At 36.3% G+C, this 144179-nt stretch overlaps 5 protein-coding genes, 7 long non-coding RNA genes and 1 other non-coding gene across 18 annotated transcripts in view; 6 read left to right on the plus strand and 7 right to left on the minus strand.

Moving 5' to 3' along the window:
- The first annotated feature begins 19629 nt into the window (after positions 1–19629).
- Positions 19630–21273, plus strand: LOC147491565 (uncharacterized). Its single transcript, XM_086567275.1, has one exon. It carries the CDS (start codon positions 19630–19632, stop codon positions 21271–21273), a length of 1644 nt encoding a protein of 547 aa, XP_086423401.1.
- Positions 21274–21391: 118 nt separating this feature from the next.
- Positions 21392–22276, plus strand: LOC147491566 (uncharacterized). Its single transcript, XM_086567276.1, has 2 exons — positions 21392–22132; positions 22247–22276. Exons 1-2 carry the CDS (start codon positions 21392–21394, stop codon positions 22274–22276), a joined length of 771 nt encoding a protein of 256 aa, XP_086423402.1.
- Positions 22277–30498: 8222 nt separating this feature from the next.
- LOC147491567 (ubiquitin receptor RAD23c-like) lies at positions 30499–32845 on the minus strand. The gene has a single exon (XM_086566836.1). The coding sequence runs from the start codon at positions 32794–32796 to the stop codon at positions 32470–32472; it is 327 nt and encodes a 108-aa protein (XP_086422962.1). The 5' UTR covers positions 32797–32845; the 3' UTR covers positions 30499–32469.
- An 885-nt stretch (positions 32846–33730) lies between these two features.
- Positions 33731–35261, minus strand: LOC147491568 (uncharacterized). Its single transcript, XR_015199262.1, has 3 exons — positions 35136–35261; positions 34755–34792; positions 33731–34469 (listed from the first exon to the last, which is right to left on the minus strand). It is a non-coding gene; the product is annotated as an uncharacterized LOC147491568 (long non-coding RNA).
- A 20776-nt stretch (positions 35262–56037) lies between these two features.
- LOC147491569 (uncharacterized) lies at positions 56038–66079 on the minus strand. The gene is made up of 4 exons (XR_015198443.1): positions 65955–66079; positions 65342–65443; positions 62470–62558; positions 56038–56089 (listed from the first exon to the last, which is right to left on the minus strand). It is a non-coding gene; the product is annotated as an uncharacterized LOC147491569 (long non-coding RNA).
- Positions 66080–67607: 1528 nt separating this feature from the next.
- On the plus strand, positions 67608–67701 carry LOC147491570 (small nucleolar RNA SNORD96 family). Its single transcript, XR_015200589.1, has one exon. It is a non-coding gene; the product is annotated as a small nucleolar RNA SNORD96 family (small nucleolar RNA).
- A 10091-nt stretch (positions 67702–77792) lies between these two features.
- LOC147491571 (uncharacterized) lies at positions 77793–86633 on the minus strand. Its single transcript, XR_015198915.1, has 4 exons — positions 86501–86633; positions 86338–86396; positions 81851–81887; positions 77793–80442 (listed from the first exon to the last, which is right to left on the minus strand). It is a non-coding gene; the product is annotated as an uncharacterized LOC147491571 (long non-coding RNA).
- Positions 86634–101623: 14990 nt separating this feature from the next.
- Positions 101624–103288, plus strand: LOC147491572 (uncharacterized). Its single transcript, XR_015198018.1, has 4 exons — positions 101624–101903; positions 102032–102072; positions 102993–103079; positions 103253–103288. It is a non-coding gene; the product is annotated as an uncharacterized LOC147491572 (long non-coding RNA).
- A 9502-nt stretch (positions 103289–112790) lies between these two features.
- On the minus strand, positions 112791–121424 carry LOC147491573 (uncharacterized). 6 transcript variants are annotated; one of them, XR_015199221.1, is made up of 6 exons: positions 120956–121424; positions 120186–120296; positions 114604–120076; positions 114296–114519; positions 113502–113570; positions 112791–113063 (listed from the first exon to the last, which is right to left on the minus strand). It is a non-coding gene; the product is annotated as an uncharacterized LOC147491573 (long non-coding RNA). The 6 variants fall into 6 exon arrangements; XR_015199219.1 differs by having other exon boundaries at positions 114604–115919; positions 116031–120296; XR_015199218.1 differs by having other exon boundaries at positions 114604–114999; positions 115501–120296.
- A 717-nt stretch (positions 121425–122141) lies between these two features.
- Positions 122142–124568, minus strand: LOC147491574 (exopolygalacturonase-like). Its single transcript, XM_086566043.1, has 6 exons — positions 124269–124568; positions 123861–124000; positions 123582–123755; positions 123159–123448; positions 122802–123030; positions 122142–122669 (listed from the first exon to the last, which is right to left on the minus strand). The coding sequence occupies exons 2-6, from the start codon at positions 123894–123896 to the stop codon at positions 122448–122450; spliced, it is 951 nt and encodes a 316-aa protein (XP_086422169.1). The 5' UTR covers positions 123897–124000; positions 124269–124568; the 3' UTR covers positions 122142–122447.
- A 1336-nt stretch (positions 124569–125904) lies between these two features.
- LOC147491575 (uncharacterized) lies at positions 125905–128622 on the plus strand. The gene is made up of 3 exons (XR_015197349.1): positions 125905–125995; positions 127853–127880; positions 128404–128622. It is a non-coding gene; the product is annotated as an uncharacterized LOC147491575 (long non-coding RNA).
- Positions 128623–134921: 6299 nt separating this feature from the next.
- LOC147491576 (uncharacterized) lies at positions 134922–136379 on the minus strand. The gene has a single exon (XM_086567277.1). The coding sequence runs from the start codon at positions 136377–136379 to the stop codon at positions 134922–134924; it is 1458 nt and encodes a 485-aa protein (XP_086423403.1).
- Positions 136380–140178: 3799 nt separating this feature from the next.
- The window catches only part of LOC147491577 (uncharacterized), a 4194-nt gene continuing 193 nt past the window's right edge, over positions 140179–144179 (plus strand). Inside the window, exons 1-3 of the long non-coding RNA XR_015198879.1 lie at positions 140179–140461; positions 141237–141280; positions 143446–144179. The exon at positions 143446–144179 is cut by the window's right edge and continues 193 nt beyond it. This is a non-coding gene — a long non-coding RNA (uncharacterized LOC147491577). The remainder of the gene's footprint in view (positions 140462–141236; positions 141281–143445) is intronic.

Below are 144179 nucleotides of genomic sequence, written 5' to 3' on the forward strand. Positions count from 1 at the left end.
AAGAATTCAATTGCTTGAATTCAAGGGGCAATCCCCCATTCTCTACCCACCCACCCTTTTAATTTTTCATTCTTATTTCTTGAATTTTCGGAACTATTCACTATTTTAGGCATATGGGCTGCGGATGCACAGAGGAAAACACTGCGGTAAAGGTATTTTTAAATTTTCGAAAATTCTGAAAATTTTCAGGTATAATATTTAAGGTGTTATTGATTTACTGGAATATTTTCAGAATTTTTCTAATTGTTTTACCTTGTGAACAAATACGATCTTTACAGTACTATATTTCAGTTTTCAAACCGTAAGTTCTTGAAAAACAAACGAGTAAGGTTACTTAGGCAGTTCCAAAAAATTTAAGATTTTTACAGGAGTATCTATCCTAAGTCAGGAGTTTTCAGTAAAAAAATTGGCGAGTTTGCAGAAACTAGTGGAGTGTTTCCAGTGTGTTTCTGCAGTGTTGCAAACACTTAATGTCTGGAACAACATCCGATAAGGAGGGTTTGTAGAACTCCAATTTCTCTAAAAATTTTACAGGAATACCCATGATCTGTCAGGAGTCTCCAGTAAAATTTTGGCGATTTTTGTCTCTGTTTTGATTGGTTAACCATTCGGTTGTTTGTATTGTGCCTGAAAACTGTTTCACAAACTTTGGAGGGCAGTAGACGGACTTTCATAGCTCCGATTGATCTAAAATTTTACAGGCTACTTGATAGACGTCTTAGCAATCTACTGTACAAATTTCATATTTTTTTGGAGGCGCCACCTGCGCCCTACCAAGGCCAACTTGGAGCACACCTGCGCTCACACGCCTGGAATTCCAACTTTTGCCTGAGCGCCACCTGTGCCCTACCAAGGCCAACTTGGAGCGCCACCTGCGCTCACACGTCTGGAATTCCAACTTTTGCATGAGCGCCACCTGCGCCCTACCAAGGCCAACTTGGAGCGCACCTGCGCTCACACGACTGAAATTCTAACTTTTGCCTGAGAGCGACCTGTGCCCTGTCTAGGCATATTCTGAGCACGACCCACGCCCTACCAAGGCTAACTGCGAGCGCGACCCGCGCCCAAACGCCTGGAACTCCAGCTTGACCTGAGCGCGACCTACACCCTACCTAGGCCTATTCTGAGCATGACCCGCGCCCTCTTCTGAAGCAGCCCAATTTTCACAGGCCAATCCAAATTTTCATTTCTTCAAGTTATTTAGTGTTTCTAACATCATACAAACACTGAGATCGTGTATACAAGACGCTATTCAAACGCGTAGCAAGGAGGCATTCAGGTACTCCTTCCACTCCTCACCTCTTCTGTCAGAGGAGTTTTAATTCTAGTATAATCAGGCTTGTTTTTCGTAGAAATAAATACAACACGCCTATCTAGAATTTCACACACTACACCTCCATCAATGGCTAAAGAACAAGAGACTCCTCTCTCTAATTTTTATAAAGCCCTAAACGATGGCCCTAAGTCATGCATCGTTCTTGCAGACCTAGTGGGGGATTTTTGAATCCCCCATAATATATTTAACTTGTTACCGATTTTTCATGGTTTAGACCACGAGAAGCCTTACCAGCACATGCGTAGGATAAACCAAGTTCTCACTACATTCCATCATCCTAGCATAAGTCCGAATCAAGTTTAACTTAGGGTATTTCCTTTCACCCTAGCCGACAAGGTGGCGTCTTGGTTAACTGCCCAAATGCCAAACTCTGTGGACTCATGGGCTAATCTTGTTCAATTGTTCATGGAACAGTTTTACCCACCGCTGAAGATAGATGAAATGCTTCAAAAGATTCATTTCTTTTGCTAGAATCCTCATGAATCCTTTTCAGAGGCCTGGAATCGTTTCACTGATCTTCTCATTGAATACCCGCATCATAATCTTGTGAAGGACACGCTTGTTCATGCCTTCTTCAAGGGGTTTTCACATCATCATAAGGAGGTTCTAGATATCATGACTGAGGGTAGTTTTCTTAGTAAAGGAGCCTTGGAGGCTTATACATTCTTAGAAGATCAATCTAAGAGGAACAACAATTGGGGAGGTAACGACTCTTCCCGCTCCACTCCTTCTTCTTTTGAGGTTAAACCTGATTCCGAGCTTAAAACTCTTATCGATGCCCTCACTAAAATGGTAGATGCCATCTCTGTTAAACAACAACCCACTCCTGCTATGAACATTAACTCTACTCGTTGTAATGTCTGTTTTAGTCTTGAGCATTCCGACTTCTATTGTCCTCTTGTCTATGCACAACCACCACCACAACCATCACACTTCAACCCGGTTAACTCAATATCAAGGACAAAGGGAACTTAGGTGACCGGAATAGAGGTTTAGTACCCATGACCCAGAACTATCAACATCAAGACATGAACGCTCAACAAGCTTTAATTCCAGTCCAACCATCTACAGACAAAGTAGTAGTGACCTTGTTGGAAAAACAAAATCAAATTATGCAACAAAACTCCAACTTGATGAAAGATCAGCATGATCAAAACTCTAATATGATGAAACAAACGATGCAAATGATGCAGTCTTTGTGCCAAAAGGTTATTGACATATCTCCTAACCAAAATAATAACCAAACAGGCATGTTTCCAGGTCAAGCAGTCCCTAATCCTAAGTCAACAAACACCACCTTTGAAATAAATAGTATTCACTGTAATGGTAATATAAACCAAGGGGACCTACAGGTAGTCACTACCCTTCGTTCAGGGAAAGTAGTTGATAATAAAGTAACTATGCTTGAAGACCACCCGCAAACAGAAGCTAAAAATGAAACCATACCAAATACTGTAATAAAAACTAAAGACCCTACAACTGTAGAAGTACCAGTTAAACCACAACCAAAAGAAAAAACCTTACAAGACCCAATAATAGAAATTGAAGACCCTACACCTGTAGAAGTTCCAATATGGACATCTAGATGGAAAATGGATAGAGATAAAGCAAAGACTAATAATATGGCTAAAAATAGCGATAAAGCACCATATCCCCAGAGACTAGTTGTGTTTAAAAATGACGAGAATTTTGATGACATTTGGGAAGTGTTTAAAAATTTGACTATAAACCTACCTTTTCTAGATGCTATAAAAAGTCTACCTGGACACGCTAAGTTTCTAAAAGAGTTGTGCACCAAGAAGAGGAAAACCAACATACCCCACGAAGCATTCTTAACTGAACAATATCCCTCTTTATCTGAACATAACGGAATTGTTAAGTACAAGGACCATGGTCGTCTTATTGTACAATGTACCTTAGGTGATACCTTCATAACAACTACTTTATTAGACCTGGGAGTGAGTGTTAACTTACTCCCTTTTTATTTATATAAACAACTAGGTCTAACAAAACTTCAACCAACCAAAATGACTTTGCAGTTAGCCGATCGTTCTATTAAGTATCCTAAGGGTGTAGTTGAAAACATTCTCGTTAAAGTTCAGGATTTTTACTATCCAGCCGACTTTGTTATTCTCGACATAGAAGTTTCTCATGATTCCATTCCTATCATTTTATGGTGTCCTTTCTTGGCAACCGCCAATGCCCAAATTAATTGTCGGGATGGCTCAATGACTCTTTCTTTTGGGAATCTTTCTGTGGAAGTTAACATGTTTAGACAAAAGCAGAGTCAACTAGGTTTTTCTGTAGAAGGTGAAGTTAAGTCTATTGAGAGTTTTGTATATCACATTAGTGCTTCCAACGATCTCGTCCCTACACTAGTAGATACCCCTCTTATGGAAGAAGACAAAGATCACAATTTTGACTCCTTGAACATAACTGAACTAGAGAAAGAATTTTCCACCCTGCCTTCCAACCTTACAAGAGATGGAGTAAACCTCACGATAGATGAGATAAATGAATTCCTCAAAGATGGAGATGAATACCATAATTATATTGATGCGAACAGCTTAGATGAGGAATTTGACGAGTTTCTAAGAGCCTGTGATGATCTACCCTCTCAAGAACTACCTAAAGAGCCACCTGATACCTTCATTTTCAGATGTGTGATAATACCAACCCATGCCACCAATAAGTTTTATGCTAAAACCACGCACTCATTTTTTCCATTCCTTCAATCTGAAACTTATCCATACCCTACATATCTTCCACAACTATCCATTTTCTCACGATCATTCACTTTGACACCTTTTTGTTCAAAGAAAAAGAAGAAACTGTATGCTCGATTAGGTTCTAGATCTATCAGGCTTCGCTCTCATTCCATTAAGCCACGTCATAGGAAATCTTGGTGCTTAATTCTATTTGATGGTGCATTCCGTGTTAACTATTTATGGAAAGATCCACAATTATTTAGATTATTGATATATGGGAAACTGCATGTTAATACATATATATCACATTAAGTCTAGGGAATCTGACTTTAAAAGACCCAAGTTTTCGTACGATACCAAATTTCTGGAGTATAGGCCAAAACAAAAATTTTCAAACTAAAAAAAGAGTTTTCCAATTTTGTTTTGGGGGCGATTTTGGTATTTCATTTCAAATCTTGTTGCCACCCTTTTTGGCTGCAAAAGACCCTTTTTTGTTGTAATGCACCTTTCATGTTTACTCCAGTAGAGTTTGTGTTAGTCAGTACATAATAATTTAATTGTGCTTCATGTTATCATATCATCTTTACAATATTTATCATACAGTGTGTACTACCAATTTTGCCACGTTTCTATGGTAAATTCTTTCCTTATCTCTTTACACTTTGAGGACAAAGCGTTCGATTGTTTGGGGGTGGGATAGAAACATTTGCAAAAATTAGACACTTTTAGGATGTAAATTACGCACTTTTATTTATAAAATGTTAAAAATCATAAAAATTAGTTAGTTACATAATTTAATTGTGTTATTGAATTGTTTCATGAACCCCCTTCTCCCAAATTGTTTGGGGGTGGTATAGAAACACGATGTAAATGTTTAAGCACATATTAGGTTGTATATTACATATTATTTGTCTTATAAAAATTAGAAAATTCAAAAATATAAATAAAAAGTTTATGTTATACACTTAGGAATATTGGTATTGTTTCTTTCTCTCTGCTCTTAATAATCTAAAAGTTTCATGTTAGATTTGCATTAGAATGATTTTTGAAACTTAGATTAATATATAGGTAATAGTCATTGCATCTTTTCACGAACATCTTGCATGAGCATCTTTGATTGTACTTGGCAGAATTTTTCTGAGACCTAGGTTAGAGTACTTAATACATATCCTGTGAGCATCTAACCAAAAAGCCTCATAAGAGTGAAATATTTTAGTGATAACACAAGGGAGAAGTAAATTCCGAGTAGAAAAATCACACATCCACTTGCTTGATTATCATACCATATCCTAAGCAAGAATTTAAGCCCTCTTTGGATCAATATAGCCAGAAATTCACACCTATATGAAATTTATTATCCGCTAGTCGCCCCACTGAGCTTTTCATTAGCCTTTTCACAAACCAAAAATTCTTTACCCAATAAAACAAAATAAATATTATATATATATATATATATATATATATATATATATATATATATATATATATATATATATATATATATATATAATTAGCCTACCTATCTGGATAAGTCAGAGAAATAGGACGAGTGAAGAAAAGAGAAGAGAAAAACCTGTGTACACAAAAATTAGTTAGTTGCTTCAGAAAAGAAAAAGAAATCCATCCAAAGAAAAGAAAAGAAAAATAAAATAAAATAAAAACTCCAAAAAATAGAATAAAAAGAGTCAAAAAGCCAAAATATAAAGGCTAAAGATGGAAACAAAGTGTAGAAGCAAAAGAACAAGGTTTTCTCTAGTTACATAATATGAAGACCCTATTTTCTCAGACTTGTCTTTTTGAATATCTATTTCCTTCCTTCTTTAACCAACACCTACGCCTCGTATCACCTAATAAAGACATATATATAGCTCAATTAGGAATAGGTTGGTGTGATAGTAAGTGGTAGATGTGTTTGATCGACCTCGACTTCCTTGGATTGTCATTGAGATTGTGAGGAAACGTGTGCCCACTGCAGACTGGAGTTAGCAAACTTGAGTAGAAAAATCAGAGTGTTATGTGTTTTGACACATTCCTTGTGAGAACCTACTTAGGCACGTTACCCAAAAGTTTCAGAAATGGACCTACCATTGCATTTCATATCATAGTTCATTGTATAGTTGTTTATCTTAAGATGATTTGATTATTATGCATATAATAGTTTAAGTTTTAGAATGATCATTCTTGTTTAAATACTAGTAAGATGTATAGATCATTAAGACATAAATAAGGAAACAATAGTTTTATTTCTTAGTCGTTGTAGTATAGATGAAGTTTGTGAGTACCTTCTCTAGAAAACTCTCACGAGGCTATAACTCGTCCACTAGGGAAATCCTAGTGGTTTAAGGCCTTGTTGCATATGGTCAATGCAATCGCACTCAGTGAAACGAGAGTAGTTAGAACTCCATTTTTGGTCACTTATTCTAATTTCTCATATTTGCTTGAGGACAAGCAAAATGCTGTTTCGGAGTGGTTTGATAAGAGCCCAAAACTGTACTTTTAACCCCTTAACAATCATACGTTTAGACCAATTATGAGAGTAATAAATAAGAGTTAATGCTGATTACGTGTTTTTATGTATTTCAGGCATTGAAGTCAATTATGTGCAGAAATGTGCCACTTTGGTGAGATAAAAGAGCAAGGGTTAGTTGCTAAGAAGTTCTATGATTAAAGACCAAGATTCAAGGAGACAAATCCTTTGTAAAGCCCGGTCAAAAGCTGAAAAGTCAACGCGGGCAGAAACAGTGCACAAGTCAGCAGAACTTCCGGAGACCATATCTTTGGACTCATGCCTCGGAATTGGGCCTACCTTATGTCAAAAGGACCGGCTCGGAAAGAGCTTTCCAATGGTTCAAGCCTTGACCCAATCAGAGGAGAAGAAGTGGACTAAAAGTCTGCTGAAGTCAAAGCCAGCTGAAACGGGCTCTGTGGACTGAAGAAATTGGGTTTTGGGCTCGATTTTTCGGCCCAAAACATGACTCCTCAGCGCATGCACAAAAATGTGGATCTGGTCTCCTCCTTTACAAAAGACAAGACTTAACTCTTAAGTCATAGTTAGTTAGGTTAGAAGGTAGCCATTAGAGATAGTTTTTTTAGATCTAGATCTAGTTTTTACATTCAATTAGTTAGTTTAGAATCATATTTAGTTTTTAGAATAAAGTATTAGTTCTTCATTTCAATTTAGATTATTGATTCAATTCTTAGTTATATTTAGTTGTTTTAAATTCAATTTAAATTCATTTTGAATCATTGTTCTTATTGTTCATTAGATTAATAAGTAGTTGTTATTCATTCCATAATGACATGTTCTTATTGTTCTTGTGTTGGGAATAGTAGTATAGAAAATTCACATCATTATATTGTTAGTTAATTTAGTATAAATTTGTAGTATCTTCATAATAAGTTAATTTCTTATTCAAATCATTACTCTCACCATTGTTCTTTGTGTTTGTTCAATTGAATTTGTTTAAGTCTTTAGAGTTAAGAGTGGAACAAATCCGTACTCTTATCTATATTGCATGAATCTATTTGAGAGAGTAAGGAAATATAATTGATAACATAAAAATGGTAATATTACGTATTAGTGTTGTTAACATTAATATTAATGTTTAACTATTTTTATGGTTATCACTTCTCAATCCCCTTATTCCTTTAAATATTTAACGTAATTTTTGTGTTTGACATATTTGTAGTACTCCAAAATTGAGCTAGTTAGATGTGATTATGAGAATTTGATATTTTTTGTTGTATCTCGGATCACTGTTTAGAAATATTTGGTATGATTATGCTATTATATATTTTGAAAAGGTCAAATATATACATCCGATATAACCGATTAAATCACCGATTAACCAATTAATCGCATATCGCTCCTTGACCGATTAGTTTCGAAAACCGATTTTAACTACTTAGATTCTGAGTTGACATTAGCCCACATGAAAAGATAACTTAAGAGGGCATACAATGAAGCTTTGAAAGCAAAAGGAAAAGAAGTTGTACAAGAAGAAGTTGGTAGGAAAGGAAAAAGGAAGCAGTCCAAACCAGCAAAGAGACAACCAACTAAGTATGTCAAGTCTGGAGAGACAAGTAAGAAGAGAAAGGGCGTGGGAGAAATGTCAAAGGAAATGTGTCATTGTTGATGAAGATGACCCTTTTTGGTATAATGTGGGGACCTTTGATGTCAACACATACAATCGCCTGTGTGAAGACGAGCTAGATGATGATGAAGGTATTGAAGTTCCTGTAGTGAGAAAAAAGAAAAGTAGCATCAAAGCCTCCACCTCCAAATGTTGATGAATTGGAACCTAAAGAGGAGTATCACATTGCACACTCATCTGAAGATGAATTGGAGTATATGATTCCAAGGTCTACAGAGTACTATAACTATGAAGGTGAGACTTATGATGTGTATAGAACTGAGGCCAATGATGTTAGGCCACACATTGTTGAAGATGAGTGGGAGAGAGGTATGGAGTGGCCTAATATAAAAATATTGATGCAGGAGATTACAAATTACTGCATTAAGAATAGATTTGCCTAGGATGGTTGTCAACGAGTCCTACAGAATTTTAGCTATATGTTGCTTTCCTTTAAGAAGAATCTTAATTAGCATTAAATGCTTCTGATAAATCTTGTATGGCCAACTCAATATTCAATTTCAAATTGGAATTGGACTTAGAAGACGCTGACTCCTTCGCCTCTTCTTCAAAAACCAACTTCTTTAGTTTAGACTTCTCCTTCTTACAACCTGCAATTGCAACTTCCCACCATTGAAACTGATCACACCTTGGGCATTTCAGAAACTTCTTGCCCTTGCTTCTTCGTTGAGTTGAAGTCCTCGCGTTCCTAATAGTAGTACACATCTTGCACGGAGACCGCTTCCAAGGACAAGTATATGACAAATGGTCCTCTGCTTTACATACAAAGCATCCAGTGCTTTTCTTGAATGAAACTGAACTACCAAGATCGTTGGGTTTGTCACTTGAATTTCCCATTAAATCATCTAGCCATTGCGCCAATTCACATTTCTAACATTTGATAAACCTTTTTTTGTTATTGTCTTCAAGCAAGTCGCATTCGTTGTTGCAATTCTTACAAATTACGTCCATCCAAGGGCATTGAGCTATTTTATGTGTCTTTTGGCCACACAATAAGCATGAACAATCCTGAAATATTATAAACATAATTTAGACATACCAGCCCACTGTTATAACATTAATTAGCCATAGCCCCCAAAGTTCAAATTCACGATAAACCAAAAAGGACTAATGTCTTACCTTTCAAAAGAAACAGTAAGACAATATATATTGTTTACCTTTTAAATCAAAATGCAGTTGGAGTTTGACTTGTGACCGCCACCCATCTTCAATTTGTTGGGTTTTGGGAAAAGATAAAGCTTTTTTTTTTAGACCTCCAACGGCTAGTTTTAATTTAGCTTCGAACCATTGGATAGAATGCATTGGATGACGCAACAAGTCTATCTATTTTCACTAAGTAGTAACTTCTTTAGTAACTTATCATGACCGTTGGATTAGTTTCACAAGATGGCGACACGTGTTTTGAATTTCAAACCATGGTAAATAGTACGTTGGCAAATGAGTAATTAAAAGATCAGGGGTAGTGAGTGTCTTTTACTTTGGACCACTTATGACTGTAGATATTATCTTCATAGATCTTGACACATGTTTTATTTGACTTGGTGTGATGACTCAAAGTCAAGGGGTTATTTGCGTCATTACTCGTGGCTGAGGGTAGTGGGGTATTTTTCACTCCAGTTGACTTGGACAGGGAGTGAAAATGGTGTGGGGAAGACCTTTGTACAATTTTTGGTGCCCATGATCTATGCACAATCATGCTCCTTAAGAGATAGATTTGGGACTCAGAGTCCTAGTGAATCTCATGTGTACCATTAATTTGTCCATTGATAATTAATTAATCATAGACCCGAGGACAATAATAGTGAACACTAGCTATTCTTATACTGGACATTAACAACATAGTTCAAAAAACCCAGTGAAGTAGAGGCTTCTCCTGCGGGCGATAGCAGAGGAATCCATTTTCTTTCTCTTCGTTGTTTCTTCGTCTCTTAAAAAAAACCTCTATCACCTCATCTATACTCCTACATCCACACACCTTTATAGCACCTAAGTTTTTGTCATCTCTTGCCCCTTTTGGTTACAGTGTAGGAGAATATTCAGTATGGGGACAAGAACTAGAGAGATCGAGTTAGGCGTGAACAACACTCGTGAATCAAATGAGATCAAGGATGTTCATCAAGGTCCGAGCAATAACCATAATCAGATTGAGGTTTTACAACAAAACATGAAAAACCTATTTTTTGGGAAAAAAGACAAAGTGACAGAGCTCAGTTGTATCAACATAGAAGAGTAGGTCAATGAAAAACTAACTCTGATAGGGAAAATGTACGGGGGTTACCCATTAAGAGTAGGTCAATGAAAAACTAAACCCTAAACCCTAAACCCTATCTAGAACACATAAACAGAGAACATGTACAAATCAGATTTGAGGAACCTCTTGAATGCACACATGGTTAACAATGGCCCCTGGATGATGGAAGGGCAAATATTCTCTGTAAAGAAATGGGTCAGGGGCAGGAGGTTGGAAGAATACTAGTTTGATTTCGTTCAGTTCTGGATTCAAATATGGGACCTCCCCAAAGAAAGGATCAACAAAGCTAATGTTTGGAAGATTGGAGCAGATTTGGGGATGGTGTTGGAAGCTGATGTATCTTGCCTACTTGAGTTCAACCAACCGGTGGCTCGAGTTCGAGTGGAAATAGATATTAAGGAAAGGCTGCAAAAGGACCAACAGGTTAGGTTAGAGACAGGGGAAGAGATAGTGGTTAGACTCAAGTATGAAAAATTGGAGGTGGTCTGTTACTTTTGCAGGGTCATTGGACATGAGCAGCATGCTTGCTGGATTCGAAATCAATATCGTTACAATCTGTTAAAGTGTGGAGGCTCTTTGAAGGATATCAAACCTCACTTTACGAGTCAAATGAAAGCCAACAAGTTCTACAACGGAATAACCTTTTCGGGTAAACAATCCATCACGATTGCTGGGATACCAACAAAACTCCGGTTCGAAGAAACTCCGGCACCAGAAAGGGAGAGCTGGGAGGTTGGTGGCAGGAACAACTACACACGTGCGAAGAAGGATAGATGGTTTAGAACCACGTCAGCAGACATAGGTGGGGGAAGAGACAAAAACAAAGATACAGGGATGGATCCCAGTGTAGGACCTATGGCAGTAGAAACAATGGATATCCCAACGGCTAGGTTTCAAATGGTCATATTTGCTGACAAGGCTAGCAGAACAAAAAGTCAAGATGATGGGTCTCATTCCACTAGATCTGGGGGTCTGGATCATGGGCCAGGACTAGAAATTGGAAATGGATTGAATATATAGGCACGACCAAGTTATAACCCTATGGGCCTAGATATAGATATGAGTGAGAGAGAAAAGACTTTGGGCTTAGCAGTGGTTGAACAGACTTGGGACATCTCGATGGCTGAGACAGTGGCTAGCCCAATAGAAGCTTCTTAAAACCTAGCGTATGGAAATAACAAATAAAGGATGAGAGACATGTGTATCTACTCTAGGACAGAGGGAACGAGTGGTTGTGACTGGCCTAAAGATCAGATTGATTACCCAACTACCACACAAGTGAGCTCAGGTCTCAAGGATGGTGTCTCGAGCCTCAAAAGATCTGAATCAGATAACAAGGTAGCATAGAAGGAAAATCAATCTACTATTCCTGCTCATCGAGGCCACACCCAATCTACACGTGGAAGGGGCTACAAAATCATGGCTTCCCGAGGCAGAAAAGGGAGGATTTCTAGATCTGGCTTTAAAGAAAGTGTGAGCAATGGAAATAAGCAAGAAACAGAGGCTTATCAGAAAGGGGAAAAATGAAAATTCAATCCCAACAAAGAAGAGGAAAGGGAGATGGCTGGGTAAGGAGGAGTGTAAGGGTTTTAGAGAACCGATCAAAGAAAGAAAAAATAATTCCAGATGATTTGAGGAGTAAAGGACAAGGGCACCTGCTAATCCCAATGAATGCTGATAATGGTAAAAATAAATAGTTTTACTCATGAATAAGATACGAAAACTCAACGCAAGTAAAACTATGACTGAATTCGTGTGTTTATCAAAGTTTTCTACTCTCGATTCTATCGAAATAGAGTTGGAGTAAAAGATTCGTTCCACTTCTAGTTCTTTAGTATTCAATGTTTTCTAAGATTATCGGTCCTATCCAAGGTTAATGAGAGTAATGAGGGGAATTATGCAAATTATACTATTGAGATACGATAATTCAACTATGAAATGCTAAGTTGAATCTATGATAAGGAATTAGGGGGGATTGATTCTACCTTAACTCGACTTAATTTACTAACGAAGAATCGTCGTAATCCGAATTAAACAGCTTTCGCATAACAATTGGTTCTTCCTAATCCCTAGTTGTTCATGGTAATCTCTTCCAACTAACATCTAGCATGTGAAACAATCAAACCCATTCTCATGGTGAACTAATCGTTTTCTAGAATGGAATGGAAAACCACGACTATTCTACGCTAACACAAATCAAGCTTCATCAAGGCTTCTTCAACCCCCTTTAATGGAGGTTTAGCCTAGAATCATTATGCTATCATTTCCCAATGAAATTAAACAAGACATGGTATAAAGATTCTAACTTTGCTTATTTGAATTCAAATGGAAACTACTCATGCAAGATTTGATTGAAACTAATAATGACAAATGACAAATGACTAAATCTATGAATTGAAACTAAATAATTAATGGAAAATGAAAACTAAATTATGAAGAACTAATTAACTTTATTGATCTAATGAATAGCAATAACAATAATTCAATAACTAAGTTAAAACAAGATAATCAAAACTAATTAATTAATGGATTCTAAAACTAGATCTAAATTATTCTCTAATGGCTACTTGCTACCTAAACTCCTTATTTCTTAAGAGTTAAGTCTTCTCTATTCAAATGGAGGAGACTAGATCCAAATTTTCGTGCATGGGCTAAGGAGCCATGTTTTGGGCCGGAAAATTGAGCCCAAAACCCAATTTCTTCAGTCCATAAGGCCTTTTCAATTGGATTTTGCTTCAATAGACTTTTCGTCCACTTCTGCTCCTCTGATTGGGTCAAAGTTTGAACCATTGGAAAGATCTTTCCGAGCCGGTCATTTTGACATAAGGTATGCCCAATTCCGAGGTCTGAGTTCAAAGATACGGTTTTCAGAAGTTCTGCTGACTTTTGTGCGCTGTTTCTGCCCGCGTTGACTTTGACTTTTCAGCTTTGACCGGACTTTTTAAAAGCTTTTTTTCCTTGAATCTTGGCCTTTAATCACAAAACTCCTTAACAACCAACCCTTGCCCCTTTATCTCACCAAAGTGACACATTTCTGCACATAATTGACTCCAATGCCTGAAATACATAAAAATACGTAATCAGCATTAACTCTTATTTATTACTCGCATAATTGGTCTAAAGGTATTATTGTTAAAACTACAGTTTTGGGCTCTTATCAAATGCATATATAGTTCCAATCTCTAGTGATTCAACAGAATCCTAAGCTTCGAATGAGCAATTGGAAGTGGCTTCAACCACATATCCAATGCCAACAGAATCTGATGGTGTGGGTGACTCCTCAACAGACTCAACAGAATCTGGGATATCAGAAGAACTGGAAGGAGGAACTCAGGCACCCATAGAGATGTACTTTTCAGATGAAGAAAATGAACCTGAGAAGGAGATGGCTTCTCAGATTCAACATGAAATGGTGGGCCATGAGGCAGATGGGGGAGAATTAACCACAGCCTCTAGCAATGGATGATTCAACTGTGGTTCATATTGCATAATACAATGGTAATAGAGAGGGGAAAGATGAAAATACTATGGTATAGACAAATGAGGGACCAAGTAACTCAGGCACAACACAGAGGCAAGAGGGAGAATACAATATAAGTGGCTCAAATAGTTGAGGCATGTCTACTACTCCAGGGTTCGCAGTAGCTGGTCCTTCATAGCTGCCTTGGTATCCATGACGATCCACGCCTGGAATTGCCGGGGGATAGGCACCACCATGGCAGTTCAACAACTAAAGGACCTGATGGGTAGGTTTAATGTAGATATAGTCTGTTTGTCTGAAATGAAAACTTGTAAGGAGAGCATTGGGAGACTGAGCAAACAACTTAAGCTCAGTGGGTATTTTGCGGTTCCAGCTATTGGCCTCAATGGTGGCTTGGCAGTGCTTTGGAAAGAAAGGGTGGATTTGGAGATTCTTGGGGCATCACGGAACCAAGTTACAGGTAAAATTAATAATTATTTCAGTTCTAAGTCTTGGTTTTTTTCTTTTGTTTATGGAGAACCTGCTGCTCATAATAGGAATAAAGTATGGAATGAACTGAGGGGATTAGCCCCTCTGATTCCTAGACCCTGGTGTCTGTTTGGGGATTTTAATATTATCACTCAGTTGAATGAAAAGGTTGGGGGGAGAAGTAAGATTACCAAAAGTATGAATGACTTTAACAGCATGATAAATGACTTGGGCCTGGTGAATTTGGGGTTTAAAGGTCCCAAATTCACTTGGAGTAATAATAAGAGACCTGGAGACCATGTTTTAGAGAGATTAGACAGAGCTCTAGCCTCCTCTGATTGGCTTACTATATTCCCTAATGCTCATGTTCAAACTTTTGTCAATGCTTCCTCTGATCATATTTCGTTATTCATAAATCTGGATAAAAAAGAGGAGCAGAACCCTAGGCCATTCAAGTTTTTTGAGATGTGGTTAACTAATGATGCTTGTAGACCTGTTATTAATAATGCTTGGAATGCTATTAATGGTGACATGCCAGATAGGAATCTCATCCATAAGATGAATAGAACTAGGAAAGATCTTACCAATTGGAATAAGTTTGTTTTTGGTAATATTTTTTTCTAAAATCAAGGCTACCCAAAAGAAGCTGGACAGGGTTCTATCCAAACCCTTTACCATTGATAATTATAGTGAAGCCAAGGCTTTGAAGGAGATTCTGTTGGACTGGTATGAAAAGGAGGAGAATTTTTGGAAACAAAAATCCTCTACTGACTGGATCAAAGATGGTGGTAGAAACACAAAATTTTATCATCTATCTACCATCTATAGGAGAAGAAAAAATAAAATTGATAAGATAAAGGATGAGGAAGGGGTTTGGAAAGAAGGTAAAACTGAAGTGGGAAACTCTCTCAATCACTACTTTACTGAGATCTTCACTTCTGATCAACCTGAAAGGGATGATAAGATTTTGGAGCTGTTCCAAAGTATTGTAAGTGATAGAGAAAATGAGATTCTCACCAGCATCCCTGATAAGGAGGCTATTTGGAAGGTTGTTAATAAGATGGGCAGCCTTAAATCCCTAGGACCTGATGGGTTCGAAGGGGTGTTTTATAAGAAGTGTTGGGACACTGTTGGGCCTACTGTGGTTTCCTTTGTGCAAGATTTCTTTACTTATGGATATCTTAATCCTAAGTTTAATGAGACATACATTGCTCTGATCCCTAAGGTTGAGAATCTTGATCATGCTTCTAAGTTCAGACCTATAAGTTTATGAAACTTTGGGTATAAAATTGTTTCAAAGATTCTTGCAAACAGACTAAAAGGTTTTATGAACATGATTGTGTCTCCTTTTCAAGGGGCTTTCATTAAAGGTAGGAGTATTGGGGACAATGTGGGTCTTGCTTGTGAAGTCTTCCATAATATGAAAAACATGAAAAATTAAAATGAGGGCTGGCGTGCTCTTAAGATGGACATGGCAAAGGCCTATGACAGGATTGAATGGGCTTTTGTAGATAATATTTTTGAAAAACTTGGGTTCAATAATAAGTGGAGAAGCATGATTCAACAATGCCTATCCACTGTGTCTTTCCAAGTTATGCTTAATGGCTCTCCTCTGGAGAAATTCATCCCTGAGAGAGGGCTGAGACAATGGGATCCTCTATCCCCTTATTTATTCCTTTTGGTCTCGGAAGCTCTCTCCAAGATGATTGCGAGAGCTTAGCAAAAAGATGAGGTGCATGGGATTAAGATAAGGAGAAACTCTCCTGCTCTTACCCATCTACTCTATGCTGATGACCTAATTTTGTTCATAAAAGCAAACCTTGCTGAAAGTGGACACCTAAAGAAGATACTAGATGAGTATTGCAATGCCTCTGGGCAGAAAATAAACTTTGACAAATCTAGTGTCTTCTTTAGTAGAAATGTCAATGATAGATAGAAAATAAAACTCAAAAGATTATGGAAAATGAAGAACTTTGATCCAAAAGAAAAGTACCTAGGAGTTCCTATTATGTTGTCTATGAAAAAGGCTGTGGACTTTGACTTTTTGGTGGATAGAATCCATAGAAAGGTCAAAGGCTGGAGAGCTAAGGTGTTGTCTCAAGCTGGGAGAAATACACTCATCCAAGCTGTTATCCAAGCTACCCCCCTATATGTCATGTCTACTTATCTGCTACCAGTGGCCACATGCAATAAGATAGAAAAGGCATGTAGGGACTTCTGGTGGAATGGGACAGAAAACTCAAAAAGTGTTCACACCATTGGGTGAGAACATATTTGTAAGACCAAGGTTGAAGGAGGTTTGGGCTTGAGAAAAGCTAGAGAAATGAATGTGTCTATGTTGGCTAAGCTTCTTTGGAAGGCAGCAACTGATATTCACTCTCTCTGTGGACTAGAACTATGTTTAGCATATATGGAAAAAAGTGGATTGGAGATGTGGAAAAACCACATGACCAAGCCTCCTATTTCTGAAAGGGTGTCCACAAAATCTTCAATGCCATAGGTGGGGGTATGATGTGGAGAATAGGGAAGGACACCACAATCTCCATTCTGATAGATCCATGGATCAGGTGTTTGAATGAACTTGTGACTTTGATAGAATTGGGGGTGGTGGATGACACTCTCAACAATCTTCATGTCTCAGATCTATTCCTGACAGATGGAAGTGGCTGGGACCCCATCAAGCTTAATCAACACTTCCATCCCTTCATTTGTCAGAGAATCCAGGAGGTAATAGTTAGACCTGCATCAGACTCTGATGACAAGATGATATAGGCTATGGAAAAGCTTGGAAGGCTAACTGTTAAGTCTGCATATAAGTTTCTGTACTCTAAGAAACCTAATATGGGACAAAGCTCAAGTGTTAACCACAAAGCAATAAAGCAGCTGTGGGCAACTCCTTTGCCTTCTTACATGCAGATGTTCATTTGGAAACTATATATGTATGTGCTGCCTATGGGTGATAGGCTGGCAGAAAAGAAAATGACAGGGCATTTCTCATGTCCTTTCTGTAATAAAGAACTGGAGACGGCTGAACACTTGTTCTTCAATTGTGACTGGTCTAGAGCTGTCTGGTTTAGCTCTCAAGTGGGGCTAAGAATTCAAAGTAAACAGCAGCAACCAAGCTTGAGGGAGAGGATGGACTTGTATCTATCTTGGTGTAACAGCAAGAATAGTGAGAAGTGTTTGGCTGGGGTTCATATCATGTAGCTACTACATCACCTGTGGAGATCTAGGAACGAGGTCAAATTTGACAAAAGAAAGGCAAATAGGGATCGCATCATCAGACAAAGTAAAGGGTTGCCAGACAAATGATATGTTGCATATAGAGAAGTTTCCTCTACCTCTCATAGTTCTATTAACAGTTTTGATGATAGCATAGATAGAATGTTTCCTGAAATCCCAAATGAAAGTATTGTGATTAGATTTGATGCCTCGTTTGTCAGGAATACAGGGTGGGCGGGAGCTGGAGCTATAGCAAGCAATAGTGATGGAGACATTATGGGAGCAGTTGTTAGGAGGTTCAAGGCTCAGGAAGTTGAGGAGGCAGAATGGGGAGCAGCTGAAGTTGTTGCACTTTTGGCAAAGCATCTCAATTATCAGCATTATGTGTTAGAAGGAGACAACTTAGAGGTGATGAAAGCACTCCAAGGATCAGCTTGTAAATGGTCCTTGGAAGTGTTGAAGTCCTCTATAAACTCTACTGTTTTGGGTTTCAGTTCATGTATGTTTAATTGGATTAGTAGGTGTTCAAATGGGGATGCAAACTTACTAGCTGGCTGGGCTAACCATCTAACCATTAGCTAGGAAGTGCAGATCTTCTGAAGTGTATGTCTGGCATTTCATGTTTACTAGTTTATCTCTAGGTCAATATATATAATATGGGAAAATTTGCAAAAAAAAAAAAAAAAAAAAAAACTATTCTTATACTGGGAGTTAGAGTCTCACAGCCACAGGAGATAAGACTACTGGACTAGTGAATCTAATATTGTACCTCTGAAAGTCATAGAATAAAAGGATAATAATAGTGGATAAAATCTACATTACTGATGATGTATTTTTTTTTAAAATAAATTGGTCCCAAGGCCCATTTTGGAGTGAAAATCACTCTAAGAACCAAGGTTTTTTTTAATCACTCTTAAGGACAATTTTTAGGTGAAAATAACCCTAAAAACCAATTTTCAAGAAAATAACCCGTAAGGACAAATAGTCTGGATTTGAAATAATTTTTTTTTCGATTTTACCCTTTCTGTCGTTTGGCTATGAACAATGATTGTTCATATCTTATGTTGATGTATGAACAATTGTTCATACTCAAATAGGTGAACCCCGTACCTCATACAATATATTAATGTAAGAACAATGATTGTTCATACTCCAATATGTGTTTTTACTGATCATACATTATGTTGAGGTATATATGAACAATTAACATTGATTGTTCATATCCCAAATAAGTATGAACAATGAGTGTTCATAACTCATATTGAGATATGAACAAAATACCCCAAATATGTATGAACAATCATAGTTTGATATTACCATTTTTTTTAAAAGGCAAACAAAACACAAAAAAGGACAATGTCGTCTATTTGTTTTTTCCAATTCTCCCCACCGCACTAAATTTCGGGAATTGAATTGGTTTAAAGGAAATAATATCCAGTGGTCCACTACATAATTTGTATCTCAAAACTATATGCCAAATCTGATGGCTAAAAACACGTAGTAGTCTAATTTTTTGTGGGAGTGTCCTCATCTAGTTAGACCTCTTAACTGGAAAGAATAAATGGAAATAGAAAATCCCACGGTTAATGCAAAATCTCCACATTCTATGGCACCTTTTCCACTTCTTCTTAAGTTAATTAAAGACAAATTTAATTATCTCTTTCTCAACGTCTCTCTCTCTCTTACTACTTCCATTTTTCACTCCCAAACCATTGATATCTTAAAATCACATTCTCACAATCTCACAAATTGGTATTTAATACTTTTGTATTTGGAAGGTAATCAATTTATACTCTTTAATGTGAAATTGATAATTTCTTTTTTGATATGAATCTATTATTTACATATTATTCTCTGTTGTCAATTTCAGAAATTCTTTGCATTTTGGCGCCTATTAACAGAGTTACACACTAAAGAAATTAAAAGGGCACTAATTTTCTCGTAAAATCGAGGTGATTTTGTTCTTTTCTCCCTGTTCATTATTTTTTTGATGTCCTTTTATTGTAAGTATGTCAAGAAAATTTGATTCTAGATATACCAAACTCAAAAGAAAGAGAAAAGAGGAAGAATTGATTCAATCGCAAAAAGGGGCTCTTCTTAAGTATGTCACTAAAACTAAAGAAAATGTGCCAACTAGTTGTACTGAAGAGTTAGTAAATGAGCCACCAAGCAATTTAACACAATTAGAAAATAACGAAAGACCGGAACAAATTGATGGAGATGAAAATATTACTGATAATGAAATGCATAGTTCACATATTCCTGAAGAAAATGAAGGTCTTAATGACAATCTAGAATTTGGACCTTCAAATATATATGATCCAAAGCACTGGGAAAATGTTAGTACAAACTTGAGAGATTTTTTGGTTGAAAGAGCTCCAATTAGGGAGGAGTTTGGTTTTAATTATCCTAAAGATGAGAATGCTAGGCATTTTTCCGCAGTACATTACGCTCAAAAACTAAATAGTCGAGGCACGCCTGAGAGGACATGGCTTGTCTACTCAAAAGACTTAGATAGAGTGTTTTGTTTTTGTTGCAAATTGTTTAGTTCTAACAGTAGCATGAGTCAATTAGCTAGTAAAGGAAGTAAAGATTGGAAAAGTATTAGTAGTAGTCTCCAAAGACATGAGTTAAATACTGAACACGTTAACTGTATGATTGTTTGGGCAGATTTAAAAGAGAGATTGAAAAAAGGTAAAACAATTGATAAAAAGGTACAAGAACAAATTGAGATAGAGAGGCAGCATTGGAGAGGTGTGCTATTGAGAATTATTGCCTTAGTGAAAACTCTTGCAACAAACAACTTGGCTTTCCGTGGTACAAACGAGAAGCTTTATGAAGAAAATAATGGAAATTTTTTAGGCATGATTGAAATGATTGCAGAGTTTGATCGTGTAATAAAAGAACATATTAAATTAGTTTTTCAACATGGTGAAATTCATACTCATTATCTTGGTCATAATATACAAAATGAATTGATAAGTCTATTAGCACTTGAGGTTAAAACTATGATAGTTAAAAAAATTAAGGAAGCAAAGTACTTTTCAGTAATCCTTGATTGTACTCCTGATGTAAGCCATCAAGAACAGATGTCTCTTGTGCTACGGTGTGTGGATATTTCATCAATCCCGATAAAAGTTGAAGAACACTTTTTAGAATTTTTAGTAGTAGATGATACATCAGGGAAAGGACTTTTTGATGAACTTACAAATGCAATAAAGAATCTTGAGCTCGATATTAATGATGTAAGAGGGCAAGGCTATGATAATGGAGCTAATATGAGGGGAAAAAGAACGAGGAGTACAAAAAGACTATTAGAAGTAAATCCTAGAGCATTGTATACGCCTTGTGGTTGTCACAGTCTTAATCTAGTGCTTTGTGATATGGGTAACTCTTGTCCAAAAGCAATTTCATTTTTCGGAGTTGTGCAACGTATTTACACAATTTTCTCTTCTTCGACAAAGCGTTGGAAAATTTTAGAAGAAAATTTAGGAAAAGACAATGTACCAGGCTTCACACTTAAGTCATGGTCTCCAACACGATGGGAAAGTCGTGTTAACAGTGTTAAAGCAATAAAATACCAAGCTCCTCAGTTAAGAAATGCTTTATTGCAATTAGCAAAAACTAGTGAAGATCCTAAAACAAAAAAGTGAAGCCGAAAGTGTCTAGCAACTTATGAACTTGAAAACTTTGAGTTTTTATTGGGCATGATCATTTGGTATGATATATTATTTCTTTGTTAATTGTTTGAAAAGCTTGCAATCTAAAGACATGCAAATTGATATTGCTATAGCTCAGTTAAAGGGTCTTATTTCATTTTTTGAAAAATATAGGGAAAATGGTTTTACTTCTGCTATGATTTCAGCTAAAGAGATTGCACTTGAAATGGAAGTAGAACCTGTATTTCGTGAAAAGCGTAAGGTTCGTAGGAAAAAACAATTTGATGAAAATGACAATGATGAGGCAACAAAATCAGCAGAAGAAGCTTTTAGAATTGATTTTTTTCTATATATAATTGATCGAGCTCTTTCTTCCATTAAAACTAGGTTTGAACAGTTTCAAATGTATGAAGATGTATTTGGTTTTTTGTATGATTTAAAGAAGTTGAAAGCATTGGATGAGACTAGTTTGAAAAAATATTGTCTAAATCTTGAAAGTTCTTTAAGACATGATATGGTTTCTGATATTAATGGCCTAGATTTGTTTCATGAGTTAAACATTGCGAAAGAGGTTTTACAAACTAAAAATAATTTGCCTATCGAGGCTTTAAGTTTTTTCCAAAGAATTAATTGTTTTCCGAATGCTTGCATAGCATATAGAATATTATTGACGATACCCGTAACTGTTGCTTCTGGTGAAAGGAGCTTTTCAAAACTAAAATTGATAAAATCTTACTTGAGATCCACTATGTCACAAGAAAGACTTAATGGTTTAGCTATGTTATCTATTGAAAAGAATATGTTTGAAAAACTTGACTATGATAATTTAATTGATGTCTTTGCAGCTCAAAAGGTGAGAAAAATAAACTTTAAATGATGCCTTGATTTGCTTGGGTTGGTTCATATTTATTTCCCTCTTCTATTTTGCTACTAGTGCTATGATATGTTTCTTTTTTCCATTTTGCAGTTGTGTTGTTATATGTTCAGTAGCCTTTAAATGATTCGAAAGTCTTTTATCTCAAAATGATGGGTGATTACCATCATTATCTCATTGAGTTTAAACTGGTCTTTGAACGTAAAGAAGCAATTCGCGGAGCTGGATACTCTAGGGAGGAGTCATACAAGGACAACACTTTAATTATGCAGCTCCTGAGAGATAACCTCACTTTGTGGACCTCGACATGTAGGATGATGGTCCAGGACGAGATAAGGAGGTAGTTTGTTGTTTTATGTGCTTTGATTGTCGGAAATATAAAGCATATGTCTAGTTGAGCTGCTTTGCTTCATTCTTCCAAGCTATTGCTCATCAATACTTGTCTTTTATTGGAATTATTTGTGAATGTATTGAGACCGTGAAATCAGCTTATTATGATTGATTTATGGTGTTTGCATGAATTGGATATGAAATGTTGGAATAAAAAAAAAAAAACTTGTCAATGAGCTTAGAAAAAAAGGCCTCACTTTGGATCGTCGCCTAAGGCCACATCCACCCTTGAGCCGGCCCTGTAAAGATGCCTATGTGAAGTTGTGAACCATCATTTTGTATGGTTGAGATATTCTTCTAAACAACATGATCGAATCAGTGACATTGGTTTTGGATTGGTAGACACCTCAATTAATATGCACTTCCAGTTGATTACAAAGTAAACTATGTAGTTGTTTTAGCGCTCCAGTTGTTTAACAAAAAAATAAAAAACTGGACAAGGTCAAGTTTCTTGTTTCTGTTCTAACTAGGGCAACATAGGATACAGCAACCTGCAACGAGATAAGGTTTTGAATGCGTTTAGGTTAAAATGGAAGTAACAGCTGGAAGGCACCACGTTTTCTTGTGTAATCAATGTATATATATGCTAAATTGCACTCTTTCTCATTAGTGTAATTTTGGATAATTTTGCATAAGCTCTAAACATAGGCAATTTTTTATTTTTGTTTTCGATAATAAAACATAGGCAAAATTCAATTGCAAGGTAAGAGATCTGATTCCCCATACCAACCAAATAGTACTACAATCTCCTCGGCTTGAGGTGCGTCTTCAATAGGTGGATGAAGAATTCTTCTTTGAACACCATTGTTCTAAAAATCGGTCTACGTGGCCGCCTAAGCGGTCTCTAGGCGCTAGGCGGTGCCCAATTGACTCACTTAGGCCCAAGTCGTTTAAAAAATCGGTGGACCGACTAAGCGGACCGATTAGGCGGGCTAAGCGAGCCAATCAAGTTTTTTTTTTTTTTGAATGATTAAATGTCGAAAATTAAAAGCCCATATAGGCTTAAGATTTGAAGGAATTTAAAAGACTAAAGTCTAATGTAAATTGTATGTCACTATAACAAATAGTATGTTTTTATATGAAGTCAATATTCTTCAACTATTATGCATTTTTGTAATAAGTATTTCTGTCTGTGTTTATTTTTTGAGTTATAGTAAATGATTTTCTTTATTTCTTGTAGTATAGGTGTGTATTACTATATATATTAGGAAAAAAAACCGCCTAGTACTTAGCCCGTCTAAGCACTGCCTAAAAGGCCTAGGTGCTCTCCCACCGCCCGACTACCGCCTAGCGTGTTTTGTAACACTGCTGAACAGTGAACATGAGCATTAGGTAGCCCATTTAACTCCATAATATCCAGAGGCCGAAGAACAGGACCAAGTCCATAACAATTACCAATTGGGCCACCAAACTCATGCTCGTGCCACAAACAATTATCTGTGTGCCAAAGCACAACTCTCAAGTAAAGTCTCAGCTCTCAAGTCTCAATTTCTTAACGCCGTAAGCTTGCGCCAAGTAGCCAACAGATTCAGCACCAACTCCACCAAGTCTCTAAACAAAGTTATCAAACTGCACCCGTGTACCACGCTATCGTTCTGGTTATTTATTTTTATATAATGACTAGCATCATACACGTGCTACGCACGTATTAACAATGGCAGCCAATGCAGTCGTGAAATCACGAACTTATAATTGGTACAGGAACAAAAACTATCCACAAAAAAAATAATAATAAATAAATAAAATCTAATGCTGAGCTGCTCAGTTCATGCAAAGTTTCATTAGTACATTGATATTTTTATCATATATTCAGGTTTTGAAAGAAATATCGAGTACATAGAAGGATAACATGAAAACAACTCTTTCCCCTAACATAGAACTGCTCAAAAACTTTATTCCACAATAGCCATCAGATAGGTTTATTCCTCTATCTGCACGCTCCTTGATTCTCCTCTCAACCTTAGGTCTAAAATGTTTGACAAGACATTGCACCGGCCAAGCAGCAACACGTCTCATGCTCAAATGGTGTGCTCTTTAATTTGCTTAGTAACTTCTTCAAACATGTCAATCTCCTCCAGTTTTGCATTCTCGACCGTCAATCTTTAAAATTCAATTCATAAAAAAACACTAAACGAAAGAAGAAAAACAACAAAAAAGAATGCTCTGAATACATAATGCAAAACAACAACACCGTTTAACAGTTCAGATGTGAAATCATGAACTTTACATTGATGCTTTAAAACTTAGATTAAACATAGGTTGTATAGAGTTATATGTGCAGCTCAAGGTATGGGAGTATCCCATTTAGCTACATTATGAGCGTTATAATTACATTTACGCATTTACGTGGAATAAAAAAAAAACTCCAAACCGGCTGTAAAGTCACTTGGAAAACACTCATCAGAAGCTTTTTTAAATCATATTACAATGCTCTTCTAATCTCCATGTCAGACTATTATCCCTTACTACAAAAGCCTTGGTGAGCTATTGGTTGTTACCTATTACCATTGTATTGGGTGTATGTAAACTATTTGCTAACACTACTGCTAATTCTCCTCACTTACACTCTGCTTGCATAACACCTAGAAGTCGTCCATCATGTCTCTTACATAAAGTTGCAGCTGCTCCACTATTTGTACCTCTATCATAAGCACCATCAAAATATATTGCATGTACAACAGTCCAACACCACCTTCATTACTAAGTATATTGGCAATCAAACCAACAGTAGAAGATGACACAATAATTGTCCTAATTAAATCACATAAAGTATTATAATATGTGCCCAATATATATGCAGTTCAGTTAGTAACACTAATTGTTAGTTGGGTATGGGGTTTGAAACTTATCTTACGGGTGAATGTTGTACCACAGGGCGTATGTACTGCTTATCAAGAGTTATCAGGCTGGAACCATTTATCGGATAATTTAACAGGTATTTGTACATAAGATTCAATATGTAGGTAACTCTTAAATAATATATAGTATTTGCATTGTATAAAGAGGCGTTGGAGGTACTTATAGTGTAGGAGCACAACATGTCCAAAAAAAAGACAAATTGATCATCTATAGTCATCCTGTCCCCTCTCAGTAAAGTGTGCACTGCCCACAACTATCGTGCTTGTAAAAATAAGAAAAACTTGCAATAACATCGACAACGTCTAGCGACTTGTCGTGCATATCAGAAGTGGTTGCCACAAAGTTGTGAATTCCAATCTATCATATCCGATAACAGATAGCTCTGCATATATTATTCAATACATAGGTAACTCTTAAATAATATAGTATTTGCAGTTTATACAGAGATGTTGGAGGTACCATAAAATAGATTAGAAAAAATAAAATAAAGAAAGAAAATAGAATAAAATTTTGGTTATTTGATCAACATTACCTACAATGATGCATACGTAGTGTCTTCGCATGCTTAGACACTCCCCACTTAAGTCCCACCAACCATACCTAGAGAATGAGGAAAAGGTTAATAATAAATGAACATATATATTTTTTTCTTACGGATCAAACACAATCTAAAGTGTAAACAAAGAAAAAAAATTATTTCTCGCGGCAGTAAAGGAAAAGGAACCGAAAAAATGAAATTGACATAAATATAAGGCTTCTCCAAATTTACAAAGACAACCACTTATTTGCAATTAACGTCCTCATCATTTATATTCTCAATCTTTTCACTACCTGGAAAAGTTTGTAAGAATTTAATTGTGAACTATTGCTCTAAGATGAAAGAGATAAGTGTTATTTAGATTCCTTATAGGTTGTAGAGATCGCGTTAAGAATGTGGAAGGCCAATTACTTGACCAAATATATTCCCAAAACAAATCGACTAAAGTACGATACACAAAACACAAATAGGATTGGACAGAAAAAACCCATTGCAAAATTAAAAGACAAAATCATAGAATAAACGATCAAACAATGATAAAAATATTAAATTGGATATTGCTCGAAATAACGCGCAACTTGTTATGTTTGCATTATAGCCTTCCAAAAACAGCTTAAGAAGAACGAGATTGGCAAGTACATATGTATTGATTCTTCGAATAATATACAAATAACCAGACATGCACAAAAGTGCCTTCAATATAAGACCCGATTGAAAAAATAAAAGCAAATGAACATGATGGAAAAAAGCATTGTAACAACGCTGAAAATTTTATCAGAGCCATTGACGCATTGAAACTAATAGACAGGATTTAAACTACATAACTTTAATTTAATAGCTCAGCAGACTGTTGCTTCAAGACATTCCTATATCTCCTATAATCTAACAGAAGATCAAATAATGACACAATGAAGCATAACAAATTAAAAAAGAAGAAGAAAAACTTATTTTTGCAGCCACTCAAGCACTCAAATTAAATATAAAGGATACATAGTTTATAAGAACTTACCACATTAAGTGGAATGTTGATTAATCTACTTGAAGCAAATTAACCCAGTATGCTGTCATAGAAATGAAAAACCAACTATCTCAACTTACAAAAACTCCGGTAACAATTCAAAATCTTAAACAGTTATGGGGACCTTCTCAACAGCCTCTAATCTCACTCATGTTCAACCTGCAAAACATAATACAACATAGTTAACGTCTTCTGTGCTCACAATCGTTTAATAAATATGGTCGATTGGTGAGAAATTATATCCTATAAGATAATATACCATCGAAGGGTACCCGAAAATCAAAAGTCATCCAATCACACCACATCCAACAAATATTTGGTTTTACATAATGGAAATGGTATATATGTGTTTTGTTCACTTGACCAAAGTCTCATACATAGAAGTGATGAACAGTAGCTATCGAATATTGAAGAAAGAGTGAAACCGGATACGAAGAAGGAGACCGTGCAAAGAGAGAGAGGAATAATCGACAACTGTAGAGATAATCTTTTTAAATAGTGAAATGACTAAAATAGTAGGAAATATGATTAATAACCAGACCGGTGGCTATGTCAATCCTTTGTTAATGTACCCACATTCTTCATAGTCATCCCTTGGGTAATCCCATTGGATAACAATGGAAAAACCAAATGAGGCATAGTGGTCATCTTGAAGTAACTTGTTCAAATTATATACATGAACAAATTGGAATTAAGTACAGAGAATCAACAATTTAATCCAAATGCAGAGTTATCCCAAAAACTAATGTAGAACAATCTACTTGATGCAATCTATGAAGTGAAACAATGAAAAATTTAATATAATGACCAAAACCATAACATAAAAGCTTTTGTTGGTTTTGTGTTTACTACAACGCTACCACTCTAGTTCAATTTTCACGGGCATTCAAAAACCCTATCCATGGCACTTTGAAATTCAATTCTGCGATATCGTTGTTTGTTTTTCGGTGAAATCCCTATTTTTACTTGTGCAGAAATAAAATGATGACTAACTCAAGTTACAATGACTAACGAAAAATAATTGTAAGATTCCAAGTGAATAAACAATTTTATTAAGAAAAATTATTGTAAGAAAAACATACCTTGCAATATAGTAATATAGTAATCACATGTGAAATATTCTGCAAACAACGAATGCCCACTTTTGCATGATTATTTATATTGAGGTCGAAACTCAAAAAACAATGAACTGAAATAATTCAGAACGAAGGAGAAAACCATACCTTTCATTTTTTCACTTCAATTATTTTTTCTATATAATGTTTGAATCTATCTTTTGACGATTAAATAACAATAGATAGTTTACCAAAGCCAAAGAGAGAAGGGAACCGAAGGGTACTGCTTACCATAATTCTCTAATTCTCTTATTGATCTCCGCCATCTTGAACATCTGTTGACTTATCGACCAGAAAGTCTTTGCTATTATATAGTCGTTGGCTCTCTTTCATATAAGATTATTTGTGTAGTTATGACCTTTGTATAAATTCTCTTTGATTATATGGGTTTTGAATGAAGTTGGGTTAAACCATTAAATGGGTTTTGAGTGTGATGATGTCGAAGATATTGAGCGGTGTCGAAACGATTGAGAAGAGGGTGAAATGGGGAGACAGGAGACTGAGAGAGACCGAGAGATTAGAGAGAGAGAAAAAATCGAGAACCAAAGAGAAGTTTTGTTAAGTGACGAAATTATGAGAAGTTTTGTTAAGTAACGAAATTATAATTTTACCCCTGTGACGGACACAAAATGTGACACCGGATCACTATTCCTCGTACCCCACCTCAGATTTTTCTAATATAGTAAGAAGTGAAAAAGGAAGAGTTGTTCCTTATGTAATTTAGGAACATAGGCTAATACCACATTAGCAATAAAAGGCAAAACCCTTATTTGTGTCGGTGCACATGTGCAGGAGCGGACCCATCCCACATTTTTTGTTTCAAAAAATTAAATAATTAGACGTTGACTTAATAATTGTACCGAAACCACCAGTTGACTTTGGTCAGAAGATTTTTATCAAGTTTTGAAGAATAGTGAAAGTTGTTTTTGTTGACTCATCGAAATACCAATTTGCCCTTACTAAAATATAAGTTTTTCAGTAAGCACACAAAAAAAAAATTGTTTGGGCCGTTTATTATAGGGGTGGAACTCAGGCAGGTTGGGTCGGGTTGAGGCATAACCCAAGCCCAATCCGAGTTTCAAATGTTTCAACCCTAACTCGGGACCAAGCCCTAGTTGGTCTTTAAATTTTCAGTCCAAGCTCTAGCCTGACCAATTCGGGTTGGGTCAGGTTGATCAAACTTCTCTGGGTTTTATTTGGAATTATGAGATAAAAAACACTCAAATTGAAATTTTCTAATGAAATCGATATTTGATTGTTTGAAAGGGAAACTAACCTTGTTGATTACATTATTCTTTATAAAATAGATATTCTCAACCTTATTTTTTACAAAACATAGAATGATTAAAATATATACGTAGATATACACACGGGCTCGGATTTTTCGGTTTTTTGATATTTTAACCCTAGCCCAATCCAAAACCGAGTTGGGTTTTGATTTTACAAAACCAAGTCTGGACCACTGACATGTTAGTCCAGGACCAACAAAAATTGAGTTTTAATCCATTGGGCTTGGGCTAACTCGACCCAAGTTCCACCCCTACTTTATTGTTGTCTGTTTGTAGAAAATAGAAATAACCAACTATTTCTCTCTTCAACTAGCAGCAACAACAATGGCGTAAAAGAAGAAACTAGCAAACCCAATAAGAGAAATCAAGGTTCAGAAACTAGTCCTCAACACATCTGTTGCTGAATCTGGCGATTGCTAGAGCCACGAAGGTAACTTTATAAGCCCACTTTTACACATTACCCATTTCATATTTTCACACAAAAAAAAAAAAAAAACCACAAACTAACCCCATCTCATATTTCATTGGTTCCCGGTGTTAGAACAATTGAGTGGGCAAACTCCAGTTTTTTTCAAAAGGTAAGAAGTTTTGATTTTGATGATTGTTTTGTGATGGGTTCTAGTTTTAAGAAATGGGTATTGTTTAGTTTTTTATTTTGGATATTGTCTATATCTCTAATGGTTTTTGTTGTGAAAAGGTTGAATAAGTTTTTGGGGAATTTTGACTTAACCCCCCAAAACTATGTAGTGTTTTGACTAAACCCATTATTTTAAAAATCATTTAAGTCCCCCCCCCCCTCAGTCAAATTTGTGTTACACTTTGATATTTTACATATTGGCCATTTTGCCTTTTCTGTAAAAAAAACAAAACAATTTTTTTTTTCCATTAAAACAATTGAAGTTTGAAGTTTACTATTAGTTAGTGTAAAGCCCTTAAACATCAATATGATATTAAGATATTTGCATAAACCCCCCAATTTTTCAGTTAACAATAAATGAAGAAGAAGAAGAAGAAAGAAGTAAGGAATAATCAACAAACTGCTTCACACAGTTATATAATCAATATTATATTACTAACAAATTACACCGTAATGCAGCCTAAAGATATCTGCAAGACCAATTTCATTAAATCACAATGGAGTTCAAAACAAGGTTCAAAATATCGATATCGATGAATATATCGGTGTACCCAAAAACCGATATATATCGGATATATCTATTTTTTTGGTGATCAGTCCAAACTATTTAAAATATCGAAAATATCGGATATATCGGAAATATAATATCAGAAATATTGGAAATATATCGGATTTATATTAAAAAATGGTCAAGAAGTCAAACGATATATATCATAAATATTGGATATATTGATTATATCGGCGATATAAACTTTTATATCGGAAATTCCGATATATATCGGAAAAAAAGAGTACTATATTCGGTGGATATATGTCGGAAATATCGATATTGGTGTACCAAAATACTGATATATATCGGATATATCGTTGATATTTTGGTCCATGGTTCAAAATACATCTTTGATCTTGAAAGACTGATCCACCTTTTCCTCAGTAACTGTACATAACTTGTAGTAGCAGTTGTGTGTATGCTATGGTGGGGTGGGTTTTGAGCTGATGAAGGAATGGTTGGCCATGGCTATTTTCCTGTTGCATCAACATTCAATGCTTTGATCAGTGAATTTTGCAACCAAGGAAAGATAAATAATGCGTTGAAGCTCATAGAGGAGATGGTTGGAAAAGGTTGCAAACCTCAAGTAGGAAACTATAGTCCATTGATTGATACTCTTTGCAAGAGATGCGATTTTCAAAGAGCTGCAGGGCTTCTTCAACAATGGCAGAGAAAGGCATTGTTCCTGATTTGTTCACATGGCACACCATTCTAGTTTGTCTAACTCAGTAAAAGCGTTGGTTTGAAAACAGGTGCATAAAAGACTTGTCATGTTGGATTCTTGGAACTGGTAATCATTTTTCAAACAGTGAAGAAGGTTACCGTTGAGACACTAACTTCTTCCAAATTTGTTGCCGATAATGTCTCAGTTTTGCTGGACTGCTTCACTTAGAGATTACATTTCTTCTGTTGCACTGAAAATGATGTACACAACCTTCTAGTTTCTTAAGCTTTTCAGAGCGGTTTGTTAACCCACATGTTTTCTGGAGACCTCTTGTCCTGCCTGATTGGGTAACTATGGAATTCAGACGTCAATTATTTTCGAACTATAGGTCCTCCTTTTTGCTTCTAGTCAATGGTCTGCTGCACATGAAGAGTCAATGATCTGCTGCACCAAGAAAACCAGGACGTATGGCAAGGGGGAAAAAGGGATCCATCCTACCGTAGTTACTCCTGGAGTTGATTGAACTTTGATTGGAAGACGAACAAGATGAGGCATGCACATGACTAGGTAGTCAACACAAATCAACCACCTCAGTTTCTATTCTCACTGCACGTTTCATCTTCTTCCTTACCGTTTGGGGGGTTTACACTCTAACTAATAGTAAACCTCAAACTTAATTTGTTTTAATGGAAAAATAAAAATAAAAAATTGTTTTGTTTTTTTTTCAGAAAGGGCAAAATGGTCAATATGTAAAATGCTAACGTCTATTACACACAAATTTGATGAGGGGGTGGTAACTCAAATGATTTTTAAAATAGGGGGTTTAGTGAAAACGCTATATAGTTTTGGGTGGTTAAGTCAAAATTCCCCTAAGTTTTTCCTGTCTTCCAAACTCTGTAGCTATATTATTGTTTTTTGTTATGTTACAAATTCAATTCATATTCCTTATCCCTTTTCTTTCCAATTCACTTGTTTTTGGTTCACACATCATGAATTCAGTGATTTTTCACTACTTGACAGTCTTTAATGTCAAATAATTAAGTCATCAAGTTTGTTGTATTTTTACATTTTCTATTGTGTCGTATTCTAATTCCACTATTTCAACAATGTAATGTAGGATTTGAGACAATGTATTTGCACTAATTATTTTCACTAGCAAGATGCACGTGCTCTGCAGGTGATGTCAAATAGCAAGTAGATGACAGAAAAAAAGATGGAAAACAAAGAAAAAATGGCAACTATGGTTTCACATAACATCAATCCTCAAACTCATTGATGTGATCGAGAAGATAATTTGCTGCCAACTCTTCGTTCTTATTGCACGCAAAGAACACCTCAAGTACAATAGCACTGTTGAAGCCCATTGCCTCTAAACGTTCAATGACTTCATGCTCCTCTGGTGTGACAGTTACAGATTGTGCAAGCTGTCCTAGTGCACTGCCTTCTGCTCCTCCTTCAACAGGTTCATTGATTATGAGGAGAAAGTCGGCCTGATGCTCTTGAATAAGTCTCATTAGGTTTGGGTTCTGTTTTCCTAGCTCTTGAAGCATGGGCTGCAAGATTTGGGGATTAGCTTGTACCATAGTTCGCAGAGCTTGAAACTGTTGACTATATATTGCGTAGAAATTCCAAGGTACCTGCACCAGCAGCATTAGAACCCACATTCGGAAGGCCCTAAGGGAAAAGATCTAAAGGATTTGCATTGGGACCACTGATTGGAGCTGGAGGCTGTTGTGTTGGCTGTGGAGCCTGAGCAGGAGCAGCAGTAGTTTGCCCAGTTGCAGGAGGCCGGATTACAGGTGGGACGTCTACTTGTTCAGGGATCCCAGAATATAAATACTCAATAGCTCTCTTTAGGTTGTTGTAAGTTGCACGTAAAGCACACTCTACAATATCCTTGTCCCAAGTTCCTCTGCCCATGTCAAGAATCTGCTGGATGGTCCCTTCACGGCTATTTTCTGCATAAGGCAACATTAACAGTACAACATCTCACCATCCCATCATAAGGCATATATAGGTCTTGCAGGGAAAACAACAACTTCCTCGTTAAGTTTCTAGGAATATCGACATTCTTACTGAAAGAACTATCCCCGACATGATGTAGAATGAAGAAAGTGCGCATTATAACAGACTCATGCCCTTGATAAATATAAATGTACTCTCAAGTACGCCAACTTAATGGTAACCTGATCTTAGAGATGGATCGCAAGAGATACACAACGAAGAGATACATAACCTGATCAAGAGATACTTCAACATTGCAATCCAAGTGATAAATTGTAGAAAAAATATATGTTAACTCGAAATCATATAACATGGCTTTAATCAATTGTAGTTAATAAATTCCCTGATGCTCGCTCAAGTATAGGCTCCCTTTCAGACCCTAAAGTAGTCTTTGCCTTCTGAAATTCATCACTCAAAGCATGATACTTAGACTCTTCAAGTTCCTTGTAAGAGGGAGCCAATGTACGCAATCCAGCTGCTCCATATTCAATCAAATGCCTATTCCTTTCCTCTTAATAAATTCTTCCACTTTTTTATGGCCGATCCAATATGATGTTGAGATATTAGAGCCATGGATCGTATTTTTAGTACCTCCATGAAAATTTAGAAGCATATCCTTATGGTTACATTCCAAGGAAACAAAGATGCATTGAAAGAAATCAATGAGAATTTATTGAGTAATCTTTTCTCCTGACATACATTCCAACTCCTACTACTTGGCTTTACAACATCAAAAACGGAATTTAAAATTTTCATATAACTGAAATGAGTGGTCATGCACACAAATTTATATTTTAAAGATTCTAGTTAATGCTACAGTAATTGGGATCACCGGTTCATATAAAATAGGGCCTATGTCGAAGCAAATGACATTTTTCTAAAGGCAAGGTTAGGGGCTATGAAACCCCTACAATGCTGAAGCATATTGGAGTTAGTAGATCAATGTCTTTATAAAAAGTGTAGGATGGTCCTCATTATCACATAGCATAGCTTCAATACAGGTCCTTCAACATATAAATGTATAATATACACATGTATGAGTATTTAGAATCTTACATGCCTGCTCCTTTACACATGAGGAAAATGTGTCTGTCCTCATCCCGCACAATAATGACAGCCACTTTTGTTTGCTACTCAACCCCATGGCTCCATTTAAGTTGGTAAGGCACTTGAAAACCACCCAAAAAAATGAGCATTGAATCCAAATTCAACCCCAAATGAAGACATAGTAAGTCACCGCCACTCTTGCTAACTAAACCAGTAAAAAATATTCAACATTCCAAACTATGAGTTAACGAAAATGAAATAAACAAAAAATCAATTCAAAACCATAAAATTAAAATGATTGTGAGAGCAAATCATAAAATTTAGGAAGCGGGAGCAGGAGTTCAAAAGTATTGAAAAGAGGACATCTCCAGAGGGTCAGACTGGTTTGAATAGTGTCAAATTTTAAGAAGGAAAATATAGAGATAGCAGCCAATCGTAACAATGTTCTACAACCACGAGCAATACATATTAGAATTCAAAATGAACTCACCTGTTACAGTTGGAATTAGTCTCTTTCATGGTGAAATCCTGCAGCAGAAATAGTGGAAAAGAAAAGTTATCAAATTAAAGTTACAAAATATCGATCAAAAGAATAACAATAATCGAAAGAAGAAATTAGTTAATAATTTAAAAGAATATATTATAGGACGATTAACTTGTGAAACAACAGAAAACCAAAAAGTATAAATACAATCCAATAATCAAAAGTCATCTTAGGGGTAGCCTTCACACCTAGGAGTTATGCGAGACACTAAATGCACCGAAATACTTCATATTGATGAACCCCTCAATTAAATACAATTTATGAGCTTCTTAAATTGTAAAAAAAATAGTTACATGAACTTAAATAGTAGTTCACACAAACCCATACATGTATTGAAATTCATTTTCTTGCTAATTGTAGAAGAACATGGCATCCTTGCAGGTGAGAACACCACTATTAGGCCTGCATGATCAGATGAAGAGCAATCTCCATGCCAAGCTCCTCTCCTGAAAAAGAAATAGAAAAGTCACACCCCAAAAAATATAACATTGAAATCATCGACAGTGTGCCTAGGTTACAATTTGCCTTTTAATAGAGCATTTTTTTTATTGAATCATAAGAAATTACAACATTTAATAGTCTTAGCACCTCACCGGTGTAAGTTACAATTCAAACTGTGTTGCTATAACCAAGGTGACTTCTTGTAACATTTAAGATGAATTCATTAATTTAAGGAAATTTTTACATAAATAACTATACAAAATACATTCTCAGCAGTACCTAACATCACCCTAGAAGTCTGCAGTTCGCGACGGTGGAGCACAGAAGATGACATAGAGAAACTTCTTAAAATTATTCACTTCCTACCAATGATGGACTGATTGTCCTTAAGCACTTCTTCATGGTGATATGTAGTGACAGTCTGCCCAACAATTTGGCAATGCAACCTGGAAGTTCCTTTAACCACAAATAGAAAAAATTCTCAATCCAAAGTTCCAAACTATTCATGTAAAGCTCAATATTGATGCATGATATGTTACAACTTAATCAACAATTTTAGCCGACAACTACTTGCACACACGCGCACACGAAATCAAGTTGGCGTAATGATTTAGTCTAGATAACCTGCTTGTCATCTTAATAACAAAAGAACCTTCCCTTCTGCTAGAGAAAAGAAATTTGGGGTTTGTACAACAATCCCTTACCCTCTACTCAAAAACCTCTCCTATCACATATCATCAGCTCATAAAAAAACGAACGAAGAACAACAAAACCAATAAATTGTAAGGTAGTGAAGGTAACATAAACATTTGAATGCCGAAACCCAAGCAGAATTTATGTTGGTTAAAACATTTGAGGTATACCATGCACAACTAAAATATTTCAATGTCAACCTAGCCATAAATAATAAGCATTCCAGGAAACTTTTCTAAGCGTTATATTTATAGTGTTTTTCGCATGCTATCTTAAGACTTTTCTGTAGTAGTATATGCTACACCAAATAATAAGCAGTGGGGTGGGTTTCTATTCGTAGCACACGCCCAATAAATCTTTTTCATATTCAATATATAAGTTTCATGACTCTTTTTGCTCTACTCATCCCTTATTTGTAGTAGAACTTATCAACTTGGTCTAAAGGATGTAAGAACTAAGAAGAACCACAAAAGATACGTTCAAGTTTACAGTAAGTAGAGTGAAATCTCAGTTAGAACGATACCTTGGCCTGAGCATGATAGGTCACAGTTGAGTCATATGCAGCATTGCAAATGGCATAGTTCTTTAATAATTTTTGTATGCCCCTCCAAATCTAGGAAAAAAAAACATGTACACAATTTTAAATTGGAAGAATTGACTTATCACATGAACATGCTTTGCGATGAATTAATGCATACAAAAAAGTTTTCTCTTTTAAGAAAAGGCATTCACCTACAATTTATTTTTATTTTTTTATGGAACTTCTATTTTTATCTATTTTTTAGTTATGTGCATGGTAAAACCTGATATTTAATTAACTATAGTAAACAAATAGTTATATGGTCATTCTAATCAAAGAATAGACACATTTGAGTTAACTGAAATTCTTTAATGGTGCTTTCTCGAATATCAAAAGCGGAGAATCGGTGTGATGGGTTAATTTTAGAGCAAAGATCACCTAGTGCAATCTAATATTCATGATAGATAAAGATAATATCACTTAAACAAAGTTAGACTGTTAAGTGAAATATATTGGAAATTCATACAGGAATTAAACAAAGTTTTTGAGCATAAGCATCCCATCATCGTCATTTTTTTTTTTAAACTGATTCTTCAGCAAAAAACAACAATCTTGTGCAGCCCATTCAAGTCAAAGAAGTACACCTTGGCTGCGTACTTCCTCATAACTCATAAGAGTCTTGTTATTCATCTATTTTAGTTAGACGTCTCGTGATGGCTTGGACAGAGAGTACAAAGAAAAAAAATTCTAAGACAAAAGCAAGTGATTAAAAAATAATACAAAATGATAATAATAGGACCTAATTAGATAATTAATTAGTTAAAATGAAGACATGTCTAGATAAGTAAAATCCAACTTGCGCCTTATAAGGATAAATTGTTACCTTAGTTGTGAATGTCGACAGTGCTGGCTATGTTGTTGCTACTTGATCTGTTAGCATCTTGTGCAACCCATTCAAGTCAAAGAAGTGCACCTTGGCTGCGTACTTCCTCATAACTCATAAGAGTCTTGTTATTCATCTATTTTAGTTAGACGTCTCGTGATGGCTTGGACAGAGAGTACAAAGAAAAAAAGTTCTAAGACAAAAGGAAGTGATTAAAAAATGATACAAAATGATAATAATAGGACCTAATTAGATAATTAATTAGTTAAGATGAAGACAGGTCTAGATATGTAAAATCCAACTTGCGCCTTATAAGGATAAATTGTTACCTTAGTTGTGAATGTCGACAGTGCTGGCTATGTTGCCGCTACTTGATCTGTTAGCTAGCTCAGCGAAACCCTCAAAGGTCATAGCCCAATCTAACTTGGGATCGTTAGGTAACCTTGTTGAAATTATATAACCTTGTTGTATAAATCTTGTAACTGAGACAAGGATATGATATTACCATTGGTGTCTAGATTTTTCAACACCTTTAAAGAAAGAAAGAACAGAATCAGAAATAAACCAAATTGAAAATTAAAGCTCAGATATAGATTTAAGGTAATGCAAGTGAAAACTTTTTCTGATTCAATAGTGATAGTACTTCTTGAAATTGTGTCACAAAGCAAAGAAGACACGTGCACATTGATGCGATCCAAGCATGTACATCGTTTATTTACATAGATTTAAAAAGCATAGGAACGACATTGATCTAATGTGTGATTGGAAGAAAATAAAACATAGCTACATAGCTCCAAATGAGCATCCGCATGGGGCTGAAAGGCTTAGGGATAAAATAGTCTCCACAGAGATGGCCTTATAGGATTTAAAAATCAATAAGAATTGCATGACAGAAATAAAATGCAGCTACATTCTCGCTAACTAAAACAGTAGTCCAAATAGAATGGACGTGGTTTTAACTGATTATATCATACAACAATCGTAGTCAACAATTAAGCATAGTTTTAACGGAAGCAAGAACTGATCCTACATGCAGAATGCTATCGTAAGAAAAGAAGGAAAAATACGAAGGTACAAACCTATGCAATAGTGATAGAAATCTTTAAGTTCCAGTACAACTTCGATCCTATAAAGCGAAAACACTCATTTCAAGAAAAAAAAAATCCTAACTGATTGGAGAAGAAAAAAAAATGATAAACCTTTAACTATTATCAGAAGAAGATTTAACAAAAGCAATCTGTGCCAATGAGGATCTAGATCAAAAGTATTGCATAATGTCACCAGACAGTCCAGAAGCCAATGGAGTTGAATTAAAAAAAAAACAGTTAAATTAAGATAAACAAAGTGGTGGTATCTTCTTCAATATGATGGTTATGAACTGTTTCATTTGCCCCAACTTAAGGACCACAACTACTGGTTCACTTGCAGCAATGTCTATCATCTCATCAACTTTCAGCAAGTATTTCTAAACACATTCAGACATACCAATATCAAAGTATTTGCAAAACACATTCAGACATACCACTATCACAATTCAACTAACAAAGGGAGAGCGAATGAGACGATGAAGTCAGATGCATTTTTTTTGACAACATAGATGTAGGTATAGACCCGAGAGAAAATAACAATTCCTTTAACATACCACAAACAACATGAAGGTTTGCTGAAATGAGGGGTTCCTTTGCCGCCAACTGTCTTCCTTCTACAAAACCAAGTTGAATTGGCCAGTGAGACCTGCTATATGCTATGGAGAAGGCTCAAATGGCAGCCTTGACTGTGTTGTGTCTTGTGCTGTTAATAATGTTGAAGGTGTTGTTGTGCAATTCTTGTCTGTAGAGTCAAAGTTGGTATTTTGCAGTTGATAGATATCACTATCTTGAGTCCAGAAAATAGCATGCTTCTTTATGTAAGTTTCTAATATGGATGTATCACATCTAATTTTCCTGTAGTTGGAAATTCCACAAGTTTTTTTGCTTAAGCTTTTTGAATGATATCCAATCTTCCCCCCTCACCCCACACACACACAAACACTCCATAATCAATACAGTTCGACAAACTTTATGCAGCTACACCTGCAGCGAGGGCATCACATGAATTAAGAACAGAAAGTGGTTATTGAGTAGATATATAACAGGACGATCGGGGAAAAAATAAAACATAACACATATTATGTCTTGAATTTATAGCCAACACTAATAACCATGAACACAGAGTAAGGGTGAAAGCATGTAAAACATTGTTATAAGTTGCAATGCCAAAGGAAATATAATAGCAAACAGCTAAATTTTTTTGACAAACACATGCATAAAATTGATACTTCATAGATAGGCCTTAGAGGACCGAAACACTCTTTGCATTGATGAACTACTCAATTCAATACTAAGCATATCCATAAATCACCTTGATACAAAGCAAGATTTGGATGAAGTAATTAATTGATGTTTTAGGGAAACTTAAAAAAAAAAACAATAAGAAACGGGATAAAAAAACAATAAGAAACGAGATAAAAAAACAGCTAAAACAGTAAAAGCTTCAATCCTCGGTCGCCGTCTCGTAGTTGAAGTCCATAGAGGGTTCATATTCCGAGCCAACATTATCGTGCTCCTCATCATCGCTGATAACTATGACCTCAGGATTGGCAAGTGGGTGCTGCAAGTTTTGAACTTGATGTTGTAGTATTAGGTTCCTATTGCGAACTTGGGTTATTTCGTTCCGAAAGTTAGTTAATTGGTTTCTAAGAGTTTGGACTTGCGTACGTGTTTTACGAAGTTCACGAAAAAAAATCAATTATTTCAACTTCGAATGTTTGTTTTAGGTAGCTAACGACTAACCTTGCCGCCACTTGTTCCGAATCATCCCTAAATAGTGTGGGCAATCCAAAAAATCACCTTTTCGTAGGTTGTAGTTCAACCCACGACTCATACCGGCCGGCGACGAAATTTGATCCATAAGTAGGTAAATGCATTCCTAGTATCCGAGACGCCTCATCGAGTAAGTTCTTGAATGAAATTGGTATGTTGTTGTACGCCATGGCCTGTAACGGAATCTCTAAAGAAGGCAAAAGAATTAGTTAGTAAAAGTTAACTTATTATGAAGTAAATAGAAAAATTCAAATATGACAGTGGAGAGCACAATACAAAAGCATAACACACGTACTTTGTTTGCCTACTTGGAGTTTGAGAGGATGAAGAAGCAAGGAGAGTAAATGTGTAGGAAATGTAATAAAATAGACGGTATTTATAAGAGTAAAACCAACGCAAAAGAGAAATAAGATGAACAGCCATATGCATTGATCAGCTATTAATGTTGCGTGGAGAATAATGGTGAGTGAGGAGTTATATATTGTGGGAGACGAAGCATTTGAAAGGAAAGTGCTGGATACGTTGGTCGCTACTATTAAGGCATAATTAAAGGCCCAAAATTGAAACCATGTTTTAAGGAGTCGGGATTTAATAATATTTGTTTTTAAGCCAAATGGTTTATTTTGAATCATATGTTTTGGACCAAATAAAAACATAATTGGCATTGCCCATAACCATGGCATTAGTAAATCATATTTAATAAGTAAATTTGATTGTTTGGGTAGAGTATTAAGCACAGTTGCTAAGGTGTTTACAGTTCGGACAGGACAAAATTAGGTGATTTAATTAACAGGAGTACGAATGGTGTTAATTTGATCGGAGTCAAGTCCTAAGTTTTGATCAGGCTTGTGTTAGACATTTAAAAGGATATGATCCTGAAACTTTGGACACATTGGTTTGGTGTAAATGGTGTATGGTTCCTTTTCACTATCAGTTGATAACTTCAAAAGGGGCAATGCATGGCTGGACTCAAAGGATGCGCTGCATCATTTGTCCGCTGCACGTTTGTTAACTAAAGTCATTTAAGATTTCGGGAGAAACTCAGGTATAGGCATTGCACGTCTCAAGTAACCATCAAATTAAGTAATTTAACGACACTCACTCTTGTATATTGATGCAAAACATGTATCATTAGTGTCAACTGAAGACCATCTCGCCCATGTCTCATACAATCATGTTAGCTACATAAGTAACATTTTGCAACCATTGGCAGCCCAATTACTTTCAAATTCCTCCAGAGAGTACATGCTAAACAAACGGCTACTGAAGACATAAGTGAAACTCTTATGTTAAGTTATTATCTGGTGTCAATACTGTTTGGCACTTCGCATAATGTTCCACAACCAATGAGAAAATCATGGCCTCCTAAACGACCTAACATGATTTTGGAGTTTCAACATTTTTTTGTTGCGAAGGAGTGTTCATCATTTTCGTTATAATTATGTTATGGGACTAAAATAATTGTTCTAATACGACGTACCACTATGATCTTGATCAAAGTATTGGAATTGGAATGCAGTATAGAGACGCCCTTGTCCATCTGTTTTGTTTTATATGCATTGCCGGTGTGATGAACTCATCCCAGCCTATGGTGCCATTGCCATCTGTGTCAGCTTGTTTTGAAGATTGATTTACCGGATTAAAAATTAAAGAGAAATGATAAAAGAATAATCTAAAAGCTTGAGTACAAAAGGCTCAACTGTCGATATATATTTCTCACTATGTTATTGGACTAACAGTATCCGTTAACTGTTTCGCTTCATATTCAGAAAGCTTTGTTCCTTGCTTGTACAATACCTATTCCAGTGCTTATAGTGTTATGGTCCCACAGGGCGTCAAAATATCAAAGTCTTGGTACGTGTTTGTTCAATGTTAACATGCAACTTATATAAGATACGTGTAATTGCCTAGTAACTGTACCATCTTCTTAGCTCTTAGTATGGGAGCAAATTTTGAAACAACATAATTTATTTATCAGTTAAAACAAAATCGTTGCTTTTGTGTACACATCCACCGTCTTTTTTTTTTATCGCTATAATTTTAAGCGATAATATGGATATATGAACAATAAACTACTGCAATATTCATATGCAAATGGATATATAATATAATAAAAAAATTCATAGTATTCCAGTTTAATATACATTAGACTATATGCATGCGGGTCAAATAATCCCATCAACAGTGACCTTCTCTCTTCTATAGGCATCTACAAACTCCTCGGGTTAACATCCCTAACTTCAAGATTGCATAATATTTCCGCTGTACACAAATTGTAGTACACTTTGTGCATGTAGTGCGCACAAATAAGAGTGAGACTCTATGCGTTTGTCCAACGTATAGTAACTGAAGAATCCAAAGTCTAGCAAGGCAGAAGTGGTGGTGTTGAGTTATATGTTGCAACTCCATAATGTTTGGAAACCTGCAGTTCATATAAAAGTTGGATTTAGATAGTAACCTCCGACCTATCAACATATTAACACATAGATTCAACTTGTGATGGACTAACCCTTTTATTTGTCCAAAGAACTCTGATAAAAGATCTCGACTCACTCTGTTAATGAAATTTCTTGTAAGGATCCTTAGTTTGCAATCTGCATAACTAAAAAAAAAAACTTTCTCTAAAACAAAGGTTGGATCTATGTGTAGTGTTGTTACATTTGAGGACCTTTAGTAATGTATCAACTAATATGGAGAATTCACATGGAATAATCTCCAAGTAAAACACTAACAAAAATAAGATATGCTTTGTATAGTACTGACACATCTTAGAACCTATACAAATAGGATACTTGATGGAATAGAATTCTTGGCGCAGCGCACTGCATTTGTATTTTATAGCAACATATTGTGATGCTATGTTAGTATCCAATGAGGTTAATATCTACATATCTCATCATGTTTGGACATCATATATGTTGTTTAACCTTTAAAAATTGGAAGGAAATTTAGACCTGATAAAAACATAACTGGCATTGCCCATAGCTCTGGAATTAGTAAATTATATTCAATAAGTAAATTTGATTGATTGGGTAAAGTATCAAGCACAGTTGCAAAGGTGATTACAGTTTGGACATGACAAAATTAGATGATACAATTAACAGTAGTACGCATGGTGATAACTCTATCGGAGTCAAGTCTTAAGCATTGATTTGACTTGTGGAAGACGTTGAAAGGAAATGATCCTGAAACTCTGGACACATTGGTCAGGTGTAAATGGTGCCTAGTTCCTGTTCAATATCACTTAATAACTTCAGACGGGGCAGTGCACGGCTGGGCTCCAAGGCTGCGCTGCATCATGTGTATGCTACGCGTCTGTCAACTAAAGTCATTTAAGATTGCTTGAGAAATTCAGGTATAGGCATTTAACGTCTCAAGTAACAATCAAATTAAGTATTATAACATCACTTACTCTCCAATCGTCGGTGGTGTCAGTTTCTGGGTTAGAGTGCGAGTGTTAAAGAGTAACGCGGAACTGATCTATTTGGCACCCCACGCAGGTTCAGCGTTATTCAAGACTGGACTATTGTCATCAGGATCTCCTAAACAATCTCATTTCTGATAATAGGGTTGGTAAACAACATACTTGCCTCGGACCCCCAGTCCAATTCACGTTCACCAAGTTGGTATCTAATTAGAAATCTCTGCAATTTAAAACTAAATATCAAATGACAAACACATTAATATGCTCGGAAACTTTTGATTGTGAATCACTATGCATGAAGAATTATTGTTTTCAAAATGCAATACTTTGTAACCTGATAAAGTTTTCAGACCACTGGAAAATATCCAGCTAGAGTGTTCACTTCGAATAACACAAATGAATCAAGGAGCTGATCTGTTGGCAACGCCTAAGTATTTTTTGTTCCAGGCCAACATCAGATAACACCCTTAGAAGGGGTCTCACCAACCTGGAGAAAGAAACAATGGAAGCATTTGATGTAATAGAAAACTACCCAAATGTCACCTTATAAGCTAACATATATATTAGAGTTTTATAACTTATGGGAGTACCATTAAATGGAACACTGCCCAAAACTCGGATTGATAAGACACCAACATTTTCCTCGCAAATCAGGGCGATGCAATAAGCTATGTTTCCCCATAAGTGTGATGTCTAGACCATAACTAGCTCCACGGAGGCAAACCTGACACACCCACATCGATCTTTGGCTAAGGATGGCAGTGTAATTTTAAAGAATATTTGGTAGCACAATAGATAAGTCCAAAACACAAACCTGGTATGTCCTCTGCCAAGAATGGCCGCAAGGCAAGAAAAGCGATTATATTATCTCGAAGCAATATCACTCTATCCGGCCTTGTCCAAGCGCTCTGCCCTTAGCAGGAGTTCAAAAGGTAAAATAAGGAATCAACCCTTTCAACCTATTTCTCAAACCAGTAAAAATCATTCATAATAGTGACTTTAGTGTAAAGGGATAGAACTATTCCTTTACACTACCATGGCTGCCTATGTTAACACTGTAAGCATTGCATGCCAACTCACGTTAGAAGGGTTGGATAGCAAAAGCTAAAAACAACCAATGCCAATACCTTAGCCTAACATCCAAGCATTAAAAACTTTAGAACTACAAGGTAAATGTCAATTGACTCAATTTTTTTTTCAAAGAAATAAAAAAGAGTGATAGATAACTCGAACACAATATGTTGTCCATTTGGAAAATGACGCTCTTTGCACAATGGTGACAAAGATTCCAGGACAGACTTTTGTTTTTTGGGGAAACAGGCCCCAACAATTGATCTAGTCCCTCCCAACTTCAGTTTACTATTTTTTTTTTATTATAGTCAACTACTAATATACGACCAACGCTATCAAGTTCAACATGGTATTAAGCTCACAATATAGACACGGAAGAGTTAGAAGGTAAACTATATGTTCGCATACTTATAGTTTTTTCTTTTGTCATGAACGTCCAATCCATATATGTACTGCATAATTGCACTGAAAAGATTCCACACACAACACACCAACCACAAAACTTCAAGCAACATTGATGCATCAGAAAAATTTAGTACTAAATCTAAAGTTTCAAGTTAAATATGGGCAATTATAGTAACCAAATGGTCTTTTATTTCTAGTAACAATTTGTTATTTCAAATCACTCCACCTTTCGTTCCTTTGTTGATCGACAACAAACCTAGCACCAAATATTAATAAAAACCTCAATACCATGAACATTGACAAATAATTGTAGGTAGAAAAGAATTATAGATTCAAAAGTATTGTCAAACCTATAAAATTTGTGCTGCTTGGACCAAGGATACGTACCCTCATATGGTGATTACTCTCAACTGGTTTGACATGTATAGAGTTGATCGACAGCCAACCCCAATGCCTAATATTAAAAACCTTAATATGGCAAAGCGAAAAAGGACGGTCTATAAGGCGGTTACATATGCTAGAAGAAGGATATCATTGTAATAATGCATACTCTTTGCAAACATGTTAATCATCACAAGCGACAAAGAGATCGCAAACTTCACATGAAAAGCAAGGAATCCATACCTATACCTTGAAAGGTGATAGCAAGTTATGCAAGTAACGTTACCAATAGACCACCATAAGATCACTCCAAGTTATCCTCCATTATGAGGTCTCGCATTTGGAGGGAATAGTAACTGTAAACACACTACAACAACCAAAAACCTATTTTCAAAAATTCAGTTCAAACAAATTATCAATGGAAGGAAGAAAAAAGAGAAGGAAGAAACCTTTTAACAGTGAACAACCATTAATCAATTCATGTGTAAGGGCCCCAAACCACAATTACATCAAAAAATTAAGGATTTAAGAAAGATAATAATCCAAAAAAAAAAGTGACTAACAAAAAAATTATTTTGATTTAATAAATTTACTGCTCTAGAAGGAAGAATTATACTGAAAAATGGTATCAAGATAGCCAAAGAAAGTATGATGATCACAGAGATATCAAGTTGAATAAAGTGAATCACACACCTTTTCCTAATGGGGTAACAAATGAACTCCTCCTCTCTAAACTAAGTTAACCCACGATAGCAGATGAACAATATAGGAATATTAAGCCCACAACTCGGCTGAAACTGTGAACCCTTCAGGGGATTTGCAAATTGATAAGCTAATCTTAAATGTGAACCCTTTATGTGAGCTAAAACGTGTTATTCGGCATAGAGACCACTCTTGATAAAAGGTGTTTTTTTAAAATTCAACAATATTAAAAACCAATCAGTTATTGAACAACATCAACATATGAAACCATTGAACCCACATTAACACGCAATATCTAATACACACCTACGTACACAGATGAACCTTGAAATTCAGTCCATGCATGTACCGACTTCATAAATCATGCATTTAGAAAAGAAAAAATAAAATCTCATGCAATATATAATGATACTTGCACACAAAAGAAAGGTAAGCAAGTCAAAGTAGTATAGGTGAGAACAAAATTGATAAAACAAATAATACCTAGATTGAAAAGCTTGAGTGGACCAAAAAATAAGCTGAACCCGAACTCTGATAGCTGACCCCAAAAAAAAAAATGTTTAAAACTTTCATGCTAGGTATGTGGAATATTATAGAGGTTGTGGTTAACTTAAGAGATTGATTATGCAAAATCATACCTTGCACATGCTGTCAAATCCCTACCACCAAGGGGAAATTAGAATACAATGAGCGCATGACGCTGTAGAGGCTTTGATTTGACATCATCCCTAATTATATTATGATTAAGTGGTTGCCTAAATCAATTTCAGCAAAAGCATTAACCTCATCAAAATTAATCCCGGAATTTTCTTGATCACCAAAAGCCGATCCGAAAGGTGTTCACTTCTCGTGCTCGTTTCTAATTATCCTAACCACAACCTCTATATACCTTCCGTTAACTTCCAATGTGAAACATTACAACCTTGTCAGTAACATAAGGGTATTCACAGCTTCATCTTAGAACAAAAGAAAAAAAAAAGATTTACAGAGAGAAACCATCTGAACTGCAGAAAAGGTAAACAGAAAACTGGAATATGAAACCACCTAAAAACGGAAAGGCAAACCATATGAAATGCAGTACGCAACCTGACCTAAATTGTAGTATCAGCCGAGACAAACAACGATGGCTATTAGACAATGAACAAATTAATTTACGCCAATCAATATCAGACTAATAATTTTAAATATCTGTTAAGTGTTGTTCTATAAGAAATTACCATTCTTGAGAATGTTAGACTAAGTTTGCCAACCATTTATAAATTATGAAAAAGTAATATGACGGTAATGCATATATCCTACTCCTTGCTAATCCATTTTCTACACCACAAGTATGAACCCTTTCTTACCTTTAACGTTTAGCGGCTCAAAGTATGCAAGTAAGCATTCTAATTTTATTTGATGGTCAAATAACAAACAACAACAATGCATATAAAAAGCAAAAAACATCAATCCCCATTAAAAGGTCACCTTTGTGACAATTTCGTGAAGCTATACCTGTTGCAAAAAAGAATTTAATCTATAGATGAGAGAAATGGGCGCATAAGAGAAAGACGGCTGGTTTGCAAGCAATTAAATCCGGTATAAATGGGAATAAATTCAATATTAATGTGAAGGCGTAACTCGCGAACAATTTAATAGCGGCGTGATTACATGCCTAGTAGAACACTTAAATTAAACTGGCCAACATTAGAAAGTTGCATAAGAGATTCCATCTGTTCCACATATACCCTCATTTCTACTGTACTGGTATGGTAGTTACAATCCTTAGGATTCATACATAGATGTTTGGTGTATGCGAAAGGGAAAAGTAAGAGATAAATTGCAGCATATGGTACATGAAAAAAAAAACAAATGGAAAAAAAAATGGAACAAAACAATTAACATATAACTGATATAAAAAATAAATCAAACTTTGATCTGGAAGCACCAAACCACGAAACGAAACAGATAGTATTGAAAAAAAAAAAAAAAAAAAACACAAAGGCACCAACAGAGAAAAAAAAAAGCATAAAGAGGCACACTTCTCAAATAGTATCAAAATCCCTCATGTTAAGAACACGCAGTAAAAGAAGTAGAGTTAAGACAATGTATTGATTCTGCAGCCATGGATGTCTCCTGTAATGTAGAAAGGGTGAAAACATTGTCACACACAGACTTTTGATTTTATGCTTCATGTAGATTTTTTTTAATAAACAAAATAAATAAAATTTTAAATTACAACATCCAAGAGTGTTGTGTTGTACATTCACCTTGAACTATGTTCTTTTATTTTTTTTTATGGCTGCATCTCGGAGTTTAATTCTTTGCCTGGATCAGCTTCTTCGACAACATCAACAGCTGACTCCACAGATGCATCTTGGTTTCCCTAAGGTTGTGTAAAATGGTTAAATGTGATTGTAGTAAAAAAAATTTGTTATCCTACCAAAAAGACACGAATGAAACTACCTGCTCATCCAATTGACAATCGATGACAGCTTGGTCAGGGTAAACTTTCTCAACGGTAAACGATTCAAACCTTTCCTTTGCACTGAACTCGGTAATTTGCACTTGGAAAATGTAAGAGCGGCCTTCAAGTTTCCTTAGTTTAGTTTGAACCGCTTTGGGCCCTCGGTCCTGTTATTTGGATAAGAATGGGTAATTTAGACAAATGACCTTCATTTTAAAAATAGACGGAAGTCATGGAGTTTTTTAATTAGCTTGCCTTATGGATAATTTCTAATTCTTCAACTGACTTCCTAACCAAGTGTTCAGCATGTTTGTTGAAAGCCACAAAAGTGGTAATGTCGAGAAATCATTAACAACAAATCGAAGCTTGTACCTGTTTAGATGTTAGAATGTGTATAGGCAAGAAGTAGATATACATATAGTTCCTATTTTGTACTCGATTGAAATAAAACTAAAAAAAAACAACAAAAAACATATATTTAACTCACCTTTTTTCGCTGTCAACCCTACATTTTGGACAGGGTGTCTTGGGTTCAGTCTGAGCAATCGTTTTCATACAACGCTTGCAACAATTGTAGTACCAATTAGTACTGTATACTTTGTCTATAATGGCACTGCAAGTATAACTTGATCCCTACATAAGAAAGAATGAAGTATATTTTGAGCAAAAGGTATACACATTCATATACGTAAGAAAAAATTAGCATATACCTTATATGATTGATCTCTTCCCATTTCCTTCAATTCACCTATGGTAACTCTCCTGTCTCTAAGTAGTGCTTCTTCAGATAGATTTTCAGCAGGGCCCTCAAGCTCGACTAATATGTTTGCAGCTTCAATGCTAGTGGGCAACAATAAAAATGACTGTAGGACTCGATATGTGTATAGGACAATATAGCCAAGGAATGTCAGTAAACCATATACACAAACCAATTAAAGGGAGAGGAAATTGGCCCAAATGTCATTGTGGTTGATTACAACACATTCATTTGTTATATAAACGAAAATAGTTTACGTTCATCTACAACCGTTATATGTTGTGACAGTTTTGTCCTATATATCAACTTATTTTTATTTCCATAACCTTTTTTTTAATGTGGTATGAAAGAACGAATGCAAATATGTTAGATAAATATGCTAAACTCACCTGCGCTTGTATTAAGTGACAACATGGATATCTAGGTTGACATAGATCTTTGTACCACTAACAGATGAAAGGGTAATCTTGTCTACAACAAAAGACATATTAAAAGTGCATCGGCTTAGAATAGAATTTAAGATTAATTAATTTTCAATAACAATTCAAATTGCGAACACTGTAAATGTATTATTACCTTGATAATCCCTTGCAGCCAGCGAAGTGGCTATAATGATCACATTTTGTTGTGTTAGTATGCCATCCGGAATCGATTTGACCAGATCACCCCATAAAGTAATGGTCACTTCAGCGTGCCTAAAGGTTGAATAAACTTGATTAGGTTACAACAACATATTTTTTTGTTTAAATTGATATATAAAGGGTCTACTAACTTCTGATCCATGAGTACTATCTCCTTTAAAACTTACCCAGATTTTTGTTTTGTGCTGCCGACTTTTTTCAACACACCAATCACATCTGCTTGTTTAAATAAATATAAGGTTAGATCTTTTATCATTTTCAGTTAACTTTAAGATACGGTTTAATTTAATAGGGAAGTAAAACGGAGAGGGAATATTTAAGCATAAGGTTGTGATTGATTACCTAATAGAAGAGTTTTCTGTTTCGCTTTTTCTAGCACCGTGTTATACTCAATGAAATTGAAGTTATATCTTGCGATTTCAGCCCCCCCTTCATCAGCTGACTGTATCAATGTTTCTGGTTTGAATTTTATTACAAAGGGATGCACCACTGGGCGATAGGTCGTTGCTAACACCACGTCAAGTCTCTCAATGACGTAGATGTTGCCCTCTTCCAACAAACCTCCTTTTGCAAATTTGTCAAATTCTTTAAAATCCTTCGATTCCAATTTAGCATGTATGTGGGTTCCCTAGCAAGAAGGGGAAAAAATCAGTGGTAAATTTTGAATGATTGCAAAACAAATGCGGTTGATTACCTTAGCATCCAATAGCAGAAAGTCTCTACTTAAGACCTCATTGTTGTTATTCCAGTGGATTGACTCCCACATTCTGGTCAGACGAACTTTTATTTTCAATTTGGTTGTGCCTGTACGAATCGTAGAAAGGTGTTGGAATTCTGTTGTTGCCATTGAGGTATTCCTACAAAACAACCATATTGAATGTACGAAAGAAATTCAGCCAAAATCTTAAACACACACTTTCAAAGAAAGAGCATCTAGATTACATAAGAAAAAAGAATATAATCATCTGATAGTGCCATAGAAGAAAGTTTTGATTGCGCATAAGGCGAAGACTAATATGATTGAGAGGAAAATAATAGCATGGTATGTAACTCCAACAATTACCTGGAAGATGCAAATATTTTACTTGATCAATTGAACGATATGCTCCCAACCTCTCCAGCACAACATGTATATAAACAATAGTACAGGTAGCCTTGGAGTAGAACGGTCTTGACCAATTTAAGAGGTTCAATATTGTAAGGGTGTTGCATACATTTTTGATATTAAACATATACATTAATGGGAGGACTGGAAGTTGTATAGATTGCGGGCGTTTTAGAAGGAGGAATGACGGAAGGAGAACCCAATCGCTGATTCATTTTTTTTTTTTTTTTTTTTGCAATTATTACATATATATATTTAATGGGCAAAGGGAAAAGTGAAAACTGCCCACATATGCAGCCTTCTTATTAAATTTTAGTTGGTTCTGGGCAAGATGAACAGTGTATCAGGCCCATTATGATTGTTACCTCTCTCTATGTTTCACTTTTTTTTTTTTTTTTTTTTTTTTTTTTTTTTTTTATTGGCTCTTAACTTGTTTTTTTTTTTAATTATTACGATGTTTTAAATTTGATTTATATAATTTTTCCTTGGAATAATCATCTTGATTTAATTGAGATTAAAATGATTGAGTGTGGTGATACGGGGAAATTCATACCGCCTTATTAATGCGAAAATAGTATCAGTTTCAGCAATTGTGTTTTGAGGTGCACATTAGTTACTTTTCTTCTCGTGGTTCAAATGTACACATTAGGCATTGTAGTTGGTATACTACAATGTGAATCTACTAACTGAACCAATATACTAATTGAACTGAAAATACGTATATAGATATTGGCAAGAAATGATAACTTGCTCACATATTGTTTACTGAATCAATATGACGTTAAAAATAAAACAAAATAAGCAATAATAATATCTTTAAAAAAACAGAAAGAAAACTGAAGAGATGTAATCACACGACCACAGTGCACAATAGAAATATAGGCTCTCACATGAGGAATATGTCACGTCAATTGTTATTAAATATAAGGAGAACTGGTGTTTTTGTATATCAATATGTTTGTTCACCATCAGTCCTCTTAAAACATGTTGTAGTAGCATCAATTCAAGGTGGCTTCCATACATGAACCACTATTTGGTTACTTTGATGTACAGTTTCCATTTGGTGGTGAACGTCTACCAGGAGCATTAATTCCATTTAAATAGCCATGAGTAGCCAAGATTGAAGGTTCACTTACGGAATCCCACTTCTTGACCCTGTCATCGAATAGTTTGGAACAAAAGTCGGCAAACTTGCCAAAATCATCCCTGAAACAACAGGTAGAAATTCATTAATCAACAAATCATTGAATCTATATTATGGTATGGTTCCATGTGTTTTCTGCGTATAGTATGTTTAAGGTGCGTTAGAGCCTAACAATGTTGGCTCTAAGCTACTTTTTCAGTTATTGCAATATATTCTTTCTGAGGTTTTAGAAACATAATGTCCTATGAAATTAAGAGGGACCACATCTACTTTTGAATCCCTTTCAGTATTCTTGGCTGCCTTCGAGGTTATATTGCTAATGTAAAGTCAATTGCTTTGTTTATGTTATCCAGTTGTAATGCTATTACATTTGTAAAAGTGACCATATCCGTTCAAGAGAAATGTGTATGTTTGAAAGTTCAGACGGTAGCTGCATTTGTTCCATAGCATATGTTCTTATTGGTTCTTATTGTTCTTCATTTAAATTAATGCATAAAAAATTCAAGTTAGATACAACAGGGATGAAACAAACTAAATAAAAAAGAAATGTAACTTACCTGACATTACTCAGCATTAATGTCACTGGTCCTAGAAACCCATGAAAAATCGACATGAATCCATCGGCCTCTCATCTGAAAAAATAAGTAGATGTACGTAAATCATAGCCTCCAAACTATCAAGGGAAAAAAAAAGGCCAAACAACTAATCAATGACCCTATGAATAATTTGATTAAACAGCATAGGAAACAAATTAAAATCAAAAGCGCTAAAACAAATCAGAAAAAAAGAAATTGCTTTGGTGATGCTACATGGGTTGCTGAATATGTTGCTCAAGTTATGTAAGGTGCATCTACAATCTTTAATACTCTTCTTTTAGTGTTCTTTCGTATCATTTAGTTCTGACATTCAAAGAATCGGAGGTAGTCTGACAGCTATATTAACGAAGTTGCAACCTTGACGCCACATAATATGTTGAGCTTGTTACTAACAAAAAGAAGTTGTAGGACTCTATCATTTTCCTTTTATCAATGGTGAGAAGCATAGTATGTAGTCACGGGAAAGCACGAGTTGAATGGTTGTGGAACTAAGATCAAATTGTGTTTGACCATGTAGGAGCCAAATATGCAGATAGCCAATCCATGCAGGACTCAACTTGAGCAATAATCTAGGAATCTACTTACTGAACAATCTAATCACCAATTGAATTCTCCTACGACAGATCAGATAGACTCCTAGATGAAGTTCAAAATGAGAAAAACTTAACGTTTAATTTATTGCCACTATGATTGTTATGCGATGTCATTATTGTCTAACAATGAAACACCAGCAAAGTGTACTGCAATAACTTCTTGTATTGTTATCAAATGTATAAGGTCCCCATGACCCATATGTAACGATCATTTCATTTGGGAAAGCCGATCGAATGCAATGTCGCTTTAGAGGACTAAACAGAGCATGGTTTTACTCCAGGTTCAGATGACTGCAAAATTAAAGTTGAAACAAAAAAAAGACTGGTAGAAGAGCAGTAACATAGAACGGCGAGAACTGGCAAGTGGAACTTATTAAATGCAAATTAAATTGATCTGTTTATGACCATAAGATGAAAAGCCTATCATAACTGCAATCAGAACTTGGTTATTTATCTAAAAATCAATGGAGTTTTCCTTGTCCCTTGGTAAGTTCTCATTATAGCAAGGGAGACACGGTATTCATTGGAAGAACTGAAAATCTGAATTTGGGCCTAAGACTAGACGATCAGGTCTCTACTCTCTAGGAGTCTAGGTACATTCTCAATGCAATGAAGACTAAGTGTTAATTGTAATTGTCTAACACTTCTCCGCATTGGGGCTCAAATGCGGGGTAAATGGCTTTCCGGATTCCCACACACTCGTTATCATCATGCTCCATTTCATCTTTGAATATGTGTACCCACCAAGTCTCATCAGCTAATACTCAGCTGAATAACTGATTGATGTTCCAGTTACAGCTGTAGTTGGCTGTTATGCCGACCATAACAATGATCATATGAACGGCACAAAAGATTCATTCTTAGCGTAGTCCGAGCTAGCCTCATTAAACGCTCTGAGCCACACGTGCAAGTTTCCTGCAGGATTGAATGTGGTCGTCCTTTCAACCCACTCCCTGGGTTAGGGATAGGGAGGCCTCTTAGAGACAGGCAAGGTATACTGATGAGCCACACCCTTAGAAAGAAAGAAAGAATTGCTCGCCACTGAATAGAAAAGAAAGGAAATCCGCCATGCTTGCGAATGGCGTCAGGGCCGACCCTAACCTGGCCTTTGCTAATCAAATTCCCAAAGTCCTATCGGGCAAAGAAAGTCACAACCTTCCCGTTTCTGCTAGGAGAGGAAGACTGATCAAACTTCCTTGCCAGTTGAGGTACTTAACATTCCAGAACATTACAAAAATGAAGATTTCAAAATGCAAAAACTTCTCAATATGGATGAGCAAGATAATGTTAATGTTTATTAACAACGGGCATTCTCAGAGCAAGCCACGGCCATTGGCCTATCCAAGAGAGCGTTGCAAGTTCACCTGGTCGAAGAGAAACTCATAGAGGAAAGGACCAAGATCAAAGGATCAAAGAAACCCGACCCGATAGGCTCTTACCGGAAGAACTCAATGTCCCAATCGGATTCCTACACTCTAGCGGATGTAACTGACCAAGGTGCTCTTTCCTCACCTCGCACAGGGCGATCCGCGATTCTTCGGATCTTAGTGTGGGTGTCTTTCTTTGACCAGCGCTTTCTCCACTACACCTCATAGAGATAAAAGTAAAGAGGGGGAGAACCTATTATTTCACAAAAGGGATTTTACGAAAGAGAGCCTTCAACATCCACCCTACTCTACTCCTCAACTCGTGCCATCCACAATGACTTCAAAATCTTAAAAGCCTGGGAGAAGGGCCGATACAGCTTTTCAGTGCTAAAGGACTGACCACACAATCACTCTTTTTCGTCGTAGCGTGACCAGGAACTGATGCGGGGATCTTATATCTTATATAATCGACTGGATATGTATGTAACCCATGCCGGGGACGCTTCCCTAAGCTCGTACCAGTGGCATCTATTTGCTCCGAACATAGCCCCCCAGGTGTTCCACACATAGCTAGGTACCCAAGGGAATATGATTGACCCAATGGATACAACTTCCTTGTGGGAATCCCTTCCCATGCCCTGACCTGCTAAGCAAAACCAAAACTGACTATCACGAGTGCCTGCTTTTGCTGTTAGGTTAATCTGCCCGTATCATATAGTACCCTATTCTTAGGTAAACCATTCGTGCAAAACGTCCACCTAACCTTTATCCTCGGAGCCTTTCGACCGAAGAACTCATCTCTGCTTTTTAGTTTGCGATGGGGCATGTGAGCAACATAATCACCTTTGTTACAGGTAAGCTCGTCAGCATATTTTGTTTCGGGATTCCTAGTTGAGTTGATTATTCAGTTGACCTCACAGCCAGCCGAGCAAAAGTATCAGGTTTAGTACCCTTCGTGGTGACGAATTCATCCATTCTACTGTAATTTAGGACTTGGTAGTAGATAAAGGCTTCAAAAAAATTAGGAATTGGCATAGGCTTCAACATATATTGGAAGCAATAAGGGTAGTAGTAGGCTCCCGACACTGACGCCAGGGTATCCCAGACTCAACAATAAGGTAAGTGAGCTCTCCGCACTCATACCATTGCAACCAACAGTGTACAACGCAAACAGTAGAATTTAAGGTAGTTATAATTACCTCGTCTTCCTTGGCGCTTGTGAAAAATTTGTTGCCTCCAAAGTTAAGTAAGCTGCATTTAGTTAAAGAAACTATCACAAACTGTAACAACACATTATCCACTCCGCAGTTTTATATAATAACTTCCCAGCAAACGTAAACTCGTCAAACATAATCTTGATGTAGTGATATCAAGAAAACCTAATTCGCGTAGTTAATATTGCCGTAGGAACACATGCAGTATAATATCAATTCCTTTGGTTACACATGTGAATGGATATGTATAGGCATAATTTCACAAATTCATATATCTGCTCAACAGAAATGAACTTAATGGAACAACATAAAAATTAATTTTTATCATGGAAAAAACCTATGTAAATTCCTTGCTATAACAAAAAATAGTGCAATTGACTTGTCAAATTACACACCAAATGATTACACATCATTAAACCTCGTTCGATGGATTAACCGGTGCACAACGCAAGGAAATTGCAGAGGCAACTGTAGTTCTATATTGTTTACATAAGAGACACAATCAACGTACGAAGTAAGGAAGATTAAAATAACATACAGATATATGAAGCAATAATTAGGCTGACTAAAGAACGAAGACACCAACAGCCTACCTTGTAATCGCAAGAACGGAGGATGTCGTTGTACACAACATTTTTAGTGTAAGTTCCAGAGAGACCCCTCAATGTTCCCTTCTTAACTAAAACTCTAGTCGAAGATTGTGAAACTCCTCTTGATAAAGCAACATTGAGTTGGCCGTGGGAGAAAACATGCTCAGGTAAATATACTCCAACATTTGGTATTGTTTGACCTTGTGATTTGTTTATTGTAAGAGCAAAGCTTAGCTTTATAGGAAATTGTTTCCTAGTCAGCTCAAAAGGTAGCCTTGCATCTTGAGAAGGGTGCAACGGAATGCGGGGCAAGAAAACTCTAGCACCAGCTGAATTTCCAGTAATGATTTCAGCATCAATTACATGTGTGTCGAACCCTCTACATATTAGTCGTGTTCCATTACATAGGCCATTCTTAGGATCTAAATTTCTCATTAGAATAACTGGAGCTCCTAGCTTGAGTTTCAACTGGTAAGGAGGCAAACCACTGGGACAGATAGAATTTAAGTACTCTTGAGGGTACAAACCATGCAAATCATTTCCCACCGAATCAAAAGAGTAATACGACACTTCTTCACCCGGAAACTGATCAATTATTTCATCATTCACTAATTCAACAGTTTCATTCCTAGGAGTTATTATTGCCCTCTTAATCATGTAGTCAATGTCACCGGCATTTTCATGTAATCTTGGAAAGATCTCATTTATAAGATCCACACGTGAATGCTCATTCTCCCACGGCACGACAATATCTCTAGGAAGTTCAATCATGTCCCCATCAATAAATGGTCTAGTCCCATCGCCTATGCTCATAAGAAACTCCGCAAAAGCGGGATCATTTTTAATTTCGCATGTTTTCCTTAAGACGTATCACATGCACTTTCTCCCAAAGTGGTGAGTTTGTAATACATGCATCAATAGTTTGTGCTCTTGTTCCACGTGAAACAATAGGGAGTACTTGACGGAAATCTCCATCCATAATGAAAACCTTCCCTCCAAAAGGCAATTCACTACCTGTGATGCCTTTTAAAGTTCTGTCTAGTGCCTCAAACGCATAACGATGTGTCATTGTAGCCTTATCCCATATCAGTATACTCGTTTGTTGTAACAAACATGCCAATTTGCCCTTCTTGCTTATTTTGCAAGTGGATGTAGATGTAATTGGTATTGGAATCTTGAACCTAGAATGGGCTGTATGACCGCCAGGCATCATTATAGCGGCAATTCCCGAAGTTGTTGTTGCAATAGCAATTTGGCCCTCGCTCCGGAGTTTTGCTAGAATGGATTTATATAAGTATGTTTTGCCTGTTCCGCCTGGTCCGTCAACGAAATATACCCCACCCTCTCTCCATTGGACCGAACTGATAATCTTTTCATAAGCATTTCTTTGATCATTAGTAAGTTTACTTATAGAAGTAATGTCTTTTGAAGCAATGGGAATAGACAGTTCCTCTCTAACCAAATTGGATATATCATCTAGGTTGACATGTTCACCGGTGATTGCAGGCAAATCGTAGCCCGAAATATTTTGACCATGCTATTCCAATAACACTTGAAGTTCGCGTAACAAACAATCTGTCGCATACGTTGAGTTCAAACCCGACGCGGTGTAATCTTCGGCCATATAGCTATGGAATTCATTCCACAAATCGCGAACTCCAGATGGATTACAATAGACCAAGATTGTAACAAATAATTTCTATAGAGAAGAGGGCATTTGTATCCTCGATGCTTCAAGCAAACATTCGTGAACATCATTATCCCTTTCAAGCAGGCTCAATGCTTCAGGTGCCTCTTTGAATGTGGGGTATACATTAGATCCGACCGTTTGTAGATGCTTAAATGATGTTGGTCCTCGAACATGATTAAGCAATACCCTCAAGTAGTACCTCTCACCTTCAAGAGGGGATACTGCATAAAGCCTTCCAATGACACGATTATGTCCATTATTTCTTTCTTTCCAATGATTAGACGTCTTGTTCCATACATAATGTCCAGGGATCTCACGATAAAGATATAGCCGAGCAGCCTCATCAATGCTATTAAGTTTAAAAAATTATGTTAACATTGTGCGGGAGTTCTTATCATCAGCCAAAACATCCTCAATGAGTTGGTTGCCTTCATAGGTTACCTCATGCATATTCTTAAGATGGACCTACAAAGAATACACAGATGGGTATATCTGACTAAGCAGGAATTCAAAAATTCTCCAAAGGGCTTCCTGTGGGCAAATCCAACGTCCATTTACATACTACTTTATTTCATCTTGTTCTTATATGTTTGTAGATGTTACTTCCACTGCCACTCGATCTGAACCTTTGTAGATATACTTGTACAAATATTTGACACTTTTAATGCTCGAGCATACCTCAACATTGATATGGCAATTGTATTTTTTTAACAACCACGGGTTATAGGGTACAACCCAACGATTATCGACACGGTAACGACGACGATGATTCTGGACAATTGCAAAAGCACCATTGTCTCGCCTCATATATGTAGCATAGGAATCAATTCCTTGATTAGTTACTGGTGCAAATTGTTTTGGGAAATTTCTTGTACATTTTTTATCTTTCATGCAAACACATGTTGGATTCACAACACCACACAGTCCATGAATCATGTGTTTGACAACAATCTCATATAGCTCTGGTTCAATATTTGGATCTGGAATTTCAGCTCTAACAATTTGGTCATAATCGTTAGCAGTTGTTAGCTTGTCATTCTTGTCAAGAATTAGAAGGATGTGTGCATGAGGCATTCCTCTTTTCTAGAATTCATTAACATGAACGTGTGCCACTACTTTCCCAAGAACTCCTTTAGTAAACAAATCATTCTTCAACTCTTCAAGCTTTGCACAAAAGATCCTTACTATCAAATCTGGCCTGTCATTTGGAACTTGACCTTCTAACAACTCATCAGTGATCTCCTCCCAAGACGGATTGCAAGTCATTGTGATAAACAAATCCGGCCTCCCATACTTTTGAACTAATGCCATAGCATCATGATATCGCCGGTGCATGTCACGGGGACATCCAACAAAAGATGCAGGCAAGATTGTTTTGCGTCCAACATTACCTAAATATTTTTAAAAGATGGATATAAGGATGTCTAACCGGTTAAATGGTAATAAATTATAAAACTTAATACACACCTGGATGGATTTCTCCTGAGCTTAAAGAGTCTTGCAGTCCTTGATAAAGCTCAGCCCTAATTTCTTGTTGGTGATCACGTATCCACCTTAATCTCAGAGTTGATATTTTAACATAGTTGTCAACTATGTATTGTTGCAAAAGACGGCCACTACGGAGAAGTAGAAGTGGATCATTTGGTCGAATCTAACAATGGGAGAAGACATTGGTCAGGTAATTGTTTTGGAAAACCAATACAGAACAAAACACTAAATAGATCAAAGTTGAAGGCTTACTTGGAGCAAGTAACAATAAAATTGTTGACTCGTGAGTCGTTTTCTATTAGAACGGAACATATGCAAATTCCATCTCGGGCTGCCATGAGGGAGTAGAAGAGGGTATTGAAATGGATCATAATAGCCGGCCGTGTTGGGAACATTCTCAAACTCTCCAGATATTCTTTGAGCTATAATGTCCCTTTCATTTAGGTTACTTGGATCCTCACCACCAACTAAGATCGCTACCACTTGAGAAGATGTAGGCATGCTATATTGATGTACTCCTGTTAGGTTTATCTCTAATAAGCAGACGAAGATTCAGTGATGACAACCTCTGGGAAACTTGGCGAAAAATCTTGACATACGGATTCTCCTTTAAAACATTATGAATGATAGCCAATACCCATCTGTCCAACACTCCATTTTTAGCCATACGATTGTCAAGCTCATGATCTGTATCGTATATATACATTTGAAGAAATCTAGGTCTGTGACCAGGACTGGGTAAAAGGCTTCTGATACGGTGATAAATAGAGCCCCGGGCTTTATACGTGTAAATTCCTTCTCGACCATCATCTAGATCATCGTCTATCTTAACCCCCATAGAAGTAAATGAGAAGACATGATTATATGCACGTATGTTCTTCCTAAAATCGACGACAGTAGTTGATGGAGATGTAAATAAATTAACCAACTCAGTCGGTGCTGCTAAAGCTGGCAAGTTTATTGTCCCATTTGAGCAGCAAAAACTAGGCAGTTCGCGACGGAACAGTTTCGCTTGGCATCATGGACAATTTGTAGCTTGTGGTAAACGATGTGTCTGAACATATGAAGAGTTGTCATAGCCTCGTGCACAATTATGATTCCGCCTTTTTCTAGCCGTGTCTCCCCTCCTCCGGCAGATCTGACCGTTATCTAAGGCAACACACTCTTCTAAGTCAATGTATTAATCACGGAAGCCTAGCAGCAAAAAACCCCAAAAGACAAAAATAGATACACTTAATTCAAGGGCAAATTTTAACCTTGCATAGGAAGTACTTCTTCTCTTGAACCCTCATGGTTCCCCCCGACATCATCAGAGTGAATTACAGTATTAATCCCATTGAATGGATTAATGACATCAACACAGAAATCCCCGTGATCAACATCAGTGTCTACAAAATAAATAAAGGTCCTTGTATTGCAAGATACGTAAACGAAAATAACAAATTTATTATTGGGTAAAGAGTAAGGTTCACATGTAACCTTCAAAAGGCTCGCCTTCGCTGCCACTGCTGATCTGGATGTCGACCCTATTCAAGCTAACGTTATTGATAGCATAGTCGTCAGGAATATCATCAGCAAGGATGCCCAAACCTGATTAGAGTCCATTCATTTTCCCTAGATAAATAATCGGTTGTGAATCTAAGCGGATAAGTAATTAGTAGGGGTAGTTACCATCATTGCCACCAATTTCCGATGTAGATGCCGTTGCATTAATACAGTTCCAAGTATATTGCCTCATATGAGTCAGACGTCTTCGTTGCAAATCACGTTCTCTATAAAGCAATACGTGTGAAACATCTCTAGATGGGTGTCGGCCTTGGATTAACTTGGGAGGCGTCGAATTGTTGGAGTCCAACGATCCATCAGCAAGAAACGATTGAGGGGGCACGCCACGCTACACGTATGCGCTCTCTCTGAGAAGTCAATTCTTCATTTCTTTGGTTTCGGATTCGTTGATAATAATTGATTCGCCTACGTTCCCTTCACTGGGTCATTTGTTCTGAGCTCATATTGCTTACTCTTTCTTTTTCTCGATTATGCCGGTTTTGTTGTTGTTGTTGCCATACGTCACGATCACTAAGGGAACTCAAGCTTGGGTGCTCCTCATGCGCATCCATGTCTAAATGGTTGTAAACAGAAAATATGTTGGCTGCACAGACCACTTTTCAAAGGTAGGAAAAGAAATGATATCTAGGGAGTTACTAATCCACTCCTAGCTGAACAGATTCGAAAATGTTGAGATACGAAACAGCGCAGACAACAAAAATTTAGCAAATTAATAAAACAAAACGAAAAGATATAATAGTCCACATTTGAATAGAAAACACAAATAAGTTAAACATACCTTAAAGCACACGAGGCTAATAAGAATAAATAATTAAATATATAGTTGTTGATGGTCTAGACAATTAAAATAACATCATCATATTTGGTTAGCTACGCGGTAAATCTAAAACTAAAATAAGTTGCGGAATGTACTTATGTTTATCCAGAAGTGCACGCTGACAAATTTGTTATCGAAATTGATTAAATGCGATTCATGCAAAGATGGTAAATATGAGTGATCCTAAATATCCCAATAGACGACTTTTATTTGAACAATACCGGTTTCAAGAAGGAAGAAGATGTTCAAGAGTGAAGCCAACTCACCTAAAATTCAAATTGGGCGAAGATAAACTTATCCTTATAGCGATGCACACAGCTCAAAAGATCGACAGAGTGCTTCTGAACCGTATTGACTGCAAACAACAAAAGAGAAAAGGTAAAAAAAACTTGTGGAAACGTACAAAAGGCTCCATACCCCTCCCAATGGGGGAAAATTGGCTATTGATGTTGTAGAAGCATTGCCTATGACGGCTGCTTGACTTGATCCTACCTTGGGCCCTTCCTATGTAACACTAATCTAATAATTATAATTATAGTATAAATTTGAAAGTGAACTGGGATCATCCTTTTTTATTTAAGCCTTTTTTATATCACAGCATCCAATGAATATGTAAAGACTGTATTAGAATGATCGTTATAAGGCTCAAAATGCTTTTTATAACGTAAGTGATTTTGATCTAAACAATGTTAATGAAGAACCTAATCATAGCCGAGATGAATAAAAAACTATCCATGGCTATTGTGTCGATGACTATGAGGGGCACAATGAGACTTGACCATAATTCTAGTGGTAGAGTAAAACCATACAGGCTGAACCACATCAAGCAAAATGAGACGCCGTAGAGGGATTGTGTATCACGAAATGACCTATAAACAAAACAGTTATAAATAATTAAACATGCATATACGAAATTAGGTTTTAAATCATTCCAACCAAGAAGTTGGTCACGTAGTGTTAGATTAGGCATATGCCCAGTCATGGTAAAGAATGGGAAGGGACATCAAATATGCGTAGGTAGGTGTGAAGAATTGTCGGATTTCCAGTTACCTAATCATTGCAGACTTTGTTTTGGTAACGAATCAAGGCATGTTGGAAACATTAAAACTGAAACAAAAAACCTACTTGGTTAAAGGTGTGGTAAAGGGCAAAGGACCACGAAAGCATAGTGTAGTTGGCCACAAAGCAAGACAGGTGAAATCAAAACCAGAAATATATAAAAACAACAAATCTAAGAGAAGTTGCAAATAGTTATGGTTTGCATACTGATCAAAGAGTTCGATAAATATTTAAAAAATGATTGTTCTAAGTATACATGTAAGCTTGTCTTGCACCTGAATGGCTCAAAAACAAAAGCACCAGAGGCATGGCCATTTTAAAAAAGCATCCTGTTAGCTTATCAGCACTGAGATTGTGGAAGTTATGATTCGAATAAACACACGCACACAAAAGGCAAAATTATCACTTTGTGAACATGGTAGCCACTGATTTAATGCGTGGCTATTGTAAGATGTCAATTTCCATTTAGCAAATCATACTATGTCCAAAGGCTAACATCATAACGACAATAGAATCAATCGTATTAGAATCGATGCCAGCTGATTTAATATGTAATGAACTTTGCAAGCCCCATACATGGTTGGATAACCATAGAGGATAAGATTAGAGTTGTCGAAGAGATCTTTTTTTTTACCAAGCCCATCCAATGAACATAACATAAATGATACCAAGAGGACGTTGTTCTTGTTTGTTACTAAATGGTGATATAGAACATCGGCTAGGACTTAAGCATATCGAAGCATACAACTTTAATAAACAAACCATATAGTCTATTATAAACATCAAAGTCAAAAGAGCAAAGAAAGTGAAATAATTATACCATCCAGAATGAAGAAAACATAACAAATTTACAAAATATCTACCCATTATCACATACAATATAAACCGCCTGGATTAAAGGTGCTATGTTCAACTAAATTTGCTATGTCCATTTTTAGTATGATAAGCTAAATTAAAAGTTGTCTAATATGGACTATTTTAAGTGCAATGTCTTCTTAAAAGGTTTATCATATTATATCCAACTAAAGTGCAATGTCATTCTCTTAATCACATAGCAGAGCTTCATTCCAGGATTGTCAAGTTATAATACACAGATGTATGAGTATTTAGGATCTTAGATGTATGCTCGTTGACACATTAGGAAAATGTGTACATCCTCATCTTGCACAATAATGATAGCCGCGTTCGTATGTTTCTCAAACCCATGGCTCCATTTCAGTCATTAAGGCACTAGGAAACCACTAATAAAAATGAGCATTGACCCAAATGCAAGCCCAAATGAAGACTTAGTAAGTCACCACTATTGCCAAACCAAACAAAAAATATTCAACATTCCCAAGTATGAGTTAATGAAAATGAAATTAAAAAAAAACGCAATTCAAAACCATCAAATTAAAAACGATTATGAAAGCAAATCATCAAATTTAGGAAGCAGGAGAAGGGGTTGGAAAGTTTTGAAAAGAGGGCATCTCCTAAGGGGCGGGCTTGTTCGAATAGTGTCAAGTTTTAAGAAGGGGAATATAATGATAGCAGGCGATCGTAGCAAGGTTTAACAACCAGGAGCAACACATGTTAGAATTCAAAGCGGACTCGGCTGCTACAGGTGAAATTAGTCTCTTTCATGGTGAAATCATGGCACATAAATCGTTAAAATGAAAAGTTATAAAATCTAAACTACAAAAGATTGATCAAAAGAATACCAATAATGACTAATGACCACACTCAGGCCTGTATTCAATTCTGGCTAATCCGAACCTTATGCGTAAATACCCATCAATGTATGAACAACAACATAGAAAAAATTATAAACAATCAAGTTTTGTGTCACAATATATTAAATCAATGCATAAGTTGTAACATTCAACTATCTTTATCAAGCATTACTTCCTTTATACTAATAACCTGATAGCAAGAAAGGACTAAGCTGTGTAAATATGCTTCCAAATAGAACAATAATCCAATCAACATAAAATAAAATATGAGATAGTTTGCCGGGGCACCTCTGCAAGTGTTAGTGATATTCAAACACCAACTTTGCTATCCTAAGTGCATGTAGAAATAGAAACCAGCATCTCTCACCTAGTTGAGGGTGGGCAAATTTAATCAAGAACAAATATCTCTGAGTCAGATAAAGCCTTTCGATAATCCCGTACCTACAATAGGACCAAATCCGATGGATACCTGCAATAGGACCAAATCCGATGGAAGGTAAAAACCATAAGAACTAATAAAATAGAAATTGACTTTGAAATTTGTTTGAATGAGAGATTTGGGGGGGAAAAAGAAACATACCTGATTTCAAATTATGTAACTTGCTAATCGAAACATACATGATTTTCAAATTGTGTTCAATAAGAAATCACCATACTCTCTTTTCCACTATGTTTGTGTCTGTTATCTTGTTTTCTAAAGCTTCATTGCCTAATTTCTTATATTTCATTATATGATAGTGGAACTTGTCCAATCAATTTCTCAGTCAGAACATTTGCATTCAATGGATTACTCTATAAACGCTTTTTAAGAGATACATACACTTTCATTGTGGGTGGGAAGTTACTAAAAATTGATTAGCAAAAGCATTCCAGCCATTAAGAAAAGAGGAATTTAATTGAAGTGGTACGTACACTTTAATTTGGTGATTGAGCTTGGTTGAATTTCATGGAAAAACCTTAATGAAAGATTATGTACTAACCTCATGGTCACTGCTTGATGAATCGCGTCTAACCGGCCTTGCCTACTTTGCTTCCAAATCTTTGCACAGAACTTGCTCTTAATATATCTTCTTCTGTTATTCTTCTAATGGGAAATGTTCCTTCATAACATAATTCACCATAAAGTGACCATAACTGGAAACCTTAACATTCATTGCGTTGTTGCCATTTGGTCTTTCCGGTGGATTCTACAAAGCAGAGATAAGGAAAAACTTTATGTTCTTAACGGTATGTTCTCTTACATGTTTCTTGCATTAAGAGAAAATCCAAGCACCAATATCCATTACCAAAGGTTTTTGTCCTTGTAAATGACGGTGATCAAAAGCTAGTTGTTGGTGAGATAGAACACAATCTATTATATCGACATCAGGACTATACAACAACAGCAACTTGATCAACTCTCTAGAGTAACTGAGGGAGATCAAAATCTAAATTGGATATATTCTACAGCTTTTGCCTACCCAGTGTCCTTTATTCTGTACATTTAAGTGTCGAGAAAACAAATTGGTGTTGAAAAGTTGTGATGCCATTGTTCTCTGTTGCGTGTATGTAACTATGTATGGACTTATACAAAAGAGAGATAAACTGCGGCTTAGCCTTTGTTGAGTCGGCCATTCGCTAGCTAAAAGTCGTGTCACCTTAAAAAAAATTGTTCACACATCTAAATTACTCTATTAGGCTAAATAGAATGGCAGAAAGCGAACTACAAACTCGTTCTTTGGCTTCTATTTGTATACATTGGATTACTTTCACAGATAACGAAAATGGCTTACTTAGCTGATGAATATTCAAAAGTTACACCCTCACTCCAAATAATCACTTGAAGAATATAAATGTGCAGTATTAAGAATTAAGATTTAACTATGACGTTAGTGTGAGTTTCATATTTGCTTCGTACCTTTCTTTGGAGAAACCATGTAGCCACCAGCAGTGCGATGGAATTTCTTGTGCATCCAATTGAAGTTCTGTTGCTCCAAACAAAACACATATAAATAACTCAACAGAGATATGTATTACGTGTTTTTTATATAGTTTATATAACACAATCTATTATATCGCCATCAAGACGCTACAGCAACAGCAAATTGATCAACTCTCTAGCCAAAGCAAAAAAAGGATGTTAAGAAACAAAAAGGCCTACTTGAATTGTCTTGACTGAAGGCTTGGTTGAGACGTTCGATTATTTGTGGGAGAACTCAATTGGAAGAGAGAGAACGATGGCTGATATTATTTCATTTTCTGTTTGCAAAAGAGGGGGAGCCGTAAAGTGGAAGAGAGACGGTTGGTTTCTTGAATTTAATTTCATAAAAGGTAATTATTTGGGCAATCAATGATGGGTAAGTCGCGAACAATTGAATAGGGGCGTATAGTTGATTTCCGACCTGAATTTACACATACGTCCTTAAGTTACTATATAATTTTAAGGGTATAGATGGTAGTAAATTTTGAAATGACTAAGTAGTCTTTCTTAAAAGCATTGAATAATTGATTTTAATATTTTTTCAAGGGTATTTCATGGTAGAAAAAAGGTTGGTCAAATTTAAATGTCCATGTTAATTATGGTATACTCTACTAATTGAGATATCTTATTGATTGATTAATAAGGGCAATCAACTCATAGTTTAATGGTTGGTGTGCCTATGAGTAAATAAGATAACAATAATTATACCATCTGTCGAGATTGATAGGATTTAAATCCATGTTGATTTTTCTGCAATTCTGAGGCACTTGTAACGAAATTAAACTAGCATTTGCCTTGCTTAGTTATGTAATATTAGTGTCTATGTACTTCTATATGTACTCTATGAATTTGATTGTGGCTATGTTGGTTTCAAATTAAGTTATTTATTTAGCAGTTCACTATGTAGAAATGTTTGAGTGCCTGTGAGGATATCAGATATAAAGAACAAGAACACCATTGTTTAGGACTGATTAGCTTTAATACCTTGTTGATATTCTGCAATTCGAGGCTCTATATCAATAAAAATAATTGGGTTTCTTAAGTTGAGGTTTTTTAATTTATACTCAGAGAATTTATCGATTGCGAATGTTAAGTTCACGTTGGATGTCTTGTTTTACATGGAAACATGCTTATTAGATTTGAATGTGATTCTTTGGTTCTCAGCTTTCAAATGGTAGGGGAAAGCTATTTTGAATTCCTTGTCATTTGAGATGGTTGCAAAAGCTATGACAGTTGGGTTCTCCAGTGAGTTTACAACAAAGCTAGTTGTTAAGATGAATTATGTCATAATACAAAATTATTGGTAGTCTTAGTTCTTATATATGCATATATCAAATTCATAAGATTATGGTAAAAATGGCATTCAACATTCTTTTATCCTTGTATTTATTTGTATTTATGGTAAAATATATGTTAATTACCACTCATATTGTAATATATATAGGTTGTTTGCCAAATACATGATTTATTAAGCATGGAGGCTTTGGTTATCTAAGAGGTATTAATTGTCATGTTTTAAGTCATTTTGTACTTGTTTTTGTAAATGTAACCACTTATTCAAAGTAAGATTGACTAAGATGATTGGAGAGTGGAATGTGGAAGTAGGTGTGATGTTTATTGAGTATTGAGAAGATAGTGTTAGTTGTATAAAGTTTCTTTTATAAATTTTTCTTGGTACATGTTAAAAAGTAATGTAGTTGTTACTTGTTAGTATTTGTGTTGTACTATATTTGTACATTGTGGTTTTGAACTACTACATTGTCGAATTGTGTTTCATAGTTTTGAATATTAACTTCAAATGTTGTGGGTTAAAATTGTGGATATGTAAGAATCAAACGTAAGTCGGTGTATTCAAATTTTGGTTTTGATTTGGTGTTAAAAGTTATTTAATGAACTATTTTGCCAACTAAGAATACACCCATAACAACAACTAACTAAAACGAATTGAATAATACATATTAAAATGACAATCTGTTAATAGAAAACAACAATGTACTGATGATCATCATTGTTTGCAATTGTAACCATTTGTAGTATTTCATCAATGTAGTCTAGACTTGCGACAATTTATTTGCAATATATTATTTTCAACTGTACGTAACTTGTTATGCTAGTTCGACGATGTAATGTAAGATTTGAGGCAATGTATTTGTTATCCATATCTTGGCTGATTAATAGGGGTAAGAATCTCATAGTTTAATCTAACACACACACACCAAACAATATAATTTAAATAAATAAATGAAAAAATTTGTCCAAACCCCAATTATATTTTTGAGAAATGATTAAGGAAGAAAAATATAACAATTTCAGACCTTGCTTTACCAACTACACACCACTAAAGGATTAATAGTTGATTTTTTTTTTTTTTTTTTTTTAATAATAAATAAATAAATCAAAATAGTTTAAATCCTTTAAAATAGACTTGAAATGGTTAAAGATGCTGCAAATGTTTTACTCTAAAGGCAATTTAAAGGGGATCGTCACTCCAAGTGATGTCTGATTTTATGTTACTATTTTGTATTTATGGTTAAATATATGTTACCACGCACACTGAAATATAGGTTGTTTGCTAAATGCAGGATTTATTAAGCATGGAGGCTTTAATTTGGTTATTTAAGAGGTCTTAATTACCATGTTTTAAAGGATTACTTGTTCTTTGTAATGTTTTTTTTTTTTGAATAAGATTGTATTCATTCAAAATAAGTTTAATAATTCTATAGCAAGCAAAAATAGTCAGCAAACAAGAACACTAAACATCTTGTCTTCTCAACATAAACTCCACCAAAATGGTTAAAGATCTTCTTTTCGGACCGACTTCAAACTTGTTGGATCTACTCGAAAGTCTCCACAAACAAATCGCGACAATTATAAAACTCCACGACAAAAAGGCAATTTAAGCCCAATAAATGATGGCCTAACCAAGTGATGTCTGATTTTATGTTAGCCCATTTTGACAAACAATTTAATGGTTAAATATATGGACTATTTGAACCCATGACACTTACTGAGAGATGCTAGACTTAGAACACCCACAAAACCTAGGGCTTTGGTCTTCATACAAGATAAGATCTTCAAAAAATCGGAGAACCCGGATCTCAAGAAGCTGCATAACAAGACCAATGCCGATCTTCCAAGGGTTAGAGAAACCCTATATACAAACATGGAGGCTTTTTTCTTTAATCACTTATTTGGGAGGTCGAAAAAATCACGAGGTTTACCATGTTTTGAGAGACTAGGGTTTGAGTACTTAGTTCTAAGAGGAGGAGAAACAATTGTAAGAGGCTCAGAGCACCTGATTATCTTTACTATCTTGTAATGTAACTACTTATTCAGAGTAAGATTGACTAAGATGATTGGTGAGTGGAATGTGGTAGGTGTAATTAGATTGTGTCATGTTAAAGAAGATAGTGTTAGTTGTATAAAATTTTCTTTTATAAACTTTTCATGGTACATGTGAAAAAGTAATGTAGTTGTTAGTGCTTGTGTTGTACTACATTTGTACATTGTACGTGGTTTTGCACTACTACATTTTCGAATTGAGTTTCATAATTTTGAATATTGACTTCAAATGTTGGGTATGTAAGAATTAAACGCAAGTTGGTGTATTCAAATTTTGGTTTTGATTTGGTATTAAAGTTCTTTAATGAACTATTTTGCCAACTAAGAATACACCCATAACAACAACCAAAAAGAATAGTACATATTAAATGACAATCTGTTAATGAAAAACGACAATGTACTGATGATCGTCACTGTTTACAATTGTAACCATTTGTAGTATTTCGCTAATGTAGTCTAGACTTGCAGCAATTTATTTACAATATATATTATTTTCAACAGTAACTTGTTATGCTACTACGTATAGCCCGTGCATACGACACGATTGGTTATGAATATTGATTGGAGGTGCTTATTATGACATGTAAGAAACAACAAAATAGAAAGCAAACAAATTTTCTTAACGAAGTAAAATAAACTTCGGATTTAAAAATTGAAACATATGATGGTAAAAGTGGGTAAGAAAAATCAGGATCACTCAGTAGGTATTACCCATGCCGTAGTGGTTTGTTATGACTTATGAGGTGCTTAATTATTATGTTGTTTGTGGCATTAATCTTGATACACCCTAATTTTTTAAAATGTGTGGCCTATATTGGAATATATAGACTTTTTATTTTGAAGTGGTACACACAAAATTTATGGGAACACAACACCAAATCTACAAACTAATCAAATTCATCCCAAAAGAGTTTGACATAGTTAATTCAGGTTAATAAAAAATAGACCAACATAACAAAAAAAATAGATTGAAAAGAATAATCACAATAAACCCAATCACTAAGAAAGTACTCGATAGATTCCTAATAACAAAAATCTTACATCCTTTAATTGATAAACTACATAAATGAGTATTGATTAATATGAAACCCAGTAAGAGACCTAATTAAGTTGAACACATAATGATCACAAACACCGGACAGCGACGAAACATTTTGCAGTTCAAATAATTACATGAATATTGCATAACCAAGGCTCTTTGCCGCATTGGTTAGCATCCTCAGATCACCTAATGCTTTGCTTAGGTACGTTTTGAATCACCCGACTTTTTTCAGTTGTCTTAGCAAAATTAAATCACCACCTAATACTCTTTGCTTCAGTTGTCTTTACGTGTCGCATAAGTTAAATCCTCCCTTCTCTCCCTCTTAAGTTGCATGTCATATAATTGTTGCTTCATTGTCAATCTGCTTGAAGCACTCTAAAATAGCAACTCTCTTCAACAAAAATAAGTATAGCTGCAAGTTAAACAATAGACAAAAAGAGAGCTCTCCAAATTGCATGACATGCTTTGTTCATTGTTATTATTGTGCATGGCGCCACCATTATTCACAGACTTGAAGAGTTCATTCAGTTATCTTACTTGACTGCAAAACAAATAATAATTGTATAACATAGTGGTAAGCACAAACTAACCTTTGAACTCTGATCAAGTTCTAGAATAAGAGCACCAATATTAAACACTTAAAACACTAGCAATAGTTATGCAAAAGACACCAAAAACTCAATATTAAGTAATACAGTCGCCACCTTTTACACATAGCATGTGTAATGATCATACAATATTTGTAACCAACTCCTACAAAATTTAAGATCAAAATTAGCCAAAGTCGGTTGTAAGACTTTGAGTCCACATGTGACTGGAAAAATTAAAATTGGAAATATGATGCATTGTCCCCCCTACAACTTGACTTGCACTGTCCCTGCACACAACTCCAATGCCTACTGATCTTGGGTTAGTTCCCTTTCACAACACCATCGGTATTCCTTGTAGAGAAAGACATAGATGGTGGTAGCCATTTACATGGAAAGAGGACTGTTGACCTTGGCAATTTAGGTTTGGTACCCAAACAGTTAAAAATTCTGACATGCCAAATGTTTTTCATTGTACCCTTGAAGAATGTAATAATACCCTAAACGTAAATATACCACATTCAGTATATGTAATTCATTTTAACATAGGGTAATCATGTACATCAGTTGCTCAATCCAAACCCTTGAAAAGGCTAGAACAACACCAGACCCATATACAAATTCCTTGTTGTCTGACAGTCCAAATTAAAAGTACTTCACTTAGTGTTAACAAACTGAATCCACAAACTTACGCAAATCACAGGGCAAAAATTGTAACATTCAACTACTTGAAGTGGCTAACCACTTCTCTAAATGAAATGTAGATAGTAAGCATGGGTAGTACAAATATGTAAATAGCTCAATCCAAACCCTTGAGAAAACCTCTTCAACATCAAATTAACATTGTTTTTTCTCGCCGCACATTAATATGATGGTTAAGTAAACATTTCTATTTCAATCTAAGCATATTGCATCGTACCTAATACATCATAGACTCAACCCTTCGTTTTCCATGAAAGATGAGATATTTCTTTATGTCCTACCCCAATGACACTGATCCAAATCTTTCTGCTTGGCCAGGAATATTCTTATATGATTTTTGACTTTGTAGAATCAATCATAAAATCCATAAGCAAATTAATCCCAACTCTCTCCATTTTCTCAGCTTTGTTTCAAACAAATAACACTATGTGTTCCTAATGACCATATTTTTTCAAAAAAATGCCATTAAAACCTACATGTAGTGGCTGTAAAATAGAGGGAAATCAAAGAGGAAATCAAGGTGGGTCTTGTCAACTATTTCATGGTGTAACAAAAGAATAAAGGTTCATTCATATATGAAATTAGCCAACCGATGTCACCAGTGCGCAAAATGAAATGGTATTAATGGTCATAACACAACATGTATAGACCAAAACATGAACTCTTTAAATCTAAACCAGCTAACATAGTGTATGTATGAGTTCTCGATTCATAAGTTTGTTTGTGAAACCACATACCATGCAGGAAAAAATGCATTTTTAAAGTAAAAGTTGGCATTCCCACTCTACTATGTCAATATCACAAAAAGTAGTGAACCGAATGGAAAACAATAACCAAGAAATCAATGTTTTTGCAAAATCATCAAAGCTTATCTAGCTCCAAGTTAAGGAAAAAAACATTCCAATTAGCAAGGAAAAACTAATAACTCAAAACTCAAAACCACTCCAATATGGCAAAACCAACAAATTCCTATAAACTACTGTTGGAGCCTACCAACCCATGTTAAATGGCTTGCTGCAAAAAACTTTCAAGCACAATGACAACTTGAGAACTAGTAATAAGTTTTTTTTTTTTTTTTTTTGAAGTTAGAGGTTTTGGCAGACCTCAACCTGTATTGATTACCTTCTCAAGTACATGGTTCCCACCCTATCCATCTCTACCAGAGTTGGTAGCTCTTCTATCTAATGGTGGCAGTAGGAAAGAAATACTATCATCCCAAGACTTACACAGTTTTGAAAGGTAGTCCGCCACCTGATTACCTTCCCTGCAAATATGATTTACATCTAGCACCTCAAATCGGTTTCTAAACACTGTAAAGGACGCAACAATATTGTCACAATACCATGGTGCTATCTCCCTCCCATTCAATATGTTGACTGCTCTGAGTGAGTCCGAACACACCGTGATTTTCTTGTACCCTCTATTAATGGCTGCCTTCAAACCTTCCACTATAGCTCGCAATTCTTGGCCAATAACTGATTTACTCGGGGATGAACTAGTACCTTGCCAATTCTAAACCCCCAAAGCCATTGTACTCACCTACTGCGCCATCAATGTTCAACATAATCACGTCTTCTGCTGGATTGATCCATTTGATCCATGTAGCATGCTTAGACTGGAAGCTCACTTCAATGTTCAACCTCGACATCAGAACTCTTAATTCAATAGAGTCTTCAACCTCTACTAACTTCCTCTGAAGATACAATTGCATATCATTAACAATCTTGTTACAAAGTTCCTGAGCTGTATACTTCATCTGATTCATTCTCCACCTTCTTCTTTCTGCCCAGATCTCATGTATTGTAGCTGCCACAAAGGTTCTCCACACTTCGCTCTTTGTGGTGTTCATCATGCATTTCCGAAAAATACCATACCATTCAGTGGTCGAGTCATTAATAGAACCACCCATTCCTATTTACTTTTTAACCTTACTCCACACATCCTTAGAAAACGGACAATCAAAATAGAGGTGTTTAGAAAATTCAATTGAGCAGTCACAAAGGCAACAACTCGAATGGCTCAACACCTTCTTCCTTATTAATCTATCCTGAGTTGGTAGGGAAACCACAAATAATTGCCACATAGTAAAAGAGTGTTTAGGAACCACCAACTTCCCCCAAACTATCTTGTACCATTTAACCTCCTCCCTAATCTTTCTCTGAGCCATATACGCAAACTTGGATGTATAGGCTCCTGTGACTGAGGGGGTCCAAACTACTCTATCCCTTTCAACAAAATTGTTGATTTAGACTTGTAGTATCTTCTTTCTCAAATCCTCATCCTCTATGTTTCTGATTCTATCATTCCACCTCCCCTCAAAGATTACATGACTAACCTTTGTATCTATTGGAAAGTCAAAGAGATTTCTAATAGAAGGTTGAAGCCACAAAGGTACCTCTGTTAGCCACGGATCATGCCAGAACCAAGTATCCTCTCCATTAGCTATAACATACTTGATATATTTTCTAGATGTTTCTCTGTGTTGCAAGATACACCTCCACACCCATGAGCACTTACTTGGCACTTTCATTGTCCAAAAGAATTTGTCCTTTATCTGCTGCCTCCATGTCCACTCCACCCAAATTGATTGGTCCTTTGCAGTAATTCTATAAATCAGTCAACAATAAGAAGCAGAGTTCCATGTTCTCGGGTTAACAATTCCTAACCCACCTTGTTCTTTAGAGTACCTCAGGACATCATGACTCGCATGGTGCGTTTTGTGTTTCATGTCCGGTCCTGCCCATAAGAACCTATTACAAATTTTAGCTACCTTATCAAGGACCTGTTTAGGAAGGACAAAAGACCGCGCTCAATACACTTGGAAAGAAGTAAGAACAGATTTGATAAGTTCTAGTCTTCCTGCTTTTGACAAACATCTATTTTTCCAGTATTCTATTCTACCAGTCATTCTTTCAATCAGCGAAAGACATTCTTTAACCCCCAATCTAGAAGAGGTAAGAGGGAGCCCCAAATATGTAACTGGTAAGACAGCCAATGCCACATCCATGACTCCAGCCAGCTCATTACTCTCTATATAACTCATACTACCAGAGAGTAAAGTTGTTTTAGAGTTACTTAGATGAAGTCATGTTGCTCGAGCAAAAGAATCAAGGATGTCTTTGATAGCTTCCACCGAAGCTAACTCACCTTTACAGTAAACAATCACATCATCTGCAAAGCTCAAGTGAGTAAGACCAAGCTTCTTGCATTTTGAGTGAGTAGATAAAGACTTTGTAACCAACCCCTTCTGAAGCAAACCACTTAACACCTCCATCACCAACACAAACAAGAAAGGGGATACTGGATCACCTTGACGAAGCCCCTTTTTACCAGCAAAAAAACCTTCAGAGGATCCATTAATCAGTAAAGAGTAAGAAGGAGAGGAATATCACATCTTCAACCAATTAATGAATACTATAGGAAATCTGAATCTTTGTAAAATCAACTCCACAGCCTTCCAGTTAACTGAGTCGTAAGCTTTCTTTATGTCCAACTTAATGGCACATCTCTTTGTTCCATGCTTTCTATTATATCCTCTCATAAGTTCATGTGCAAGGAGCAAATTGTCTTGAATATTCCTTCCAGGGAACAAATGCAGCTTGAGTTGCGGTTATCAGCTCAGGAAGGTACAACTTTAACCTGTTTGTTAGTACCTTTGTAACACATTTATACATAGTATTACAACATGCAATAGGCCTAAACTGTTCAACTGAAGCAGAGGCTAAGCATTTCGGAATTAAACACAAGTGAGTTGCATTTATACCTCTATGCATAATACTACTAGAGAAAATATATTTCACTGCATGAATAAAATCTTCCCCTATAAGATCCCAGCTCTTCTTAAAGAAGAATGCACCTAAACTGTTCAACTGAAGCAGGGGCTAAGCATTTCAGAATTAAACACAGGTGAGTTGCATTTATACCTCTATGCATAATACTACTAGAGAAAATATATTTCACTGCATGAATAAAATCTTCCCCTATAAGATCCCAGCTCTTCTTAAAGAAGAATGCATTGAAACCATCAGGTCCAAGGGCCTTACTCTCCCCCATAGAAAATAAGGCTAGCTTGATCTCTTCACTTGAGATTTCTAGAGAAAGGGATTATGCTTGGCCTTGATCCAGTTCCTTTAGCACTATATCTTCAAGAATCTGGTTTGGGCAAGAGTATTTCTCCTCCTTACCTAGAAGGTCAGTGTAGTAAGAGACAAAGGCTTCAGATATTTGTACTTGACCCTCTTTTCTATTCCCTTGGGCATCCTTAACTACCCAAATGCTATTCATGTTCTTCTTCTCTTTTAGTGCATTGTGAAAGAAAGAGTTCCCTTTGTCTCCATAAGTTAACCACTCTGTGTTGGTTTTCTGCCTGAGTTCCTCATCCTCAATTTGCATAAGGAAACACAATTGAGCCCTAGGTTCTTTTTCTTTACAGCAGAGATTCATATCAAATGGCGTTTGTTGGAGAAGTTTCTATATAGAATCAAGTTGCTTTCTAGCCCTTTTAGTGTTCTTTTGAAAATCTGTGGAGCTTATCTTGGGCCACCTCTTAAGCAATTGCTTAAGATTTCTAAGCTTCTTGAAGAACATGAATGACGGATTGCCATAATTCTAAATATTCCAGGCTTCACTCAATGTAGAAGGAAACTCTGGCGGCATTGCTAACTAGTAATTACAGAATCTAAAAGGAGGCTTACATCTGACTCCATCTGAGAATGAGAAGACTACAGGTGAACGGTCAGAAATTCCCAGAGTAAGGAACTCCACCAAAGAGTTCTGAAATTTCACTGACCAATCTGCATTAACCAAACATCTGTCTATCTTTGAGTATTTTCTGGTTGAGCATCTCCAAAGCTAGACCATGTGAAAAAACACCCTAAGGCCTTGTGATCATAAAGACCAGTAGTGTTTAAACAATTGACAAAAGGAGCTGTTTCTCTAGGGTGAACTAATTCACCTCCCACTCTCTCAGACGAAAGCAAAACATTATTAAAGTCTCCCATAACACACCATGGTTCTTTAATACTTCTGCCCATGCATACTAATTCCTCCCATAAGACTAGCCACTCTGATATGTTATTACTAGCATATATCACCATCAGCAGGAACTCGTGTTGTATAGGAAACATAGTAACTCTGCAATGAATAAATTGAGTGCTTTCTACCAGTTTTTGAACTTTAAGTAAACTAGTATTCCAACTCAACCATATTCTACCATAACAATCGCTGGAGTAATTGTTAAGGAACTTCCATGAAGGACAACACATGTGATATGACATCAAACTTGTCCATCTTCACCTTAGTTTTTAGCAATCCCAAAAACGCAAGTTTATTTTCAATTATGAACTTGTTCACTTGTTAAGCTTTATTCTTCTCTTTAATACCTCTAATATTCCAACTACTAAAAACTATCATCTATTATTTCTTTTCTTTTTGTTACCTGACCCCTTGGCCTTGTGACTGCCCTTTCCTTGAGATTTCTGACCACTAGACTGAGAACTTTGACTCTGGCTCTGAGACTGAGATTGTGCTCATGATCTTGTGGTGGCACCAGTCGTAGTAGAGGATACTTCCCCTGGCAGTACTTGATCCTTGAAAAGTTCCTGCTCTGGCTCCGATAGGTTATCCTCCAAGTCCCCTTCCACACCAGTTAGAGTGATAAACATATTTCTACCATTATCATAGTTCTCTAGTTGCTCGCCCAACTGATCATCAGTAACCATTCCTTCTACATTAGGCATTATTGGACCAGAGACATTACTTGGAAAAAGTCGACACTGACCATTAGACTATTGGTCTTCCCGTCTCGTGAGATTTCTGATAGAGGAAGACAAAATAGGAGAGTTTTGTCTTCTGTTACTCATAGTCACACTTTCCCAGCCTCTAACTACTGTGGTCTGTTCGCTACCAACATTATTCGGATAAGTTCCTACCATCGATGTAGTAGCACATGCTGCTTGTACCAATGTTGCTGGATCTACCCTGTTTGAAGGTTCACTCACATGAAAGTTGTTAGTTCTATCCCCTAACAACCCATTTAACACATTAGAGTGTATATTGTTGGTGCTCGGAGTAACAACAAAGGTCTAATATTAGTTTGTCTCCCTGGTGTATTGACAATGTCAACTTCCCTCTCAACTGATCCTTTAATCGCCAATACTTGATTTCTAACAATCCCAGTAGCTGTGCTCGGTACATTTCTAGCAACAAGTTCAATACTCTGTAGTGTTAGATCCACAAAGAATTGATTAACATTACTTATCTGAACTACAGGTGAGCGAGAGCATGATGGCTGCATTTCTGGTACTAAAGTATGAGCTATATTACTCTGTCCACCCTCAGTTTGTACCACTCTTTGCTGCCATTGTTCTTCAGCTCCTCTGTCACATCTACTTGCTTTATGACCAAATCTATTACATATTTCACAAACTGGTGGTTTCCAAGGGTACTCAATACCTATTTTCACCACTCTATTACCCACATCAACAGGTACAAATGAAAGGTAGTCAAATGAGCTTGAAATCGTGACACATACCTTCGCAAAGTCTAACCTTTTTTTCTTGGATGTGGCATCATCCATACAATGAGGTCCTCCCACCAGGCTCACAAGAAAGGAAAGACCTTTGAAAGTCCATAACTCCTTTGGAACATTAGACAACTTAACCCACATAGGTATGGTTTTAATCTTGTTGCGAAGAGTCTCTACCTCAACAGACCAAGAACTGATAACGAAAATCTTGCCGGCTATAAACAGTAGTCCTCCTTCTAGTACCATAAGTTTATCTTCTTCTAATGCAAACGTCATAAAGAACATATCTCTGTCTGTAGTAATCTCCATAGTACCTTTTGGTTTCCATTTCTTAGTCAGAATATTCTTCACATATGGAAATGCCATCCTTTTATCCATAAAATAGCCTACAAGAACATCCTTCCACTCCTCTATGCCTTCTTCTATGATGTCCCTTGGAGCCTAAGCAATTCCATTGTTGTAGCTTGGAGTAAAGCTTTGTAAAGCTGTAGTATTGTTGAAGAAAAATTTCTGAACAACTCACTCCGTGAAAGATTAGTATGAGCCGTACCTTCCATGATGTATATAAAAGAGCAGGTTAAAACTTTCTCTTCTCCGTCGTGTAGTTGGTTTTTTTTACTACAAAAAGGAAGTTTTTTCTTACGTAGATGAGATAAGAATTATCCACCAACCATTACTTACTATTCTAGGTAATAGTTAGGTGCACTAGAACAAGAATAAGCTATGTTAAGTTACTTCCTGTCGCCAGTAAGTTGTCCCCATTTTTTCTTTGTTCATACGTACAAAATGTTAATAACTGGTAATAAGTTAAAACCACCAGAATATCGAATTCTACCAGATTCTAGCCCGATGACAGCTAGATTCGAGCAATGTGCTATCAAGTTCAATTCCATAAACTTTTTTGTAAACTAACATGTCAATAAAAAATAATACCCGTTGGTGATGACAATTAGTTGGCAAACATATATTCCAATGTAAAATTAAACAAAAATTGTCAAAGATACATAGAGCATATTTTGTACCAACTAATGCATCATGTGAGAAAATGGAGACCAAAAACCTCAACAATAAAGACCCCCGTAACCATATCTCACACAAAAAATTTCCTTCTAATTAATAAGCACTAATTAAGTAAATCGATGCCCTCAATGTGGAATCACGGTAGCAGAATTACTTGTGAAAACTGGCTAAAAGTTGATGCTCTTGCTATGCTTATTTTCCATTTGACTCAAGTACAACAGTAGCAACTTAGTGAACTGGAATTATGACTCACTAAATCATGGTTTCTGCTCTCAGAACTCTTCTGTACCTATAAATATATAGTTGTAAGAATGATGGTCAGAGATAATATTTTATGAGGCTTTTTGACAAACATTCGAAGAAATTCTATTCAAAATTTTCACTTATATGTTCAACCAAGAAACAACAAAGTAGAACGCAAACAAATTTTCTTAACGAAGTAAAATAAACTTCAGATTTAAAAATTGAAACATACGATGGTAAAAGTGGGTAAGAAAAATCAGGATCACTTTTCCTATATATTACATGTGCTTACGGCATGGTTTGTTTTGAAGTGCTTATTATGTTGTTTGTGGCATTAATCTTGGAACACTCTAATATTTTCAAATGTGTGGCGCATGTGGGAATTTGTAGATATTTTATTTTGAATCAGTACTACACATTAACTTCTCTGTCGTTGTTTACTTTGTGGAAGCCAGTATGTGGTAACCAATGCAATTCTTGAAAATAGTGTAGATCTAGCTTTATTTATAAAACTCAATTTAAAGTCGTGAATTGAACACAATTTCATACACTATACTCTTAGATGTTCACATTTTTTTTTTTTTTTTTTTTTTTACGAATAATATAAAGACAATAAGATTAATGTCACTCACTTAAAGCAAATTTTTTCCACAAATGAATTGTTGACAAAGTGAGAAAAAATTACTTCAGCTGAACATTACAAATCACAACGATAAAGCAATTGAATAGCAATGAATCTGACTTCAAAGGGAGTGCTTTAAGACCACTGGGAATAGATGAAATCAAGCAAACTCAATTGGTACCAATCTCCCACTGGGAATAGAGATACTGAATAAAAGTACAATACCCATGCATTGCATTTTGCATGAATTAAGATTCGATGCTGAAAGGGAATATATTTCTTTTCAAGGATTTTGACAAACATTTCGTGAAAATTTTAATCCAACCCAATTTTTAACCAAGAAAACAACAACTTAGAAAGGAAAATCCAAACAGAAAATAGAAAAAGAGTTGCTTAGAGCATCATCAATGCAATTTCTAAAATCATTTTGCCACATCAACTTTTTAAGGTAAGAAATAGTGTCGTTATAAGCTTCAACGCAATTTTGTCAAAAATAAAAAATAAAAAATAAATCTTTTCTGGACGGGGGAACTTTTGCCATCCAGATTTTCTTACCTTTTTTAAAATGATTTTTTACATGTGTAAAATAATTAACTTTTTGTCTTATTTGAAAATTGGGATGGCTAAACTTGTCATCCCATCCCAATAATTTCTATATTTCTCATGTATTTGGTTATGATTTTAGCAATGGTTAGTAAATGACAACCAATTTAACAACGCATTGGAGGTCCGAATGAGTCTAAACTATCAAAATAATTGCCAAATCATCAAATGACAATGGCTTTTGGCAATGTGTTGAACTGATGGGTAATGTATATATCAATATACGTACCTGAAAGGACATGTATCATTCCATTTGAATAGTGTTCCTGCATAGGAGAAAAATGGTTAAGAGAATTGAGATAGGAATTGAACGAACGAACTTTAGCCTTGTGTACGTGTGCATCAGAATTCTACATTGTTCTCTCCATCAAACCCTTTATGTGAAGACCTGAGGAAAGATGATGATGAGTCGTGAATTATTGAGAGGGTGGGAGACAGAGTCGTGGCATTTCATTCCTAAAAACCATTTCATTTAGAAGAAGAAGGGTCTACATGAAGCCCGAGCCCATACAAAGTTAAATGTGACTCCATATTCTTTAGTTATGTAGTGATGACTATAATATACCTGAAAGAGGTGCATTACTTCTAGACGTGCGCATTTATGATAAGGGTATGAAGAAAGAGTTTGGGCTAGATCGTTTACTCAACGATGTATGAAAGCTTGGGCACTTGGTGCATTTGAAAAAGGTTAGAGTTAGAAAGCAAATTCAGTAATAATTCAGTCATAAATTGGACTTTAATCTCAAGACTTGATCAATCCCAAATCGATGAAGCGAAGTAACAACCTCAAAATCTAACACGAAAAAGAAAATTACCAAGAGATGTGCAAAGTACACAAACATAAAACTATAACAAACCCAAACTAGTCTACAATTGAGTTTATATTGCTACGGATATCCAACTTTCAATTATTAATGCGGAAATCCCCAAATTGAAGAAGCGCCGAAACTGAAAATCAAATATTAAAAATCTCCAATTAAAATCTATTGAAAATTTTAGATTTTAAATTTCATACATTAAAATCTACTAAAAATTTTGTGCACTAAGAAACTTGTATTTTAGTGAAAATTGTGACAAACAATTTAATACAATCAACATAATGGGTTTGTCTGGTTCACGGAAAAATGTGGAAAATAAAACGTTTTCCAGGAATTTGAAATGCGTCACGTGTTTGGTAACATGCGGAAAACCAAAAAAATAGAAATTGGTTTCTCTAAAACATAAAAAGGAAAGAAAACAACTAACTTAAAATAAAAAAGGAAGTCGTTTTCTATTTTCCATCCCGATAACAACTCACGGCTAGTGAACTGGAAAAAAAAAATTGTTCAAGCTCGAGAAGGTAAGTTTCCCACTCTCTCTTCTCTCTTCTCTCATTGATTAATGGTGGTCTCCCTCACTTCTGTGTTCATATCTCAAAGGTTTCAAACACATCTCCACCGATCAAATCAGCGTTTGTTTGAGCATAATAAGGTACGAATTTTTTGTTATTTGATTCAAACCATCGATTAAAATATCAATTTGGGGTCGTTGTTGTGATTTCTTTGTACCAATTAGTTCATTTTTATGTTTTATTGTTTATGTGGTTTGGATGTTGTAGATCTGGTGTTTTGAGATTGTTGATGGTAGTTAATTTGTGTTTATTGATGAGCTGTTAGTGCTGATGAAGGTTTATTTTCACTGGTTTAGTGGTCTGATTATTTAATTGGGATTTGTTTATTTGCTCTTGGATTGTTCAGTTTAAGCTCATAAGTAGTGTTCATTACTTGTTTCTTCATTACTGTTGCTGTTTTCTTTGTTTGGGCTGATAATTAGTGTAGACCAAATAGGGGGATACTTTCTCTAGCATGTAGAGTTGGATGGAACTTTTGAGGCTTTGAAAAAGTTTAAGTTAATTATTAAAGATGAGAACTGTAGGATTGTCGCAAATGGGCACAGTAAATGGATTTAACTATTTAAGACTCAAAGTACATGCTCAATGACCTGCTGAAAGTGTCTTGATAGTTAATTTATATGTAGTACCTATTTTCAAAGTAGCTTTACGTTCTCTGTTTGTTTGATGTCCGTAATTCTTTCTTGACGTGAATTAATTTCTAGGCGCGCCTAAAAAAATTAGAATGTTTAGTATTTATTGATGAGCCCTATTGACGATGGAATTTTTTGGCTAATAGATCAGTCAAAGTTGGGAAGGGTTTGCCCATTTGGTTGATCAAGTGGATAGAGTACAGAAATTTGCCCGACCAAGTTGATTGGGGAGTTCGACAAATCTATTATAGTAGGTAGTCTTGTCATGTAGAAAAGGTGGACTTCCATTCCGGTGCTAAGCTAGATAAAACCTTGTGGCACAACATGGTATTTGCCCATATGTCACAATACCAATGACCTGAAGCATTTTAAAGCCATTTCATTCACTTACAGAATTGAAGTTGACTTCCCATAATGCTCTGTCTTGGATACTTATTCTCCTATTAGCTGTTTATTGTCCTTAAATATTGTTTACTTCACTCTATCTTTTTATTCTGCACAACATAGAATGTCGGTAGTCTTTGTCGGATCGATCTCATATGGTATTAATAAAGATGATATTGAATTTATGTAGGATAATCCATATGCAAAAGGCTTGTTGAATGTCCCAATAGAGCAATATGATGAGCTGTCTCTTGCTTGTGGGGATGACCAAGCTGCAGGGAGTTCTGGAAAGGCAATTGCAGATATATAATCTGAAACTGTTGATATTGAAGATGTAAGTGAGACTCGAGGGGCACCACAAAAGGCAAAGAGGAGTAGGCGATTGGGAGGAAGCATTTTCGAAGCTTGACGGGTTATCGCGTGACAAGTTTCCGCCTAGCAAATGCAGTGAGTAACGTCGATCAAAGCTTTTGTGACCGAGTCTTCTATGAAGTGATGAACATGGAAGGGTTTGATACTCTAATGTTAAACTCAGCTTTTGAGTATCTAACTGAAAACCCTCTTGCCGGGAAGCAGTTTATTTCAAAGACTCATGAACTTCGTATGAATTGGTTGACGAGTTTTGCGGCAAGAGAGTGACTATACAGTTTTCATATTGATTGGCAAAATCAGATGAAGAACCCAACAAGCAAATGAACCGGATTACTATCATCCACATCCAGATTTTGCGTGGATGGTACTGCTTTTGCATTTAGAATATATGGAAGTTAGTGTATCGATTTTATGTTCTTGAGGTGATACTAATACTAATGTTGTCGATATTTTTCTTAGAACTGATTTTATGTTCCTAGAACTGATTGTTTAGTCTAGTGCACACAACTGATAGGTTTGCTTAGGCATATTGGAACTTTGCATGTTGAGGGTATGTCCTTAATATCTTTAGATTGGATTCTTTGGAATTTTTAGTAGTAGTTAGTAGTAGTTTTGATTGTATGCAGATCGTGAGTCCGATGCTAGCTAACATGTGTAATTTTTAGCTTGTGTTCTTGAGTTCTTGAGTTCTTCTTTGTGGAGTTTGTTATTCCCTGACTAAATACCATGATAAGTTTGCTCTATTATTATGGTTTCACCGATAAATTTGTCTTTTGCATTGTTTCTTTACTGAATAGGATTTTATTTATTGCTTAGGTTGGTGATATCCTGTTAAAGATTTGTTTAGGAAGCACGTAGGTAACAGGAGGCGTGAGCTTATCTGCATTAGTCTAAACTCTGTTATACCCAACCGAGGGTAGCAAACATTAACGCTGAAGAATGGGTTGTCTCCCGGTACCTGCAAGGCGTAAGGATTCAAAATTTGGTTTTGTTAGTAGAATTGAGCCTCGGCTTTTGGCCCTTTGAGGCTTTGCACTTTTGAATGCTTAGTTGTTAACTATAATGACTGTTGTTTTTAGTGGGTATGTCCTTAATATCTTTAGATTCTATGCAAGATGTGCTTGTTTTTTGCCTCAGTTTGTTATGCTTTTCCTATGTATGCAAGAATTATCTCAGGGCTTGCTACATTGACTCATATTTATCGATTTGCTTGAGAAACTGAATGCCTTATCATTGCATTGAAAATTTGTTTGAAATATTATTTGGTACTTTTCTTCCGGAGATTGTAAGTTGTACAATATCTAGATCTTGTGATGGAGGTTGCTACCTTTGCATTAGGTAAATTTTGTGGAGTGCTAGATAACTAAATAATTATAGAGCAAACAGCTATGTTGCACTTCTTGTTTCTTTTCGTACTATGTATAGGGATTTGGCTAATATAATCCCATTAAAATTTGAATTGCATATGGCTCTCCTCTCTATGAAGAATGAAGCATCTGTGATTGGAATTGACCCGAATTGAGTAAGAATTTAAGAATAAGCAAGTACATTAATTAGTCATAGTTTGAACTTAAATACATTTTCATGGAAAAGTTTTTCAATATACCAAACAGGTGGAAAATAAATTCCTGTAAAACATTTTCTTTTCCGGTTGAACCAAACACAAAATTTTTTTGTATGGAATTTGAAATCAAGGAAAAGAATTTCTTATAGAAACAACTTTCCAGAATTTTAAATTCCTTGCACCAAACATAGCCAATATGTTCCAGTAAGCATAAGAAACTTGCAAAGCCTTTGGAATTTAAGTAAAAATAGTAAAGCCCCAATCAATTTGTCGGAGAGAAATGAGAGACAAAAAAATGTCATTTTCGACGCAATAATGTAATTAGATAATCTATGGATGATTGCAAAATTGGAAAAGAGTGTAGGATTCAATACCTTTTTCAAGGGTTTAGTTTCTCCCCATCAAGGAAGAATACCAACAGCTGCAACAATTCCTATTAAATAAGAAGAACCAAGGATTAGTTTAAGAACAAACAAACAAAATTATAGAGTTAAAAAGAGGAAAATAGTAATTTTTCGAAAGATATTAGTTGCTTACCAGCAAGAGCTATATGTTTTGCTTTAGAAAGGTCTTTAACAAAGAGAGAGAGAGAGGGAAGAAGGTACGCTTAACGGTGTTTAATGGTGAAATAATGGGGAGAGAGACCGTTTCTTTTATTCATATGTTTTCCTTTTATATCACCTGTCATAAATGAGGCCTGGGCTGGGAAGTAGAATGCCCATTCACTTCTTTATCATTTCTTCAGTTACTAATTAGCGAATTTATGGAAATTTTATTACATGAGAACATGGTCTTTCAAAAGTGTTCTACCATTTTAGTGGGTGCCAAATGGTTTTGGAATGCCCCATGGTTTTTATTTAATAATGTTTGAGTAAATACGAGTGATTATAAGGGGAATTTAAACACAATTGTTCTCGATTATTTTTGGAAATTTTAGGAAGCTCCCAAATTCTTACATCAGTTTTACTTCTAGGGCATGCGGTTATTAGAATTTCAAGTTTATAGTTGTAGTATTAAAAAATAAACTCTATGAATAGCCCCATTAAATTTGTATTAAATTTGATTTAAAGCTCAAAATAGCCAAATAGGAAAGATGAACAGTTCCCGTTTTTTTTTTCTCTCGTTAAAAAGATCTACACAAATCCCTACGCACATCTAACTCAAATCCCCACACGATCCCGACCACCCTTTGTCTATCCATTTTGTTTTATTATAATAGATTTCGACGATGTGATGTAGAATTTGAGGCAATGTATTTATTATCCATATCTTGAATGATTAGCAGGGGCAAGAATCTCATAGTTTAATAATGAGAAAATTTGTCTAAACCCTAATTAAATTTGGGAAATATTTATACTAAACCCCTATATTTCCCAAAATAAAATAATAATAATAATAATAATAATTACTGAGATTGGTAACGGAGTTAGGATTTGAGACAATGCATTTGCAATAATTATATCAATATCTTATTGATTGATTGAGCTCTTGACATATAATGATTAATGCGGCTAAAATAGTTAATGTAATTGTAAAGGTTGATGATAGTAGAAAGATTTTACTCTTGAGACAATGTTTTATCTACTCGAAGAATGAAATATTTGTTTGCAACGATAACATTTTGCAGTGTTTCGACAATGTAGTGTAAACTTGCGATAATTTATTTACAATAAATATTTTTCGCAACCGTAACTTGTGCTATTTAGACAATACTAGTAAACAGGTACGTGCGTTGCACGTTCTACGAAAGGAAATTGGGGTGGAGAAAATCAAAGGAATGAACGCATATAAATTAAAATAGTAATATATTACATTTGTTTGAATGAATATATTATGTAATATGTTTTAGATTAATACAGGTCGAGGTCTGACAAAACACTTCAATACGCTAGTTGTGTTCTTTGTCCAATTTGCTTTCTGCTGTTCTGCTATGGTGCGAATAAATATATTCGAAAAGGTATTTAACCGCCTGTAATTTATTCAAAATCAGTGCATATGCCACAAACTAATTTACAAAAAAAATAGGTATTATGTTGATGAAGTTAACATTTGTGCTCTTGGTTGTGTAATTATCTTGTCGAGCATTTATATGTGATTGAGGAACATTGTTGGATTCATATGAATATACTATCTGTAAGATATAAGAATATTATATTATGGTGTGCAACATAATTGTTATTATACACTAGAGAATAAAATATCTCAATAAAAATGCAAGAAGAATAACCTTTTTTTTTATTATTGCCTTCAGAATGATCTAGCAAATCTGATAAGCACCCAAAACTGTAATATTAAACCCCGAGAGACATAGCATTTTGGTTGATTATGTGTTTAATAATCATGTAATAATTATATTTTCGTACTTTTGCAGGTTTCCGCAATTAAAATGAATATAATGATAAAACATGCATCGGCACGGGAATCTTTGGAATATTTGAAGTTTCCCTCACTCCCCCATGAAGCCCAATAAAGCCCGACTAAAGCCCGAAGTTTCCAAAAGAACAAAACCGGTCGCGAAGCGGGTCCACATATAAAGAAGCAAACAAACTTAGAAGCTCAAATCGGATAAATCTAGATGCCGATGTTGGCTAGTGAAGCTGCCATAGCGATCCGAGGCGGCGAATTTAACTCGCAAGAAGGACGAAAGTTGTCGTAAAAATGCCAAAATCGGGCGACCAGCTGGACACTAAGTGGACCCACTCTGCGGGCCCAAAGGCATGACAAGTCAGCATAGGTAGGTGGCAAGTGATGGGTTCAATTTGGTGCCACCTTGCAAAAGGAAAGACACGTACCAATTCAATATTTGAATTTAATTGGACTAAAAGACGAAAACAAAACATAAAAGGACGAAAACTTAATAAGTAAATGACAAAAGTTATAACAGACGGAAACAAAATTTTGATTCTCAAAGTTTTGAACAATTCAATTAGCTAACAAACAAAACTCAATTAAAGGCTTCACAAGACATCCGCCTATATATATGAGGGGGTCGCCTTCATTATTACCCCTTCAGCATTTTCATGCTTTAGCATCAGCTTAGCTTAGTTCGTTTCCTTTCAGTACTTACATTCTGTCATTTTCATTCCAGCAGCTTAAATACTGTGAGTTATTTTACCCTTAATAACAGTCATTTCTTTCCTAGTTTAATTCTTGTCCTACAATTATTTACTTAATGTATACAACAAGTTTTATTATTCCTTCTATGACCATGAGCTAATCCCCCCCCCCTCAGGAGGAGGGTTATGATGCTCGTGTGAAAATCCGAATTGACTCTTTAATATTATAGAATCACTACTTAGGATTTAGGCATAGATTAGACATCCGGTCCCAAAATGATCGAGAGATCGTACCAATTTAGAGTGTCGATGCTCGAAACGGTCTCGTCTTGGCCTTAAAAAATGCCCGCGACGCGACTCTGCAGTGTCGGGCGACTCTCCAATTTGTCCGGTGATGTGAAATCGAGCCAGGAGCTGAAATAATATACTAGAGATGAGATATTAGTTAAACTCCTTATGCTAGTGCAATGCGACCTAGAGATGTGGGCATGCGCTAGGGATCAATACTCGACGTCGTCTCCGAACACGAGACAAATTAGAGATGTAGTGATGTGATAGTAAACCTGTTGAAAAACGATTCTTGCATGAGCATGATTAACTCTCTCCCTGTTTCTACATCTTTGTTTACCTACATCAAAATCACCGTAGTAATTTACATTAATTGCACTACCGTTAATTTAATTAAATCCAACTAAAAAACCTAAAATCCTACTCACCAAAAGCTGTGATTCCAGTTGTGAACCTTTTCCGAGCCCTAAGGTTTGGACGATCCCTTACTCGACCTATCCTACCAAACCCACGTGAGTAAGGTAACTTGACTAAAACGTACGACTATACGGACGTTGGACTTTGGACTTTGGACTTGGGTCTTTGGACTTCGGACTTTGGACTATGGACCTCGGACTTAAGAAAATAAGTAACTGAAAACCAATAAACGTGGATAAAAAGAGCGTTTTATCAAATGGCGCCGCTGCCGGGGAATGACTATGGACTTAACGTAATAACTGGAATACATCAATAAAAACCCCCTCCCCTACCTCCTCATCTTTTTAAATTTTCATTTATGTTACAATACTAACAAGTTACGTAACTCTTCTTTTACCCTAACTTTTTCTACTAACAAATATCTGTGAACCAAGTTTTGTTTATTTTCATTAGATCTAAGTACTCCGTAGGAATTTGAAATCTTGAGCAGACAAAAGAGTCTCGGACGAGCTGAATTAGTAGCACTTGAGACTAACACGAGTATCAACACTCCGGTTTTCAGTCTGAGCCATTTTCCTTTTCGATTACTCTTTTGGGCTCTCGGGTCCTGTTTTTCTAGTAAGCATAAGCTCGGGGAGTTAGTCGATCGCTATATCGAGGAATCGCGGACGCTTGAGGGTTTCAAACTCTTAAACTCCTCAAACTTTGTCGAGGATATTATTTGCTATAACTTGTTTTACCTCGTATATTTATATGTTGGCATGAGGACTCCTTGCATGTAAAGGTGGTTCGTCATTACATATTCACGTTAACACAATATGATTCAAATATATTTTGATATATGCGTAGCGTCAAACCATCTGCTTAGAATATTTTTGTATGTGTATGTTACATCAATTCACGTACGCGGTATTCAATTGCATGAGTTCGTTCTCGACATTCCCCTAGCTCACATATAACTTACATATAGTTGCACGTATAAGTAATATAGATTTGCATGTGTAGACTTTCTGCGTAAACTAGTATATGTTAGTTAGTTTCTATTTTGGCATCTATCGTTTTAATTGCATATTTCGTAATCACGTCTCCATAATACATTAATTATGTAAATTAAAAAAATTAAAAATTAAAAAAATAAATATATCATAGTAATTAAAAATTTCATCTAAATCATCTTGATAACACCCCGCATAATACACCATCATAAATCATCATCCTATTCCATCAATGCCTAGGAAACTTGAAAAAAATTGAGGTTGCCTAATTAAGGAACGTGCTAGCACGGACAACCTCCCTCAATCCTCTCAGGTGACCTGGCTGCTGGAATATTCACACGTTATCATAGCTTACCTTTCGAAGTTAACAATTTTTCGGAGGACGTGCTTCACCTCCCTCCTTCCTAAATTCTAAAACCTCCAGTCATTATTCGTTCCTTATGAGCCTTAAATTAAAATTTATATTTGTATGAGACTACGGTCTGGTAAACATAAGGAATTAGAACTTACATATCGTCGTCGAAAATACAAAAAACAACTGTTTATGTTATCTCCTAGACATAGTTCCTCCTCCGTAAATCAACCTCGTCAAACATCTCCGTTGCCATTATCTCCTTTAATTATGGCTGAGGAAAATTTCATAGTCGAGAAACCCCTTTCGGATTTCTTTACTGCCTTACAGGAAGGACCTGCTTCATGCATTAAACTCGATGCGATTGTAGGTGATTTTCGCATTCCGCCAAACATTTTCGGTTTGTTACCTGTTTACCATGGTTTAGACAATGAAAAACCGTACAATCATCTTCGTCGGATGCAACAAGTAGTCACCACTTTCCGCCATCCGACAGTTACCAACGAACAAGTCTTGCTTAGGTTGTTTCCCTTCACCTTAGCTGATAAAGCTTCAGTTTGGCTCGCCGGACAAGCGTCGCAATCCATTGACACATGGGCCAAACTCGTACAAGCATTCATGATAAAGTTCTATACTCAGAAGAAAACTACATAAATGCTTCAAAAGATTCAATTCTTTTCGCCAAAGACCCCGGGGAATCCTTTTTTCGAAGCATGGAGCAGATTTCTCGACCGCTTCTCGAATGTCCCCATCATCAACTCGACACCGCTGTATTAGTCCGTTCATTCTTTAATGGTCTCTTTGACCATCAAAAGGAAACATTAGATATCATGAACGGCGGTTGTTTTATGGACAAGGGCGCTACTGAAGCATACACTTTTCTTGAGAAACAGGCTTCACGAAGCACCCATTGGGGAAACACTGATTCTTCTAGATCTTCTAAAGACACTCCTGCCAAAGTTATGTCTATGTTCGAGGTCAAACCCGATCCGGAATTAAAAGCTCTAATCGAGTCCCTAAACAAAAAGGTCGATGCTCTTTCGGTACAAGTAAATGAACAAAAACCCAAACAGGTCATGGCTGCTAACACTTCCCCATGCCCTCTTTGCTTAAGTCCTGAGCACGCCGATTCTTATTGTCCTTTGGTATACGAGTGCCCTCCCCAATCTTCTGAAGAGGCTTGTGTTTTCAACATCCCTAATGCACCTTGGCGACAACATCCGAATTTAGCTTGGGCACCCCCTGTCCAATAACAAGCTCCTCCAGGTGTCAACAACGTTCCTGTACGACCACCCACGAACTACAATTCCTATCGTCAAGGAAATCCTCCGCAATTCCAGCAAGGGCAAAGTAATTTTCCCAACAACGCAAATATAGGGTACCAAAACAACCGCAACCTTGTTCCCGCTAATCAAGGATATGGCTACCAAAATCAAACCGTGAATAATAACCGTGAATTAGTTCCTGCTGCTCCTCTGGTACAATCCGCAGCCGATAAAATGGCTGAAACTTTCCTGACATACATGAATAAACAGAATCAAATCCTAGCCTCTATCCAACAGTCTCTTCAGCTGTTAGCTCAAGATAAAAGTCAAAAGGGCGTGTTCCCTGGGCAAGCAGTTCCAAACCCTAAGCCTACAAACACTGCCTTTGAACTCAACAATGCACCAAGATCTAGTAATCTAAGCCAGGGTGAGGTAAATTCCATTACCACTCTTCGTTCTGGCCGAATCATCGACAATAATATACGTATGCCAGACGAGGAATCGACGGAAGCCACAACTGAAGTCCTTCCAACTCCTACCTCGCAACCTATAACGGACGAAGTTGTATCTTCCAAATCTACACCCACGTCCCTAGGAAAAGATACCATCGATCCTTATATCGCGATTCGCCAAAAGCTCCGTTCCCCGCCGGTTTGGTAAAGAACAAACATGACGAACATTTTGATGAGATCCGTGAAACCTTCAAAAATTTGACCATAAACTTACCTTTCCTAGATGCGCTAAAGCATTTGCCCAAGCATGCCAAGTTTTTGAAGGACATGTGCACCACCAAATGACGTACGAATGTACCTCAACAAGCGTTCCTCACTGAGCAGTTTCCCTCGATTACCACTACCAATGGTGTGGTAAAGTACAAGGACCCAGGTTGACCAACTGTACCATGCACGTTGGGCGACAAGTATACCGCTACTGCACTTTTAGACCTAGGTGCTAGTGTTAACCTACTTCCCTACTACTTATTTAAGCAGTTAGGTCTTCATGAATTAAAACCTACCAATATGACTCTGCAACTCGTGGATCGCTCCATCAAGTACCCAAAGGGCATAGTTGAGAACGTCATAGTCAAGGTCCAAGATTTTTACTACCCAGTTGATTTTGTCATTTTAGATACTGAAGTGGCCTGTGACTCCATTCCTATCATCTTGGGACGTCCTTTTCTTGCAACTGCTAACGCTCTCATAAATTATTGTCGGGACGGTTCAATGACATTGTCTTTCGGGAACCTTTCTGTCGAACTCAACGTGTTCAAATTAATGAAACAGTTTCCCGATCCTATAATGGAGGGCGAGATTAGCTTGGTTGATAGTCTAGAACATGATTACTTCACAAACTCTTTTCCCCCAGACGAGATACACCAATTTCTTTCTTTTGATAATTTGGAGTTTGACGATGACTCGTACATAAAGGATGTCCATGCATTATTAGAGTCAGTACCACTATTTGACCCTAATGCTGTGATGCAAACTGATTCAGAAGAACCGGATTCGCTCTTTTCCATTGAAGAGATGATCCCTCATGAATCCTTGATCCCCAATCCTCCAACTCCGGATTTAAAACCTCTACCCTCTGATTTGAAGTACGTGCATCTCGATCTTGATGGTAGTCACCCTATAATAATTTTTGCTCACTTGACTACCGACGAAGAGGAACATTTGATTCATGTCATTCGTAAACACCACTCCGCTATCGGATGGTCCTTAGATGATATCAAGGGAATAGACCCTAGCATATGCACGCATCGCATACATCTTGATGACGGCACAAAGACATCGCGAGAACCACAACGCCGCCTTAATCCCGCCATGAAGGAAGTAGTGAGAGAGGAAGTTTTATGTTTACTTGATGCGGGTATCATATACCCTATCTCTGATAGTGACTGGGTTAGTCCTGTCCACGTTGTTCCCAAAAAGTCCGGCATTCAAGTTGTACAAAATGAAAATGGTGAGTGCATCTCCACTCGCATTCCTTTGAAATGGAGAATTTGCATTGACTATCGCAAACTTAATGCCAGAACCCGTAAAGATCACTTCCCTCTCCCATTCATTGACCAGATGCTAGAACGTTTAGCCGGTCATGCTTACTACTGTTTTCTTGATGGCTATTCCGGATACTTCCAAATTGTCATCGATCCGGCCGATCAGAAAAAGACAACTTTCACATGTCCCTTTGGAACCTTTGCATACAAGCGAATGCCTTTTTTGGTGCGTGTAATGCCCGGGGCACTTTCCAACGCGATGCATGCTTCATTTTTTAGTGATATGGTGGAACGTTATATGGAAGTCCTCATGGATGACTTTTCCATTTACGGAAATTCCTTTGACGACTGCTTATCCAACCTTTCTAAAGTATTAACGCGTTGCGAAGAGAAAAATCTAGTACTCAATTGGGAGAAGTGTCATTTCATGGTTACCAAGGGACTTGTTCTAGGTCATATTGTTTCGAAAGACGGGATAGAAGTCGATAAAGCTAAAATTGTTAAAACTGCTTCGCTACCTTTCCCACGTACAGTTTGTGATATCCGAGCCTTTTTAGGCCACGCTGGGTTTTACAGGAGATTCATTCAGGATTTTTCTAAAGTTGCTCGACCTTTAACTAATCTCCTGCTTAAGGATGCAGTATTCGACTTCAATTTCAATTGCAAACAAGCTTTTGATACTCTAAAAACAGCTCTGACTACCGCTCTTATCATTCAACCCCCTGATTGGTCTCAACCATTCGAACTGATGTGTGACGCTAGCGACTTTGCTATTGGCGCCGTACTAGGCCAACGACGTGACGACAAACCCATTGTCATTTACTACGCTAGTAAAACTCTTAACGACGCTCAACGTAATTATACCACAACTGAGAAAGAGTTCCTAGCTGTTGTCTATGCTTTGGATAAGTTTCGCCCCTACCTAGTTGGAACATCGACCATCGTATATACTGATCATGCCGCAATTCGGTACCTACTCGCGAAAAAGGACACAAAACAATGATTGTTCTGTTGGATCCTTCTCTTACAAGAATTCACCCTGAAAATCAAAGACAAGAAAGGAACCGAAAATGTCGTAGCCGACCATTTATCAAGGCTGGTTGGTGACATCGATAGTGATTCTGAAGCTATCGGTGATTCCTTCCCAGACGAATACTTGTACTATATTTTCTCATCTCCATGGTACGCGGATATCGTTAACTACCTAGTTACTGACGAAGTCCCCTCCTTTTGGTCACGTCCTGATCATAAAAATTTCTTATCCACCGCGGAAATATTATTTCGGGATGAACCCTACCTCTTTAAGTATTGTTCGACCAACTCATTCGTAATTTGCATTCCCGGTGGGAACATACCGACGTATTATCCTTTTACCATGAACAATCTTGCGAGAGGTCATTTGATGGAAAAAACTGCTGCGGCCAAGGTGTTACAATGTGGTTTTCTTGGCCTACCCTTTTTCGCGATGCACGCGAATATTGCATAGCTTGCATTCGTTGTCACACACCTAGGTCGAATACTAAAGCGAAATATGATGCCCCTAAATCCTATCTTGATTGTGGAAATTTTTGATGTTTGGGGCATTGATTTTATGGGACCCTTCCCTATTTCTCAAGGTTTTTATACATTTTAGTCATTTGTAGACTATGTGTCCAAATGGATCGAGGCACTCGTGATGTCGCCTCAAATGACCATAAGATGTCGTGAGATTTGTAAAAGAAAATATTTTCTCTCGTTTTGGTGTTCCCAAAGCTATCATCAGTGATGGGGGTACACATTTTTGTAACAAAATTTTTGGGTTCTTAATGAAGAAATATGGAGTTACTCACAAGGTTGCTACTCCATACCACCCACAAACAGTGGCCAAGTGGAAGTCTCCAAATGAGAGAGATAAAGTCTATTTCGAGAAAACTGTCAACCCATCAAGAAAGGACTGGTCTCTCTAAAACATCGGATGCCTTGTGGGCATACCGAAGCAAACATTTAAGACACCTATAGGGATGTCTCCTTACCGCATTTTTTGGAAAACCTTGTCATTTGCCGGTTGAACTTGAGCATCGTGCCCTTTGGGCCATCAAAAGCCTAAATTACAATATCATCAAGGCAGGCGAGAAGCGAAAACTGCAACTAAATGAGCTTGAGGAGATTCGGAGTGATGCTTATGATCTCTCGAAATCCTACAAAGCTAATATGAAAAAAGTGCACGACAAGCACATTTTGCGTAAGGATTTCAAAATTGGCCAAAAAGTTTTACTGTATAACTCCAGATTACACATCTTTCCTGGTAAATTGAAAACACGATGGTCTGGTCCTTTCATTGTGTCAGCTGTGAAACATTATGGGGCAATCTCTTTGCTTATAATCCAAAAGATAACAGTGAATTTCAAGTCAATGGACAACGCCTAAAACATTACCACCAATTATGCTCACCAGAAGTTGAACAGACTCTTCTTCAGAATCTAGTATACACAGACTAGATGTTTCGTTTGGCGTACTCAATCTTGTTTCTGAGAGGGTACGCCATTTTGGTAGCCGGGCCATCTTCTATCTTATGATCTCCAAAGTTCTTTGAAGTGTGTGGTTGCAAGCGTCGAAACCTTAGTCCACGAAAACTTTTTTTCAGAACTGAGTATAAATGTCTTCTGCAACACGAGCAAACGTGCTTTTCGGTAAACGATGGGTACCTAAAATTTCACCTCCTTCCTTCTCTTTCCTTTTCTACTCTCTGCCTCGCGAACTTCAGCTAATCATTTGGTGTAAGTCTAACTCATCACGAATAGGGAATGGTCGTAGTTCTTTTGCTCGTAAACGACGTGCGTGAAGGATGGGCTGGTGTATGCATTGCCAAACACCCTTCTGTCTAGGCCCTGACTTCCTATCCGATACTAACCAGTTTAAGGTATACTTTTGTCTGACACCAGCTGCGCAGGATAATCTTCGTCGCCGCGCCGTTTCTCCCACAGGTTGGGATTCGTCTTGAGAATCTGACGTTAACAGACTCGATTCGTCTTGAGGATCTAACGTTAAAAGACTCGTTTCGTCTTGAGGATCTGATGTTAAAAGACTCATCTTGTAGATATGTTTATATTGTTGCCTTTTCCCTTTGCATTAAGTTTTGCACATGAGATTCGTGTCCAACCTCGGATGTCGCATACTTGGAACATAAACGGGCAATGGATTCCACTAGACCAACCCTAGAATTGGTTACTTTGAGTTCCCTTGGGGCGGTTTGAGGATAGCCGTATGTAATAAGGGAAATTTTATTAGACCGTAGCGCGCACGGTCCAGGATGGTACCGTCCTGCTCCTAACCCCATAATACATAGAGGTGAAGCCATAGTCTGGCTGGATTGGGTTCGCTCCAGAGCCAACATGACAGTTGTCTATGATTATAGATGGTGACTCTTTTGGACATCCAGTGTTCTTCACGTTTATCTCCTTCGTATATAAATAAAATCTTGGTTTATAAATAAAACACCCTCCTTCTTTTCAAAAACTCTTGTGAACTTTGAGGATGACTCATACAATTGGATATCATTTTTTGTGCCGATCATTTCAATATCTCATTCGTCCAATTCGGAGTCCAAACGAGTCATGGGTAAGCATTTAGATTTTTTTAGGCTTAAATCGGGCTTTAGGCTTGATTTGGGCTTGGGAAAAATTTTGGCCCAACCAAAATATCGAATTCTCGGTCCATTTAAACACAAAAAACCGGAACACACGCGTCACATTTACATCATTCTTCTCCCTAAAAAACCGGATTTTGCCCCCTCTCGATTTAGTCTCGCACGAGACAGGCCCACATTAAAACCAGGTCTCACGCGAGACCATCACATCTTCGACCAAGATTTCCTTCCGTCAGAACATCCCATTTCTCCCCCTCATTAGTAATCAATAGCCATCCTCTCCCTAAGACCAGCAATGGCCGAAAACAGGCGGATTTGTGCGGAAATTTTTTTTGGAAATTTGTTTGAAAACGGGATGTTTGCTCCATTCTTTGATCATGAAATTCACTCTAGAGGATGGGAGAGTTTGTTATATGCCAATGGAGGGCTTTATTCCAAGGATTTGGTGATGAAATTCTACGACAATGGGAGCTTTAATGGCGACCATTTTGGGGTCACCGTCGAGAGTGTGCACCACGAAGTCACACCTGTGTTGCTCTCCGGGATCACGGGCATTCCTCTGGTTGACCCGCGTCTCGACTCGGCAGCGATCCGTGTACCCACGACTTACGACCTAATGCTCAACACGCTTAATCGTCGAGGAGAGTACAACATCGACGGAAATGCGCCAGATATCGGCACTTTCGGTGTGACGGAACCAGCTGGATGTGACTCAATGGCTGGGACAGAACGTCATTGGCACCTCGAAGCCTTCGGACATCAACAAGACCTTCCTCCACCTTCTATGGATCCTCCAGGAGTGAAAGGGTAACTTCTGCATCGTTACCTTTCTTTTTGATATTATCACACATGCCACTCTTAGGTTAGCCCCTCTTGCCATTCTAGTAACACAAGTTATGATTAATCTGGGTTTTCTGTCCGCCACCCCACTACTCCCCATACCACAATATGAGAATATGCTTGTCTTCAAGAAATGCATACAGGACCCTTGGGAACCCACAGCTCCTAAGGCTGCCGAGCACGCTAGCGTAGGAACCTCTCAGCCACCCTACTTTGATGAGACTGCCATGAGTAAGATCACCCACCCCATAGAGGCCTTTACGTCTTTGAGCGGGAATGGTCTGAGAGACATGTACACTCGCCCGGTATCGATGAGGACGTACCTTGGGCGAAGTTAAGGACATATATGACCACTTGCCATGAGTCGATGATGATAAAGATGGGCTTAATTCCAGCAGGAAATGAGAGCTTCCATGACCTGCATTTCGGGACAATATGCTTACTCGCCGTAACCGGTTCAGCGAATGTTCATGGCGAGCGAAATCGATTCGAGCTCGGTGATGGATACTCACGGGTGATATCTAGGAGCAGTTAGCCTCCACGGGGAGCTCGATCTTGCTCGACGGCGTCAGAGGACTCCCGGTTCTTCTTCTCTGCGACCCGAGGATTACGCTACAAAGACCGAGGATCATCAGTAGCTAGATTTATTTTTTCCGGTCTTGTATAATATTTATATCAGATATTTTATTTACGTGTTTGCATTTTCTAGCTTAATAGTAGATTCTTTCCTAAAAATTTCTATCTTGATATATTAGCTATATCTAATATTATAGTATATAGGTAGGAACATATATTGGTAATAATAAATTATATACATATATATAAATATATATTTTAAATGTCATACTTAAACAACAAATTTTAACGTAAACTAACGTTTTATAAAACGTTCAGAAACCGATAATGAAAACGCATAAAAAACGGTCAGAAAACAGTCATGAACCACATCTAAAAAACGGTCAGAAAACGGCAACTTTCTTTCTATAAATAAGTTCAACTCTTCCTCCATATTCACTCATTTCATATTCTTCCCTCTACACTTCTTATTCTAAAAAACGTTTTTAGATCACTCCAAGTTTCAAGATTCATGGATGCACTAGAAAAGTTTGAGCAGCAGCAGATTGAATATGCTACTCAAGTCTTCATGCTCGGTTGTTTTATTATAGTCATGTTGTTAATGTGGCATATAGTTCTATCTAATATTTAGGTTTGTATTTAATTCCTAATATCATTATGTTATATTTCCATACCGTTGTACGTTCTTACATCTTATTGTGATAGTATATCTACATTTTCCTTGTCCTTCTACTTACGCTAGTCAAAAAAAAAAAAAAAAAAAAAAAAAACAAACAAACAAACAAACAAACAAAGGGGGCACTCCTTGTCACATGCCCCATTCTTCTTATCCACACTACATCCACTTTTGCGCATATCTTAGAAGATACACGTGATCTAACTACCCTGTGACACCTCGAAACGTATCTTTTACATTTTTGGATGGGTGCCTATTTATAACAAGGATAGACACCTCAAAAATCTAACTTCCCTTTTTCAAAATAATCTTTTTCTTCACCACTCCATCTTTAATGGCCCTCACTCGAAGTTTCGTGCCCGAGCAAAATTTTATGAAAAATTTCCAAAATGGTATTTTTCATCCTTTTTTTGACACTGAAAGATTACGTCGAGGATGGTACCCTCTTTTACACCATAAGCAAGCATTTTATTCCAAAGAATTGGTCTTGTTATTTTATAAAAGCGGTTATTTCCAAAACGGACAATTCTTTGTCCGTGCTAACGGATGCGAGCATGAATTGACTATGGAAATCATCTCTGAGGTACTTCAATTTCCTATTACAAACCAAGGAGTACACCTTCAGGATTCACCTTTCGATAATATCCGGCATCTGATGTTTGCAACTATCCTTCACGGCGAATACAACTGGAAAAACCGTATTGTTTATCAGCGATCTTTGCAAAAGAACCAATTATCTGTGATCCAATGGGTAGCTCATAATGTCCTCGGCACGCCTAAGACTTCGAAATAACCAAACCCTCCTCCATTTACTCGGGTCTTGCAGAGTAACCGCAATGATTTTTGCATTATTAAATTTCTCTGGAATGCGATCGCACGTGCCAGGAAAAAGGCAGCTCCTTTACCAACCATTATGACACTTATCATGATATATTGGGGTTTTTCTAGTACTTCTCCTCATACACCTCTTCGAACAGCTAACATTCTTACCATTCACTCAGTATGTAGGAACGGATTCTGGAACCCCGACGTTGCAAAGAACCATGTCGGTGCAGAAACCGACGAAGATTGTTCCACCGACAACATCTTCATGAAAATGCATTATGCAACGTATTTAATCCCATGGAAGGGCTTCGCTTAATTCAACAAGGACTGATGACATTATTCAAACGTCAGAACATTATCATCACCAGCCTTCTTGAATTTCAGGACCTGTGGACAATAAACGAAGAGGAACAAGCACAATTCTTGCACAGCCACAACCAATTCTTGGCAAATCACACTCTCATAATGGAGAACCACGCCGAGATTTTCCAGGCAGAAAGCAAAATGTTGCAACAGGCTATTGCACGGATTGACGGCATAGAAAATCTTATAAACGGATCCCTCCCACAAAAGGATCCTCGCCGTTACTTGGGCCAATGAAACCATTTCACTACACCAGAATTTTAGAAATAGGACACACTCTTAGGACTATATACCCCGTCTCCAATTAGGAATGAGAAATATCGTCGTAAGTCCTTTGAACACCGTCGTACTTGTTTTTTAGGTTGACTAAGGTTGACTGAAGGACATTAGTTATCGTCCCAAAATAGAGACGAGATTTATTGTCTTTCCCGGCTTCGGTGACCGTCGTAGATGAATTTTCTGAGAAGGCGATTGCCCACGCGCCCAATATTTCACTATCCCGCCCAATAATTCTTTCTTTCACTAACCCTAACCCTAGTGTAAAAGGAAAATGAGGGGTTGGTGGGAGGGCTCTGAAGTAAAGCTTTGTTGGGTGTCACTTAATAGTGAGAGCTTCAAATCTTTCTCAAATCGGCAAGAGCTACATATCTCTCTCTCTCAAGTTTGGTAACCCCCTCATCTATCTCTCTCTATCATCAATTTTCGTTTTTGTTCAATACCTCAATTTCTAAACCCCAATTTCCATTCTAGGGTTTCTTATATATATATATTATAATGTTTACTTTTATTTTCAGCTTGCAATTCTCGAGGGTCTACTCTACATGTTCACTTCAAGGTAACTTTCTTTCTTCTTCTTTCCTGATTTTAGATTTGTTATTATTCATTTGTATACAGATTAATGAGGATTAGCTTAAAACTAGTATATGTTGTACATGAAATGAAAACTTGGAAAGATGAGTTTTTTTTTATAAACTTCATTGCTGACGTTATGGACTGAGGGAGCTCTCTATTGTTGAAAGAGTGAACAAACCCCTTCACTAATTTGTCGACACAGTTTTAGGTGCGCACTCTACTGCCTTGAGATATATGATTTGCTTCTCAATATAGTATTGTTGTATCCCTGGGCTGCGTAGATATGGGTTGGGTCAGTGGGCTTAATCATTCTTTTGTTGTTGAGGGTGGGTTATTCAAATTGTTTTTTTGTTGTGAAGATTGCAGCTTTGTCAATGTATACCTAAAAAATGGCCTGGTCAGATTAGCTGTACTGGTTTTTAATTTGGTATTAAGGTGTTGTGAAATATGAACTTGGAAAGGAAGTTTTGGTTATCTTGATTTTAAGCTACTAAAAATTAAAGATATAGTTGTTCGTGTATGCCTATAACAAAGATAATGTGGAGATAATATGTGAAAATAACATGTTTATACTAGATATTTCTAGATATAAAAAAATTGAATATTTTTCAATTTTATTTATAGTCGAGTGTTTGAATTGTTTGACTTTACCTTATATATAGTCAAGTGTTTGAAGGTTGTCTGTTTAAGTTGTCTCGTTACTTTTGAGTGTACTTTTTCGTGACTACATACTGATCCACATACTAAAGCACATCTTTTTCATATAAAAAAGATATATTAGCTCAGCGCTCTTAGCATATATATACTTTTATTATACAGAAGAATTGGAGAATGTTCAAGCATCTTGAGACCCCCCACCCCCGGTAAAATAAACTCTCTAGTAACTGTTGAGTCTTTTTGCAGGAATGTGTAATGCAGTTTTTGGCGCAAAAGACCGTCATATATGTCACTCATCAATTGGAGTTCTTGGATGCTTCAGACCTTGTTCTGGTATGTCATTAGCATTAATTTGATACCATATATTTCAATAACTCGCCTCAATTTTGAATGGCGCCAATACTAACAATATGTAATAGATGTTGTCGTACCAGCATGACTTTAAGAGAAATTGCAGCACCCTTTACACCGACATCACAATCTTTTTTGCCTATCCCCGATCCGAGGTAATAAAAGATGGGAGCATTGTTCATCCAGAATTTATGAAAATCTGATTGCGACCCTATGGTGAACTGGTCAGACAAAGGGCTGCCAACAGACAATCCCTATGCCAAGTTACTCCACATGAAGATAACATATTGTTTACGTGTGGAACCAATCCGATCAATCAAACTGATCACATAGAAGACAAATGGGCAAATCTGATATTAAATAACAATAAAGAGGAAGTAACATAAACCGGCAGACTGGCAGAGTGTAGTGGCAAGTTTATTCAACCTTTGTGTCTTCAGCATATAAAGGATCTCTTATACCTTTTATTCTTCTCTGTCAAGTACTTTTCCAATTGCTACAGATATGAAGCAATTATTGGATTGCTTTGGCGATCAAGGAGGAAAGTGTATTAAGCAGAAAAAAGCTCATAGAAGTGTTTGTCCTGTTGTCTAGCGGGAGCTCTATATTTTTCTTGGGAAGGGATGTTTTTCTTGCAACCATTGCCATTGAGACTGCTCAGAGGCTCTTCCTTGGCATGATCAACTCTGTTTTCCGAGCACCTGTTTTATTTTTCTATTCCACACCCTCGAGTCAAGTACGTAACAGGGTAAGTCAACCTTGAACACATGAAATGCTAGTTACATTTCATTGCTTGCACTCTATTTGATTTTTTTGATTGGGATTATATGGGTTAAGAGTTAAGCTGATTACGAATGTCACATGAGTTCTCCCACCCATCGGTCTCTAGTCCATCCCTCGTTCTCCGTCCAGTTCCTTTCCGGTTTGTCTCTCTCGCTAGCAGCAAAAATAAAGGTAATATTTTTTTTCGTTTTTATTTAAGAATGAACTGGTATATTCTTAAAGTTATATAATAATTTTATTTTACTAAATATTGTGCAAATATGTCAATTGGGAGTAACCCATCATATCACTTGAAACTTGAATTTGAAAGGAGTTATTTGTGTGTATGTGACTAGAGATTGAGTTGTTTAGTTTATCAGCTGATAAACAAGTTCTTTTATAAGCACCTAGCTGTTTGGACACATGTCTAATAGGGTACAAAACTAACCCCACAACTAAATCAATGCCATAGGTTCCTGAGACAAAGTAACAGTTGTGGAAAAAAGTACCTCTGTTAAAGTTCCATGCAAGAATTGGTGTGAAATCTTTCCTTTTGAAGTTTTAGGCCCCACTTTGGACTGGTTTTGGTAATCTTGCGGAAGATAAAAAGGAGTTAAGCCGTGTAAGGGGGAATCCTTAAGTTTGGTTATGTTGCATTGTAGTTACTTACTATATCTCTTGAGGTTATTTTCGACTTAGATACGCATAAGTTTAAGTTACCTTCTTGTTCTTATATGTCTTATTTAGTTCGAACTCATGAACTTACTCCATCTTGTTCCTTGAAAGGTTTTTATGAGTATTGATGCATACTATATTTCTCATATATTGACTGGATTGCAACCACAAACCCTATGAATGAAAAAGACTCTTTTTCTTAAGCTATTAGAACTATATGTATTCGGCTCTTTTCAATTGCATATAGACCCAACGTTGAAGGCTGTTCAGTTGGTTACAAAACCAATTTTAGCTGACTATTTGCATACACTGAGTTCTGTTTTCTAGGTGATCGCCTTGAGTTTAATTTGTTAAATAACCTAAATCATCTCCTAATTTGAATGTATATCTTTGTAATTTGGCAAGTTGTTCAGCAAGCATTACATGTTTTAACAAATATTCTTTCTCCTAAAATGGAAAATGACTATGGGCATATACTAGAAGTGTTTCTGGAAAACCGTGGTATCTTGGTTCTATTTGAAATCCTTTGCTTTGACTTTGTTGGGGATCTGGATGTCATTGATTCTTGCCCCACTGTTGTGTGTCGAATACTTATTGGCTTGTCAGGTGACAAGAGAATTGCTGATTCATTGAATAGTCTGGAGGTAAAAATTTCTTACTCTGGCATTCACTCTTACTTTTAAGTGCTAATTCCAGCAGATTATGTAATGCAAAAATTAGTGAAATCAGTCTTATATTTCAATATAGCAATGTTATCGTCCTTTGTAAAAAAATCTTGAAATAGATTTTAGAGAACCATTTCCTTTCTTTCTATGGATATAGGTAGTAAAATATTTATGTAGATAGTGTGGTGTAGGTTAGTTTTAGATGAAGTTTGATAGCAGATAACCAAATCCGGCTATCTTGGAGAAACGATTTAAAAGGAAGCCAATTACTTAACATCCAAGAACAACAACTCGATCCCATCTAGCTATGAAATGTTGAGGGGAAATCTCTGAATACTTTGGCTAATATAATTTTTCCTAACGTTGTTATGATAGTTAAGCTGTTCATAAACAATGAATATAAATAGAACTTGTCAACAATCGAAGCATTTTACTATATATGTTCCAACCCGATCCTCGTTTTAGATTGTGGAGAAGCTATCACGACTTATTATAGATTCTTTGTGACACACCGGTGGTGGCGGGGAAGCACCGGTTTGAACTTCATAGCAAGCGCCAGATGTTTTGATTGCGGTAATTGTCAAAATTCTGTCGTCATATTCAAATATGTATCTTATTTTGTTCCAATAAAAGCAGACCAGAAACATCTCCACGGACTCAGATACCATTTTTTTTTTCATTGTTGTAGACCATAACAACTTCAGGCCGTGCAAATACCTCAGATACAATTGATGCTTCTGGCTGAGTGGCTTTCTTTTCCTCTGAAAATGCAGCAGGGACAAATTGGAAAGACATCTTGCAGATGCATAGATGTTTGACATGGCATGGATGGTTACACACAATGGCCGCCATAAAATATGATACTAAATTTGTATGTAGAGGTATGTTAGCATGAATTCCTAAAAAATTGTGATCTATTTTTTTTTTTGACTTCGGATCCCTTTTTGTCATGTTGATTTGTTTGTTTTCCTTGCATGAAATACCCTATCTTCATGAGTCACCATTTTGTGTGCCTATGTTGATTAATTCCTAGTTTTTGTATATTCCTCATGGGAAATGATATGTATCCTTATTAGGGAAATCCTCCTCGGAAAATATATAGATTCATTACACATTTGTAGTTTTATATACTTTTCAGTAATCTAGGAAATGAGCTATCAATGGTATTGTTGAGATGGTATTGTTGTCACTACTCGTTATTATGCTATCAATGTAACTCTAATTTGCAGTGATAGAAGTTTCGGTATTCTCCTACATTCGTTATGTTTGTGTAAATGAGCTGATCAATTCCTTGATTGTTTTGTTTCTTGAATGTTTGTTTGATGATTGCAAGGTTCACAAAATTGAAACTTTATTGTTGTTATCACTACTCGTTTAAACGGGTAAGTTTCTACGAACATGAGAATTATATCATCTTGAATATGTACATTTTTTTTTCTCGAGTCCTTCATATGATAGTGTTAAACTCGCTTTCACGGCAACTCTTACATGATAGTTTCAATGATAAATAGCCTACTAGATACTTAAACCTTGATGTTTTTAGTAGTGCCCTTTGTGCTAATTATTTGATTTTAGTGTTTAATATATGAATGCTATTATTAGGTATATGGCCATAAGTAGTCTTGTACATTAACTTCCGGGTTCATTGGACAAACCCGAAGTCTACACTTCTTTGGAGTGGTCTTTGACCGATAAGGCTCTGCCATGTTATGCGTTTGCTTATGCTTTGGCTAGCTGTTTGTTCCATCTCTAGAAAATAAATTCTCGAGGCTCTTTACCCTCATGAAAGGTTGTGCGACTCAATGAAAGACCAAATTGCGTAAAAGTGTTGAAGATGGGAATTTCGAAGCACAAATTTTTTTTTTTTCCCATTATGTTCTTATTATGCCTTGTGTACTTTAAAAGCTTAGTTATCTATTGGCAATCAACAGCTTGAAAACATTGTAAATTTTGGAAAACCAATGTATAATATATCAAATTTTTAAATGTGTTGTTTTAGTATATTTGTGTAATTGATTTTATGATATAAGAATCATGTAGCGGTGTTGGTGAAAAAATAGGTTATACCAAAAAAATTAATTATTTAAAAAAAAAATACTTTAAACAAATACTTCCCTAAGACAATACACTACGAAAATGTGTGTCCTAAATTTAAGACGAAAATTTACGACGGTTCAGTACGTTCAAGATTTGAAAATAAGTAGTGTTAGGAAAAAGGAAATTTGCGACGGTTTTGAATGTCCTATAATTAACGACGGCGTTAAGTGTCGCATACCCGTCGCATTTCTAATTCATTTTACCACGCATTTTCCCGTCGTTAATATTAACAACAGGGCTATTCGCGACGAACTCTAAGACACCATTTTCCGTCGTAAATCTCGATTTAGGACGGCAATTTCGGTCGTTTTTGGCCTTTTTTGGTGTAATGTTTAAATTTTGTAATTTTATATTATTTATCATTTTCTTTTTAGTTTTTAATTTTCGTATGGTAATTTGTTTTTACTTAATTATTCTCATCATACTCTAATATTTGTTTATCCTTGTCTAAACAGGTCACATTTTTTTTTCACACATCTTCTACAATGGAACCTCCAAAGATGATTCCAGAACAATCTTTCCATTCGTTGCTGAATTCTCCGGCATATGGAACATCTTTTCAGAGACTAAATCACTCAAGTTGGTTGGAACTCTCTTATTCTACACCCGGAACAGACATACTCCCCAGGTTTGGCAACTTATTTTTATGATCACATGGAAGATCTACCAGCTGTCCAGGGTTTCCCTTTGAATGGTTTTACACTACGTATTGGTAACACCCGACACGCTCTTTATGAGCCAACGGTGGCTATGGCTCTAGACCTTCCTCCTCTTGCCCGGATCTCCCCATTCAATACATGATAGAGAATGACTTTAATGACTATTCTAGGGAAGATTTTCTTGCCTGCCGGTATGGCGATGGCCTTGCCACGTCAAAGAACTTGCGAAGGCGGGCCGATGGCGGACTTCACTATTCCACTAGCCCGGTATGACCATAAATGTTGGAACTGCTATGTTATTTTATTCCGAACATCATGGGGATTGACATTTTTCCTTTGCATCAAAATCGGCGTGTAAGACATTCCATGCATTGGCCCAAAGAAGAACATACGCCTTTGACATTCTGAGACCTAGTAATTGAGAATCTTAAGAAGGCTCGGTATTTTCGGCAACACTATATCACCACCCGATTCACGGCATGCGGGATAGTGAGGGCGTACTTCCCTCGGTTCGCGGCCACCTTTCGGAATTTGGGTAAAAGGTCGACTCTATGTGTCCAACAAACAAGATAATTAGTTCTTTGCAATTTCGGACATGGCGGCCTGCAAGGTATCTTAAAAAAGTTCGTTCTTTCCACGATGATGATAAAATGATAGCTCATCTAGGCATTGCAAAGAAGAGGAAGTGGAGTGAAGTCCGGAAAGCTATGATAGATTGGCAGGATGCAAAGGAATGGCATTTCTACAGGGACGAGGCAAGGAGGGACTATCCCCCAATTCAAGGTTGGGGCAATGTGAGTTGATGCATGTACATATTTGTTTTACTTTTTGATGTGAAATAAATAAATAACCTAACAGTGTGTTTCTACTTTTATGATGTATAATATATAGTGTGTTACAATAAATTTCTGTGGAAGATGTCAGCTAGATTTTTGCTCAAAGCCTCTCAGGTATACTCTTTCTTCCTCTTAACACTTTGAGGACACAGTGTCCGACTGTTTGGGGGTGGTGAGAACCTTTTGCAAAAAAATTAGGCATGCATAGTTGTATATAGTTTACTTAATATCTAAATAAACGTATTTAGTGACAAATTCTCGGTTCCCTTTCTATGATGAAAAATATTTAGAAATCTTACCCTAGCATCAGAATTAGGACTTGTTCTTATAAACTTAATTTAATACGTATGCAATAGTTTTTACATCTTTTCATGAGCATTCATGCACTGACTATCATTTAATGTACACAACAGTAAGTTTCTGGGACCCACGGTTAGACAACTTAGTTTCCATATCCTGTAAGAATCTAACTAAAAGCCTCAAAATGTGTGATATATGAGTAATGACACAGAGGAGTAGATTTTCGAATAGAAGTTCACCGTCTACTTACTTGATTACTACCAAAATCCTAGGCAAGAATTTAGGCCTTTTTTGGATCGATATAGCCAAAAATTCACACCTGTAAAAAAAATTTACCGCTAGTCGCCCCACTGAACCTTTTATTAATCCTTTCTACTTCACCAAAAAAAAAAAAAAAAAAAAAATCATTACCCATCTAGTAACCACAAATAAATAAGCCTACCTAGATGATGAGTATGAGAAATAGGATGAAGTGTAGAAAAATGAAGAGAAAAACCTTGTCACAAATCAAAATCAATTACCTATTTCAGAAGAAAAAAAAAAAAAAAAAAAGAAAATAGAAATATGTTTCCAAAAATCAAAAGGAATATCAAGGTTAGAATTCCCCCCAAAAATCAAATCAAAAGGGAATACAAAAGCTTGAAAAATCCAAGTATGGAAACCCATGTTAGAAGCAGGAAAGACAATGAGGATTCTCTAGTATAAATATCTCGAAGACCTTATTCTCTCATACTTATCATTTTTGAATTTTCCATTCTAGTTTCTTTTATACTACCACCTAAGCCCCATAACACCTAATAAAGACCTCTAGCTCAATTAGGAATAGGATAGTATGATAATAAGTAGTAGTTGTGACTTCTCGACCTCGGCTCCTCTGACTGTCATTGAGTATGTGAGGAAACGTGTGCCCACTGCACACTGGAGATAGCAAAACTTGAGTGGAAAAATAAGAGAGAAATTGTGTTTCGACACATACCTGTGAGAACCTACTTAAGGACGCTATCCAAAGGATCCAGAAATGGCCCTGCTCGTACATTTCATTATAAGATCACAGCATGCATGCTCATACGTAGATGTTTTGATTATTGTATGTATATTAACTTGAAATTTGAAAGAATTAAATCCTTGTTTCCCCCGCTAGTGAGATGTCGATACCTGAGATTAATTAAGGAAACAAGCCTTTGTTACTAAGTCGTTGTAGTATAAATAAAGTTTGTGAGTATCTTCTCTAGAAAACTCTCACGAGGCTATAACTCGTCCACTAGAGAATTCCTAGTGGTTCAAGGCCTTGTTGCATAAGGTCAATGCAACCGCACTCTGCGAAATGAGATTTAGCTTAGGATAACACATTTTTGACCACTTATCGTTTTAATGTCTCTTCTTTGCTTGAGGACAAGCAAAGTGCTGTTTGGGGGTGGTGTGATAAGCACCCAAAACTGTAATATTAAACCCTGAGAGACATAGCATTTTGGTTGATTATGTGTTTAATAATCATGTAATAATTATATTTTCGTACTTTTGCAGGTTTCCGCAATTAAAATGAATATAATGATAAAACATGCATCGAGAATGCGGGAATCTTTGGAATATTTGAAGTTTCCCACTCAACCCCGTGAAGCCCAACAAAGCCTGACTAAAGCCGAAGTTTCCAAAAGAACAAAACCAGTGCAGAACGGGTCCACATATAAAGAAGCAGCAAACTTCCGAAGCTCAAATCGGATAAATGTAGATGCCGATGTTGCCTAGTGAAGCTGCCATAGCGACGAACAGCGCAACTCTGCTAAGTCTGAGAAAAGTCGTAAAAACGCGCCAAAATCGGCTACCACTAGACACACTAAGTGGACCCACTCTGCGGGCCCAAAGGCATGACGAGTCAGCATAGGCAGGTGGCAAGTGATGGGTTCAATTTGGTGCCACCTTGCAAGAGGAAAGACATGTACCAATTCAATGTTTGAATTGAATTGGACTAAAAGACGAAAACAAAACATAAAAGGACGAAAACTTAATAAGTAAAAGACAAAAGTTATAACAGACGGAAACTTCTCAAAGTTTTGAACAATTCAATTAGCTAACAAACAAAACTCAATTAAAGGCTTCACAAGACATCCGCCTATATATATGAGGGGGCCCGCCTTCATTATTACCCCTTCAGCATTTTCATGCTTTAGCATCAGCTTAACTTAGTTCGTTTCCTTTCAGGACTTACATTCTGTCATTTTCATTCCAGCAACTTAAATACTGTGAGTTATTTTACCCTTAATAACAGTCATTTCTTTCCTAGTTTAATTCCTGTCTTGCAATTATTTACTTAATGTATAGCAAGTTTTATTATTCCTTCTATGACCATGAGCTAATCCCCCCCCTCAGGGGGAGGGTTATGATGCTCGTGTGAAAATCCGAATTGACTCTTTAATATTCTAGAATCACTACTTAGGATTTAGGCATAGATTAGACATCCGGTCTCAAAATGACTGAGACTGTACCAATTTAGATCGATGATGCTCCGAGCGATCTCGTCTCGCGACTTAAAAAATCTCGCCGCAGCGACTCTGCGGTGTGTCGATGCTCTCTCAATTTGTCCAGCTGATGTGAAATCGAGCCAGGAGCGGAAATAATATACCAGAGATGAGATATTAGTTAAACTCCTTATGCTAGTGCAATGCGACCTAGAGATGTGGGCATGCGCTAGGGATCAATACTCGACGTCGTCTCCGAACACGAGACAAATTAGAGATGTAGTGATGTGATAGTAAACTGTTGAAAAACGATTCTTGCATGAGCATGATTAACTCTCTCCCTGTTTCTCCATCTTTGTTTACCTACATCAAAATCACCGTAGTAATTTACATTAATTGCACTACCGTTAATTTAATTAAATCCAACTAAAAAACCTAAAATCCTACTCACCAAAAGCTGTGATTCCAGTTGTGAACCTTTTCCGAGCCCTAAGGTTTGGACGATCCCTTACTCGACCTATCCTACCAAACCCACGTGAGTAAGGTAACTTGACTAAAACGTACGACTATACGGACGTTGGACTTTGGACTTTGGACTTGGGTCTTTGGACTTTGAACTTTGGACTGTGGACCTCGGACTTAAGAAAATAAGTAACTGAAAACCAATAAACGTGGATAAAAAGAGCGTTTTATCAAAATCCATCAGCTATTTTTTTTTTGTCATTTTAAACATTTTGGTCGGTTTAAATAAATAGGTAGGTTGGACAGAGAAAGAAATTGTAGCTAGCTAACAAAAGCAATTTATTTATTTAGAAACGATCCCACTGATAAAAAAATTAGGAAAAGTACATTGGACACTGTAAATATTTGTTCTATATATAGATCTATTAAGGTGGATATAATATATGGAGTGAATTGAATGTGTAAATAAAAACTTTCCGAAAGATGGCTATGTGGCAAGATTACCATTTAAAAGCTTTAAATATAATATATTTCTAATTACATCTGTTTCACCCTGTCGTTAGCTGCACAATCTTTTGATCAATTCTTGCATCGGTTATTGGTCCTCATTCTGAAAATGTTATTATCACCCAACTCCATATGTAGTACTTTGACAGAGTGCATAATGAAGGAGTTCAGAGGCGTTAAGAGCGTGATCCATTATGCACACTCAGCCCAAACCAAAAATGCTCATTTGCACAGCGTATTTTGTATCTACTAAGGTGAAAATTTGTGAAGAACGTTATTAGGTAAACTGCTTATTTTGTCTTCTGTATCATGTTTTATCTTTTTCCAGCATATATATAATTTCACATCATTTGATTCTATTACTGAAGAAACTTTCAAGCTAGGAAAAAAAGTAGTACAAAAAATTAGTTTATTTATAGTAGTGCAAAAAATTTAAAAACTACATCACACTTACACATGCAAGAAGGAAATACTGAGACTGGAACCTACTACGCAGATGTCTTCTTCGAGTATCAGTCATTCGTTGTGTACACCTGATTGGCCGGCTCTGTTGTTCGTAGAAACACATGAACAAACACAAAAATGAAATAAAATAAAATTAGACGAAATGCACTAACTTGGAGATGAAGTTCAGTATGCAAAACTGGCACAAATCATCCAAGCACCTCGTCCAAAGCCACTACCGAAAACACATATTAAATATATACTTTCGAGTCCAACCCCCCAAAACTCGAACAATTATATACCTAAAATACGTTACTTTTCTGAAAAATTTCAATAGTCTCCTCTATATTTTCGACATTTCATAAATATAAAACCTGTTATAACCTGAAAATTTAAAACAATATACTTCTCATTGATTAATCCAGCTACATAACCGTCTCGACGAATGCCAGAGCAGTTAAATAACTGGTTTAAAAAATGAGATCAATGCAACATTAGGACTTAGTACAACAAAGAACTTGAATGTCTCCGACTAACATACCTCTTTCGACTCAAATTTTTCCAAGAAATACAAAAGACTTAGAACCAAAAAAGACCAACATAACTGATCCTGCAAGGACAAAACAAATAATGATTAGCTTTGGGAATATATTGTAATGGAAATGGCTAGTGGACTCACAAATGATTAATACTTATTAATTAAAAAAAAAATTGTTTTGCTTCTAAATTGTTTGAGAAAGGGTTGAGTAATAAAGTTAAAATACATTTTCAAATATGCTACTTAACCCACCAACTTTTCAAGACAAAGAGCTCTTACTACATAGCTCTCCACCGTATAGGCTACTAATTAGCTCTGACTACACTTACTTGTTCAAAGCATGGCTAAAGGATTTATAAGGTTTTTAGAGAAGGCCCCAAAGCGTCCACATTTGAAGTCATACTGCTTTCTTCTCAATACACTGATTGTCTCGATCTACTCACTAATGGGATAGAGACATTGACATGATATCCAGCAGTAAGGGCATGTTTGTGACAAATTAACCAACTCAATGCTCAATGTTGATGAAGATAGAAAATCTACAAAGAATAAAAAATCTACAAAGTACGCCTTGCGAGTATACCCCCTACGCATTCTTTCAAGTACATACGAACTCCCTGTTTGTGCATGTAAATGGATGCTCTTGCAAATATGGTATCTGTCGCGCATTAAATACAGTAGATCAGTGGGAAAATCTTTTGGGTGTGGGGATGTATATCTAACCCGTATCGGTGGATATTCAGAAGAAAGTCGATCCAGTAGGTCAGAGAAGCACATGCCCACTTTTTTTAACTTACACTTGCTGGAAAAGCTTCGAGTAAGTTTCCTGTTCTCTCCTGGTTCAACATCAATCTTAATATTTCCTTCACGTAAGCATTCAAGTATGGCAGTCTAGGTAGATCAAAATCTTCCTTGCTAGTTCTCCGTGAACTCTGCCCAGGACTTCTAGATTTTTCATTAGCCCAGCCATTAGCTACTCAACTGTTGAGCTAGTAGAGTCAGTTCCAGCTACAAAAAGGCCCTGCAAACATGTATCCAGTTAGAATTGGTGACATAAGAGATTTTATCATTACAACATTGAGGCAAAGAGTAACAGGGAACTTACAAATATGAAGTGATTAATTTCATCATTATTGAATCTGTTGGGAAGCAGAACATCTAATACATCTCTTGGAGTTGACTTTTGAGAATTTCCGACTTCTTTTCTTTCCTTGATGAGAACATCCCAAGAAGCAAACATACTTTTAACACACTCCAAGAGTTTCTTATGTAGACCTTAAACATCCAAACCATTTAATACTGGAAAATAGTCTTCAAAGTTTGGAGCATTTCCCACCTCCATTATCGTTCTTATATGTTTTTTTCATACCTCCAACTTCCTTTTCATCATCTAACTGGATAAAATCTTTAGTAAAAACAAAGTCCACTTAGGACATATTCTCCAAACAGCCTCTTGAGGACAGATCCACGCCAATCAACGAATTGCTTTCAGCAGATGTTTCTACATAATCGAAAAAAAAGCAAATAAATTCATATATCAGGCACCCTTCTAACAAAACCTCGGCTAGCCATAACAATGAAACCACCCATGACCCCTTTAGTTCTGGCCAACTAAAAACAACTATGCATAATTGAGGGCTTGAACCGTATAGGCTTGTCACTGGTAGTATAATGCACTCTAATGCACTAAAGGAGCACAGGGGCAAAGAGCATGTGGCTTGTTGTAGAATCTTGATAAGGAAACACTTCACGCTGTTGAAGAACTTATCATAATCTAATGCATATCTCCTGCCAATTAAGTACTGGTAAAGGAAAATGTGTGTGATCGTAGACTCATGGGCACAAACTCTTGGGTGGCATGCCTATCTTTGGTTCCTCAGGGAATTTCAAGCATGTTTTCCAGTTGATGATCTGATAGAAACTAAAAACGTTGGCAACTTGCAAAGTCAAAACAGAAACATATCTTCGAAATACAAAAAGAATTCTCAAAAATAGGGATTACCTTTCAGAAAGTTATCCTTAGATCCTCAGAACAAAAAGGGGGATACCCTATAAGCATCTCAAGCATGATTGCCCCCTAAAGACCACCTAACTTGCACAGATAATTACACATTATCATAATAAAAAGATCAGCATAGCAGTTAAAGATATGTAGAATATCTCCATAGACATGAACATGACCACCATTTTGTGATGTACAAAAGCTGTTTTTCGTTTCGTGTTAAAAAATCAGAATATTAAGCGAAGAAAACTATATGCAAGTTGCACTACTTATCGTGAGCATAATTCGAAATTTTTGTCTGATTGGTTATACACATAAAATGACTCAAAATGCACTCACCAATCACATTCCATTCCATAACATTTCTTCAGTAAAACTTCTGGCGCCATATAATCAAGAGTTCCCACAATGGAGTAAGCCTTCATTAGTAACAATAAAGGTTTTCAATTAGGAAGATAGTCTGACACACGGGTTTTTATCTAACACTAACTCGACCAAAAAGCTGGAGTGCAACAGTGAGAAAAGTATACCAGGACACGACGATTCCGTTTCCATTGCTGTAATTGTTCTTTTTGCATCATTGAAGGAGCCTTATCCCATCCAGAGTTTTTTTCCATTTCCATTGTCGAGTCTTGAATGGTGAAAACTTTGTTCTCTAATAATACATTTGAATACTTATATTCCAAAGGCTTACACAAACCAACGTTCGAAACCAATTGTCCGGCTTAATATCTCTATAATAAAAATAGACATTAGTCAGAGTACTACAATCAGGGGCGGATCTAGGATTTTAGATAAGGGGGGGCTGCCATGGAGTTAACCTTTAAAGATTTTTTTAGGAACAAATAATCAATGTCTACGGAAAATTATCTAAATATCTATTTGAGTTCATAATTAGGTAGCATTGATGAACAAAAGAATTATCTCTTTTATTACCTTACCCAAAATGGACAAAATAGTGTTTTCACCATAGACCTAGACAAATATAACAAAGAAATGTGCAAGAATAACATAGCACATTAGCATCACACTAGTGAAGTTTTGACCTGCGTGGATTCTTATCAAATACATCTATTATTGCATCCAAATCAACTTCTTTAGCAAATTCCCATTCAATGTAAATAGTCATGCAATCTGTAAGAAATTCATCCCCCATCTTGTTACGAAGTCGTGTTTTGAGCAATTTCATAGTTGAGAATGCTCGTTCTATAGTTGCCGTGGAAATAGGAAGTATCAAGATAAGACGAATCAATCTATCAATCAAATAATAGATCTTGATCTTTCTTGTTTCAACTAGTCTTTGACATAATTCGGAGATGGTAGACAACTTCTGAAAAAGAGGATGCTTGAGCACATCAAGTTTGTAATGTTCCAGTTGACTTCTCAAATGATGTATCTCTTGTTTCGTGAAGTCTCCACAATAAAACTTTTCTGCGAATTTGCAAATGTCATCAATGCTGAAGGACATAAAAGCATCTTTCGGATCCAAAGCATAACTAAGATAAAGAAGCTTTATTGTTTCTTCTGGAAATCTGTTATTTAATTCCACCAACTAGTAATCTATTACAACATTAAATAACTCAACACGGTAGTGATGCTCAACTGTAATGTAATCTTTCTGCTGGCAAGAACGACCTATACCCGCCATGTGTCGAGCACCCATATCAAGCATATCAATGCCATGTTTTTTGCAAAACAAAATCACATCACTAAGGAAAGCGTCCCAAGAAGATCCTCTTAATTCTTGAAGAAGTGCTTTCGTACTGGAGACTAAGCTGATAGCATTTAAAATGTCTTGGGACTTTTCTTGCAGGGCTTTACACAAGACATTAGTAATTCCCATAGTCTTATGCAATAAATGAAAAAGAAAGACAAACTCAAAAAAATTCATTGCAAGAATAGCACCTTTAGCTTCCCCACGCATAGAGTTGCATGACCCATTCTTCATGACGCTTTCAAGAACTATACAAATTGAATCAAACATCTCTTTCAGGCTACAAACCGAAGCAAAATGAGAACTCCATCTAGTATCTCTCCTTTCGTTGCAAAGTAGAAACTTGATTAGCTCCTTTTCCAAAGTAACAAGTTCACCACTAGCTACCAGCTTATCAATTTCATTTTTCTGAGTATCTTCCAACTCCTGTTTAAGCTTGGGCGCAACATGAAGATTAACAATAGAAGCCAACTTGGAAAAAAAACAACCAAACATCAGAAACATCTTTAGAAACCGCAACTAGAGCAAGTTGTAGACGATATGCAAAACAATGCACATATTATGCATATGGACACTCATTTAGAAACAATGCCTGTAATCCATTCCATTGACCACGCATATTGCTAGCACCATCATAACCTTGACCTCTCATATTTATAATATACAAATTATGGTGAGCAAGGATATTGCATATAGCTTCTTTCAAAGTTAAAGCGCAAGTGTCTTTAACATCAACAATACCAAGAAAATATTCTCTAACAAAACCACCTCTATCAACAAATCTTAGGACAATCGCCATTTGCTCCTTATTTGAATTATCTTGTGCTTTATCAACAAGGATACAAAATTTTGCATCACCAATTTCCTCACGAATTCTCTCTCTCACTTTATCGGCATAGATATGCAAAAGTGTCTTTTAAATTGAATGTGAAGTATATGTGGCATTTCTCGGAGCATCTTTTAATAATTCTGCAACCTTGTCATTCAACATCACTGCAAATCCTAACACTCTTTTGAAATTTCCACCATTTTTTTACTTTTTGGACTCGTCATGGCCTCTAAAAGAAATCCCTTGTAGTGCAAGAAATTGAATACACTGAAGAATAGCTTTGACTAGCAAACGGTTCTTAACAACCTCTTCTTTAGATAATGTATTTAACACATTATCTATATGTCGAGAAGGATTCATGAAATTTTCACAAGCTATCATCGCCGACCTATGAGGTGAGCATGTATGGACCTCCTTCATGTTGCAAAAAGGAACACTTCTTTCCATTATTAATCTTCTTCCAACATTTAAAACCTTCAACAGTGAATGCAGAACGCTTCGGCGGATTTGTTTCAAATATAAAACATGGAAAACAATAAGCTCTATCCGTATGGATTGAGTACTCTAGCCAAGGAAAGAGTGTGAACCAAGAGGAGTTGAACCGGCGAGTTTGCTTCGAATATGGTGGATAGATACTCTTTCTCACTGAGTTCAAGTAACCAACGCCCCTTTCCAAGAAAAGCTTGTCGAACATCATCTTGTTGATTAACCGGGTAATTATATATTGGAGTACGTTTACCCGGATCACGTTCAAATAAAGATGTGGAGTCAACTTCTTCAACACTAACTCTTTGGGCTTGATGAGAAGGTCCAACTTGCTTAATTTCAACAACTTGAACTTGTGAAGGAGGTTGGCCATCTCTATCAAGTCTTGAAATATCAAGACTAGATGTAGAAGTTACATTATTTCCCGGGGTGGTATCTTTGGGTTTAAAGAAGGAAAACAAGGTTTTCATTTTCTTACGAGCTTGATGTTCAGACATTCTTACAATCTTACCTAAGATAAATCATAATAATTTCGTAATCAATATATTGCTCTATATTAAAAAACAAAAAAATACATCACAATAATAACTACAATAATATTCAACTAATTAAATAAGACCAAAAATTAAATGATAATCTAATATTCCAACATAAACTACAAGTTAACAATGCAATAAAGTAGAGAACACATTAGTATTTGAAAATTGGAAAACAAAAACGAAATAAAAAATATAGGCATAATGCAAAACAATTTACCTTAGTTAATGAATAGGGAATAAAATGATAAATGGATGCGACGCGGAATTGGAACTGTCGACTGCGAAAGAAGACAATAATAGAGAATTTTTATTTTGTGGACAGTAGAGCAAAAAGTGCTTTTGTTTTGACCTCTCATTTTTTTTTTTTTTTTTTTTTTTTTTTTTTTTTATTTTTTTTTTTTTTTTTGTGAGGGATCGTGATTCGTGACTTTTGAGAAACCTGCGACTGGGCCAGTGGGCTACTTTGTATTTTGTTTTACTTTTTTCGGTTTGACTGTTTGTACTCAGTTGGGACTTGGGACTTCATTTTTGTTTTCGGTTTTCGCTACTCCCTACTAATATTTTGTACTGTTCATAGAATCATACTAATATTTTTTTTTGGGAGGGAAGGAGTAGCCCCGGTCAACCCACCTATAGATCCTCCCCTAACTACAATTCATTTAAAAGAATTTATAAACTTTGAGAAGGATATGATATACATCCTAGGTTTCATTGATGTAACATCATAACTATAATACCATCTTAAAAAAAAATCACTACAACAAAGATGTAATAATGAAAATAAAAACTTTAACTGTGGAGAAAGATTTACGAAGGCGAATACTTAACACAATTATAAGAGAGGAATACTTGAGAACATAGTTATTTAGGTGAATAGAACTGTGGCGAGAATGCTCTATGCCATGTAAAACCTCAAACATCTTCGGAGAAAGTATCCTCCCTCATCAAAGAACACATACTCGAGCAAAAAAAGTACTCAGTCTTTGGGGAACAACAATAACTTTCTTCCTGTATTCAAAGTAATGACGCATAAACCATGATAGATGAATAGGCTTAAATATATGATCAAAATGAAATCTCAAAATCCTATAGCAGTAGATACTTAAATTTTTGCCACCTTAAATAATGGTACACGCTGAATGACCCCACAGGAAGAGCTTGTCAACTGGTTCTCCAATGGTCAAAATCTTGACTGCAGAAATACTGCCCCAGTGAGCATTTAATAACCCTGCAAACATATTATAAAATGAGAAATCCAAATTGACGCAGATAGACATGCACTCTGTTTCATTGCCAGTGTAATTATTTCTTCCCCTCCTAACCTATATTCTGAAAAATGTTATGTCAAAACTGTGAATTCTTCTGGCCCAAGGGTCGTCAATCTATTCATAGGACTTGGGGCAGATTTTGGTACTTCTAAACTTAAATGCTTCTTTCAGCCTCGTGAGTCTTCAAATTACAACCATCTTCCATTGCAAATGAATTAGAATACACAATACGAGAATACAGTTACCTAGAGAAAAAATTCATCAGAGTACTTTTCAGTTATCTTTTTGTGATGAAAGAGAAGTTCAGAGGGAAATATTGATTGTACATTAAGAAAGTGTATCTTGCTTCTCGAATAGACCTTCTCACGAAAACAATGCTTAAACTTTAAACAATGGTATCTTCACAGGATACGAGAAACTATTTTTCTGTAAACTCTAGAACTTCCATTAAATGAATGAACACTAAACTTTTGCCATTCTCTAATTAGCAAAGAGTTTTCTAGATATCTACCATTACAGCTTTACATTTGTTGTTTTCTCTTATACCCTGTGTCATCTTATGCATACTACTGAAACTTGAGAGTTAATTTTATCACAGTATAATTAAAATAAGCAGTACCTCATCACTGTAACTTCAATTCGCTGCTATATGGTATTGACGAACTTCTGATCGAGATATGGGATTGAATCATAAATAAAAAAAACGAATTTGTCTTGACAGAGTTAGAAAGTAGAGAAGTGAGGGAGCGTGGGTGTTTGACGCAACGAAATGATTGATAAATGAGATTAGTTCAAGATAGAAAGAGATTAGTTATTTTGGTAGAGAATATTGTGGTTAAAGTGCTCGAAGCGGTGCCGAAGGGGGTAAAGTGCATACTTATATTACAGGATTAAAGAAAACGAAAATTAAAGAAAATATTACCTTTGAATCTGAAAATGGAAAACAGGGTTTAAATTTATGTTCGTTGGTTGCGAAGTGTTTGATTTGAGCTTTGGAACTTAATGGGTTTTAATGAATATATGGAACGGAGAACAAACAATCGGTTTACTTTTTTTCTTAATTGGGAAACTGCGAAACGGTGTCTACATTGAGTTTTATAGTCCTGGGAATGATTTAAAATACCAATTTACCCTTTCAGCCGTAGAGCAAAAAGAAAGTGGCTGTCCGACTTTCCAGTACCCTTTCCATTAAAAACAATTTTAGTATAAACCGGAAATAGGGAAAAATTAATTGGGAAATTTGATATCCGCTTTATATATAAGATAAGATAAGATACAATGCATTTCCTGTAACTAAGTACATATCTTCTTGAATGATTTACAAGGTCAAACAGATCATAGTTTAATTTATTTTTTCCAACTTGATCGATGGTTATTTTCCTTTTTTCTAACTTAATTAGTTCACATCTATTTCTTCCTCCAAGATTCTAACATGACCTCCTTCCCTTAATTAATAACAATGGAATTGAGATTTCTTGGTTTAGATCTAACACAGACACAGACATGGAAAGGAAGATTGACCGGTGAAGTCCCATCAAAATAAATTTTGAACTTAGCGACTTGATTGGGGAATCAATTAGTAACCAAAAGATTTAAAAAAAATACAAATGTGGAAGTTCTTGAAAATTTCATTGTAACTCCTTTGATTTGCTTTGAAAGTTAGATTCATCAACAATGAGGTCTCATTTGTTTTTGGTAGCTTAAATTCATCTCCAAAAACAAAAAAAAAATTGTAAAGAAATATTTTTTATGAAAGAATTAAAGAGAGGAGTGGAGAAGACCTTATGAACAAAGAGTCCAAGAAAGAAGAAAATTGCAATGTATGTATAGAGAGAGATTGCATTAACTGGAGAGAGAAACAATAAGTTCATAAAAAGCAATACAATAGGATGAATTGTGAAATCACTCGTTCAATTGGGATGACCTCAGTGAGAAAAATGTATGGATGACCACAGTGGGAAATCACTCGTACAATCAGGTTATTTTGTTTACATTCTTGTCGCCATCTCTTGTTCCTAATTAACTTTAGTTACAATCAGGCTGTGATTGGGGTTTACATTCTTGTCGCCATCTCTTGTTCCCTAATTAACTTTGGTTACTTCCATTTGGTACTACACGGCGCATGGGGCTGGAAGTTGTTTCCCAACGAATTTTGCCTTGACATTCTTACATATGCATTTGGGACCAGCAGAGTGTTGCAAGTTAATTTCCTCAAGGATGACATTTTGACATGGTACCGCACTGCTACAATCAAGTGTCACTGCTTCAGGATTTTTTGATGTTCCTCTGATGTTTCGGAAAGTTATATCCTGTAGCTTCACTTTAGAAGGCGACTACATGACGAGAATTAAAAGCATAAGCGAAAGTCAGCTGAGATGGTTTGTGAAAACTTATAAGTAAATTACAAAAACAAATTTTTAAGTAAAAACTGAACTTGGACGAAAGTGGTTCCCTAATTTTCTTACCGCGGCATCACATTTTGAGAATGGACAATAGGTCTGGTCGATTATGATAGGATTGCCTACATTGACCATGATAATGTCGTCGAATGTCATGTTGGATGCAGTACTAGGACCTGGTGAATTCTCCCATGTCTTGATGCGAATGCCATTCATAGTCCCGGTAAGGGTACAGCCTTTTACTATTATTCCGCGCACATCTTCTTCCTTGGGATATCTTCCTAAACTTCCAACACTGTAACAGGCAATAAGACTAATTAGTCCACCATAAGTGAACCAATGCTGCATCTTCATTCACGCCAAATTGTTCTGAATCCAGAAGATAAAAATTCACTAGTGAAGCAATATGTTAGTAGAAATTACCTAATGCCATGTCCTGGTCCACAGGTAACTCCAGTAACTGTAATTTGAGTGCTCCCATGCCCAATTGAGATACAGTCATCACCGGTGCCAATGTGTGAGTCCACGACACTTATTCCTGAGCTCCGTTCAATGTGAATACCATCGGTATTTGGACTGGCGTCTGGAGCAGTAATCGTGAGTCCAATGAATTGAACATTGTGGGTGTCTACCATACCAATGTGGAAGAATTTGCTATTCACCGACTTTATGCCTTTGACAAACGAATTCGTGACAGCATTGAATTTAAGATTCTGGTACATAAAAACAATTAAATTTGGTTAGTCTTGAGCTAAAGTTGAATCAAATTATTTGGCATGATTGTTGAAGTTTCATTTGCTCCGAATGAAATCTCTTCAATCATTTTCATTGTCAATGATCACTTACTGCAGGAAGGGTATTGCATTGTTTGCTCTTGGGACACTTATTTTGCGGCCATGCTTGAGCTCCTTGCCCATCGAGCGTGCCACCTCCTGTAATTGTCAACCCGCTCAACCACCCAAACTGAAGCCAATCATTTCCTGCATATTGGCCCAAGTTGGACGAACCCAACAACGTACCCTGGTGATTTGATGATACTGAAATCAAATCAGTTTCTGAATACGAGAATTAAGTCTTTGTTACAGTGGAATGAAGTACGTGATTTGATGAATAAATGAAACTTGCCTCCAGCTGCACCGTTATGGTTTTAGCATTTTGCATGGACCTGTAAATTTAACTGGACCGATCAGATACATTCCTTTTGGTATCGAAAGTGTTGGTGAACCTGAGGCTGCACATGCAGCTTGCCAGGCAGATTGAAAACCCTAGAAACAAAAACACAAAGCCCAGTTTTCATGTTAAGAATCTAATAAAGGTCGCAAACTAATATCAATTCAAACAGTATGAATAAAAATAAATTCGTTTTTCTGCATGGAATTTTGAAGGAAAAAGGCATTCCCTTCATGGCTTTATCTGCCTATGGTTCAATCACGCGCTGGCAGTGTTTAAATGCGCATGGTTGTACCAAAAGGCACTCATATTGCCCAAGTAGTTTGAGCCTGCATATGCGGTTGAAAAAAACTAGAGACTCACTTTTGTATCGTCGGTTTTTCCATCGCCTTTCACGCCGTAGTCCTTGACACTAAATGTTCCTGATCCAGACAACAATTGTTGGTCGTTTCCAGCTCCAGTCACATTATCTCCCACGGCTGTTGACAATCCTTGGACATCAGTGCCTCCAGTTGCACTATCTCCTACGCCCGTTGACAATGCTTGGACTTCTGCTCCTTGATCTGATATTATTGAAGAACTTCTTGCTACCATAATAACTGCATGAAAGCAAATAAGAGAAAAAACTATCTCCATCTTCATCTTCTAATATTTTTATGTGTGATTATTAGTGTGTAATGAATGTATGGGATTGAGCGTTCCATGGGTATTAAATAAGCTTCGTGAGACCTTCTAACTTTCTTTACAGCCGTTAATTTCGTTTAACTATAATTACCCGATGAATATGCACCTATCAATTAAACCAACAGCTTATAATATAACTTATGTATTTAACGTCTTTGAAAAACTTATACGCCTGTCTTTCATTATAAGCTTATGTATTTAACGTCCAGCTTTCATTATAAACTCAAAACACGGTTTCAAAAACCTTGGAAAAGAGGCATTATCTATAAACTGGATAACTATAAGCTGGATAACTTCCGTTCCAAAACACTTTCGTAGATATGGCACCTCCATCTCTTTCTTCATTCACCACCTTTAACCGATTTTGCGTGGGTATATCATATCGATTGCCCCTTGCTGCACCACCTATCTTTCCGAAGTGGTACACTGATTTAAGGATCGCAGCATGACGAGTGAGCACATCCAAGTCCGGAATTGAACCTGCTGATATCGCATCGGCGGAGTGCCCACAGCCGGACGAGAACCAAAACATCCTTTTTCAGAACTATCACTTGCCCGGATTGAGATGATCTTACGAGGCTGCTACATTGGGAGTGGAATCAGCCAGTTGTTTACTAATGCTATTGGTCTAAAGTACTTTTTGTCAATTGTTACACTGAGCGCCGATATGTTATTCACTATTAGGCAGTGCCGGCCCTGAACTTTTAGTGGCCCAAAACATCACAATAGAATGTGACCCTATATGCGAAACAATGAAATGAATAGCGAAACAATGAAATGAATAAGGCAATAGACCAATAGTCCAAAAAAGAGCCGAGTGACTTTGTTCTTTGAAGAGGATTTTTTATTTTTTTAAATGAAAATTTAGGTTTTTCTTTTATTTTTTTTTAAATATAAGAATGAGGTCAAGTAGATTTTCTTTTTGTTTGTCTGTAACTAGTGGGGTAAGGATTGTAAAACGAGTTTGTATGGAGTTGAGTTCTCAGATTAATTGATTAAAAGATGATCGTGTGTGTTTTTCCTGAATTTTGGTTGGCATTTTTGTCTTAATGAAGTGGAAAGTCTATACTGTAAAGGTTTCCTGTTAACAATAATGTGGCCCTATCTTATATATTTAGAGTTGGTGGCCCAAAGCCGGTGGTTTTGCATCAGGGCCGGCACTGCTATTAGGTCTTGGAAAATAAATGATTTTCGTCGTCTTAGAATATGGCTACTTAAACTCTAACACGTAAATTTGCCTTTTTCTTCTTATTTATTGAATTATCAAACTTCCATTGTTTTTTTATTTTTGACTTATCACATTGTTTGCATTCTTAGCTTACTCTGCGAATGAAGTGGATTCAATCACCAAGGATATTTGTAATTCTGTCAAGCAGAAGAAAAACAAATATGCTTCTTCTCTCGAGGTAAGTCTCTTGAGCTGTTTACTTTTCTTTAGGTGTGTGTTTGATTGCTCTTCAAAGTAATCAGATTTAATGGAGAATTTTAGAGAAAAAAAATTGGTGGAAGTTTTATGACGGATTTTCTTCTTTCTTGGGTCAATTTGTAAGATGGGGAGGGGGTTGATCTGGACAGATCTATAGGGAAAGATTCTCCATGATTGGACTCCTCTTCTCCCATCGCCTCTTAGATTAACTCTAAATTTTGTTGTAGTATTCTGTGTATCAAACATACCATTGAATTAGCTAGTTAAATCTTAATAGTATGTGATGGTTTTGAAATTATAGTTGGTTGGGATTGTTTCTGGCATTGTCTACCAAGTATTTTTGTCTAAATGAAAACTTAGATTGGAGGAGTCATTGTCTACCAATGTTTGGTAGAGTCTGTTGGCTTAGTCGAGAAAGGTTGGTGTACTCTTTCATAATTATGAACTTCAGTGGAGTGATTTCCAAATGGTGTTATTGGCATTGCTGAGGTCAAACTTTGGGAGAAATCACATGAATGGAAATATTAGCTTCCTGCTAGGTTAAGTGGCTTCATCTGGGGGGATGATTTAAAGTGATCCTATAATCAATTTTTTAAAGATCGTGAGCATTTGAACAGAAAAAAACAACTTAATTCTATGTTATGTGAAATCAAATTCTATTTCCTTAGTGTAAACTCTTTGGGTATGATTGATCTACGGGACAAGTCATATGGAAGAGGGATAGAAAGAGTTGAAAAAAAAAAAAAAAAAAAAAAATTGGGTTGTGTGTACTTAGAGATTTGTATTATCCCCCTGATTTATATCGTCAAGTCTGATGGAATCATGGAAGAGGGAGGTAGTAAATGTCTAGCAAAAAAGAATTCATCTGGAGAGTAATCATTACTTTGTGTGCGCCTTTTTGAAGAAAGTGTCTACTGTTGAAAGTGTAATTTGTAATGTGAAGGCTTTAGTGTGGACGTGGGTATCTCATGTTAATAGTTTAAGGGGCTTATGTTTTTTACGATCTCATGGTGAGACGGGACAGTATTGTGTTTCTCTTGATTGTGTCTTTGTAATTTGGTCTGGGCATTGTAATGTGACTATATCTCTGTCACTCTACACTTCATTAATGGAAATTTAGTTTTATCAATAATAATAAGAAAAAAGATGAGAATTGAGTGATCTCTTGAAATCAGTAGATGATACCATTTATTTCCTAAAAGGAAAAAGGGAAAAGACCTATTAGGGAAATAAAACAACGAAGATTTTGGTCTAAAAACGTTCGGACTTCAAGAAATCTTTTAAGATAGGTTTTGTAGAGGCTATGCAAAAGCTTCAATAAATTTTTATGGGGAATAATTGTAAGACGTTCAAAAACATATATTGTCGTGGAAGACGTATGGTGGTTTGTGTTTAATGGTGTCAACCATATCACAGTTATGATATGAGGGCCACCATCCCGCCATGTGGATTAGGAATTAATAAGATTATTAATTATGAAATTAAACGAAAAAACCCTTCGTTTCCCCAAACTTCCTTCGCCCTCCCAATTCTCCACTTGACGTCTCCCCCTCTTTTGCAAAAAAAAAAAAACCAACCATCATTCTCTCTCTCTCTCTCTTCAAATTGAGTTCTCTCATTAGAACAAACAAATTCCATCCATTCAATCACGGTCAAAGAAAAATAGAGAAAATGAATTTGTTCAATTTTTTTTATATTATTGGTAGCCTTAATTCGAGTTTTTGTAATGATATATGATAACTGTAATTCTTGATTAATTTTTTTTTTATGATATTTCAATGATTTTCTTTGGTTTGGAGAATTGTTCAAAGTGGGTTTTCTTGGTCTGATTTTCCAGGAAAGTTCAACCTCTTCTTCGTCACCAGGTATTCAAACCTCTCATTGTCCTCTTTTTTACTATTGATCAGTCATCTAATTAATATGTTTTTTTTGGTTTTATGAATTGTTGTGGTAACCTCCCAGAAATTATACGAATAAATTTGATAAATCAGTGGTTAATTCATCTCTCATAACTTCTCTCTTAATGCGCATCATTTATGGCTGCCATTTCCGGTGCACTTTCTCTCCTGCAATCTATCTCCCTCCATCTTCCTCTTTGTCTTAGAGCTCACTTCTTTAAAATAATTTTCAGTTTAACTGTTTGTTCATTTCTACAACCTATAATTCACTTATGAAAGCAAATTTAGTTTGTTACATAGAACCAAAAAATTATAGTTTAGGCCGAATGGCTGTTAATAGTCAAATTTCTGTTTCTGCCAAATTAGTACAATGAATTATAGTTTAGGCCGAATAGATAATATCATTGAGATGCAACAATCCAATTGTTAATAGCACGTTTCTGTTTGTGCTGGTCGTCCTCACTTTAGTACTTCATTTGTCGCCCAGCAGCTACTCCTGCAATGGCAATGCAACCTTACCAAGACCTTGATAAGCTATGCAGAGGCTCCAACAACTAGAAGGCAAGGGGTCCTTTGACAAGGCTGTGGAAATCAAACAATTTGAGAAATTCAAAGCAGCTTCTTGGCGTGGAATTTTTGTTTATGGATTCTAAGGTAACCACTACGACTTTATTGCACGTATTCACATGGTGTTCATACGGATTATGGATTCCAGAAATATAACCAACTACATATTTAATCTAGAAATATGTAGTTAAATGAGACATTCCAGAAATTTGGTGTTCATACACTATACCAGATCACTACCAAAAATAAAACTTTTTGCCGCGGCCGCGGCCAAAAGTACCCAAAACCGCTACCAAATGTTTTTTGCCGCGGCAAAACTTCTTGCCACCCCCGAGGCACTATTTGGTGTCACAAAATATCTTTTGCCACGGCTAAGGTGCACCCGCGGCTAAAAGTAATCTCTTGCCACGGGAGTTACCGCGGCAAAATGTTGTTTGAATTATAAAAAAATAAAAAAGACAAGGAAATCAAAATATATGTTGCCACGGCTTGGCCGCGACAAAAAGTTTGAAAATTTTGAATTTACCGCAACTTTTCAAATATCTTTAGCTGCAGGGGTGGCTGCCACAAAAAGTTTGAACATTTTGAATTTGCCAAAACTTTTCAAATATCTTTAGCTACGGGGGTGGCTGCCACAAAAAGTGGTTTTTTAAGGGCACATATTTTCAATTTTGCACCTATTCAAATCACTTCAATTTGAACCTATATCTCAACAAGCTTTATAAATAAATAATAAGAAACATACTTAATTAACCAAATATTGACCAAAACAAACAAATAACATTCAACGTCAAATTTATTACATCACGTTAAACTTGGTGAATACCATAATCCAAAAACCTTCACAAGTTTCCAATCTACAAAAGAATTTATAACTAGTCCTATATAATGCCTGCTTCCAATCCACAAAAACAAAAAACTTTAACATTGCACCAATGATGCATATCCAACCAAATTCAAGTATGCAAAAAATGCGGGTCGTCAAGTCCAATACTAGTATTCATCTTATTCATCTCTACAAAAAAGAAAAAAAGAATGTTAAACCCTAAAAATGGAGTTTATATAAAAGCAGCCATGTGAATGTGGACAACACCAAAAGTAGATGAAAATCTAAAGGAATGTAAATAAAGTGCATATATATGTAGCCTGCATACAAGGCCACAAGGCCAGTCACACATTGTCAAAACTGTAGTATGAACTTAATTGACATATAACATATGGACTGATAACTGCAAATAGCAAAAAATTACAAGGCAAAATTAAGTAGTTTTATTATATTGTCAACAACGAACGGAACTTTCCAACATCAGTTCTACTGGTGTTTCAAATCCTAGGCATTAACACACAATTACTTCCATATCCCAATGAAGAAATTGAAGATCAAAGAGTCTGGATGGCAGCAACATTAACATGGCTTGTCTCTATCTGTTGAATTAGGAACAAAATCGTATATGACAGAAGTCAAGCTAACTTTTGGTACTATTGTATCCAAGTCAAAAGAATAATTTGCAGGGCACGCAGACTATCTAAAGGCCACATTGAGAATTCAGTGCATGAGTTATCTATATTACATGGGCTAAGACTGCACAAGGGAAGCACATAAGATCTCCAAAAATACTAGAGTGTTGCTCCCCCTAGTATAATTATAGTTTCTACTAATGGATCTTCGTGAGGGAACCCAGGGCCAATTGGTTAGGGCTGTGACTCCCCAAATCTCATGCAATAACATACCTAAGATACATGACTTTTATAGTAAAAATTTCGACAGAGTCTCCTCTGTATTATCGATATTTCATAAATATAAAACCTGTCATAACTTGAAAATTTAATAAAAATACATCCAAACCAAATATAAAACATCATACATCAGTCGTAAATTCAACTACTAAAAGATATACTGATTCGTAGAACCAGCTGCTTAACCATCTCGACCAATGCCAGTTAAGTCAAGTAACCAATCCTCGAATAAAAAGAAAACTATAAATATACAAACACTATTCCAGAAACTCTAATACACAACTTATACAATGCAACTAACATACATCTCCACGTTACCAGAACAATCTCAACAAAACCATCAACCCTGATGTGTCGGTTTTATCATCTAGTGAGGTTGTTTTGGTAATCCAAATCCGATACAACAAAGTCACTTGATGTGTCTGTTTTTGTTAAACTTGTTGTGTCAGCGGTACTTGTGTCGGTTTCAAATTCATTCCAAAACTGACACAATTGACTTGTGTCACTTCTAAAATGACACAACAAGCCTTTTTTTTTTAGTAGTGGACACAAATAATTAGAGGTAGCAAGACATAAGAAGTTTAACTTATAACATTCTAGAGAGGGAAGTTCTCTGCATTAGTGTTTCCATAAATCGAGCTTCTATCGCTTCATATCGTGCATTGAACCCTCTCTTTATCTCATCAAGCTCACGTTGCCTTTCCTCCTCTTTTTCTTGTGCTACCCTTCATATTTCAGCCATCTCATTTTCCAATTTAGCAACACGATCATAAGTTGTACTATGGGATGATGCTTGAGAGCCAAAATAACTAGTCGATTGTCACACCGACCCATCACCCTCCTGCGCCCATGTCGCTCACGTGGCATAACTTGCCTGTAGATTTCATCGGAAAGGGGTTGTTGATTTCCATTTTCATCTCTTCCAGCTAACTCTTTCATTTTTTTCCTATATTGCAAACCGAATTAATATATATAAGAAGAAAACCATTTATTATATTCACTTAACATCATTATTAGATTTGAATTTTCACTTATTATATACTCTCTTGATTGTCCATCAAGCGCATCATTTGTCTTCCGACTTGTATGGGATAGCACAAAGAAGTCTCCTTGAGATGGGGGTGCACCTTCCTCCCGAATCTGTCCAGACACAAACAAATTGTTATTTGACTTATTTCTTATAAGCCAATCTTAAAATGTAAGTTCACAACAAAGACAACAATAAATATCATACAATTTGTGCTCTCATTTCTGGAAAACCTTTCCGACCACTAGTATGCTTTGCTATTTGCCTAGAACGATTACGCTTGTTCCTCTCAGAAATTACCTAGATACACAGAAAACAAAAATAATATATAAGTTGTGAAAACTATTTCAAATGGAACACTAAAGTTCTTCATACTTGATGCTCGGGACTATCCCAAAATTGCACAAGATTAACCCATTCTTGTTGTGATAGCTGCTTTGGTTTGTGCGCTATATGCTCCTCATATGTCGTGTAGCGTGAATAGAAATTCTTTTTCCATTTAGTCTTCTTATTCCTGAATTCATCTGAAGCAATTCAACCCAAAGTAGTTTCTTTCTTGCTCTCATCAAGCTCCCATGAATCCTAAAACACGATGCAAATATGTACAATATATTATGGTGTATATAAACAACCAAACCTAGAACCTTGATACCCTATAACAAAATCACAATGGTGGCATACATGGATACTGACTACAAGTTGCAATCAAACTTTAAATAAAACCAAGTCAGGTGGTGGCACTTTAGTCTCAGGTAAATTCAGGGTCATTACATTTACCTTAAGCGTGTTCCATAGCCATAATTTATCATCTCCACCTTGCTGCTCCCAATATTTAGTCCAATCAAATCGATGCGATGATGTCATCAATACTCCCATAGATTCTACAAACAAGCTTGGATGTGTATCTGGTCCATCAGGTTGATTATTGCCATTCCAAGTCGGTTTCAACCGAACTAGATGGGTTATTAAAACCTTAGGAAGGGTAGAAGTGCCTCTAACCCATTTCCCACCTATTTAGAATGTTATATATAGATATCGGCCACAACAAATAATATGAGTTAGATATTATTCAATAGTTAAAACCTAAGAATTCAAAAATGGGTTGCAAATCTTACCATTCTCATCGCCATTTGGATTCTCTCGTCGTCTTTTACCATTCGTGCACTTATCTATGTTATACAAGAAAATTAAAGGAATGCCCAACATGACTAATAAAGCACTCATAAGAAAAGAAACATCAATCAAATTAATAAACTATCAAGAGAGAGAATTCATAACAAATTGAATACGCCGGTCTTAATAAAGATGCATACACCCAATGTCATACTTAGCAACACTAAAACTAAATTAAACCACACTCCACACATCAATAATCTGGATCACTATCATTAATGAAGTCCTCATCACAGTCACTATCCTCACTTAAGTCTTCGTCACATTCATTATCATTAATGAAGTCTTGCTCTCTTTTAACAGTATTGGCAACAACTTCAATTCCTTCAACCTCATTCCTAGCTAGTCCAGCTTTCAATGGTATCTGTGTTCTCAACTGGATTACTTGCATCTTGGTGTGTGCACGATGAGTTATCTTGGATTGGCTCAACCTCTGACCCCATATCATATAAGTCCCTTGGTTGTGTCTTCAACACAACTCGCCAATTTTCATCCAAATTATCTCTAAGATAAAAAACTTGTTGTGCTTGCGATGCAAGAATAAAAGGTTCATTGGTAGCTAAGGTTAGGTGTGAAATTCCGCGATTGGTGAAACCATATTCATCTTGTTTCACTCGGCCGCGGCTCAAGCCATCAAACCAATCACATTTAAACATAAACACTTTCGATTCCCACTGCCATAACGAAGCTCCACTATATCATTTAGGATACCATAATAACCGACACTCCCTATAACAGGATTCATATCTCTAGCACTTGCAAAGCTTGAGGTTTCTGCAGATACAAAAACTCCATGATTTTGCGTTTTTCTTCGCATCTCGAGATCTTTTGTGTGAAACCTATATCCATTTGCAATGCACCCTCTAAAATAGGTGGCAAATCGGGTAGGACCAAAGGATAACATATCGAGTTGCTCACTGACCAACTCACCATCTCTTTTCATTTGTTGAACCTATTTAGAAAAGAAGAACAAATTAACACGTCTAAATGAAACCAATAAATATGATTATACTTAATAAAACATACTACGACTAGTCGACTACCACACACATGGTTTTCAAACCAGCTACCAAATCTCTCATTATGAATACGGTCCAAGTTCCTAGCACTTATCACGGCCCATGGTCATCCTTAATCATTTTGTTTGTGTTTCTGTCAATAGACCATTTTTATTATAATGAACATATATGTGATTCAAACATAGAAAATTTCTTTTAAATAGAAAAGAGAAGTTTGTCGTACTCAACAAACGGCCTCACTTCTTCGCAGTTCATTAGCACATACAAACAAGCTTGTTCCCACTCTTCGTTAGTTAGATTCCTCAAGGTTCCTTTCCCTAAAGGATGAGTGCTTCCAGCAAATATTGAAAACTTTCCATCTGATTCTACATCTTCACAATCATCATTTCTCCGTTGTCGATTAAACCTTGTCTCTACCCCACCATCTAAGTACATCGAGCAAAATGTCAAACACTCATCAGCAAGATACCCTTCCGCAATTGAACCCTCGAGGCGACTTTTTTGTTGCACATACTTTTAAGCTTATACAAATACCTATATATATATACATATAAAAAGAAACATAAATATAAGTATATATGTTACCTAGGAAGAAAACAAATTGATCTTGCATATTGTCTTCACTTACCTTTCAATTGCATACATCCATCGATAAAACACTGGTCCAACAAGCTTGGCTTCACCAGCTAAATGCATTGGTAGGTGAACCATAACATCAAAAAATGCTGGAGGAAAAATCATTTCCATTTTGCAAAGAGTCACATCAATACTATACTCTAGACGCTCCAACTCTTCAACCCATAACACTTTAGAACACAATTGCTTGTAGAACTTGGACAACTCAACCAAAACCATTGTTAGTTCCTTGGGTAGAATTCCACGTGCTGCAACTGGAAGTAGTTGTTGTATTAGAACATGCCAATCATGACTTTTCAGGCCATGTATCTTGGCTTCTTTAACCTGAACGGGCGTGAAATATTGGATGAATAATTATCGGGGAACCTTTACATCTTTCAAAATTGACAAAGCTTCCTCTTCTCTTGCAAAGACAAATGTAATCTTTGGGGGGGGTAGGTAGTATTTGTTGCCAGCTCTTGGTATAGGGTGAAGTGATTTTCGTATTCCCATCAACACCAAATCTTGTCGGGCCTTCAAGTTGTCCTTTGTTTTCTTCTCTGAATTTAACAATGTCCCAAGCCAACTCTCGCTATTGTTCTTTTCAATGTGCATAACATCAAGATTGTGGGGCAAAGCGAAGGTCTTTCCAATAAGGGAGTTCAAAAATATCGCGATTTTCTTCGGTTATGCGGCAAATTATCTTCTCATTTTCTCTTTTGACCGGACTTATCGAGCACTGGCTTGCCGAATGTGACTTGCTCATACCCACTGAATTGCTCAAGAACCTCAGTTCCACTTAGTGGTTTTGGGGCAATCCTCAGTTCAATAGTGTTATCAAAGGAACTTTTGTTCCTTCGATATGGATGATTAAGTGGTAGGAACTGGCGACTTCCCATATAACAAAACTTCATACCGTCTTTGCAATCTTTTTGAACAAGTCTTCTTGTGGCAAGAAGGACACACAAGTTGGCCTTTGGTGCTCCATCGACAAGTTGGCAAAAAATTTTGGAAAGTCATTAATTGTCCATAAAACGGTGCATGCATCTGAAAATTCTGCTTGGAATATGCATCATATGTCTCGACTCCTTTCGTCCACAACTCTTTCAACTCATCGACCAAAGGTCGCAAGTACACATCAATGTTATTCCCAGGACTGCTAGGGCCAGGAATAAGCAGTGACAAGCTAAAATAAGGCTGCTTCATGCACATCCATGGTGGCAGATTATATGGAACAAGAACCACAGGCCATGTGCTATGCATAGTGCTAAGATTACCAAAGGGACTAAAACCATCACTAGCCAAACCAAGCCTGACATTGCGAGGTTCCAAACTGAAAGAAGGATATCTTTCGTCCAAGTGCTTCCATGCCTCAGAATCAGCTGGATGCCTTAATGCTCTATCCTTGCTACGACAATCTACATGCCACCTCATGTCCTTTGATGTTTTTGAGCACATAAATAATCTCTGAAGCCTCGGCTTTAATGGAAAATATCTCAAGACTTTTGCAGCTTTTTTCTTATGTTTCACAGTAGAATTACTTCCTTCCTCATCAGTCAAAGATGGAGTAAGTTCCCACCTTGACTGACCACATATATCGCATTCATCCTTGTCCTCGATTGGCTTATTATCCTTCCAATATAGCATACAATCATTTGGACAAGCGTCTATCTTAATGCACTCCAAACCAAGGTCCCGAAGTTGCTTTTTTGATTCATAATGATTCTTTGGCATATTGATTTCATCAGGAAGTGACTCGTTTAACACTTGAAGTAACATGTCAAATGAATGGTTACTCCAACCATTTAGACACTTTACATGAAGCAAGCGAACAAGGAAAGACAATTTTGAAGCTTTAGTAGAACCAGGATATAGTGGTGTCTCAGCCTCCTTCAATAATTTATAAAACTTTTGTGCCTCCTCATTTGGCTCATCCATACAAGGCTCACTCGAACTAGCCTCATTAGAAACAGGAATAGTTGGTGTGTCACTACCTGTTCCAACTAGGTCTGGAAACCCTAATGCATCTTGCAACATTTGGTGCATATCATCACCATCATTGGAGTCATGGCGAGCATCCACTTCATCTCCTTCCCCGTGTTTGGTCCAACGGATATATGACCGTACTATACCCTTATTTAATATGTGATCCCGAACTACATCTTTGGGCCTCAACACTTTATTAATGCATCGAACACATGGACAATAAATCTCATCACCAAACTCTTCATGTCGATTATCCCATGCCCAGTTCACAAACTCCTCACAACCTAGAATATACTTGCGATTGGACCTTCCAACAGTCGGGTGCATCCAACTTTTATCCATCAAGTGCTAACTAATACACAACAAATACATAACCAAACATATAAGAGAATCTTCCTTAATACATAAGAAGCCTAATTAACATTGAAATCTATCAAGGTTGAAAAGTCACTAAAATAAAATAAAATAGGAAAAAGGCATCCGTTCCTGGAAGACCTACCTATGCTATGCTAATCATTTAGCGGGAGTATGCTTACAACAACGAGAACACAAGTATTTAATATATTTTACTATCTCTGCCCAAGCATGTTAAACTTAATAACAAGTAAAAAGAATGAGGAAATACAACATGATATGGAAACAAATTAAATATTAAGAGTTCAAACCAAGTACATACAAATCTAGCATTGCAACTTCTTAGTAAATATAAGGAACTAATCACCCTAAAATGGTTTAGTAGTAGTTAGCAAATAAAATGAGATGACACATATGTTGAATATCACATTAGAGCAAGCTAGACATCCCTACCAAAGGAAGCAAGCATGCTGATATCTAGTTTAGAAAATGACATGTTGAGTTTTAATACAGTACATGTCCACGCATTATACAACTAGTCAAATGAAACAAGCAATATAATAAAATAAAAAAATAAGGCCAAAAAGATATTGAAAAACTGAAAGTGCGGTTCAAAAAATTGATAGCGCGGTTTTAGAAATTTCAAAGCGCGGATTTTAGGAGCTTTTGGTCGAAATTCGCCAAACCGTGGTTTTAGATCGGGAGTGATATACCTTGTACATGGTTTGTGTGACTAAGGTTACATACCCTCACTGAGAAACTTTTCTCAAGGCAACTATGTTTGCACCTTTGCAACGAAAGGACTTGAGAAATTAGCAAAACGGGGAATTTTACCCGAGAACTAAATGGGAATTTTTCTTTATCGTTATCCGTGCTTTCTAGCCGACATGCGACACGGACACAACATGACACAGATACGCAGACACGACATTTTTCAAAAATATAGGATACGAATACGTCATGGACACGTTTGAATAATATATATATTTCGCCATCATAGAAGGGGCACGGACTATTTTGTAAACCGACTATTTTCCTATATAAGAAAAGTGTGAGGAGGGGTTGAAACTTAACTAAGTCGTTATGTTTTCTCTCTAAAAAATCGGATACTCCGAATCGCGTATCCGACACGTATCGGGGCGTATCCGTGTTGGACACGTATCGGACACCAATACTTCACCCTTAGAGACGTATCAATGCTTCATAGTGTGTCGGTATCCGTGCTTCCTAGGATAACATACATGACCGAGTACTATTTCTTGGTCATAGTTCTTCTCTGTCTCTATCAACTTCAGACTTTCCCGAATGCAAGCAAAATTCTATATATTTTACTGATGACCACTATGAAGGATACTTTGGGCAAGAAGAGTATGGAATTAGACCTCATGATATGGGAATTTTCAACCTTAAAGATTGTACGGTTGAGCCACATTACCGAACTGGCGAACTGACTCCAAAAATATCAACCCGGCATCTGGGTGGAACCTATGCTGTAGCAGTGCTCTGCATAGGGTTCTGCTTTGTTTCAGAGTACAATATACTTCATTGGAGTTTAACTTATTTGTTATCTGAGTATGTTTTGCTCTTTTCATTTTGGGTTGGTAAGTTGCTCTCGTATTTTGTCAAAACTTTCATGTAACCATAATTATTAATCTTATGTTTACACTTTACACTATTGAGTTTGGAGTAAATTAATTCTTTAGTTTTTATTTTCTGAATAAGTTATGCATTAAGGCAGACCCCTATCAAGTACTATTAAAATCAAGCATGAAGCTTAACTAAGGTTGTCACAGCCATACCTACTGATCCGCAGTCCACAAACCCTAAACAAATGATATAAGCTACTAGGAAGTTTCTAGAACCGAGTAACCGACACCAACTGGTATGGCATAGAAAATCCGCCAGCAAACCCAGTTCTGACAACAACATTTCAAGGTCGGTTCTTTTCCGAGGCATTATATTGCAAGGATTATATTTCGCTTTCATATCCACTACATGAAAACTACATCTCCATCTAGCAAATTCATGAGAAACTTCCTTTTTCCTATCTAGTATCCACTACATAAAAAACTATATCTCCGTCCAGCAAATTCATGACAAGCTACCACCTGATGCTTTGTCATTAGTACTTTACAACATTGAGCGCAGATGCATTTGATAGGGTTAAAAGGGTCTGTGTCTACATCACCACATGCTGAAGCATATGATTGAACATTCAAGGAACTTAATGGCTCTATATCCCAACCTTTAGTGTTCTTTGGAAGACAAAACATTAAAAGAGAATTTGAACTGTCGTACCATGAACTTGACAAAATCAACACAATGAATAAATCCAATTACCTTCTCTATTTCTTCCTAGTCCTTTCTGGTAAATCCAAGCTCCTTGTCTAAGAAACTCAATTACGATTTTTCTACTGAACACACAAAGAAACAAAAATAATTTAGTAAGGCTTACCTGAAATTAAATGAATTTGGTGAAGGGAAAAGAATTGAACTAAAGCTTACCTGGTTCACTTTCGATAAAAACGGATGAATGGGAGAAGATATGAAAACGAGTTTTGTATCTAATGGAAATTTCAGTAATAGATTAGCTGCCCATGGTTTAGTATATTTGGGAGAGATATAAAACCCTAAACATGCTCTTTCTTAATTGTTTTCCTTTTTTTCGATTTTTAGGCGCGAGATAATGAAAACATGGGCGGGATAGATGGAAATAAAAAGCTGGGCGAATTTTTCAGTTCTTTCTATATTAAAATTTATGAGTTTAATTGTTTAACCAATTTAAAAGACCATTTGGCAACGGCCAACCACACCACGCCACAAAATGTGCAACCTTTAGCTACGGCCTAACTCCATCCGAGGCTAGAAGTATCCTTTAGCTGCGAGATGTCTACAGTTGTGGCGAGAACATATGATATAGCCGCGGGATGGTGACAAGCCAAGGCTAAAAACTATGTGTTGCCTCAAGTAAAGATGACCGCTGCAAAAGGGGGCTTTTAGCCTCGAAATCAATGGCCGTGAGAAAAACCTTGCTGCAAAAAGCCCTTTTTTTGGTAGTGGATATAAAACCTCCACAATTAATTCATATGTAAAAGAAGGTGTTGTGGTATAATGATCTCTAGGATATGTATAATTTTATATCACACTGATTTCATGGCATCATATGTTTCTTTCATACCAACAATTTCCTGACTCGCGGTTGGGATTCAATTTCAGGGGGTATAAATCGAGGGTCAAGACTCAAGGCATGTGTGGGAAAGAAAAAAAATACTTAATGACATAATTAAGCAATTAATTCGGTTCCAATAACCTTTCTCTTTTCCAATAAACCTTTCGGATAAATCAAAGGTCTAGCCATTTCCTCGCCACTGAGAGAAAATAGTCATTAATTGAGAGAATTATGAAAGAAATGCCTTCGTTCCCTATCCCCATTCCCCACACCCCCGAGAGCTTCCTCTCCCATAAAATTTTCTTTTCTCACTCTCTTTATTCCTGACTATATTGGGTTTGGCTCTCTATTCCCAACCCCTGAAATCATACTCTTCTCAAGTGAATCATAGATGTATTGGATTCATGGCCATTTCTGATTGATTGTTTTTTAATTCATTCATGTTATTATCCATTTTGGAGTGAAAGCTTTGCATAACAGGGGGTATGTATTTCCATTATTTGTTCTTTCCAAATTGTTTATTATATTTCTTGATACTTATGTTAGAAATTAGATTTTCTTTTGTGTTTTTTTGTGTTTGACTTTCCCTTATTTCATTTATTTTTTTATGTTAGCTTAGCATTGCCTGCTCAAATCATCTCTCGGGGATGTTTATTCAGAAAATACGCCCAGTACTTGGTATGCATGTTTCTATCTCTTGCACCACCTGTGATCAACAAATCTCATGTAAGTTATGTTATATTTGTTTTTTTCCTATTTTTTTTTCTCTTTATTTAGTTTCCAAACATGAGAATGCAGTTCCATTTTTGTTGATTGCGCAGCCTTGAACTTTTTCATGGTATAGTCAATTCTAGAGAAAGACTTTTTTCACCCTCTGTGTTTTCTTATAAGTTTCTCCCCGGTACGACTCTTCAATTCCTACCTATTTTCCCATCCTTAACACTTTCTTTTCCGCACATTACGGTATTTTTTTTTTTTTTTTTTTGTTAATTTTCAAGGCGTATCTTTGTATCTGCATTACACTATGTTCTATTATTATTCCGGTAGCTTGAATCCTTGCACTGTCAAAATACTAAGCCCCTCCATTCAAAAACATGTGTTGAATTAGTGTAGAAAGTCGGGTGGAAAGGGAGAGGACCAAGCTCCAAAAGTTTGTGATTCCGTCTTTGTGGTGGATTTTTGGGGTTGAGGAAACCTTCCTCACGAGGAGTTGCCTTTTTTTTGCTCAATAATTTATGAGACCTTTGGTCCCCTTTTTTTTTTTCTATTGGTTGAGACCAGGTACAATGAGGATCAGAACCGAGAAACCCCCTTTGGTCAAGACCAGTCAAAATGCAGTATGTGCTAAATAGTCACTTTTTTATATTATTATTAGGTTGCTATGCATCTGCTCTTACTTTGTCTTTCATGTTCTTTTCACTCTGAGATTGTTCATCTCATTTTTTTTTATGCACACAAACCCTACACATTTTTCTGCGTGCATGAACGCCTGATAACCTACATCTTCATTACTAACGCTCTTTGCATCATACTACTTAACATGATGCTTTCTTCCTCTTTGTTTACATACATATATATGGCTTTTGTTGAGGCATCTGTTTTTGTTCATGCTCTTTTACTCTCTACTATAATTGTGCTGAACGAAATAGAAGAATGTTTATGTTCTGTTGTTGCAGAATCATGGCCTCCACTTATATGGTTTATTACACCCAATTTATAGGTTAATGTTACTTTTCTATACCAGATGTAGCTTTATTTCTTTTGGTTTTGTATCCGTTTATGATTTAAAATAGAAATAGGTGTGTTTTTAAATTTGTGCTGAGGTTGTTGTAATTGGTAATTTGTTTACTTTCCTAGGGGATTCTGATTTTTCTATGCTCTTTTTAAAATTTGGCAAAAGAAGTTACTTAAAGTATTTCCTTTTTTCCAAATGCCACGATGACAACCGTGAGTTGGATTAGAAATTAATTAGATTATTAATTTTGCAAAAAACCCTTTAACTTACATAACCCCTTCGCTCCGTCCGCTCAAGTTCTCAATTAAATAATTAAATAAGCATGATTAATTAGCCATTAAATAAGCATAGTTTAATAGTTTTCCTAATTTACACTACCGGTTGATATCAAGGGTGGATTGGGAGGTGATTTGATTATCCAATCTTTTTGGTTCTTTCTTGGGTCTCTTAATATAGATCAACTTCTATGGTTCTATCCCCTGACAATGTCTTCAGTCTTCCGAACTAAAATTTATCCTTAGCAAAATTGATTTGACTTACATCAAGCGACTAAATATATACACCATGTTATTTACTTTGTAAGGAACGTTCAAAGTCCTTTTTGTGAGTTGACGTGACTTTTTGTTTGATGGGAATAACACTTGAAATAGAACTATACAACTACTAATTATAAATCAAAATGTCCCCATGAGTTTTGGATACAACTTTGTGTGGATTGATCAACTAAACTAACCAAACCTTTGCATAAAGTAGCATTGAATTGCTATTGATTGAGATGTAGTTAAGTTTTGCCAAAGGTGTAAGATGCTCCATACAGTGAACCAAAAAGGTATAATAGAACATGCCTAAATTACTTGAAAAAAATAGATACACATGTTTCTTTAATTGCAACTCTTCATTTGTTAGTTGGGTATTGGGACCTCTACTCTTTATGCAGTGGAAGGAGTAAGTTAGGGTTTGTGAGTGGTGATATTTAAGTTGTTAATCATCTGTACATATCCTCATATAAGCCCAAATCCATTTAAATTATGTTTCTTTTTATGTATATATGGATGTTGTGACATGAGAAAAAAAAGATGCGAGAATAAAGAATAGGGTCAGGTCAACAAATCATCTTCTAGCATGTGTAGTACCTTATATTCTAAACTACAATCCAAAGTAAATCATACTGAGATAACAAACTTGACTTATATAGAGAATTAGCTAGAGTACGTTGTAAATGACGGATCGTGTGCTGATATGATCATTCATTGATACATGGTATCCATACATTTCGTTATTTCTTTTGTTATTTATTCCACCTTTACATTCAAATGCTACTGTGGAACTACCAAATTGGTTCGTCTTGGACATGGGTCTAAGCATCAGGATTAGTATAAATATGCATGTTCATATAGCTTTGTAGACTTTGGCACATATTCATTTCTTTACAAGCTATAATCTACTATGCATGTTTGTTGTCTATTGTGACGAGCAAGAAGTAATGAAAACCACAAGCATAGTCTATCGTGCATGTTTGCATTGCTTTATAAACTTTGGCTGCCGTCTCTCATGGATGAGCTTTTGTAGGCTGCGGGCCTTAGTCGTTTCTAAGTTTATATGTGTACCATGTTTTGAAAGTAAATTCTGCATATCTTCTCAATCAGACCATTAGCATAGTTGACGTGGTTTTTTGTTCCCTGTTTGAATTTAATTGTTACGTAGTAGATACAGTCATATTTTAGATGTTCCTAATCTTATTAACAAGTCTATCAGTCTATGTCATCTTTTTTACTTACACTGCACTTCACTTCTCTTAAATATTTTCATTTGGTTTGATGGATATTAGATTCACTATCTGATGATGCTGAATGGATGAATGTTTTTTGCACCTTGCTATAAATGTACATGTGCCATAGTTTATTTGATTCAATCCAGACCCTTGGTATTAAATCTTGATTACCGTTACTTTCTTTGACTCTACGGGATCGTGATTTTTGTAATAGAGGAATGGTTTCTTCTCCTTTTCCATCCATTGGTCTGCGTCTTCTTTTATTCTATTTCTTTGTTTAACTCTTTGCTGATTTTTTGAAGAGGAGTGGGTAATTAGTGATTTTGTATAGCTGGTTGTTTGACTCTTTGTTTATCTAACACAATTCAACTTTTCCTAGCTTGGCTTTTCAATTAAAAAGCTATGATAGCCATCATGGAACAACAAACGGATGTAGAAAATGATCGCGCTAAAGTACGAAACAAGTTGGAACTCAAATTGTGATTGAAGCCTCAGGTATGCAAAGTTGGTTTTCTTTTGTTCCCTGAAGTTTGGTAATCATATGCAGATTTCTTGCTACATTTTCAATCTCTGATTTCCATGATATGCATCCTAGAGTGTCACAGGTTGATATGCAGATACCCTTTGTAGTTTTAAACTTTGTGCATGATAAACCACCATATCCATGATCTTTTTATGTTTAGCTATCTAGGAGTATTTACTAACCTTTAGCTTTTTACATATTGCGACCAAGCTTAAATGTAGTCAAAACATACTAGGTACCAAAATTTTCAGTTAATTTTCCGTCAATACACCCTAGAACCCAAATCTTGCGCAATTGGTTAATAGTCATGTCATGGATGGTCTTCATATGCAGATTAACAACTCGGTTTCAGTCAAATGAGTTCTTGCATTGGCTAATACTTCGGTGTCATCGCTCAAACACTAGACGTCACGAATTGAACCTCCCTACTCATCTATCTCTTGCTCTCATCTAACGGTTTATTACTAATAGAATATGTTGTAATGGGATTCCATTGTATTCGCGTACTTTGAGTTTTCCTTTTCAAGGGTTCTCGGATCCTTAGACTTGGTATATTACCCTAAAAGTTATAATCACCAATTTGTGAGTTT

Source organism: Coptis chinensis, chromosome 6, assembly GCF_015680905.1.
Source record: "Coptis chinensis isolate HL-2020 chromosome 6, ASM1568090v1, whole genome shotgun sequence".
Lineage (NCBI taxonomy): Eukaryota > Viridiplantae > Streptophyta > Magnoliopsida > Ranunculales > Ranunculaceae > Coptis > Coptis chinensis.

Bases quoted from the DNA above. Each gene is read 5' to 3' on its own strand.
- LOC147491576 (XM_086567277.1), bottom strand. From the start codon at position 136,379: ATGGATAAAAGTTGGATGCACCCGACTGTTGGAAGGTCCAATCGCAAG.
- LOC147491574 (XM_086566043.1), bottom strand. From the start codon at position 123,896: ATGCAAAATGCTAAAACCATAACGGTGCAGCTGGAG. The intron at 123,756-123,860 runs GCAAGTTTCATT...TCAAATCACCAG, and splicing joins CCATAACGGTGCAGCTGGAG to GGTACGTTGTTGGGTTCGTC. The intron at 122,670-122,801 runs GTAAGAAAATTA...CTCGTCATGTAG, and splicing joins TCTCAAAATGTGATGCCGCG to TCGCCTTCTAAAGTGAAGCT.
- LOC147491567 (XM_086566836.1), bottom strand. From the start codon at position 32,796: ATGGTACAAGCTAATCCCCAAATCTTGCAGCCCATGCTTCAAGAGCTA.
- LOC147491565 (XM_086567275.1), top strand. From the start codon at position 19,630: ATGTCAAGAAAATTTGATTCTAGATATACCAAACTCAAAAGAAAGAGA.
- LOC147491566 (XM_086567276.1), top strand. From the start codon at position 21,392: ATGCAAATTGATATTGCTATAGCTCAGTTAAAGGGTCTTATTTCATTT. The intron at 22,133-22,246 runs GTGAGAAAAATA...TCCATTTTGCAG, and splicing joins ATGTCTTTGCAGCTCAAAAG to TTGTGTTGTTATATGTTCAG.